This window comes from Pan troglodytes, chromosome 7 (genome assembly GCF_028858775.2).
Source record: "Pan troglodytes isolate AG18354 chromosome 7, NHGRI_mPanTro3-v2.0_pri, whole genome shotgun sequence".
Lineage (NCBI taxonomy): Eukaryota > Metazoa > Chordata > Mammalia > Primates > Hominidae > Pan > Pan troglodytes.
The window spans coordinates 45,764,300-45,908,478 of record NC_072405.2 but is presented as its reverse complement, the minus strand read 5'-3'; the positions used below and the strand labels follow the sequence as shown (position 1 = coordinate 45,908,478).

The following is a 144,179-nucleotide window of genomic DNA, read 5'->3' as shown; positions in this document are numbered from 1 at the left end:
CCTAGACCCCTGCTGCACCTCTAGGAGACCTTCGCCTTGCCCTTGTGCATTTGCTCGAGTGGCCGAGATTCATTCCTTCTGGAAGCATTTATTTCCACGGCTGCCATCCTGAGGCCTGGAGGCTGAGAAGAGCAGAGGCACCACCCTGTCACACGGAGATGCCAGATATCGTGTCAGATGGATGAGGGTTTGGAATCTTAGCTCTGCAACTTTGTGGTTGCAGGAACTTCCTAGATACAGACACTGTCAGTCTCTGTGTCTTTACTTGTAAAATGGGGATTTATAATATCATAGCTTGCTTATAGGTCTGTAGTGGGGAATATAGAATGTGTTTAAGTCCCCAGAATGCTCTAATGCATGTAGTAGGTGTGCCGTAAACCAAAAATTCAGCCCCTTACTCACTGTATGGGCTAGGAGATGCAGAGACTCCCCAGGACCACCTCTTACATTTCTTTCATAGCCACTGTCAAGTTCACAGTGTGGGTGATGGCTGGCTATGCAGTGATGGCCTGTGTGGCGTAGGGGTCAGCAAGTGGGCTGTTGGGAGAAGTGTTCCAGTAGAGGATCAAGGAGAATGTCTAAGGCAGAGAGACTTAGAGCATCAATTAACCATCTGTTGAGTGGAAGGAGAGAACGGCTGACCACCAAGTCACCAGCGACGCGGATGTTTAGAAGAATGAATATGCAGATTTCTGTGGCAGGAAAAAAAAAAAAGGAAAGAAAAACGCTTTGACTTGGGCGCTGGTGAGAGCTACCAGGCTAGTGCACGTTCTCTCTGTCAAAACCTTCCCACTAATTGTCCAAAGCTTCGCTGATTGCTTGTAATGAAACCGCCAGCTGACTCTGAAATCTCAGAACCGTCTCATCATGCCCTGTTGAATAATAAACATTGCTGACAGGGGCAGACGAGTTGGTCACGTCAGCCTGGGAAGAGGCCTGGTGCTCCTCAGAGAGGCGGTTTCCTGGCTGTGTCCCAGGCACCTGGCAGGGCTGCCGGAGAGCAGGTACCGGGGTTGGCCCAGCCTTCTCCAGTTGTCCTTAAGGTGCCTTGGCTATGATGAGTTCTGCCTGCCTCTCTGTCTGGTGCTTCCTTTAGAGTTGACAGATGTGGGGGGTGTGTGTGTGTGTGTCTGTGTGTGTCTCTGTGTCTCTGTGTGTGTGTCTCTATGCGTGTGTGTCTGTGTGTGTGTCCATGTGAGTGTCTGTGTGTGTCTCTGTGTGTGTCTGTGTATCTGTGTGTATCTCTGTGTCTGTGTGCGTGTGTGTCTGTGTATGTGTGTGTGTGCATGTGTGTGTCTGTGTGTGTATCTGTGTGTGTCTCTGTGTGTATGTGTCTGTGTATGTCTCTGTGTGTATGTGTGTGCATGTGTATGTCTCTCTGTGTATGTGTGTGCATGTGTGTACATTTTCCATACCCCCCTTGTAATCCAGGTCTCTACTTAGAAAATGAGAGGCTTGGAGTGGGATACCAGGTGAGTCATTTAGCCCCCTTGGGTCTTGGTTTCTCTTTTATTTATTTTAGAAACAGGGTCTGGCTGTGTCGCTCAGGCTGCAGTAAAGCAGCATGATCATAACCCACTCACTGCGGCCTCAAACTTCTGGGCTCAAATGATCTTCCCACCTCAGCTTCTTGCGAAGCTAGGACTACAGACATGCAGCAATAGGCCTGGCTGATTTTTTTTTTTTTTTTTTTTTTAATTTTGTAGAGATGGGGTCTCATTTTTTTGCCCAGGCTGGTCTCGAACTCCTGGCCTCAAGAGATCCGCCTGCCTCAGCTCCCAAAGTGCTGGGACTGGAGGTGTGAGCCTGGCCTTGGGTACCCTGGTTGCTTTCTGTAGCTCTTCACATGACCCATATATGTTCATTCTGCACATCCACTTCATGCCTTTGGAGAGGTTTCTGGACCACACAGTCTATGATACTGCTCTCTCATTATTCTGCACTTTTTTTCTTTTCTTTTTGAGACGCGGTCTCACTCTGTCATCCATGCTGGAGTTTAGTGGTGCAATCATAGCTCATTGTAGCCTCGAACTCCCAGGCTCAAGGAGTGCTAGGAAATAGCACTCAGCCTCCCAAAGTGCTAGGATTACAGGCGTGAGCCACGACTACCCTGCCTTTTCTCCCCCTAACATTTATTAGGATCATAACTATCTTGCTGTTTGTGTGTTTTGTCTCCGGAGATTGTACTCAAGGTGAGGGAAGGGCCTTTCACATCCTGTTCCCCTCTGCGTTCCAGCGTTGGAACAGCTCAATGCCGAGGCCACAGGTGCTCTCTCAAGGCTACCTGTTGACGGAATGAGGAAACCTGCAAAAAGAGTGGCCGTTAATGACTTCCTCTACTTGCCTCATAGGGTTTTTGCAAGGGTCAAATGACGGCAGCTGTGAAAGTAATTTGAAAAAGTGAAAAGAAATATGCCAAGTGCAGACTATTAACATTACTCTCCTGTGGGCGGCAGAGGACGTGCCTTTGCCAAAATGTCTCAGTAGCCTTGAGGTGGGCCTGGCAGAAACTGGAAATCTTCCAAATACCTCACTGCCACCGACTTACACAGGGGTCTTCAAAGCAAGACACGCAGTTGCAGAACAATTCAGCTCCATTTTGCTCACGTTTACTGGGGGTCTGCTCCGTGTGATGGGTGCCAGGAGGCAGGAGAGCAAAGGTGTATCCTGCGGCCTCGGTCCTCAGCCAACTCACAATCCAGGAGGCAAGGCCAACTTGCAGACTGATACATTTTAGTACGAGGACACCTGCAACAGGATAGGCAAGGGTAGGTATCGAGAGGAAGGAATGTGAACCTTAAGAAGATGGGGAGATGACAGCAGGATTACTTGGCAGGTGAATCTTCGCCTTCTCGGTGGAGAAGTTTCCTAGAAACCTGTGTTTGTCTTTTCGTTGTTGGCTGTCCTCCTCCTAACTGCTACAGTTGAATTTTTTTTCTTCTTAGAGACAGGGTCTCACTCTGTTGCCCAGGCTGCAGTGCAGTGTTGCAATCATAGCTCCGTGCAGCCTCTAACTCCTGGGCTCAAGCAATCCTCCTGCGTTTCCCTCACAAGTAGCTGAGACCACATGCGTGCACCATTTAATTTTTTTTTTTTTAAATTGTAGAGATGAGGTCTCACCACGTTGCCCAGGCTTGTCTCAAACTCCTGACTTCAAGCGATCCTTCTGCCTTGCCCTCCCAAAGCACTGGGATTATAGGCGGGAGCCACTGTGGCTGGCTCTGCAGATGACTATTTAGACAATTCCCTGATCGCACCCCATATGAAATCTTACTAACACATCTATCCCATGTATCTGCTGTGTTCCATGGTCCTTTCAAGGCTCACAAATCATTGCAATATCTAAGGTTTTTAAAAATCCCCCAAGAACCAGCTTTCGCCCTGTTGGCGTGCTACCACCCCTGTTGTGAACGCAGGCAAGTACCACGTGCTTTCTCCCCTCTCCACCAATTCTGCGGACCTCAGACAACTTCTCCTACAGGTCTCGTGGCGTGCATTCCTTATTACCAAATATCCAGCCCTGGGACAGATATGGGCTAGAACTCAGGATTCTAGGGGGCTTTTCCAGGGGTCTAATGGCTTTCAGGGTGCTACTGGCTCCCTAATCTCCTTTTCCTGCCAGGGAATTTGGGACGCTTTACCCATCGTCACCTTTCCTGCCTCCCCAGTGTCCTTGTGTGGTCCTGACCTAATGTTCCCACCCCCAGCCCATCATACGGAGCTGGGGATCCATCACCTCTTCCTGGGCTATTGCTTCCCAAGTGCCGTCTTTCCATGTCAGCAGCACGTGGAGCCCAGGCTGCCCGTGGACACCGCTTGGATGAGGACTGAGGCTGTGCTAGACCACGTGCTTCCTGGGTGTGGCTTGGGTCTCCAGTTTGTCAGTTTCTTCAAGGCAGGGGCTGCATCTGGCCCTTTTGCCCTGCATTCCCCTCTTTCTAAATCAGGGTTCAATAAAGACTCACTGGTTGTTTGGCATCCTTTTTGCCTTCTCAGCATGACTAAGTGATATGGTTTGGATATTTGTCTCTTCAAATCTCATGCTGAAACGTAAGCCCCAGTGTTGGAGGTGGGGCCTAGTGGGAGGTGTTTGGGTCATGGAGGCAGATATTTTGTGAATGGCTTGGTGCCCTTCCCTTTGTAATGAGTTCACAAAGGAGCTGGTTGTTTAAAAGAGCCTGGCATCTCTCTTGCTCCCTGATATGGTTTGGCTCTGTGTCCCTACCCAAATCTCATCTTGAATTGTAATCCCCATTTACAGTTGGGAGGTGATCGGACCATCAGGACGGTTTTCCCCATGCTGTTCTCATGGTAGTGAGTGAGTTCTCATTTGACCTGATGGTTTTATAAGGGACTATTCTTGCTTTACATGCTCTCTCTCACCTGCCACCATGTAAGATGTGCCCGCTTCCCCTTCTACCGTGATTGTAAGTTCCCCGAGGCCTCTGCAGCCATGCAGAACTGTGAGCCAATTAAACCCTTTTCCTTTATAAACTACCCAGTCTTGGGTAATATCTTTATAACAGTGTAAAAATGGACTAATACACTCTCTCTCTCCCCATGTGACACTGTGGCTCTCCCTTTCCCTTCCTCCATGATTGGAAGCTCCCTGAGGCCCTCACCAGGAGCAGGTGCTGGCACCATGCATCTTCTTCTTTTCTTTTTTCTTTTTTGAGATGGAGTCTCACTCTGTCATCCAGGCTGGAGTGCAATGGCACAATCTTGGCTCACTGCAACCGCTACCTCCCAGGTTCAAGCGATTCTCATACCTCAGCCTCCGAATTAGCTGGGATTATAGGCATCTGCTACCACGCTTGGCTAATGTTTGAACTTTTAGGAGAGATGTTGGCCAGGCTGGTCTCAAACTCCTGACCTCAAATGATCCACCCACCTTAGCCTCCCAAAGTGCTGGGATTGCAGGTGTAAGCCACTGTGCCCGGCCTGCACCATGCTTCTTGTACAGTCTGCAGAACCATGAGCTAAATACACCTCTTTTCTTTATAAATTACCCAGTCTCAGGTATTTCTTTATAGCAATGCAAAATGGACTAGCACACGAGGGAAAGCAGCAATGGTTTCCTTTGTAAATATTCTTATTAAGTACCAGGCACTGAGTAGGGGCTTAAAAAATGTGAGTTGAGATGGCATCCACAATGAGAAGGAGAGCAGCTCTGGTTCCTTCAGGACCCGCTTGAGGGGGCACCGCGGTGGCTTGGGGACAACTTGGAGCCCCATCCTGGGGAGAAAACAGCTCCTGTCTATGGCCCTGACTGCTTAGGCGGGAGCTGCGTGCAGCTCAGCTTCTCCAGGGCATTTTTTTCTACATGGTAGGCAAGAACATGTGCTCAGAGGAAGCATCACAATGCCACTGCCACCCCATCTTCCCACCAAAAAACTAGAAAAATAGGCATCCTTCAGCATGGCATGCAGAAGAGTCCTTACTACGGTGAGCCAGAAGGCACCCGATGAAGTGCTGGACCTGCACCTAATCATTGCCAGTTGGAAGTGACTGTGTTACATCGAGAAAAGCAATTTATATGCAATGTGGCCTGAAGGACACGGTCTACTTATCAGGCCTTCTTATAGAAGGCTCCACTGGCATATTGAGCAGGAAAACTTAGTTGTATATTGACTGTCTTGCATATTATCAAGGAAGTGTCTCCAAAGGGGGCAGTGCTGCTTCAAAGACCTTCATACCTAGATGCATGCTATCAGCATCACTGTAGATCTGCTTTTTCTGAAGTGACCAGCTAACATACAATCCCCTGAACTTGTTCTCTAAGGACACTTACTACCTTTGGCCACAAAAGGCCATAGGAGAAATATGTCTCTGGTTTCAGTGCCAATAATGGTTGAATTATCCTGATTATTTAACTAGGTTTCTGTCTTTTTGTTTGCTCTGATCTGTTTCATTTTATTTTATATTGTCCTGTAGATATTTCTATAAGCCACCTTATATTTTTTGTGAAAGAGAGGAGAAAATAATGAAATAAGTGTTTAGGCAATGATGAATCTAAAGAGATGAGTGAGGAAAAGCAAGATAACTAGTGAAAGATAGCTTCAGCAGCAAGAACAGGAAAAATCCAATACAAGCCATAACAGAAGGTCTGTTGGGATGATAGAAGGCAATATCACAGTGCATTAGTAAAAATACTCAGTAATAAGAAGTGGGTTTGGGTCCTGGCTCTGTTACTAACTAGCTAAATGATGCTGAAAAAAAAAGAAAGAAAAGAAAAAAAAACCGGCAGAAAAGAACCTAGTTTAATGATCCCCCATAGACATGGAGAGATAGGATAGCACAGAGGTTCAGCAGGTGGGCTCTATAATCACACTGAGGTGAAAGCCTACTCCTATTTATTCTCATGGAACCTTTAACAACTTACCTTTAAGCCTTGTTTTTCTTATCTATAAAATGGAAATAAGAGTGCTGATCTTGTGTGTTTATGGGAGGTTTGTGATTTTTTTTTAGCTAGTCTTTTCAAGCACTCTATATGGATTTACAGAGGGGATCCTTGAGCTACAGAACAATAAAGTAATTTTCACAAGGTCCCAAAACCAATGAGTAGCACAGCTATGACTGGAACGCATGCTGTCCACCTCCAGGTCTATGCTCTTAACCACTCTTTAATACTGATGATAAATTAACTAATCACATGTAATGCATGGAGCGCAGTGCCTGGCACATGGTAAGCCTTTAATAACTGTTAGCTCACTCAGCAAATAAAAATGCCTTACAAATCTAAATTAATTTCCAAGTCATGGAAAGATGTACTATATCTCAGATATGATGTTTGTTAAATAATAACATATCTAGATAATATCTAGATAATTTATAATTTCATAGAGAAATGCTATGAAATTGATAGATGATACAAATACAGAATGAATAAGTAAAACAAAAAATTACAGAAATAATATTAATTTTAAAGGTTAACTAGCACAGCTGAGCACACATACTTATGTATAAGAAATATTCATCATATTGTTATTTATTAAAGTTTAAAAAGTAAATGAGTTGAATATACAAATGTAAGGAGTTGATTAAACAAAATATGGAATATCTACACACATAGACAAAAGGACTGGACTAAAATATGACAGGACTTCAACATTAGTCTTTTGGTAATATGATTTGTACCAGTTTTCCTCTTTCTTTCCAATGGTCAGTTTTCCAAATTTTCTACAATGAAAACATATTTCTATAATAATGTGAAAAAATAAACATTATTTTCAATTGAAATAAAAAAATGTGAGTTGAATGAGTTGAATTGGAGAATATTTTTTGTTTCTGTTTGCACTCTTTAAAAAGTATTCACTAAGGCTTGACATCTTGGAACTTCACTTTGAGAGTCTATTGGCTCCAAAGGTTTGAATCCATGACAGATCTTCTGAGCTTACCTGCTCACCTGTTCTCAGGAGCTGAGCAAGGCACCTGCCAGGGGTCACGTTCTATCAAGAGGTTGGTTTACTCCTGGAGGGAGAGTCATTGCCAAATTTTATTTCTACTGGGAAACCAATTGCAGTAAAAAAAAACAAAAAAAACACAGTGCCTTTTAGGTTCTGTGTTGGGTGCTCTTGACAATGCTTCTTTTTGGAGCCTTTCCCTAGAGCAGTCTCTGATTAGGTTGGCTTAGCAGAGACATCTAGACATTCTGTTTTGTAAATTACTGGAGAAATTATATCCCTGTCATATTTGAACACTCTGAAATAGGAGAGAATTACTTTATTGGGCGTTCCCCCTCCCTCCTCCTAAATGTTTGAAGCTAACAGAATGTTTTCAAGCAATTTCTTGCCACTAGATTTCATGAAACTTACTTCAAGTGTCTTTCCAGAACCTTTCATAGAAAAGTAATTGTGTAATTAGCTATAAATTAGTAAAAATTATGCTAATTACTTCCAGGTGTGACATATTTTGTGCTTAAAAACAAGTAAGAGAAATAAAGGGGCTGTCAGTGTGGTTCCCAAGTGAAGGTGAGCCCAGGTAACTTGACAGGCTGATGTGCATATTTACTTAATATATTTTTTTAAAAATTATGTAATTTCTGAATAAGTACAAACAGACCAGGGAACAAAAGTACAACAGACAAAACCCAGAGCGGTTCTTTTTGTGTGTGAGCTTAATTAAAAGAAACCTATGCAGGAACTTTGTCACTACTTTTCAGTCTTGCAGTTGACCTGGGGTGATGGGAAGGGAGAATGTTAGTGTTTGTGTGTGTGTGTGTGTGTGTGTGTGGAGGGGGTCTTAGGGCTTCACAGCTCTGTAAGTCAGAAGAGGTCCCTTGGCCCTCCCTCTGGGGAGTCACCCTCTCTGCACACAGTCCTCACACTTGCAGTTCTTGTTGTTAAGGTTTTGTGGACCACGGCCCAGAAATGGCACTGTCATATGCTAATGATGCTGTCTTGAGTGTCTCATTTGCACACAGTGCTTTGCTAAGACAGTACTTGATCACACCACCCATTCATGTGTCCTCTGCACCACAGTCCCTTGAAGCATGTAAAACTGCTGTTATAACCATCGTAGTGTACATGAAAGTCAGAAGGACTGTGTTCTCCTGGGATGGGGCAAAGAGGGAACGAAGGAGAAAATGGAGTCTGCTCCCTCCCTCCCTCTCTCTCTCTTCCGCTTTTCATTCCTTCCTTCCTTCCTTCCTCCTTCCCTCTCTCCCTTCTTCTCTTCTTCTTTTCTTTCCTTCCTTCATTCATTCCTTCCTTTGTTCATTTGTTCCTTCCTTCTTTTCCTTCCTTCTTTTCTTCCTCCCTCACGCCCTCCCTTCCTTTTTTCTTTCTTCCTTCCTTCCTTCCCTCCTCCCTCTCTCCCTCTCTCCATCTCTCCCTCTCTTCCTTCCTCTCTTTTTGCCTCTCTCCTACGTTCTCTCCCTTCCTTCTTTCCTTCCTTCCTTCCTCCCTCCCTCCCTCCTACCTTCCCTCACTTCCTTCTTTCCCTCTCTTCCTTCTTTCCCTCCCTTCCTTTCCTCCCTCCCTCCCTCCCTTCCTTCCTTCCTTCCTTCCTTCCTCCCTCCCTTCCTTCCTTCCTTCTTCCTCCCTCCCTCCCTCCCTCCCTTTCTCCTTTTTAAATTCGTCTGACAGCAATTGATGCCATCTGCACCTTTGAGCAAGGATGTCAGGTGTAAGCCCATCACTCAGCCTATGTGTAGGCCAACCATGCTGGGTCATGTGGTAGGTGCTGGGTAGACAAAGACTCATATCACTGTCCAGATCACAGGTAGTGGGGGTCCACATGAAGAAATAATCTGATAGAGTATTCGTAGTACTCTAATCACAGTGACCCAGGTCTTTACAGATAAGGACATAGGCATACAGAAGTTAAGTAACCAGGATTCTCTTTGTGATTTTTGTGTTTAAAAAAAAAGGCTGAGTCTTGGTCTAGTCTTTTGCCCTCCACGAAAGCCATGCCTAGATAGTTAAATAACACTGTGGTGGAGATAAGGGCTCTACGAGCCCAAATAAAGGGGAAATCACTATACTTGAAAAAGGCATATGGGTTTAGAATCAGATGCCTGCAGTCCTGGATTCCTGATTCTCATTTCTCCAGCCAGCCTCCCAGGGCTCTTGAGGATTAAATGAGACAATCTTTGTGACAAGCACTTTGCAAATTGCAATGTACCATACACATGTGGTGAGAAACCAATGAGGGGCCAGGGCAGATGTGACTAATTTGGCCACAGCTGGAGGAGCCTCCCAGGCAGGACAGCTGGAATCTGGAAAGCCAGGCAGAAGGGGCAGAGGCCCAGGGTGGGTGGAGCAAGGATCTCTCACAGGCAGACCTGGCCTTTCTGCCCCCAGCCTCCCTCCTTCTGTGGGATGTGTGTGGCCCTTGGTGTGGCTTCAGGTGGTGAATCTGGACCAGGCTCCCTGCACACGGTGAGCAGGAGCTGCTTCCTGGAGCAGGTGGCCTTTCTGCTGGGAGTTCAGCCTTGCAGTAGTAGGTTTCTTTGGGCTTTCTATCACTAGGTGGAACCAGGCTTGGTGTCTATCTGTTTTCTCATTACCCATAAGATCAAGTCCAGCCACCTTGGCCATCGTGAGAAGCACCCCCAGAGGAATCCTTATATTTCTTGCTACTCCCCCCGTAGCACCTCTGTTTGCTCCATCTGCTCCAGCAGCCACTCTCCTGGGTGTTCCCTGCAGACAAGGTTCAGGGGTCATCTTGGAGCCGTTGCTGATGCTGCTGCCTCCATGCACAGCTGAAGTTCCACCTCCTGTCCAAGCCTTTCCTGCAGCGATTTGCCTTTTATTTGAGCTCTTAGAGTCCTTATCTCCACTAAAGAGTATTATTTAGCCATCTGAGCATGGCTTTTCTGGAGGGCAAAGGACTGGACCAAGGCTCAGCCTTTTTTTTTTTTTTTTTAACACTCCCGAGCTTTGTGTTTTAGCTTTTTGCTCATCTAGTGTTGCTTTGACTGTATTTGTAGGGAGAAACAGGAGTGATTTGGACGACCTTCGTCTTTTCGAGTAGATTCTTTTTAGTGGGCAGGATGGTTAAGATTTTATCTCAAAGGCTGGCTTTCCTGTGGGTCTAGGAGGCACTGTGAGAACCACTAGACAGGGCTCAGTACTCATTGCACACAAATGAATTTCACGGTTGGACCAAAGCCCTGTCATCGCAAACCAGTGTCTGGCAGCTCCCTTGTAGGGGAGATCAACTGCTTGACATGGGAATCTTGCCCTTGGCCAGATGAGAAATTTTATATGCACGCTTTACAGGTCAACACCACCTGTTCTAACTCCTGGAAGGGAGAATTTTAAAGGAGTCAACACATTCCCAAAATGTATTTGTTAGTGTGTCTTTGTAGATGTGGTTAAGACAGACTGCAGCATTTGCAAAGCTTAGTGCAAAGTGAAAATATGAGTCTCTTGCTCAGAAATTATTAAGAATTTCAAGATGGTGACAAGTAGACCATGGTTTATTTCTGAGTGTGTGTTGGGAGTACAGTGTAACTATATAACTTGCATGCTTATAAACTGCCTCTTCTGTTCTGTGTGTGTGTCAGCTGTTGCTATCATGCCAGTATAGAAGGTGATGGTGTCGGTGTTTGTTAATTAATTTCTTTTTCCTTTTACTCAGCACAGTTTCCAAGTTAAGTAACAATATCAAGTATCTACATATGTCTAGCACTACTCACAACACCAATGGGCAGTGGTTTACCAAATTAGTGGAAGATACAGTTCTCCCTCGAGAGATGTTTATGGTATTATAAAAGAGACAAGATGCATTCAGTTATCATTCATCGCTGCCAGATTAAGAGGCTCAGAGAGGCTCAGTGATTTTCCCAAAGTCACACAGCTACTCCAGGCCCAGGGTTTTCTGGCCTTGCACATGAAACACTTAAAGAATGAGATGCCTGGTGTGGGGTGCTAGGAGATGTGGGAGGTCTGAGGAGCCAAGGCCATGGGATAATCACTGCCAGTTTGCAGGAAGGGAAGGAGATTCAGACTGGGGGTGCAGAGATGACAGGGGAGGCCAGCATGGAGGGAACACACTCTGGCCAGGGATGTGGGCAGGACGCCAGCAGGAGGGGAGCTAGAGACCAGGAATCGTTGCCATGCTCTCTCTCCTCTTTAGCCCTCACCTTTGCTCACTCCTTTCCTTCTTAAATGAAGTACCTTTCTCCAGGGCCATTTCCCTCTCCATTCTAGTTCAGTGTATTTCAAACTTGGACCATAATCCACAGCAAGAAACGTATTTTCCGCTGTGGCCCAGCATACACACACACACGTATATCTGTGGATGCACGCATTTTTCTTGTGTTTTTGTGTTGACTTACCTTTGCTACATGTGGTGCAATCTGATGTTTTCTGTTATGTAATTAAATATTCAGATAATGACGCCCCTAATTGAGGCACATCCCCCAGTGTGAAATCCTGCTTTAACTCCACTCTGTCATAGCTGGCAGACAGGGAGAATTTTTTTTGCTTTTGTGCTCAAACCCCCATGGAACGAAGGGTTATGCCCTTCCCTGGCTCTGCCAGCCATTTGGAATTCTCTCCTTCCTCCTCTCTCTGGGCACCTAAAACTCATATTCCTGGCACTCCGCTGGGATCTTAGCCCCTCCTACTGTGGGTTTAATTACATTTTTATGCACTTGCATGTTCTCTCCCCAACAAGAGGGATTACACATTCCTCACAGAGAAAACACAATCCTAGGAGGAGACACAGCAGCACACGGAAGACAGTGAGAGCTCAGCAGGCTCATTTTTCTGGCTCCTCTAAGGCTCCATCCTGTGCCTTTTCCAGAATAGGTGCTCAACAAGTATTCATAGATTGATGGAGTCATTGCTTGAGAGCTCAGAAGGCTGTAGGAATTTTCAGTGCCCTCAGCCTTGCTGGCGTCCAAGGCCTGTTGGTGGGGCTGGCGTTGGATTGTCCCCTGAGTAAGCTGTTGGAAGCCCCTTTGCTGTTCCTCATCTTGTCATGCTTCTGTGACTCAGCCTTGCCCTCCAGCCTCAGATACTTCTGGGGCTTACACCCTCTTGCCTTCTCCTGGGAGATACTACCTGGGCTGGTGGTGAGTCTGAAAGACCCATGCACTCTCACTCAACCTTGCCTGCCCCTCCAGCCCTGCCCACATGATGGGGGGAACACTGGGCTCAGCATCAGAAAACTTCTCTTCGAGTCCCCTGAACCAGTTGAATGACTTTGGGGAAATGGCTTAGTCTCCTGGAGACTGTTGTCTCCTCATTTGACACCTCCTGGGCTTGTTGAAAGGGTCACCTTACCTAACAGTGGAAACCCTTAGTATCGGGCAGTTTAATAATCCTCACGTACATTTCCAACTAACCTTCGTATAGCAGCAGCTTCCTCCACTTATCTTCTCACAACTGTGTGAGTTGTTTTATATTCAACCCCAATTTACTGAGGCAACCAAGGTTTAGTTATCTATGATTACTTCCCTAATAAGCGGTGGAGTTAGGATTCCAACTCAGTTTTCTTTTTCCAAAGTCTATATTCTGATTATGATCACCATTATTTAATATAATGATAGCAGCCTATTAAGTTAATGATATTTTCTCCAGCCCAGGAGTGTTTTTAAGGGAGTGAATTTCTGTTGATGTAGGGAGGGTTAATTCACGGTGGATGTGGGGAGGCAGTGGTAGGAAATTGAGGGAGACGAGGGGAAAGGGGAGGGGATGAGTGAAGGGCTGAGTTTAGGGATCATTTGAGGCTCATTGTTGAAGGATTCCTGGGTTGACCCACTGCTGTTTCAGCACCTTGGGTCTCTGGGCAGCCATCAGATATGCCATTGGTGATTTTAACCAATGGGTCAATGAACTGATATTACTTGGGGATTTGGAAACTGATGCACAAGACTCAGTTTTGGAGGGCACTTTGCACTGAGGTCATTTCCATGGCCTCACAATCTCAGACCTCCAGCCCCTGAGGGGTGGGCGACGTTCTCTGAGGAGTTTGTGAACACTTGGCAGTTTCCCTCACGTTGCCATGTTAATGCAGACAGGGAGACAGTGGTGTCAGGGTTAGGATGTGAACAGCTTCCTCTGATGACTCAGCCTCTCCAATGAGAGGTGCCAATCAAAGATGACTTAAGTTGCTGTTGTCCATTTCCAACCTGGTCTTTAAAAAGTCCTTTAACATTCCTCATTGTAATGTACCCTCCCAGAAGTCCTACGTGGTGGGTTCTAGCATGGCCCCCATTTTAGAGATGAAGAAGCTTGGGCTTCAGAGAATGCCTGACCCACACAGTGTCCTGAAGACAGATTGGATCTACATCTGCTGGTGTCGGAGCCCACCATGATCTCTCTATTCTCCTTCAGGTCTCCAGCTCCTGAGGAAAAGACCAGGCAAGAGTGACGTGTCAGTGGCTCTAGCAGTCTTGTGTTACCACGAAGGCCCCTGCAGAGGAACTCAAAGTCTAGGGCTGTAGGTTCATTGAGGACAGTTTATGTTGAAGCTTTTAGGGATGATGGCCTATGTTGAAGCAGTTATTTCTAACAGGCTTGCTATAAGTATCATTAAAAGCTTTAAAAGTAATATAGGGTCTGTAAAAGCAATCCAAATAATTCTGACAGTGTCCGCACCCACTCTTTAGCAGTAGCTATTGTTAATAGTTCCATGTGTCTTCTAGGCCAGTGGTCCCCAAACTTTTTGGCACCAGAGACTGGTTTTGTGGAAGACAGTTTTTCCGTGGACCAGAGTGGGAGGATGGTTTTGGTATGATTCAAGTGTATTACATTTATTGTGCACTTTATTTTCACTATTATTACATTATAATATATAATAAAATAATTATACAACTCACTGTAATGTAGAATCAGTGGGAGCCTTGACCTTGTTTTCCTGCAACTGGACAGTCACATCTGGGGGTTATGGGAGACAGTGATGGATTATCAGGCATTCAATACTCATAAGGAGTGTGCAACCTAGATTCCTTTGAATGCACAGTTCACAATAGGGTTTGCACTCCAATGAGAATCTAAGGCCACTGTTGATCTGACAGGAGGCTGAGCTAAGGCAGTAATTTGAGCGATGGAGAGCAGCTACAAACATAGAGGAAGCTTCGCTCACTTGCCTGCTGCTCATGTCCTGCTGCACAGCCCAGTTCCTAACAGGCCATGGACTGGTACTGGTCCATGGCCTGGGGGTTGGGGACCCTTGTTTTAGGCATTTTAAGTGTGATATATTGTATATGTATGTATGTATGTTATATATAAAATGCTTTTTTTTTTTTTTTTTTTCTGAGATGGAGTCTCGCTCTGTTGCCCAGGCTGGAGTGCAGTGGTGCAGTCTTGGCTCACTGCAACCTCTGTCTCCTGGGTTCAAGCAATTCTTCTACCTCAGCCTCCTGAGTAGTTGGGATTACAAGCGTCCGCCACTACGCCCAGCTAATTTTTGCATTTTTAGTAGAGACGTGATTTCACCACATTGGCCAGGCTGATCTCAAACTCCTGACCTCAGGTGATCTGCTCGCCTCACCCTCCCAAAGTGCTAGGATTACAGGAGTGAGCCAACCTGCCCGGCCTAAAATGCTTTTAACTGTAAGCAGGATCATACTGTACATATAATATTGAAACTTGCTTTTTCATTAAAGAACATTTTTAAACATGCATTCATGGTAGTATCAGCAGGCATATCTCATTCTTTTTAATGAATGCACAGTATTAATCTTTCATTTTATGGATGAGCCAGTTTAACCTATTACCTATTGATAGACACTTAGGTTGATTCCAGCTTTTTTTTCTATTACAAACGGTGCTTCAATGAGCATCTTTGTACAGTGGGATAAATTCACATAAATGAAATTTCTGGTATGTAGGATTTGTGCCTTTAGAAGTTTGATGGATATTGCTATATTTGCTTTCCAGGTTGTCCTCATTTATGCCATCAATCTAAACATTGCGTTTTTTTTGCATGTGTTCAGTAAATGCCGTGGAAGTTGGTCTTGACAGTTTATCCAATTATTAGTGTGATTCAACTACCCACTCTATTCAGGGGTGATTCCACCACGTTCTGGGGTGTGTGATTTAAATCCCCTCTCTGCCCTCACTCGCTGGGGGACTGTGGAGAGTTTGCTTGACTTCCCAGAGGCAGGACTTCTTAGTGGAGATGACAGTACCTCTCTTGAAGAGTAGACTTGGGGACCTAAGGAATGTTTGTCAAACTTCTTGCCCAGTGCGTGGCACTGAGTAGGTACTTAATATCCACTATCATCATTCCCTGAAAGAGTGGCTAGCTCCCGCTACCTGGTCTTTATGAGAGAGGACAGCACAGTTTGCCAAAGAACTCAGAGAGACAACTGAGGCACAGGTCATCACTGGCCTGAGTTTGTAGTGGCAGAAAAAGAACTCTTAATTTCCTAGACTTCAATTCTCTTTAGGGCAGTAACTTTGTTTTCTACTTCTTTGTATTGCTGTCAGTGCTGAGTCTGGTGTCTGGAACGTAGCAGGTGCAGTTAGATGTTCAGGGTGGGAGGCAAGCAAGGGTATTGACCAGGGACCAGCTTGCTAGAAGGAGGCCCTGCAGAGGGAGAGTGTCATATTTTAGAATCATACACATTAGGATATGTAAATTATACATCTCACTTTTTCTTCTTTAGAGAGTTTCAGAAAGAAGCTTCGATGGGAGTTGAGAGAAGGGAGAAATAACAACACAGCCTAGGCATAGAAATCCCCTTTTAAAAATTGCCTTTGGGGCCAGGTCATGAAGCCGGGAGGAGGAAATCTGGGTGCTGTGTGGGAAAATGTGAGTAATTGGCACTCGGGGTGGAGTGGGCGCTTGTTGATCCCGAGTGGAACCTTAGGCTCTCTGGATGTGGTATTTTGAGCTCCCTCTCTCTCGCTGGACCTGGCGCTTCTTGTCTCTGGGGCACACTGCTTACTCCTCCGGCCTTTTCTTACTCTATTTTTGGAAATGGTGTCCTTCCTTCCCCTACAAGAGTCATCCTTCCTGCCCTGCCTGGCCACTCCAAAAGCATCTGGTGTCAAGAACTCTATCCGAAAGACTTGATCCCTGATGCCTCAGGCTGCCAGTGCCTCAGGCTGGCGGGTCACAGACACAGGTGGGAGAGGAGGAGGCAGGGCTGTGCCCTGGGGCTGGGAGTGACTGGGGATGGGGCCAGATGACTCAAGTTATAATCTGGGCCTGACTTCGGACTTCTCACTGTATTGCACCTCTCTGTGCTTCAGCCTTCCCTTCTGTTCAACACAGTCAGACCTGCCCTCGCCTGTTCACGAGAGAGCTAAAAGGACAGCTCAGTGCTTGATACCAAAGCAAGAGAAATCGCAGGGAGGAATTCCCTCTGTCAGTAATTCAAGAGGGTGTGTTGCATTCATGCCTCTTATGGGTCCTCTGGGGTTGGGAAGATGTGCCACACAAATAATATTCCACACAGAGGGCCAGGCCTTCTGCCTGCCCACACCTAGTTTATTCACAGAGGGCCAGCTCTGAATTCCTTCTCTGTCCCTTCTTAGCTGTATGATCTTGAGCAAGTTACCTCGCCTCTCTGGCCAGAGTTTCTTATGGCGAAATGAAGATAACAACAGCACCTCGTTAGGCAGTGAGAGGATTCAGCATTATTATTATTATCTTTGATACTGCATAAAAATTTCATTTCAAGGTAGATTTACCTCACTCAGCCTACAGTCAAAAGGGCTATAGACTATAGTTTTCTATAGAGTATGCTATATGCTATAGTACATGGTATGCTGTGAATGCCAAATGCTATGGAGCATGCTATATGCTATAGTATATCTTATGCTATGTTATATATGCTATATTGCTATAGACCATGCTATATGGTATAGTATATGCTGTGTATGCCAAATGCTATAGACCATGCTATATGCTATAGTATATCTTATGATATGTTATATATGCTATATGCTGTAGACTATGCTATATGCTATAGTATATCTTACGCTATGTAACCTATATGCTATAGACCACACTATATGCCATAGTATATGCTATGCTTTATATGCTATAGTATGTGCTATGCTATATATGCTCTATGTAATAATCTGTTCTAATGCTGCTAATAAAGACATACCTGAAACTGGGTAATTTATTAATGGAAAGAGGTTTAATGGACTCACAGTTCTACATGGCTGGGGAGGTCTCACAATCATGGCAGAAGGCAAATGAGGAGCAAAGTCACAACTTACAGGGAGGCAGGCAAGAGAGCTTGTGCAAGGGAACTCCCATTTATAAAACCATCAGATCTTGTAAGACATATTCACTACCATGAGAATAATATGGGGGAAACCACCCCCATGATTCAGTTATCTCTACCTGGCCCCACTCTTGACATGTGGAGATTATTACAATTCAAGGTGAGATTTGGGTGGGGACACAGCCAAACCATATCACTATATGCTGTAGACTATGTTATATGCTATAGTATATAGTATGCTCTGTATGCTATATGCTATATGTTATACATTAAGCTATATGCTATAGTATGAGCTATGCTATATCACAATTCTATATGCTATTGACCATGCTATATGCTATAGTATATGCTATGGTATGTGTGCTATATGCTATAGACCATGCTATATGCCACAGTATATACCATGCTTTATATGCTATAGTATATGCTATGCCATTTACACTATATACTACAGGCTATGTTATATGCTATAGTATATGTTAGGCTATGCATGCTATATGCTATAGACCATGCTATATGCTGTAGTATGAGCTATGCTATAAATGCTCTATGTTATAGACTATGTTACATACTAGAGTATGTGCTATGCTACATGTGGTATATGCTATAGAACATGCTACATGCTAAAGTATAGGCTATGCTACATGTGTTATATGCTATAGACTATGTTGTATGCTATAGTATATGTTAGGCTGTGTATGCAATAGACTATGTTACTATGTTGTGTGCTATAGTATGTGCTATGCTACGTGTGCTATATGCTATAGTCCATTCTCATGCTGCTATAATATGTGCTATGCTACGTGTGCTATATGCTATAGTCCATTCTCATGCTGCTATAAAGAACTGCCTGGGACTAGGTAATTTATAAAAGAAAGAGGTTTAATTGACTCACAGCTCTGCATGCCTGGGGAGACCTCAGGGAACTTACAATCATGGTAGAAGGCACCTCTTCACAGGGTGGCAGGGGAGAGAATGAGTGCCAGCGGGGGAAATGCCAGACACTTATAAAACCATCAGTTCTCATGAGAACCTACTCACTAACATGAGAACAGCATGGGGGAAACTGCCCCCACGATTCAATTACCTCCCACTGGGTCCCTCCCATGACATGTGGGGATTATGGGAACTACAATTCAAGATGAGATTTGGGTGGGGACACAGCCAAACCTTATCAGCTATAGACCATGCTATATGCTATACTATATGCTATGCTGCATGTGCTACATGCTATAGACTATGTTATATTCTATAGTATTAGATTGATGTAAAAGTAACTGCGGTTTTTGCCATTACTATGGCATATAGCATGGCCGATAGCATTTGGCATACATAGCATAGCATATACTATACCATATAGCATGGTCTACAGCAATATAGTATGTGTAATATAGCATATGCTATATTATATTCTGCCATTACTTTCAATGGCAAAAACTGCAATTGCTTTTGCACCAACCTAATATATGTTAGGCTATGTATGCTATATGCTATAGACTATTTGTATGCTATAGTATGTGCTATGTTACATGTGCTATATGCTATAGACTATGTTATATGCTATAGTGTATGTTAGGCTATGTGTGCTGTATGCTATAGTATGCTATAGACGCTGTGGAAATCTCTACGCTTTCAGTGGGAAGCTTGAGGAAAGGAAAGGTCTCTTTGGCTGGCAGTAGGGTCTTTCTAAACTATATTCCATCTCTTCCAGTCCATTGCAGTCCGTCTATGGCATCAATACCATTTAATATGCTTTCATTGAACACTTAGTGTCGTGAGTCAGGAAACCCAATGACTTTCTCTGGATCGGCCTGAATCCTAGAGCAAGAAACAGGCTTGGAAAAGGCAAATCAGAATTAAGGTACTGCCAAAGAACTTGTGAAGGAAAGAGCAATAACCTCTGAGCTCCAGCTTCTAACTCAAGCCCTGTCTGGGCATGGACCAAAGGCTCGGGCCCAGAGTTGAAAGAGGAGCCTGGTCTCTAAGCAACCTGTTCACGCTGGTTTGGCTTTGAGATGAAAGCGAAGACATGGATTCCACTACTGGGCGGCTAGGTTCCTCTCAGGCCTTGGGCATGTGAGAGATGAGGTTAGTTGTTCCCTTCTCTAACTTGGCCTCGGTTCTTTTACTCCTACCTCAACTCCATTTGAAAAAAGATATAGGCTTTTGCATATGTTACATGCGTGCATACACACACACACACACACACACACACACACACACGAATCCAGAGGAGAACAAATTAGCAAATGCATTAGCCAGACCCAATCTGTAGGTCTGTTGTAAAGGAGTGAAGACCCCTGTGGCTTGAATGTTGGTGTCAGCACTATCAAGTGTTGATTGAGTTTTGGTCCCAGCAGTAAAGAGCATGTGTGAAATTCAAATACAGAATTTCAAACCCTTGAGCACTTCCTGAGAGTCTCAGCGGCTTTAATAAGGGAAGGGCATCTCTTTGATGGTAAATGATTATCTTTCACAGTGCAAGCACAAACTGGATCATAATTAATGAATTTGATATATGTTCTTCCTTGTCATGGATGGGAGCTGGCATTTAGTTTCTGTTTATCTACATCCCCATAACTTTATATTCCCCTTTCCAAGGGGGGTTGCTACCATATTGCAAATGAAAGGTTATATATTTGTGAGGTCTTCTGTAGCTTAGCGAGTAGTTGGGAGCAGATCATTTTTCTCACTCTCCTTCTCTTCCTCCCTCTCTCCTTCTTTCTAGTACCAATTTTGCAATTTATGAAACACATGATGGCTTCCTAGAGCTGCTTGGCTATTGCTGAGCAGGCCAGAGTTCCTGGTGTAAGGTGGAGAGGAGTAACATGTTTCTTGATTTGGCCCAAGTGCGTTCTCTCACCATCCTTTATTCTTGATCTCATTTCCCCAGCATCTTTCTTCTTTGTGGCCTTCTTTCCTTAGGGGGCAATCATTAGGGGTGATGAGGGTTGAATTGATCCCTAAAGAGGACACATAATAAGTCTTTCTGGTGCTGAAGACGTGAGGAGAGCCACCATATAACCTGATTCCTGTGTCTCCTTCATTCAGCAAATATTTTTTTGAGGAACAGGAAGACCACCAAGGCAGTCCCTTCCCTTTAGGAGTTATGGAACCTGCCTCACCTATCATTCTTCACCCTTCAGCCTTTGTCAATGTGGTCCACTTTCTCGCTTCCCACCTCACATTGAGTTTAAGGCATCCCAGATGATTTACTTCTCTCTGGGATGGACACATAGGCTTCTACCCAGCCTTCTTTGGATATGGCCAAAGCCACAAATCTATGCCAAGGAGAGTAGGTCTCCTTCTAGACCAATCTCAGGAGAAGATAAGGGGCATTTTTCCAAAGGTACCGAGTACACAGTAGTTGCACATAAGTATTAATTTAATCCTGGTTGTCAGGCAAGAGTTGGGGCTACAACATTACCCCACTCCAAGAGGCAAAATTCACATGGCTGTCTGTGTAGAAGGCATCATTTGGTCTGGAAAAGGCATGGAATTGTGTGTGGTGTGTGTGGGTTCTCCACCTGTGGGAGGTCTCAAAGCTAGTACCACTCACCTATTGAGACAGACAGGGAGTCAGTGACAGGTGGGGGCATTTCCCAGGAAAACTGGCAAGGAGAGGCTTTCTAACTGAGATCACCGAGTAGGGAGTGGTTATGGAGATCAACTCAGTCATGCAAGGCTTGGGCTTTTGTGGGAGGCGTGGCTGAGCGAGCCTGGTCCCTGTGATTGAGGGAGGCCAAGCCTACAGGAGGACACCAAGGGCCTTACCTGTGGGTCCTGGAGTGAGACATCTCAATGCATGGGATCATGCTGGGGTGGGAGTGGAATCGTGAGGCCCTCCTAGAATCTCTGCTGGTGCCTAGAATCTCTGCAGGGAAGAGCAGGTGTGTGGTTAATTGGTTGGTCCAAGGAGCGCCAGGGTGATTTGACTCAAAGAGCCTGGTCAATTTCTGCACCTGAGCAGGCCTCTGTTGCTCATTTTCTATGATTCCCAAAGTACCAGCCAAAGCTCAGTTTGTCTCACAGGCCATTTAGGAGGCCCCTGCGACTCTCCGGGTTCGCTTGCCACAAATCTCTTGAGGGCATCACTGATTTTGGGAAGACGGGATGAGGAAGGTGGACTCCAAGTCACCTCTAGCACCAGACCACTCCAGGGCAGGATGAAGGGAAGTTGCACAAGCCACCCAGTCCTTGCACTCTCTTTGGCTGAAGGAAGTGCTCACTTGTCACCATGTGGGGTGTGTGAAAGGCTGGGGAAGATGTAGACGGCAGGGGCAGGCGCTGGCAGGCAGGGTGGGGTGACACGGGCCCTGTCTGGCGGTGGTGACAGCCTGGGTACCTGCCTGCAATCTTGCCCCACTGCCTGCCCGGCGTCTCCTTGTTCCTGACAAGCTGCCTGTTCATTGAGAGGTGTGGAGAGAAGTTGCAGTGAGGACTTGCTGGGGCTCCTAGGCCTGCTTGGTGCTCATCCTCTTAATCAGAGGGAGGCTGTGCCCAGCCTGCCTGTCACTGGCCTGACATGCAGGGCCTGGCTGTGGGCCTTCTGTGTTTGGACTTTTTATTTTCAATTTTTTTTTTCCTTGAGAAAAGAAGGATGGAAGAGGTGGCCTGTAATTGGACTTGGGGAGTTCATTACCTGTCAGAGGAGGTGAAAGCTAGGCCCGGAGGAGAAGCACCATTAGCATAAATGTCTGTAGGAGACCAAGAAAGAGGCTTACTTCTCCCAGGCCCTTCCTGGTCAGGGAGAGCCTCCGGGTTGAAGAGTGTGGGTGCCTTGGCTGCCGGCTGTCACGGGTGGTGCTCCTGCTGGCCTGGCCGCCCCCTGGAAATCAGGCCCCCAGGAGTGCTGCCCCCTCAGCCCAGATGCTGCAGTCTCTAGAAGAAAGCAGGAGGGATGCACTAAGGTCTGCTTTAGGATGCATCTTTCCTGCTCACTCCCCTATACACACTCACACACACTCACACGCACACATACACAGTTTCACACACACGGACACTATCACACGCACACACACTACACACACTCTGACACACTCACACACACACAAGCTCACACTCACATATCCTAACACACACACACACATTCACATGCCCACCCACACACTCACACACGTACAGTCTCTCACACACACTCACACAACTGCACACACACACACAGTCACACACTCTTGGACACACTCACTCTGACATACGCTCACACTCTCTGACACACACATTCACACACCCACACTGACACACACACACACTCACAGTCACACACACTCTCTGACACACACATTCATACACCAACCCCCACACACGCTCACACTCACACTCTTGTGTGCACATGCCCGACCTCCGGAATCACAGTACGGCAGGGCCCCGAGGCACTTGGGTTCACCCATCACAGCTTTCTCATGGGCACCTGGACTGAAGAAGGGAGGGGACTTGCTGAGGGACCCATTTCTAGTTAGAGATAGGGTTGGCTGCACCCCAAATCTTAATCTTGGGCTTAGAATGGTGTCTGGGATTCTGAAGGTGCTGTTTTACTTCTTTCTTCCCCAGCCAATACATTTCGGCCCACAGATGTGACTAAACCCCCTACTTAGAGATTTATTCATTCTGACTCAAGCTTAGCTCACAATTATACAGCAAAGTCTCCTGGGAGGGTTTATATGTTAAGCTCTGTCAGTAATTTCTCCCCTAGCAAGAATGAGGGAGATGAAGAGCTCGGGTATCTGAGGGCTGGTGTGTCTGCATGCGTGTGTGTTTTGGGGGCCGACTGAAGGAAGAGAAGGCTGGAGAGAGGGAACATGGGTCTGAGGGCACATCGCTAAGGGGTCAAGAGGCCTAAAGGGGGAGTCTAAGGCTCTCCATCGAACTTGGACTTGGTCTACATTAGACTTTAACCTCCATGAGGCTTGGACTTTCAGGCTTCCTCCCTCACACCGCGGGCAGGTGAGGCGTCTGCTACAGGCCTGGTCTCGCAGAGGGGGCCCAGCGCCCCCCGCCGCCGCCTTCTCCTGGAGTCTGTGTGACAGAATGGGACCTGTGGGAAAGCAGCACGTCAGCACCCAGCCCCGCTTGCGCGCCAGCAGCTAATTAAAGCCAGGAAGGTAATTTATTGCTTAGGGAGAATGTGCGGGAGGTTTGGCTGAGCTGAAATGGCCCCCGAAGAGTTATGGAAAGCTAAAGTGGGTTTTCAGAAGCAAAAGTTAATTGCTCTTCACTTAGCATTTCAGTGTCATGTGGCTCTGAGTTACACACGCGGAGTGGAAGCCTCTACCCAGGCAGGGGACGGAGGGGCATGCTGGAGCCGGGCCTCCCCAGTGGCTGCGGGCCGCGGACTGAAAGTGTCATCACCCCTCTCCCCGCACGGGGCAAGACGGTGCTGGCTCCCTGGACTCTCATCCCCAGGTCCTGATGGGACTAGAAGGCATTTGTGTATTGAAGAGTTTTTGTGTCGGGGAAAGAGCCCTGGTCAGGGAATCTAGTAACTGCGGGAGGGGGTGGGGCGGGGCTCCTAGTTCCCTCAGGGAAGAACTAGGAGCTTCCCTCTCTTTTATTCAAAATTGTTTCTGAGTCCAGGATGTTGGGTCAAAGAGAAGTGAGAAGTCCCCACTTCTTTCGAGAATGACTTGGCCAGCTCAGAATGAGATCAGAATCCCAGTGAAAGTCTGAATGGGCTGAACACCAGCCAGGGATGGCATTTAGGTTATGTTCTGATCTGCCTGTGACTTGGGGGAGTTCCTTCCCCTCTCTGGGGCTCCCTTCTGTTTAATGATCGCCAAAGCACATCATCACTTCTGGCATCCGGTCACTTCTCTGAGACTGTGATTCGCCTCTCTGGGTCTCCTCGTGGATACCATTTATGCTGCACGACCCATTTGGCAGAGGGGAAGACTGAGGTCTAAGATACCCCATACCCTGACAGAGTATATGGAAGATATGGGAGTGACCTGACTCTTAGCTGAAAGTAAATAGATTTACCACCTAGAAACAGAAGCTTCTTGGGTCCTAAAGTATCTCCTAGACACTTTGTGGTTATGTGATTACTATTCTTATGGGTAATAGCGTTTGGGGGAGTGGGTTAAAAAGCTTGAATCTGAGACCCTCCAGCCAGAAGGGTGAAAATTTCTTTCACTGGGAAAGGGGGTTCATGGAAAGGGAACAGCTGCCTTGCCGAGGAACCACTGCATCTAAAGGCAATCATTATCCTAACTATAGGTGTGACTAGGATTAGGTGCTAAACATTTAAAATGACTTCTACTGGTTGTGCTTAAGGAAGTGAGTGGAGAGGCTCCCATGTGGTCTCCTTGCCACATTTAGGAGGACAAGGGTAGTGCGTACCAGTGGGAAGGTAGGGGTTCTGCACTTAGATTTTCAGCCTGGGGTAGTTTATAGAGAGTAACTCTTTCTGGAGATACAGTGAGGTGCCATTTCACTGAGGTGTTGCCTTCTAAAATCAGTGGAGAGGCAAGAGGCTCGCTTGAGCCCAGGAGTTTGAGACTGGCCTGGGCAACATAGCAAGACCCTGTCTCTACAAAAAAGTAGAAAATTAGCCAGGTATGGTGGCGCGCATCTGTGATGCCAGACACTTGGGAGGCCGAGATGGGAGGATCGCTTGAGCCCAGGAGTTTGAGGTTACAGTGAGCTATGATCGCACCACTGCATTTCAACCTGGGTGACAGAGCGAGACCTTGGAGGGATGCATTCAGTCAAGTCAAAAGTATTTCAGAGAAGTCTTATATTGCAGGGGCTGCTCCTGGAAACTGGAAAATGAAGAATTCTTGTTTGTTTTTGTCAGCATTCCTATTCTGTTGTCCTTTCCCTGGGAGTAAAGGGTAAGGTCTAGTTTAATGGGGGTGGGGTGATGGAGATGGTGAAAGTGATGGAGGAAACAAAGGTGTCACTCCAGTGTATTGCCCCAGTGCATCTTCAACTGAAGTCTCGGCCAGGCGCTGTGGCTCATGCCTATAATCCCAGCATTTTGGGAGGCCGAGGTGGGCGGCTTACTTGAGGTCAGGAGTTCAAGACCAGCCTGGCCAACATGGCAAAGCCCTGTCTCTACTAAAAATACAAAAATTAGCTGGGCGTGGTCATGTGTGCCTGTAGTCCCAGCTACTTGGGAGGCTGAGGTGGGAGAGAATCGGTTGGACCTAGGAGGCAGAGGTTGCAGTGAGCTGAGATCATGCCACCACACTCCAGCCTGGGTGACAGAGTGAAACCCTGTCTCAAAAACAACAACAAAAAAAATGCAGTTGAAGTCTCACATAAGAATCGCATATTTTACTGGTCATTCTGCTGACCCACACTGGGACCAAAGATCTTAGGCCGAGTGTCTGCAGATAATATAAGCTCAGCGAGAATTTTTAAATAAATGAGTAAATAAAAGTTTTTAAAAAAACTTTATCTTATGTTTTCTTTCCATTGTCTTGAGGACAATGGAATTGTATGGATACATACTTTGTGGGCAAGGTTGAGTACAGTCATGTCTGTGATTCAAGAACTATCCTGAAAATAGTTAAGCTTTCTGGTGACAGGATGTGACACCCAACCGAAATGCTTTAGCACCTCACACATAATATTAGGGCTCAGGAATAAATCATAGCAGTGTTAATCTGAGAGTGTTGGAAATGAGATTGAATTCCCTTTGCACAAGCCATCTACACGGCAATTTGCACTGCATGCCAACATTATTGAAGCTTCTTTTTAAAGCTTCCCTCTCTTTTGTTCAAAATTGTTTCTGAGTCCAGGATGTTGGGTCAAAGATAAGTGAGAAGTCTCCATTTCTTTTGAGAATGACTTGGCCAGCTCAGAATGAGATCAGAATCCCAGTGAAAGTCTGATGGGCTGAACACCAGCCAGGGATGGCACTTAGGTCATGTTCTGCTCTGCAAACCCAAACTCCCCTTAGCTAAACAAATGGTCACTCTGGTATAGGCTTGAATAAGTAGAGATGAAGTGGTTTTGGGGACACACACATATATATATGTGTGTATATATATATATAAGTGTGTATATATATATATATAAGTGTGTGTATATATATATATATATATATATATATGATTTATTTGTTGAGACAGGGTCTTGCTCTGTTGCCCAGGCTGGAGCACAGTGGCATGATCACCGCAACCTTGAACTCCTGGGCTCAAGCCATCTTTCCACTTCAGCCTCCCAAGTAGCTGGAAGTACAGGTACAAGGCACCACACCCAGCTAATTTTTCATATTTTTTTGTAGAGATGGGGGTCTTGCTATGTTTCTAGACTGGTCTCCAACACCTGATCTCAAGTGATCCTGCTGCCTCGGCCTGCCAAACTGCTAGGATTATCAACATGTGCCACTGTGCAGAGCCAGGCACATGATTTTAGACTAGCCACTGCATTTAGGAAAGTCCCAAGTGCTAAGGAAATACAAGGCCCCTCCCGCAGTCATTCCGAAATATTTCGAGTGTGAGCAGCATTTGCCCAATGCAGGCATCTTGTATTCTGCCTGGATGGGGGATGGGAGGATTCTCTTTGGTTATCAGGTTCCAGTTCCAGGCCAGTGGCTCCCTGTCTTTCTGACTCCATGACAGACTTGGACATCTGGATTCACAAGTTTGGGGACTTGGAGCATAGAGTAAGGTGGCAGGGTCCCCATTGGCAAGATGAGGGTGATAGTGCCTGCATGTGGATGCCTTTGTAAAGAGCTTGGTTTCTGTGACAATGAAGCTGGAGAGACAGTGGCCTCATTTTCTTCGGGAAGGAAATCCTAATATCTTGTTAAGACGGGATGAGAGTGGAAGTGAAAAGCATCATTTAGATGAAGAGAACAGGGAAAAGGGAAGGGGATGGACCTACCGATCATTGCACCCTTCTAGGTAGAGAAAGTCTTGCATAGGGCAAGGGAAACATTGTGAATTAACAAGGTTAAGAGCCTTTTGGAAATCAGGTTTTTTTTTTTTTTTTCCCTCCTGCGATATACAGACCATGGTTCAATCATTCTAAACGAAGTGTGCCTCCTCTCTCCTTGAAGGCTTCTGGGGAAAAAGCTCCAGAACCAAATCTCCACAGAATATGTCCACACTTTAAAGATTTTACAGCTTCATCTACAGATAATGAAATTGAATCCCTTAGCTAGAGAGTGGACAGGCAGCAGGGAACTCAACTCAGCACAGTGCTTCTGAAACCTTTTCACTCAAGTGAGGGCAGAGGGGGTGGACACTAGTCCCCAGGGAATCCCTGGCCTGAAACATCTCAGTGTAGGTGTTAAATGTTTGAAGTTTAGTGTTTAATGCTAAAAATTCTTCCATGTTTTATATGCTCTATCATCACACATCTGTATTTTAATATAAAAAAAGTTTTAAATTACCATCAGGAAACACATAATGGTATATGTATATTTCTTAGCTTGCTCAGTTGAAGGGAAAAAATCCAGTTCTGCACTGAATCCACCTTGGAACGCTGAATTTAGAAGAGCAGGAGGTGTTATTGGGCAGGTCTCTTTGCTTTCTGAGAATCAATAAAATGGCAACCATTTTTCACTAATTTTTGAATTGAGTCAGGGTGATAACTAAGGAGAGATGTCCTGAAAATTCTCCCTTTCTTGCTGCAAATACCAGGAGATGGCACATTCAAGGTGCACAGAGCCTTGGTGAAGATCCAGGTCTGCCTGTCATGGTTTGGCCTCTCCTGTGAGCAGGAAACTGCCTTGTGTTTATTCCAGGGCCAAGCTGGGTCACCTTAGCCCACAACTGTGTAAACCCCAGAGTGTGGGCACTACAATACAAATAGCCTAGCATCACTCCATGTGGCTTTCTTATCTAGCTTTTTTCAGTGGCGAATTCCATCTTTGAAGGAAAATAATGGTGGCAAGTTTCCTTCTGCAGCCGATCTCAGCTCTCACCTATCCTGTAGTCCACTTCTTCATGGTGTTTTTTGGAGACATTTGCAAGGAATCAGAAGCAAGACTCATCACTGAGTTCCAAAATGCTGCTGATGGTTATCTTTTTCTCTCCTGGTGATGCCTCATGGTCAGGGGGATTCAGAAGTCCAGGATTGAAATGGCATTAGAATAGTCTTCTCTCCATGTATTAGCCCGTTTTCACACTGCTGAGTAATTTATAAAGAAAAAGAGGTTTAATGGACTCACAGTTCCACATGGCTGGGGAGGACACACAATCATGGCAGAAGGTGAAAGGCACGTCTTATATGGCGGCAGACAACAGAGAATGAGAGCCAAGCCAAAGGGGAAATCCCTTATAAAATAATCAGATCTTGTGAGATTTATTCACTACCATGAGAACAGTATAGGGGGACTGTCCCCATGATTCAATTATTTCCCATGAGGTCCCACCCACAACACCTGGGAATTATGGGAGCTACAATTCAAGATGAGATTTGGGTGGGGACACAGCAAAACCATATAACTCCGCTTCCATTCCATTGCCCAAACTGAAGATGGGATGGTGGTGAACCAACTGCTGCTTGGGCCTGAGATGGGATTCTGCCCTCCCCTTGCCCAGTTCTTCATTTTCCTCAGAACCCTTGGAGTTCTGTTTCCCTTTAATATGCCTCATGCTACCTCCATTGTCTTTCGTTAGTCTGAAGTTTTAATATCCCCATCCTTATGTCTCTAAACAGGGTAATGCAAGCGAGCAGGGATCAGACCCATACTGTGTGGGAGCGGACAGCTGCTGCAATGGGTAACTCCATGTTCACTCCATGCTGGGTTTTCATACGTGGGTAGATTTATCTTTGGAGTGTAACCTTACCCAGCTCTGAAAAAGACAGCACCAGCCCATTATTGTTCCATTAGTAATGACTCTAAACTCAAGCTATTTAGCAGCTGCTGATGGGGATGGGAGATGAGAGAAGAAAGAAGAAAATCAAAAACAGATGCTTTGCTGGTGCAGGCTCCTCTGTAAATGGGCATAGCTGGCAGTGGCTCTAGAAACACAGGCCAGTTGTATCTCCAAACTCTGGAGCTTCAGTGAGAGCAGCTTCCTCTTTCTCTTTAAACGAGAACTTCTTCTGCGGAGCAGCAAAGGACCCACAAATAACTGAGCTGTACTTTGGAAATGGATCTGATGAGTCTTTTAATAGAAGAAAATCATCATTATTTCCCAAGAGCTCACATTCCCATAACATTTTTATTAGCAGCCTCTCTTCTAAATAAACTTCAGTGGATTGATTTTGGTGGGGTTTTCTCATTTGAAATATTCCCTTAAATAATGACTGTGGGTATAGGCTCATCATCACTGTAGTTATTATTGTGATCAGCATCAGCAACTCCATTGTTATATTTATGTAGCACTTAGGAAGCTCTCAGAACACTTCAGGTATATTACTTCATTTGTCCCCATAGCATCCTTGTAAGGAAGGGAGGGGGCCCCATTAGAACAACACTGAGTGGAGACCTCTCCTCTCTGTGCCTCTGTAAGTAAATCCTCCTTTGGGGTGTGGCCAGGAGGAAGCCCTCTGTCCCCCTCTTCTATATATTCCCCTCTGTCAATATAAGGCAGAGGGAGATTGCTCCAGGGTAAGTTACAGCCACCCGGAGGCTGGAGCCCTTAAAAGGCTTGGCTCAGGGTAGAACAGAGGACACTGCCAGTGGAACAGGGGAATGGCTCTTGGAAATCACCCTGACTAACTGGCCCCTGACTTGCCCTTTTGTCTTGCCTTGGTCCCAAGAGGCCAAAATTCCTACAAGAGAGTGGCACCATGAAAGAGTGCAAAGATGCTGGCTGGGAATCAGAAGATCTAGTTCAAATCCCGGTTCTACCACTTGTTAGATTTGCTTCTTGGGCCAGTCTCTTAACATCTGAAGCTTCATTTCATCCTTTAGAACAGAAGGGAAATTGATCCTCCTTTCTGGGATTTTGTGAGGACTAAATGGGATAACCTATATAAATGTGCCCGGCATAATGGATGGGACATAGTTATGCAACAGACGTTCATTCAATTTCTTCATTTAATTTTTCTATTCTGGTAAAACCTAAACTCTCTGTCCAGTATGACTTTGAGAACTAAGAGGGAAAATAACACAATTTGGATAGGTTTATCTTTTTAGTCATTGTCTTGTCAGAAATCATGTATTTTCTTACCTATACTGTATTGAGGAAAAGCTAGTGACTCATAATTAGTATATATATATTTTTTCAATTCCAAAAGTCGTAAGAATAATACTTTATTTTCATTACAATAAAGACATCTTACTAAAAAAAGATCAGTGCAAATGCAATAATAACAAAGAATTGAGGGCAACTGATTTAATTTGGTTAAAAAATGGGAGAGGAGACTAAGGGAGAAGCATCAGAAACCCAAATTCACACCCTACAGCCCCAGAAGAGCACTGTAGTATTGAATTTAATATATGGAACTTCCATTTTGGAAGTTTATTACCTTACAGTAATAAATTGGGTTTCTTTTTTTTTAATTTTAATTTTTTTATTATACTTTAAGTTCTAGGGTACATGTGCACAACGTGCAGGTTAGTTGCATATGTATACATGCGCCATGTTGGTGTGCTGCACCCATTAACTTGTCATTACATTAGGTATATCTCCTAATGCTATCCCTCCCCCCTCCCCCCACCCCACAACAGGCCCCAGTGTGTGATGTTTCCCTTCCTGTGTCCAAGTGTTCTCATTGTTCAATTCCCACCTATGAGTGAGAACATGAGGTGTTTGGTTTTTTGTCCTTGTGATAGTTTGCTGAGAATGATAGTTTCCAGCTTCATACATGTCTCTACAAAGGACATGAACTCATCTTTTTTTATGGCTGCATAGTATTCCATGGTGTATATGTGCCACATTTTCTTAATCCAGTCTATCATTGATGGACATTTGGGTTGATTCCAAGTCTTTGGGTGGGGACACAGCCAAACCATATCACTCCACTTCCATTCCATTGCCCAAACTGAAGATGGGATGGTGGTGAACCAACTGCTGCTTGGACCTGAGATGGGGTTCTGCCCTCCCCTTGCCCAGTTCTTCATTTCCCCCAGAACCCTTGGAGTTCTGTTTCCCTTTAATATGCCTCATGCTACCTCCATTGTCTTTCCTTAGTCTGAAGTTTTAATCTCCCCATCCTCATGTCCCTGAACAGCCCCCTGGCTGCTCTGCTGACCACATCTCCAGGCTAGCACTGTCTTGGGAAAGTGTGTCATTAGCTACTTTGCTAATCCCTCCAAGTTATCCTTTGCAGTAGAGTCTGTGCACTATACAGATTGGTAAAGTCTTCTGAGGAACCAAATCTCCTTGAACATGCCCTCAGCTAGGGGCAGTCCAATGCTGGTGTTCCTTTTGCATTATTCCAAGAAGCAGAGGGAAAGTCTTGGAGGGTGAATAGTTAGGGCATATCCTCATGCAGGCTTCCCTGTACACAGACACATCAGGAAGAACACACAACACAAAGAAGACTTTCCCTTGCACAATTCACCCATACCTTATTTTCCTTTATAGTTTTATGAAACAAAACAAAGTCTAGCTGCCTTTTGAGTTCAATTCAATTGAGTGCTAACAAAGGCAACTCACCACACTGAGCACTGTGAGGCTATCACAATGAATATGACTGTGTCCCTATCTCTACTCAATGGGGCTCACCATCTAGGAGGAGAGGTAGACAAACATATAATTAACTAAGATAACAAGGCAGATGGTCAGGGGTGCTTTTATAAAGTCCCTAAATACGATGGGAGAATACTTCCAACTGGAAAAGAGTTTTCATCAAATCTTTGTTAGGAGATAGCTAGGTCTTGATTTGGACCTTAGATGATGGTATAGTTGCAATAAAAACACATTAGAGGATGGGGAAGGCATGTAAGATAGAAGAAATAGTTCAAGGCAAGGCAGCGAGAGGGGAAAGATTCCTTTATTCACATTGAAGTCCATCCTTGTTAACACATACACAGATAAACTACAAAAGCCAGCTTCCTGCAAAGCATTCTGGGGTGGGAGGAGGGAAGTGCTGCTTGGTGTTCACTTGTCCAAAGGGCCCAGCACCTCTTAGAGGTTTCTGGTCTCATTGCACATTATTGCCTACTTTCTCTGGACCAAGAGTATACAGATTCTGAAATGCACATTCAGTTTAGCTAGAAAAATTATAAGAATGGAAAAGAAGTGCTCAACTGAAGGATGATTGGAAACCTTAAATGTAAATATCATTTAAAAATTAATTTTCACACTCTTCCTCTTTTGAAGGTAATGTGCTTTGAAGTGGAGCTGGAAGGAAGTGATGTTTTCCTGACTTTGTCCTTGCCCATGCCAGACATCACTAATTGAACCCAGCATGCTTTCCCCCTGAGCTGGGCCTCTTGTCAGACAGGGTGCCCTGAGATATTCCAGGCAGTCCCTGCTATTCAGCCAGTTGTATTATACCAGATGAAGCCTCTTTGCCATTTTCTGTTTAAAGTCTTAAAACTTTACTACTATCTGAAATACCAAGTAGCTTTCTCATGAAATACAGAGACTTAAAGCAGGGAGAAATTTTGTATCATCTAGCACCTTGAGAATTTCTAAATATAAATGGAAGTTGCTGAGGGGGCTCTAAGACTAATATAAAGATGTTCTCACTCTCCTGTCCTCCCTGTGATTTAATAGTATAAATATGAGGTTGAAAGAGGCAGGAGATATGTGAAGAAATATAAAATACACACAGAAAAATAATCATTGGCTTAGATCAACAGTTCTCAACCTGGATGTACATCTGAATTGCTCACTTGTTTAAAATGCAGATTCCTGGGCCCCAGTTTAGACTAAATCAGAATTTCTGGTCTTGGAGCTTGGAAACACCCTATTTACCAAACATCTTAAGTAATTCTTCTGCACTATTCCTGAGACCAGCCAATAACCTATGTTTGGGAACCAGAGACTTAAATGACAGAAATATTTCAGCCCTTGTTTACGTCTTTGGATGGTTGGCCAAAAATGCCATATTCATTTCCCATGGCTGAGCTACCTTACATTCCATGGTGTTCCAGGTACTGAAAAACTGCATTCATTTGCATATTGGAAATGAGTTTGCAATTTCCAAAGGGATTGGCCATTTGGATGAACATAAGTCATGCTTCATGGAGATCAATGTTTAGGATGTGTCTGAATTATCTTGCATCCATATTGTTTGGGCTTGGTTTTAAGAATTAAAGAAGAGAGAAAAGTAGTTTATGTTGACCAGGAAGATAAATTATCCTGAAATTTCTCGTTGTCTCCGTTCATTTTGTGCTGCTATAACAGAATACCTGAGGCTGGGTAATTTATAAAAAATATGATTTATTTCTCACAGTTCCGGAGTCTGGGAAGTCCAAGATCATGACACCAGCATCTTGTGTCTGGTGAGGCCTCTCTTGCTGCATCCTCATATGGCAGACAGTAGAAGGGCATGTGGGGCTGAACATTGTGGCCTCACATGGCAGAAGGGAAAAAGAAAGTGAACTCACTCCTGCAAGCCCTTTTTATAGTGGCACGAATCCATTCATGAGGGTGGAGTCCTTATGACCTAAGCACTTCTCATTAGGCCCCACCTTCCAATAGTACTGGACTGGGGACTAAGCTTCAACGTAAGTTTGAGAGAGGACAAAAACATTCAAACCATAGAAGTGGTTATGTGGTCAATATTTGAGTTCACTTGACTTTCGGAAAGTTAGAGTCATACTAATAAGTATCATATGTTGTACATCTATTCTGCACTGGACACTTCACTAGGACAAGATATACATTGTCTAAAGCAGTTTTTAAAATAATCCTATGAAGAAATGATCATTATTTCCAGAAGAGGAAATTTGGGTTCAGAAAATTTAAGTAACTTTCCTTGAAAGACACAGGATATGGATGTGATTCTTTAAAATTGTCTGACTCCAAAATGTTTATTCTTATTTACTACATTCTAAATTCTGTTTCCAAGAAATATGCTGTTTAGTGACATTGCTGGGACCAAAATCAAGCTCCATAATTAGTTGCAAACTTCAAGACATAACTGAGAAGGACGCTTACTAGATATAGTAGTAGTGGTCTGTTCAATTCTGGTGTTCTCATTGACTTCATAGAATTTCATCAAGTTTAGCACTAGGCCTATTATTTGTCTACTTTTTAATGTATAAAGTATGTTAAACTGTGTTAGGATTAATTTCAGTCCTCAAATTTATATTTTGGCAAAGTTAAAGGCTCTTCCTTACCCTGTTGTTAAAAAAGCCCCCAAAACAACCAATGTGGTTCTTACACATGTGGCTTTCCATGTGTATGAGCAACACATGTTCCACCGAACATGTTTCCATGGAACAACCTGGCCACTCCTCCTGTAGAGTGGATTCTGGGAAGCGTACCTGGAAAAGGACCCATCTGGTGCCCACTAGACTGAATGATCGTCCAGTGTATGAAAGAGTGCTAGGCCAGATGCGGTGGCTCATGCCTGTAATCCCAGCACTTTGGGAGGCCGAGTTTGGCAGATTGCTTGAGGCCAGGAGTTCGAGACCAGCCTCGGCAACATGGCGAAACCCCCATCTCTATCAAAAATACAAAAATTAGCCAGGCGTGGTGGTGTGCCTGGGAGGCTGAGGCACGAGAATCGCTGGAACAGAGAAGGCGGAGGTTGCAGGGTGCTGAGATTGTGCCACTGCACTCCAGCATGGATGACTGAGCATGACTTTGTCTGAAAAAAGAATGAAAGAAAGAAAGGAAGAAAGAAAAAGAAAGAAAGAAAGGAAGGAAGGAACTCTGATGAGTAGTCAGGAGGTTTGGTTTCTTGGTAGCTCTGCCACTCAGTAACTCTGTTATCTTGAGCAAGTCATTTTACCCAAGACAAAATGATCTCTGTGTGTGACGGCACACACAGAGCCCTTTAGCATATTTCTTGGAGAACTATCTGATACAAGCTGTTTCCCCGCTTTCTAGAACTCAGATCTTCTCACCATATTCATGTTTCTACAGAAGTCCTGTGAGTTAGAAGGCCTCCGTTTCCATGCAAATCTTTTGGACTAGAGGCCATAAAGTTATTTACTTGATCTAATATGTCATGACTCTTGAAAAAAACGTTAGCCAGGGAGCTGGCAAAGAGACCGATGGGGCCTCATCAGTGGCACTGTTGTCAATGTCCTCACCAGGTCAGAATGGTCAGAGGGTGGGCAACCCAGACCGGAGATGCCTACTGTCCCCTGACCTCTGGCCTGCCTCCTTTCTGGCCTGAGGTTGTTACATTCTTTTCTTCTCGGGAGACAGTTATAGTGGATTGTAGTACTATATTCTTTGATATTTCTTGTTGGGGTGAAATCTTCAAGCAAAAAGTTAAGTAGACCCCTTCATACATAGCTCATAGCTTTTGGAAATGCTGGTGACCCATCACACCCCACCCTTCCCATGGGCTAGAACAGCCTGGGCTGCTTGGGCAACAGTATCACTAGATGATTCACAGGGATTTGAACCTGAAGGGATCTTATCAAGCATCTAGTCCAACAACTTTATTGCACAGATGAGAAAGAAGCCCCAAGAGGGAAAATGACTCAACTCAAGGATACCCAGCCAGTTAGTGAAGCAGTTGACACCCCATTTTCAAATTTATATTGTAAGCATAATAATAAAATCTACCCCAACAGAATTATTGTGAAGGTATTTAAATGAGACGGCACACACAGAGCCCTTTAGCACATTTCTTGGCATAGAGAACCATTTGATACAAGCTGTTCCCTCCCTTTCTAGAACTCAGATCTGCTTCTCATCATACGCATATTTCCATAGAAGTCCTATGAGTTAGAATGAGCAGATTTTATCATCCTTTACTCTGCAGAACGCCAACCCATACAGGAGTAAGCTGAGCTGCCCACGTTTAATCATGCGCTAGTGGCAAAATCTGACTTGGCCCATGTTATGTATTAAAAAAATGTCTGGGGTTACTGAACACTAGAACCCATTCCCCCTGACTCTTAATCCAGTGATCTTTCCATTATACCATGCTGATTGACAGGCGGGAGGGGATGAACTCCTTTAAATTGCTGTGAATACCAGCATGGTGACAGATGACTGCGAACACATGAGGCCACAGCCCCAGAATGTCCTAAGCCTGTCAGTGTAATTTTATTATCACGCATTTATCAAGGCTACCATGTGCATGCAGGAGCTTTGCTTACTGCTGAGATGAATATAAAAATGAGTAGTAAGATACAGCCCCTGCCCTCAAGGAGCACTTAATTTGATAATAAAGACAGACTTAGACATAAATAATTCCAATGCAAGGCAGATAGCAATCCATGACTACTCTATATGTGCTACAAGGGAGTACAGGGATTAAGACCTCACCTGTTGACATGGTGAGAGTGAGGTGGGCTAGGGCAGGGCATCCCTCCAAATGTCTCCATCCAGCTGAAGGTGCAGGGAACACGCTTCTTGGTCCAGTTGGTACTCCAGCCTCGTGAGCTCCTTGCCTCTGACTGCGGGAGAGCATAGCTGGGTCACTGTTTTGCCTTCTTTAGCCACTGCAAAATGGGAGAACATCCCCTTTCTTGCTCGGAGCTTAAAGGGAACTGGGTGGTCATTTGGTCTAGATCTCTGCTTCTGGGCAGGACTGCCCTCACCCGTGCTGACATGCAGGAATCTGCACTCCATATGCAGAACAGCGAAACATTATTCTTTTTCTCTCTTCTCTGTGTTTTGGTGGTGGAAGTGGGGCGGGGGTTGAGAATAGTGTAGGGGAGAAAAGAGGGGAGGTAAAGGGAATTGTAGGTCAATACTTGACAAGGGGAGTTGGGTCACCCAGGGAAAATACGGCCTTGCTCTCCACTGGCAGATTCCCAGAGAAGCTCTGACTGTTCCCCACCTGTCCTGTGCTCCCCCCGCCACCCCCACAGTGCTGCTGTCCCTGCGTGCAAGGAGCAGAGAGGCGATGATGAATTTCCCCCGAACGGCATTACAGACAGTCATAAATAATGCTTTGCTCTTTGGTGACGGCACTTTCCATTAGAGCTGCCTGTGCCGGGCTGTTGCTACCTCCAGTCTTCTGCCGGGGACTTGCAGTAAAATTTATCAGCGAGCTTTCTGCACCTAATAAATCATCCCCTCCGGGAGCCATCTGGCAGATAAGGCCATGAGAACCCACATGCTCTGCAGAGGCGGAGTCAGAGTGAGAGGCGGCCCTAGCTGGGTAGCCCCAGGCCCTGTTGAGGGGGACTCTCTTTCTCTCCAGCAGCCTGGCCTGTCAGACTCTTCCTGGCTTATCTCATCAGACTGAGGATGGGGGCCCTGGAGAGGGCAGCTGCTCCAGCTCCCTGAACCATGTGGCTTCCCACTCTGGGGCCAGGCCTACAGATCACCTCCTTCTCACATTGTCTACATCCAGGTGTCCAAAAGGTCCTGGGGTCTGTCACCAGGCCAGAGCAGGGGTACCCTAGGCCAAGACAGGTGCTGTGATGGGCATGACTATTGCCAAAGTGAATGCTCCTTGGTGTGTTCTAGAGACATGAGTATTGGCCAGCTTCAAACAATCTCGTAGTGATAAGTAACTTGCTGTTTGGATGGAAGGCATCAAGGGGCACCTCTTAATGCAGGGTGATACTTCACATGTCTATCCCCATGTTTTTTGAGCAGCAACTACCATGATCTTACAGATTTCTTTCCAATATGTATTACTTTCTGTGAGTGCACGGTATGGGAGGTTCTAAAGGGTGCTGGACCTAGAGGGTAGAGTTGCTTAGATCAACGATCACAGTTGTTTCCTTAAGGCATTTACAATCTGCTTGGAGAGCCTAGCTTAAAACCAAAGTCTCAGATGTGGTGATTGTAGTGTTCACTCTCACAGCAAGACACAGTGCTTGCAGGATATGACCTACAGCTTTGTGGGATGCACGAGTAGTTGGGTTTCTGGTCTTGTAGTCCCAGTACCTAGCACCGTGCCTGGTGTGTCGAAGCACCCAGTGTATGTGTGTTGAACTGTATTGAGGGACATGTGGCAGGGAGCAAAGTGCCTGATACAGTTGCCAATACAAAGTAGAGTATGAGAGTGAAATGAAAAACAGCCGAATAAAAACAGCATCATCATCCCCAGGCCATAGCAGAGTGTGCGCCTTGTTCTTTAGGGTTAACTGGGTGATCTAGGAATGAAATCCTTTTCTGGGCATGGATAACCTGTGCTCCTGTCCTGGCCCTGCGGCGAGCTGCCTGAGCTTGCTCAAGGCATGCTCTAGCCTCTGTTTTCTCATTTGTAAAACAATAGGCAAAGACAAGGCAATTTTTTGGAGGGTAATGTTTAGTATTATTGCTATTAGAATACTTCCTCTTTTTTCCCTTGCTGGTGCCTGCTTTTGTTTGAAGGACAGGAGGCTGGAGGGGTAAAGCCAGGAAGAACTCTTCTCTTTTCTTCCCTCCTGGGCCACTTCCCAGCTGAGATAACCTTGTTGAAGGTCCAAATGTGGGCGCCATGCAGCTAGAGCTTGAGCATCCTGGAGTTCTTCCCTGGGGGCTCATTCTTTAGAAGGACACCTATCATGCTGCCTCTGATTGCTGTGGACACATCCCGGGAAAACATTAAATGGAGTGTCCCGAAGATGCTTAGCTTAGCTATGCATTTAATTTGGCGGTAATTGAAATTTGCCAACAAAGATTTGCATGTAATCTGCGATTCCATTTTTCAATTAAAATTGCTTTCTTCTTGTGGATGGGAAGTACTTGGCTTCTTTCCTCCTCACAGCACTTTGCAAACACTCATCCCTCACTTCTTTGGGGGCTGGAGAGAGGGTAGGGGTGTGGGGCAAGGAGGTGGAGTCTGGCAGGACAGTGGTGCAGGAGAGGCCAGTGCTGGGGGTGAGGCTGATGGATAAGAGGGAGGGTGAGGGCTTGAGCCTCCCTTGTCTGCAATGGTCTCAGAAAAGGAACCCCAGCTGGGACTTCAAGATCTCAGTTTCTAGGGGTCAGACAAGGGTTGGGGGACTGGGAGGTATAGTCAGAAGTGGGGAGAGCCAACCAGTTCTCCATGACCAGACAAAGCTAGTAGTAAGAAGCCAGGGACAAGGCACCAGGCTCAGGTCCTGGGATGTAGGAAGTGTCTTTTCTCTTCTCTACCTCTTCTCCTCTGGGTGAGTGTGGCCTTTGATAACGGTGAGCAGCAATAGAGCTCCTGGGAGAAGAGAACTGATGGAAAAGTGTCTTCCAAGGATGGCTGGAGAGGGGAAGGGAGGACAGGAAGCAGGGGCTGGAGAGGGAAAGGGAGGACAGGAAGCAGGAAGCAGTAGGCATGAAAATCACACCTACCTGAATGGGGGCTGGGAGAAGCCAGCTGCTAGGGTCTGAATGTTTATGTCCCCTCTCCCATCCCCAAATTTGTATGCTGACACCTAATCCTGGTACAATAGTATTAGGAGGTGAGGATTTTTTGGAAGGCGGCAGAGCTCTCATGCCTAGGATCAATGTCCTTATGGAAGAGGCTTGAAGGAGCCCTTCTGCCCCTTCTGCTGCATGAAGATAGAAAGAAGGCACCATCTATGAAGCAGTGGAAAACCTCGGTAGACACTGAATCTGCCAACACCTTGATCTTGGACTTCCCAGCCTCTAAACTGTGAGCAGTAAATTTCTGTTATTTATAAGGCACCCAGTCTAAGGTATTTTGCTATAGCAGCCTGAGGACTAAGACGCCAGCCCACTGGTCTGTGAGAGTCCTGAGGGCTGGAGCTGTGTCGTCATGACCCCTTTCTATGCCTGGTACCTAGCATGGTACCTAGCACATGGTAAGAATGAAGTTTGTTAAAATGAAAAGTTGGTTGAATGTGATAATGTGAGTGAAAGGGCATTTTGTAAATTGTAACAGCCATTTTTGGTACTCTGACGGTCTTACTATTTCTGAAAATAAGATGGGGTATTTGACCCAAGGCTGAACTGATTCTGGGCTGAGCCCTGGGTAGGGTAGGGCCCCGGAAAAGGCCAGAGGAGGTAGAGGAGGTGCTCCAAGTTCCTGACTGGAGGCCTCTCCAGGAGCTGGAATTTGTGGTGATTTGCTGCTCTAGACCCAGGTCCCACCAGGTGCCCCAGCTGGGGAGCACTTTCCGGGTCTGGGCCCACCCCCTTGGTAGTGGTAGAAGAATCAACATCTGCATCAGGCTGACAACTCCACCATGCTGGGACAGGCACCAAGAGGGTTTGGTACAAAGAGAGCCAGTGAGGGGACTTGCAGGAGAGGCAGTTTGGTTTTCGTAGCCAGGCTGGAGGTGGAAATAAGAACCATTTGAAGAATTAGTGGCAGATTTTAGCTGCAGTGGAGGGTGCACAGCTTTGGACAGGGCGAGGGTCCTTCTCACCACCCCAGCAAGTCTTTTTTTGTCTATTTCTTTCAAGTGGAGATAATCCCTTCTACCTGGCCAGACAGCTGAACTGTTTTCATTTTTTTTCTTCTTCAGTAATAAATCTGCCAACCCTGCAGGGCTCGAGCCAAGGGCTTGCTTGCTGCATCTACACAGAGGTCTCATAAAAATGGTGTAAAACAAAAGAGAAAAATGCATATTTCACACTTTGTCTGTTCTAGGTGATGGCGATTTTCAACTCATTCCCGTTACAAACAGCCGACCTTCCTACCGAGTTCAAGTACCTTCTGCCTGGCCTGGAAGAACAATATCTCTCTGTCTCCCTCTTCCACTGGCCCTCACCTGCCTTCCCCTGAACATGCATTTTGCCTGACAGGAGGCAGAGGCAGTTGGTAAGTATACTAAGCTGGCTTAGTGCTTTCCAGAAGGGAGGTGGCGTGAAAGACCCCAGTGCTCAAGTGTTCACAACAGACTCACACAGGCTGGAGACAGACGCCTCCATCCTCCTGCACACAGTCCTGTGCCTGCTTCTGCAGTGACTCCCTCTGCCTCTGTGGAAACACATGAGGAATATAGGAATAAGGGTTATCTTCTACTGAAGCCTGCCTAGTGTTTATTACAGGTAATTTTCAACTATGATCAAATCTCCAATGTTATTAGCTTGGTTAATGTTCAGCAGAAACAAACAACCTTTCCAACTTTATCTGCCTCCCTTCCCCTTTACAAATCTGCACATCCTTCAAAACGGTTGCTTTAGACTTCCCAGACAGCCTACGTTTGTTCCCATCTCCTGGCTGTTCACACCTGTAATTTTCCTGCATTGAGTCTGCTCCTCCTGACTCTGTTCTGTCCAGCTCAGTTCAGTCTACTTTCAAGGTCCACTTCCTCCTGAAACCTTCCTGGATTGCCCCCAGCCTGTAGTACTCTCTCTTTACCTGGGACTCAGTCAGGAGTTACAGCTCACATCATTCTCTTCCTGGGTTGTCAATCATATACTGCTTTTTTGACAGTTTAAAAAAAGCTATTATCATTTTTTTCTACTTAACCGTCATTTTCTTTTTTGCTTAAAATAATTTTCCTTTATTTTAATTTAATTTAATTAATTTATTTTTTGAGATGGGGTCTCACTCTGTTGATCAGGCTGGAGTGCAGTGGCGTGATCCCTGCTCACTGTAGCCTCGACCTCCTGGGCTCAAGTGATCCTCCCACCTCAGCCTCCCAAGTAGCCAGGACTACAGGTGCATGCCACTATACCCAGCTGATTATTTTGTACTTTTGTAGAGATGGGTCTTGCTATGTTGCCCAGGCTGGTCTTGAACTCTTGGGCCCAAACCATCCTCCCATCTTGGCCTTCCAAAGTGCTGGGGCTACAGGTGTGAGTCACTGTGCTGAGCTTATGAATGTTTCTTATTTCTCTATTAGACTATAAGGTCTTACCTATATTTCTGTCCTTTACAGTGCCAAACACATCATTTTTACTGTTTACAAAACAGGTGCTTAGTGAATGCTTGTCAAAAAAAAAAAAAAAAAAAAAAAAGGAATGAATGAAAATTCCCACTTGGGGTGTGGGTGTGGCTTTGATGTTGTGGCCTTCTCTTTCTTCATTGGAGTAACAAGCAAGACAATTCCCACTTCCAGGGCACGGGGCTAGCCTTGACTTGCAGAGATGCTGCCTGTTGGATGTCCCCTCTTGTTTGGACGATGCTGGATATTAGGTGGCTGTTGAATGTCAGTGACAGTCCCAGCACTTTCTGTATAGACCCTGAGATTTCCTTGTAGTAACCACATAGACTGTTGAGATTTTATGGTAGTGAGAAAAAACTAGTGCTTCTCTTACTGTGTCCCCCTCCCTCTGCACCTATCCCACTCCTTTTTACATCCCTGTGTGCTCCCCACACGCAGTCTGTATTTAATTTAGAGTAGGGAATTACTAATCGAATTTTCCTTCCAGTGTGTGGAGCTCCGCCGCCGCTGCCTGCCATCTTGCTACGCCTTTGTTTTGTGCTTCCCACCTCAAGGCCACTGTACAAATGTGTTTGATTTGTGGTTGTGGTTTGTAGCTGTCACTGATTTCTTTTTTGTTGTTGTTGTTGCTGTGGCTGCAACTGTTTCCTTGCAGCTCAATTTTTAGCTGAGTGTTTGGGTAGTAAATATGGTTTACACCAACTGTGTTGGAAATAATGGCATTTATGTGCTGAAGTTATTTCCAAAACCTGTGATGTGTGTATACAAATAGATCCACGGCAGGGCCTCTAGACTGGGGAGAACACAGACTCAATAAAACCTTTGAGATGGAGTATAAACAGGTGTCTGAGACTAGGGCTAGGCCAGGCAGTTCAGAAAAATACCCCCCACCCCTGATGTTGGCTCTAAACTTAAGCTCTACCATAAATACCTTGCTTAGCATTGGGGGAGGTAGGAGATATTTTTGTGATCGTATTTATCTGCTAAATGTTCGCTTGTATCCTTTTGAGCATCTCACTATAAACTTCGCAATTTTTCTATTCACTCACCCTCAATGGCTTTAAACCTTAACTGCCCTGGATCTTAGTGTTGGAAAAAAATGTGCCAAGAAACAATGGGATTGGCCTATGAAACTGGCAGCCCTCTTTTCTTCCAAATAGTTGCCAGTCTGGGGGTTCTTTGGTTTATGGGGTGAATCTAACCATTTTGAACAATGCCTTTTAAACTGTATCATGTGACTTTGCTAATCCCAACCTCAGGCAGGGAGTACAGAGTTAGAGAACTCTAAGACGGGGGAGTCAGGCTGCTCTTGGTAGATGTGGCTCTAGCCTCTGAATTTGGGTGGAGTGGGTTTCTTTGATGCCTAGATTCTTTTATTTTTCCTTTTTTTTTTTTTTAAGAGACAGAGTCTTGCTCTGTCACCCAGGCTGGATTGCAGTGGCATGATCATAATTCACTGCAGCCTTGAACTCCTTGGCTCAAACAATCCTGCCTTAGCCTCTTGAATAGCGGGGACTGTAGGTGTGTACCACCACTCCTGGCTAATACTGTTTTTAAATTCTTTTGTAGAGATGGAGTCTTGCTATATGGCCCAGCTGGTAATAATGCCTAGATTCTTGAGTCCCTCCCTGGCTCATCCCTGGGAGCAGCACTGAACCTCATGTCTGACACCTGTCTGGAAATGGAGCCTGCACATTGACCCTAGGTAAAGATCTCATTTGCTAAGAGGTCAGGAGGGACTTCAAAGCTGTCTCGGCTCTCTGTGCTGAAGGCTGCATGACAAAGGCAGAGGAAGGGTGTTTCGATTGTTCTCCAACTTGTAAATGCCAAGCAGAAATCTTGTTGCAGTTCCTAAATGCCATATTTTGGTGTGTTTATTGTTTCCCCCCCTAACGGGGAAAGATGGTGAATGGACTAATAATTCAGGAGCCGAGAACATGTTTATTTGATTTTTAGAGCTTTAGCAAATACAATGTGTACAAAACCCAGTGCCAACAGCATGCATAATTCCTCCAGGAATGGGGCTGATAGGAACACAAAGCTTGCACGCTTCAGAACTGTAACCAATATTTACACATCTGAGTGACTAATTCTCTACTCTGAGCAGAAGAACAATAGGCATAATAGTCAGGTACATTAATGCAGAGTGTGCTCGTCTGGTGACTTGGATATTTGACACATAAACAAAGTTGTGGGGGTGCCACTGGGGGGAGAAGTGGAGGCTTTTTATCTACCTGTGTAACCATACACCAAACAGCAGGTTACAAACACACTCAGAAAATGCTGACCCAATGCCGTTCTTGTACCTCATATGCAGGATTGGCATATGATTTGCAGCGCTGCGGGAGTTCTGTAGCTGACCTCATTAGCAGCGCGTTTCCTGGCTTGTTAGCATCATATTTGTATAATTTACAGCACCTTCGTTTTTATGGAATGTGTTTCTTGTAGAGTGTAATGGCAGCAATATATTTAACCTATCGTATTTAGGAATGCTTTCGCTGGAGGCAGCCTGAAGATAGAAAGGGGACATTTTCTCCTCTCCTGCATGGGCCTTTTTTTGTTTCGTTTTGTTTGGTTTTGGCTTTTTAGCTGTCCCGTGTGTGTGTGTGTGTGTGTGTGTGTGTGTGTTGCATACATGTGTGCATGCTTTTGTGTATATACACATTTTCAAGTGTGAGTTTGCATACATGCATGCTTGTTTATGTATGTATGTGCATATTTATCTGTGTATGCACGTTTGAAAGGGCCTGAAAGACACAAAGGAGCTCTAAAGGTGTGACTTCTGCTTCCAAGTTCAGAGGCTACTTTCAAGGACTGTCTTGACTCCCTGGCCAATGTGTGCCTTTGGACTGTGAAGACTTCACAGGCCTAGATGCCTTGCTTTGAGAGGATGACATTGCAAAATGGGAAAGGAGCCAGGCAGGTTGGATATTTGGGAATAATGTTTTGGAGAGGGAGTAGGGGTGCTGTGAAGACGCTAATAAGGAAGGCAGAGCACTAAGGCGAGTTCTCCAGTCTCCGTGACCTCCTGGGGGCTTTGTAGAAAACAGTAAGATGGAAAAATGGAAAGTACATGTCACTCAGGGACAGATTCTGCCCCAACTGAATACTTATCTTAGAAAAACATAGAGCCTGTGGATAGGAATGTGTACATTCTTCTCCTCTTAGAGACATGTAGGAAAGGTAGAAATGGCTGGAACCAAATACTTGAAAAGGGGTTAATGTGTTAATTTGGAGATCTCCAGGGGAAACCTTGGCCCAGGAGTCAGGAGTTCAGATCCCAGCCTCAGCCTGCTGCTGACGTGGCTGCATGACCTTGGGCAAATTGCTTCCCCATCTTGGGGCACAGTGTCCTTGTTTACAAAATGATGGGACTGGACTGGATGGTGATTCTCTAGAAGTGATGTTTTAATGCTCCCAGCCACTTGCCTATTCTGTTCCCGAAGGCAGATAAAGACAGAAGACTGGGGTTCCCATCAACCACATCGTCCGAGCTGTGTTCTTGAGGGTGACTTGCAGTGACCCAGAAGAGAGAAACACGGCTCTCCAGGAACTGTCAGTGTGTCTTAGTTCCATCTCCTGACAGGGGGCAAAAAGTGTGAATAGACTAATAATTCAGAAACCAAAGGCATGGCAGGGTGATTTTTAGAGCTTAAGTAAAAACTGGCACCAGAGCATGCATAGCTGCATATTTCCTTCCCATAATCACTTCTTGGCCTCAAAAAGAAACTCACTCCAGGGGCAAGACAAAAAGGTGGGCCCTGGACTTTTTCAACCCACAATAGAATGATAAGAAATTAAAAGAATCTATTAAAATGACTCGAGGCACAGGGATAAGGCTTATCCAACTGGCTGGTCAGGTTGGGGTTCTTTGCATCTTCCCTCCATCCCTAGCTTTGGAAATTTCAGAAATATTTCTTTGACTGCTATCTTTTTCAATCCTATACCTCTTATCACTGACTACAAAGGCTCTGGGTTCTTGATTTTACTTAATAGATATACCCCTAAAACATCAGAGTGGCTGGATTCTATGGTAATAATTCATAGAATTCAAATGCTAACAATTCAAAATGTCAAGTTGATATCCCAAATTTGAATGTAAGTTTATATTAAATTTTAAATGCACCAGGGTTGCTGACTATTTGAAGGTACCCAGTGATGAATTCGGCAAAGAAAAATAATTGGCTGGGCTCGGTGGCTCACGTCTGTAATCCCAGCACTTTGGGAGGCTGAGGCGGGTGGATCACCTGTGGTCAGGAGTTGAGACCAGCCTGGCCAACATGGCGAAACCCTGTCTCTACTAAAAATATAAAAATTAGCTGGTCATGGTGGCACGTGCCTGTAATCCCAGCTACTTGGGAGGCTGAGGCAGGAGAATCACTTGAACCTGGGAGGTAGAGGTTGCAGTGAGCTGAGATCGTGCCTTGGCACTCCAGCCTGGGTGACAAGAGTGAAACTACATCTAAAATAAATAAATAAATAAATAAATAAAAAAGCTTTGTAAAGTCTCTAGTTTTTAACTGAATCCTGAAATGTTTATTGAGCACCTATGAAGTACTCGGGAGTCAGATAAAAACTATCACATTCTTGCCTTCAAGAGGCTCTTAATCTAAATGTCGAATTGGGAATGGCAAGCATTTTGCATATACACATTAATATAGATAATAAAATGTGGACAGTTTCAGCATCCAGCATCCACTGATTAGAGTGTTTTCAAAATTCTATAAGAGAGAGTTTACTATTATAAATGTTTGTTCAAAAACTCTTATTAGTGCCACTTGACTGATTTGGTAACTAGCTTGTCTAAAGTGAAGATTAAAAAAAAGGTTGTTGCTTATACACTGCTGTTAGGAATGTAAATTACTTCAGCCATTGTGAAAAGCAGTATGGCAATTTCTCAAATAACTTAAAACAGAATTACCATTCAACTCAGCAATCCCATTACTGGATATATACTCAAAGGAATATAAATAGTTCTACCATAAAGACACATGCATGTGTATGTTTATCACAGCACTATTCATAATAGCAAAGACATAGAATGAACCTAAATGCCCGTCCATGGTAGACTGGATAAAGAAAATGTGGTATATATACACTATGGAATACTATGCAGCCATAAAAAAGAATGAGATCATGTCCTTTGCAGCAACATGGATGCGGCTGGAGACCATTATCCTAAGAGAACTAATGCAAGAGCGGAAAACCAAATCCTGCATGTTCTCACTTATAAGTGGGGGCTAAACGTTGAGTACACACATGGACACAAATAAGAGAATGACAGACACTGGGGGCTGCTGTAGGGTGGAAGGCGGAAGGAGGGTATGGTTTGAAAAAGCCCTATTGGGTACTATTCTTATTACCTAGTTGATGAAATAATTGTACACCAAACTGCTGTGACACGCAATTTACCTATATAATCAATCCGCATGTGTACTCCTAAACCTAAAATAAAAGTTAAAAAAAGAAGTTGTTAATCTGCACTCAGATTAGAGGAGTGGATACGTAGTTGGATAAACTCCTTCCCCTCTGTTAAGATAGAAGTGATCTTTTTTACCCTCTCTGTGGCCAGTTCCTCCACTTTGGATCACTAGATCATCCCATTCTTTCTCACCGCCTTGTGATCTGGAACTACAGATTGCATGCATGCTCTCCTTTCTCATTAGCACTTAAACATGGCCAAACTGCTCCCATCTTAAAAACGATGTTCCTGCCATAATCTCTAGATTTACTACCTCTTTCTATCTGTTTCCAGCCACACTTTCTCAATGACCGTGTCATAGTCATCACTGCAGGTACTTTGCAGTCCACTTGGATGTGGCTTCTGTCCTTTACCAATGTCTCTGAAATTGTTCCCCAGGGTCACCAAAGAGCTGCAAGACACTAAATCTTACAGGTGCTCATCTTGTGGGCCCCCTTGCTAGCATGTGATCACTCTCTTCTGGAACATCACTTTCTCCTGGGGTCTGCTCGCCTTTTGGTTCACTTGTCAGTTTACTTCTTTAGCTTGGGGTTTGGTCCCTGACACCTTGTTGGAGTCCTTAAGGTTTTGACCAAGTCTCTCCTTTCTTTATTTTTCCCCTTGTCTAGACAATGTGTCTACATGCCACAACTTCAATGGCCTTTTGAAGGCTGCAGACTCTCCAACTCTCATGAGCCTCTCCTTCAACTTTCTACTAGGCAGCTCTTCTTGACTCCTTTGTCGTACCAAAGAGAATACACAGTACAATGGTTCAAATTAAGACTAGTTTAGTTTTCTTTCACATCATAGTCCAGAATTCCTGGGCTTTCCAGGGAGACCAAGTGGCTCCATGAAGTTGCCCAGAGATTTAGTTTTTTTTTTTTTGTCTTGTGACTTCACCATTTAAAGTATTATACTTTTCCACATAGAGAAAGATGTCTTGAATTCACTGTTTCCAGCACGTTCAAAGTGGGAGAGGAAGCTGAAGGCAATCCGCTTCCTCTTAAGAAAGTGACTCAGTAGGCCGGGCGTGGTGGCTCATGCCTGTAATCCCAGCACTTTGGGAGGCTGAGGCAGGTGGATCACCTGAGGTAAGGAGTTCGAGACCAGCCTGGCCAACAGCTGAGTTAGGCAACAGCTAAGTTAGGCAATGTGGTATTACCTGGGTGACTGAGTAGTCAGTTAAAACCTGGGATGTTCTATTTTGAAAATGAAAAATAGAAGGCCCTAGGCGTTATCAACCCAATGATAGAATAATAAGAAATTAAGTAAATCTATTAAAATGACCCAAGGAAAATGACAGGGATGAAGTTTGTCTGACTGGCTTGTAAGGCCAAGGTTCTTTTTACCTTCTCACCTGCTCTCCCTGGCGTGGCCAGAAACTCAGGACTATGCTGTGCAAGAGAAATACACTTCAGTCTTATTTGAGCCATTATATTGTGTATTGTCTCTGGTATTGCAAAGCAACCACGTGGCACTGCCTAATAGAAAGTTGGAGACAGAGACTCAGGTGAGCTGAGTGTCTACAGCACATATAACCCGCAGTCCCTCAGAATGATTATTGGGAGGACGGTTAGCTTCCTCTGCCACAGGCACCTCACGCTTAACATCTCCAAGACTCACCTCATTATATTCCCCCTCAAACCTGCTGCTTCTATGATTCGATCATACTCTCAGTAAGTATCCTCATCATATACCCAGTCGCTCAAACCAGAAACTTGGAATCATTCTTGAGTTCTCTCTTTCCCTCACTGCTGCATATCCAATCTTTCTCCAACCCTAGTCACTCATACCTCTGAAATATTTTTTATTCTATTTTATTTATTTATTTTTTGAGACAGGGTCTCACTCTGTCACCCAGGCTGGAGTGCAGTGGTGTGATCATGGCTTACTGCAGCCTCAAACTTCTGGGCTGAAGTGATCCTCTAGCCTCAGCCTCTCAAAGTCCTGGGATTACAGGTGCGTGCCACTGCACCTGGTCTTAAATATTTGTAGATTCACACACTTCTCTCTACCTTGTTGTTACCAGCTTAGTCCAAGACATCATTCCTGTTTTTTGGATCATTGCAAAAGTTCTTAACTGACCTTCCTACACTTAGTCTTGACCCTTCAGATCTATTTTCCATTTCACTGTCAAAGTTCCATTATAAAAATGGAAATGCGATCATATTCCCCCTGCTTCATATCCTTCAGTGGCTTTTCCTTAACCTCAAATTCTTCATGTGCTCTAGAGGACCTCGCATGATCTGGCCTCTACCAGTCTCTCCAGGGTTATCTCATGCCTCCCTGACCTTGGTTCTCTCCAGTCCTAACACTCTGGGTTGATTGCAGTTCCTATAGTCAGTAATGTTAGCACTTGATTCTGGTCTGCCAAACATACTACTCTCTCTTTTGGAGCACTCTTCTTGTCTCCCTCTCTTGCTTGTTAACTACTATTTAATTTAAAAGCTGAGTTTAGGGATGATTTTCTCAATGAGACCTTCCTCCTTCCTGCTAGGGCCGTCTCCTTGGTCTGTGCTCCTACTGCCCCTTGTCATTCATCTTTACTAACACCAATCTAGCCAATAATTCAATGACGGGGATCTGTATTTGCGACTGTATCGTAAGCTCCAAGAAGGCTGGGTTACCTTCTTTATTTGATTAATAAGATATGTAAAAATATTTGGAAAAAACTTGCTACCTTCAAATAATTCCTTTATTTATTTACCCACTGTTACGTTAAGCAAAGTCTTTGTATAATGATGTACGGCTTAGGTATTACAATTATAACAATTGCAGCTTCTGTTCATAAAATTATTACAAATGTACAGTGAAAGAAACAATTAGTAATAAACAGAAATGATATATAATACTTAATTGTAGTAGTAGCTCACATTTATATATACTATTTTATAATTGTGATGCTTTTACTTACGTAACTTTTTTTAAATTTTATTTTATTATTATTATACTTTAAGTTTTAGGGTACATGTGCACAATGTGCAGATTAGTTACATATGTATACATGTGCCATGCTGGTGTGCTGCACCCATTAACTCGTCATTTAGCATTAGGTATATCTCCTAATGCTATCCCTCCCCTCTCCCCACACCCCACAATAGTCCCCAGAGTATGATGTTCCCCTTCCTGTGTCCATGTGTTCTCATTGTTCAATTCCCACCTATGAGTGAGAATATGCGGTGTTTGGTTTTTTGTTCTTGTGATAGTTTACTGAGAATGATGATTTCCAGTTTCATCCATGTCCCTACAAAGGACATGAACTCATCATTTTTTATGGCTGCGTAGTATTCCATGGTGTATATGTGCCACATTTTCTTAATCCAGTCTATCGTTGTTGGACATTTGGGTTGGTTCCAAGTCTTTGCTATTGTGAATAGTGCCGCAATAAACATACGTGTGCATGTGTCTTTATAGCAGCATGATTTATAATCCTTTGGGTATATACCCAGTAATGGGATGGCTGGGTCAAATGATATTTCTAGTTCTAGATCCCTGAGGAATTGCCACACTGACTTCCACAATTGTTGAACTAGTTTACAGTCCCACCAACAGTGTAAAAGTGTTCCTATTTCTCCACATCCTCTCCAGCACCTGTTGTTTCCTGACTTTTTAATGATTGCCATTCTAACTGGTGTGAGATTGTATCTCATTGTGGTTTTGATTTGCATTTCTCTGATGGCCAGTGATGGTGAGCATTTTTTCATGTGTTTTTTGGCTGCATAAATGTCTTCCTTTGAGAAGTGTCTGTTCGTGTCCTTTGCCCACTTTTTGATGGGGTTGTTTGTTTTTTTCTTGTAAATTTGTTTGAGTTCATTGTAGATTCTGGATATTAGCCCTTTGTCAGGTGAGTAGGTTGCGAAAATTTTCTCCCATTTTGTAAGTTGCCTGTTCACTCTGATAGTAGTTTCTTTTGCTGTGCAGAAGCTCTTTAGTTTAATTAGATCCCATTTGTCAATTTTGGCTTTTGTTGCCATTGCTTTTGGTGTTTTAGACATGAAGTCCTTGCCCATGCCTATGTCCTGAATGGTAATGCCTAGGTTTTCTTCTAGGGTTTTTATGGTTTTAGGTCTAACGTTTAAGTCTTTAATCCATCTTGAATTAATTTTTGTATAAGGTGTACGGAAGGGATCCAGTTTCAGCTTTCTACATATTGCTAGCCAGTTTTCCCAGCACCATTTATTAAATAGGGAATCCTTTCCCCACTGCTTGTTTTTCTCAGGTTTGTCAAAGATCAGATAGTTGTAGATATGCGGCGTTATTTCTGAGGGCTGTGTTCTGTTCCATTGATCTATATCTCTGTTTTGGTACCAGTACCATGCTGTTTTGGTTACTGTAGCCTTGTAGTATAGTTTGAAGTCAGATAGCATGATGCCTCCAGCTTTGTTCTTTTGGCTTAGGATTGACTTGGCAATGTGGGCTCTTTTTTGGTTCCATATGAACTTTGAAGTAGTTTTTTCCAATTCTGTGAAGAAAGTCATTGGTAGCTTGATGGGGATGGCATTGAATCTATAAATTACCTTGGGCAGTATGGCCATTTTCACGATATTGATTCTTCCTACCCATGAGCAGGGAATGTTCTTCCATTTCTTTGTATCCTCTTTTATTTCCTTGAGCAGTGGTTTGTAGTTCTCCTTGAAGAGGTCCTTCACATCCCTTGTAAGTTGGATTCCTAGGTATTTTATTCTCTTTGAAGCAATTGTGAATGGGAGTTCACTCATGATTTGGCTTTCTGTTTGTCTGTTATTGGTGTATAAGAATGCTTGCAATTTTTGTACATTGATTTTGTATCCTGAGACTTTGCTGAAGTTGCTTATCAGCTTAAGGAGATTTTGCGTTGAGACAATGGGGTTTTCTAGATATACTATCATGTCATCTGCAAACAGGGACAATTCGACTTCCTCTTTTCCTAATTGAATACCCTTTATTTCCTTCTCTTGCCTTATTGCCCTGGCCAGAACTTCCAACACTATGTTGAATAGGAGTGGTGAGAGAGGGCATCCCTGTCTTGTGCCAGTTTTCAAAGGGAATGCTTCCAGTTTTTGCCCATTCAGTATGATATTGGCTGTGGGTTTGTCATAGATAGCTCTTATTATTTTGAGATACGTCCCATCAATACCTAATTTATTGATAGTTTTTAGCATGAAGCATTGTTGAATTTTGTCAAAGGCCTTTTCTGCATCTATTGAGATAATCATGTGGTTTTTGTCTTTGGTTCTATTTATATGCTGGATTACATTTATTGATTTGCATATATTGAACCAGCCTTGCATCCCAGGAATGAAGCCCACTTGATCATGGTGGATAAGCTTTTTGATGTGCTGCTGGATTCGGTTTGCCAGTATTTTATTGAGGATTTTTGCATCAATGTTCATCAAGGATATTGGTCTAAAATTCTCTTTTTTGGTTGTGCCTCTGCCAGGCTTTGGTATCAGGATGATGCTGGCCTCATAAGATGAGTTAGGGAGGATTCCCTCTTTTTCTATTGATTGGAGTAGTTTCAGAAGGAAAGGTACCAGTTCCTCCTTGTACCTCTGGTAGAATTCAGCTGTGAATCCATCTGGTCCTGGACTCTTTTTGGTTGGTAAGCTATTGATTATTGCTGCAATTTCAGAGCCTGTTATTGGTCTATTCAGAGATTCAACTTCTTCCTGGTTTAGTCTTGGGAGAGTGTATGTGTCGAGGAATTTATCCATTTCTTCTAGATTTTCTAGTTTATTTGCATAGAGGTGTTTGTAGTATTCTCTGATGGTAGTTTGTATTTCTGTGGGATCGGTGGTGATATCCCCTTTATCATTTTTTATTGCGTCTATTTGATTCTTCTCTCTTTTCTTCTTTATTAGTCTTGGTAGCAGTCTGTCAATTTTGTTGATCCTTTCAAAAAACCAGCTCCTGGATTCATTAATTTTTTGAAGGGTATTTTGTGTCTCTATTTCCTTCAGTTCTGCTCTGATTTTAGTTATTTCTTGCCTTCTGCTAGCTTTTGAATGTGTTTGCTCTTGCTTTTCTAGTTCTTTTAATTGTGTTGTTAGGGTGTCAATTTTGGATCTTTCCTGCTTTCTCTTGTGGGCATTTAGTGCTATAAATTTCCCTCTACACACTGCTTTGAATGTGTCCCAGAGATTCTGGTATGTTGTGTCTTTGTTCTCTTTGGTTTCAAAGAACATCTTTATTTCTGCCTTCATTTCGTTATGTACCCAGTAGTCATTCAGGAGCAGGTTGTTCAGTTTCCATGTAGTTGAGCAGTTTTGAGTGAGTTTCTTAATCCTGAGTTCTAGTTTGATTGCACTGTGGTCTGAGAGACAGTTTGTTATAATTTCTGTTCTTTTACATTTGCTGAGAAGAGCTTTACTTCCAACTATGTGGTCAATTTTGGAATAGGTGTGGTGTGGTGCTGAAAAAAATGTGTATTCTGTTGATTTGGGGTGGAGAGTTCTGTAGATGTCTATTAGGTCCACTTGGTGCAGAGCTGAGTTCAATTCCTGGGTATCCTTGTTAACTTTCTGTCTCGTTGATCTGTCTAATGTTGACAGTGGGGTGTTAAAGTCTCCCATTATTATTGTGTGGGAGTCTAAATCTCTTTGTAGGTCACTCAGGACTTGCTTTATGAATCTGGGTGCTCCTGTATTTGGTGCATATATATTTAGGATAGTTAGCTCTTCTTGTTAAATTGATCCCTTTACCATTATGTAATGGCCTTCTTTGTCTCTTTTGATCTTTGTTGGTTTAAAGTCTGTTTTATCAGAGACTAGGATTGCAACCCCTGCCTTTTTTTGTTTTCCATTTGCTTAGCTCTGCATGTGAGATGGGTTTCCTGAATACAGCACACTGATGGGTCTTGACTCTTTATCCAATTTGCCAGTCTGTGTCTTTTAATTGGAGCATTTAGTCCATTTACATTTAAAGTTAATATTGTTATGTGTGAATTTGATCCTGTCATTATGATGTTAGCTGGTTATTTTGCTCGTTAGTTGATGCAGTTTCTTCCTAGCCTCGATGGTCTTTACAATTTGGCATGATTTTGCAGTGGCTGGTACTGGTTGTTCCTTTCCATGTTTAGTGTTTCCTTCAGGAGCTCTTTTAGGGCAGGCCTGGTGGTGACAAAATCTCTCAGCATTTGCTTGTCTGTAAAGTATTTTATTTCTCCTTCACTTATGAAGCTTAGTTTGGCTGGATATGAAATTCTGGGTGGAAAATTCTTTTCTTTAAAAATGTTGAATATTGGCCCCCACTCTCTTCTGGCTTGTAGAGTTTCTGCTGAGAGATCCGCTGTTAGTCTGATGGGCTTCCCTTTGTGGGTAACCCGACCTTTCTCTCTGCCCTTAACATTTTTTCCTTCATTTCAACTTTGGTGAATCTGACAATTAGGTGTCTTGGAGTTGCTCTTCTCGAGGAGTATCTTTGTGGTGTTCTCTGTATTTCCTGAATCTGAATGTTGGCCTGCCTTGCTAGATTGGGGAAGTTCTCCTGGATAATACCCTGCAGAGTGTTTTCCAACTTGGTTCCATTCTCCCCGTCACTTTCAGGTACACCAATCAGACATAGATTTGGTCTTTTCACATAGTCGCATATTTCTTGGAGGCTTTGTTCATTTCTTTTTATTCTTTTTTCTCTAAACTTCTCTTCTCACTTCATTTCATTTATTTCATCTTCCATCACTGATACCCTTTCTTCCAGTTGATCGCATCGGCTCCTGAGGCTTCTGCATTCTTCACGTAGTTCTCAAGCCTTGGCTTTCAGCTCCATCAGCTCCTTTAAGCACTTCTCTGTATTGGTTATTCTAGTTATACATTCGTCTAAATTTTTTTCTAAGTTTTTAACTTCTTTGCCTTTGGTTTGAATTTCCTCCTGTAGCTCGGAGTAGTTTGATCGTCTGAAGTCTTCTTCTCTCAACTCGTCAAAGTCATTCTCCGTCCAGCTTTGTTCCATTGCTGGTGAGGAACTGCGTTCCTTTGGAGGAGGAGAGGCGCTCTGCTTTTTAGAGTTTCCAGTTTTTCTGCTCTGTTTTTTCCCCATCTTTGTGGTTTTATCTACTTTTGGTCTTTGATGACTGTGATGTAGAGATGGGTTTTTGGTGTGGATGTCCTTTCTGTTTGTTAGTTTTCCTTCTAACAGACAGGACCCTCAGCTGCAGGTCTGTTGGAGTTTGCTAGAGGTCCACTCCAGACCCTGTTTGCCTGGGTACCAGCAGCGGTGGCTGCAGAACAGCGGATTTTCGTGAACTGCGAATGCTGCTGTCTGATCGTTTCTCTGGAAGTTTTGTCTCAGAGGAGTACCCGGCTGTGTGAGGTGTCAGTCTGCCCCTGCTGGGGGGTGCCTCCCAGTTAGGCTACTCGGGGGTCAGGGGTCAGGGACCCACTTGAGGAGGCAGTCTGCCTTTTCTTAGATCTCCAGCTGCATGCTGGGAGAACCACTGCTCACTTCAAAGCTGTTAGACAGGGACATTTAAGTCTGCAGAGGTTACCGCTGTCTTTTTGTTTGTCTGCACCCTGCCCCCAGAGGTGGAGCCTACAGAGGCAGGCAGGCCTCCTTGAGCTGTGGTGGGCTCCACCCAGTTCGAGCTTCCCAGCTGCTTTGTTTACCGAAGCAAGCCTGGGCAATGGCCAGCACCCCTCCCCCAGCCTCACCGCTGCCTTGCAGTTTGATCTCAGACTGCTGTGCTAGCAAGCAGCGAGACTCCATAGGTGTAGGACCCTCTGAGCCAGGTGTGGGATATAATCTCCTGGTGTGCCATTTTTTAAGCCTGTTGGAAAAGCACAGTATTAGGGTGGGAGTGACCCAGTTTTCCAGGTGCCGTCTGTCACCCCTTTCTTTGACTAGGAAAGGGAACTCCCTGACCCCTTGTGCTTCCCGAGTGAGGCAATGCCTCGCCCTGCTTTGGCTCATGCACGGTGCGCTGCACCCACTGTCCTGCACCCACTCTCTGGCACTCCCTAGTGAGATGGACCCGGTACCTCAGATGGAAATGCAGAAATCACCCGTCTTCTGCGTCGCTCATGCTGGGAGCCGTAGACCAGAGCTGTTCCTATTCGGCCATCTTGGCTGCCCTTCCTACTTATATAACTTTATTGATCCTCATGAGACTCTGTCAGAAATGTCAGGTGAATTATTTCCACTTTACAGGTGTAAAAACTGAGGCTTGGTGAAGTTAAGAGATTTAACCAAAGTCCTTGACTTAATCAACAAAGAAGCCAGAGCATGAGTCCAGATCTCTTGAGTTCAGAGCCAGAGTCCTGTCTACTGTGTCAGGCCTGACAGGGAATATGAAATACAACTATGCATATCTCTAGCTTCTGTGTCTGATACAGGCAGGCATTTGATAATTACTTGTTGAACAAATATATGTACAAATAGATATACCAGTAGATCTGACAATATTACTGCGATGTTATACCAACATGTAAGTCAACAATTATGGAGTAATAAACAGAAATAATAAAATACATTATACTATACAGGAGAGAGATGGAATCTGGCCAACAGACTAGGTAATTGCTCTTAAGTGAGTTCAAAGATCACTTTAAATAACTATGTGGGTGTGGGAGGTCTATATCTACATCTCAATAATCTCGAAACCACTGATGATGGGCTTGACAAAGGAGGTTTTATTTTAACTTGGGACTTGATTGAAATGCAAGGTGTAAAATGTGTGAATAATACCCAGTTTTACTTTCCCCTATGCACAGGAAGAAACAGAAGGCTGCTGTCTCTGTCACTGGCTTGGGAAGGCTTAAATATTCTTCTGTCGAAACTTCATTTTCTCTCTAACCTCATCTGAGCATTGGAATGTGTTCTTGACTAAAGTGGGTACCAGGTGGCCATCTACAGAGCTTCTCCAGAACAGCCAGTGTATCCTTCTCTGGGTGGGGTATTTGGGGGTAGATAGCATATCCTTCTCTGGGTGGGGCATTTTGGGGTAGATAGCATATCCTTCTCTGGGTGGGGTATTTTGGGGTAGACAGCACCTCCATTAATAACATTGCTTCCCCCAAGGGGAGACCTTAACTCTGGGATGGTAAGAATTATCTTAAAGACCTACCATTCTGGTGATTCTAAGAGGGGAAAATTTGCCTGATCTGAGGGTCTTGCATTTTTAATTTTCTTGGTTAGTTTCAAGGTTAGCTACAGGTATGTAAAGCACCTAGTATATTTGTTGAACATAATATGAATAGATGCTCAATAATTGGTTATAATTATGAAGATAATGTAGCCAACTATAAAGAAAGTGCATGGATGTGGGTTGAAACCCAGTTTTGACACTTATTAGGTGGCAACATAGCTTCCTGATCATTAGCAAGTTAAACATTCTAATCTTAAGTTATTTCCAGCCATGAAAATAACAGTAGCCATTTTGAGTGAGGTTCTCTATTAGGTCTTGTATTCCTGTTATTTCTTAGCATTATAGCAGCTTTGAATGCTCAAGTTTATAGGTAAGGTAACTGAGGCTCAGAGACATTAGTGATTTGCCTTAGGATGTGGTCATTTAGCTAATGTCAAAGCTAGAGCTAAATCCAGGTCTGTCTGATTCCAACACCTGGTTATTTTCCACTTCATAACACTGCTTATGTGAAATAGAGATGACAAAAATGCTGAATTGTTGTGATGATTAGAGTCAGCACATAGCACACATTTGGCATTCAAAATAGTAGCTATCACTATTAATTGTGCCTTAGGTGGTACAGGACAATCTATATATTCATATTAACCAGAGTTGGAAGAGCTTTGACATGTACTATCCATTAGGACCGCTGGTTGGCATATAGTGGACACTCGATAAGTGCTTCTTAATGTATTAAAGATGTTGCAATGATCCATATTAAAGGTCAAGTAATGTCTGAATTTATAGTTGGAGTCTGTCCTTTTGCACCCCCACCACATACAGCTCTTTCACCTGTGAAAGTTTTGTGAAACACAGTAGGACAAGGAATTATGAGAAGAGGTCTTGTTGAAATAGCTGACTTTTTTGGCCCCATCTCAAAATATATTGAGATAATTCAATTTCTGTATGGCTGAGCAGACTCTTATCAGACCAACCCTCTACAAACAGGCAATAACTTTAAACTCTAGGGAAAAAGTTTAAAATATCAGCTACCCAAAGGCACTGGAGAGTTAACAAAGGTGAGCAGATTCTCCAGGGATATTGATATTTGGAAGAAGGAAGAGTATGGGATAAGTTTTCCCCTTACTGAGGCCTTTGGCTGCAGTCAGCACCACATAGGAAAGTTAAAAACTTCTATAGAAAACCTGCAGTCTTTCTGGCCAGAAGAACCAGATGAGAGATTCGGGCAACCACAGCTGCTAAATATAAACTTCACGCAGATCTCTGGTGACCCTGAATCAAGCATGTATGGAGTAGAATCCAAGAAGCTCAGCTAAAGATAGAAGAATTGAACTAAGATTTGAGTTGACACCCAAGAGACAGTTTGCAATCTGAGTCTAATGAAGTTAATTACCCACTATAACAACAACAACAACAACAACAACTCAACACTCTTCTGTGAAATATAACAGAATCCGGAGTAACCACAACACAACATTCACAATGTCCAGAATATAATCCAAAAATATTCAACACAGAAAGATCCAGGAAAATGTGAGCTATTTTCAACAGAAAACACTATCACTGAAGACTGATCCCTACTTGGTCTGAATGTTGGAATACATAGATAAGATTTCAAAGTAGTTATTATATGTACTCATTAACATCAGAGAAAATATGATTGAAATAAATTTAAAAAAATCTCAGTAGAGACACTATTAAAAAAACAAATAGAGCTGATAAGTAGAATATCTGAAGTGAAGATTCACTTAACGGATTTAAAAGCAGAATGGAGATGAAGCAGAAAGACTCAGTAAACTTGAAGATAGAGCAATAAAAAGTATGCAATCCTAAGAATAGAACAACAACAACAAAAAATCCCAAACAAATAACAAATGAATAGAATCTCAGATACCTGTGAGACAAAATAGAAATATCTAACATATGTTTAACAGAGTTCCAAAACAGGAGAGAGAATGGAGTAGGAAAAAATAATTTGAAGAAATAATCAGCAAAAGTATACTGAAAAATATGAAAATATAAAATATAAAAAATATGAAATATATTGACCAAGTAGAGATTAGTCTTCACTGATTTCCCAAAGGTGATGAAAGACATAAATTTACACATTCAAGAATCTTAGCAAGCCTCAAGCAGGATAAATATGAAGAAAATCATTCTTTGGCACATCACAGTCAAACTGCTGAAAACCTAAAAGATGAAAAAAATTCTCAAGAGAAAGGACACAGTATATACAGGAGGACAATGAGTCAATGGAGGACAGAAAATAATAAAGGACCACCTTCGAAATTATAAAAGAAGAAAAAGACTTGCTCACCCAGAATTTATATCCAAGTGAAAATATTATTTAAGAATACAAGTAAAAAAGAGACATTTTTAGATAAAAGAAAACTAGCTGAGTTCATCAGACCCACACTACAAAAAATGCTAAAGAAAGTTCTTTAGGCTCAAAGGAAGTGATATCAGATGGAAAAGTGGATCTTCAGGAAGGATGAAGAGCATAAAAATTGTGCAATACAGCTGGGCATGGTGGCTCACACCTGTAATCCCAGCATTTTGGGAGGCTGAGGTGGGTGGATCTCTTGAGCCCAGGAGTTTGAGACCAGCCTGGGCAACATGGTGAAACTCCGTCTCTACAAAAAATACAAAATTTTAGCTGGGCATGATGGTGCACACCTGTAGTCCCAGCTATTCTGAGACTGAAGTGGGAGGATTACTTGAGGCTGGGGAGGTCGAGGCTGCAGTGAGCCGTGATTGTGCCACTGCACTCCAGCCTGGGTGACACAGTGAGACACTGTCTCAAAAGAAAAAAAAAAAAAAGAAAGGTAAATGTAAAATACTCCTTTTTTATTTATTTCCTTAAAATGCATGTGACACATTTAAAGCATAAAATATTGCATCAACTTATGGGGTTTATAACAGTAGATGTGACACAAGTGACAGCAACAGCAGAAAGGATGGCAGAGATGGGAAACAGACCTATAGAGTCATGGTCTTTTTATATTTCACATGAAAAGGCAAAATAGTAATTCTAGTCGATTGTGAAAAGTTAAGAATGTATATGATAATCACTAGAGAAAACAAACAAAAATAATGCAATGAGTTATAGAAAAGCCAACAGATGCATAGAAGAGATTTATTTTTCCCTGTCCCTCTCTGTCTGAAAGTCATCTTGATTACTAGTTGTCAGTGGAAACTGAAGAATGCCTTCATCTATTCATTCAGATGTGTATCCATCCAATAGATATTTATTGCACAGTGTTGAGATTTTCAGACACTGTACTAGGCTTTGAGGATATAAATAAAATAGCACATAATCCTTGCCTTCGAGGAACTTTGTCCTTCTCCCGCATAAATTGCTGAAGACTCTTCTGACTTCTGCACTGGTGGAGTCCTCAATCTTGTCATTTTGGGGGCCATTTAGGGAAAGAGTTAGTGGGAGCCTCAAAAACACCCATCTTTCTAGCTTCAGGTAATAGGTGCTCTAAGCAGACTTTCTACATGGAGAGGATGATGTTCTCTGATTTCTTTTCTAGCTGTAGTGGGAAAGGTCTCAATGAGATGGGAGGTTTGGAAGGCTGAGGTTTATGCCCTTGACTCAGAGTGAGAAGACGAGGTTCCAGTCCTACCTACTGCTCGCTCAGCTGCGTGACTTTACACAATTCACTTACACTCTCTGAGCCTCAGTTTCATCAATTGCAAAACCGGCTAGTAATCTCTGCCATTGCTCTTAAAAGAGATAAATCTAGATCTGTTTCCTGGGTTCCAAGGTCAATTTGGCTCAGGGGTCCACATGCAATACTTTAAAATCACGTAGAAGTAGGTGTTCTGAAACCAATTCTCCAACTTGAGTCTTGGGCAGAATGACTGAAGACATTTACTTTGAAGTTTATGTTCTTGATTCAATTTTGTTTTCCTGTAGGATTTAATTTGATAGAGTGGAATACGCATAGGCTTTGGTTTAAATTCTAGCTCTGGACTCGCTAGGTATGTGACCTTGGATAGTACACTTCAGTTTTCTCCTCTATCTCATGGGGATAATAATGCTTAGATTGTATGGCACAGAGGACCAGCTGTCCACCAAAGAGTCTTGCTTCTCTTCTATAGTTTCTGGAAGCTGCTCAGCTAGTGCCAAGGAATTGCATCTGGGAGTGTGTCCATGATTAATTCTCATCAATCCAACATGAGCAGAAGCTGATGCAGTCCACTTACGGGGCAGCCCCCTCCCCACAAAGCCCTTTCCTGGACAAACCTCCATGTTCTTTCCCCTTCAGACCTGGCACACAGCAAGAGCACAACAAGCTTGGAAGCCACGTGTTGGAGATGGTAGAGCCACAAGGTTCAAGGCTGCTGCGGCCCTTAGTTATTACCTGGAGCAGAGCTACCCCACTCCTACAGATGACGTTTTAGAATAAGCATGAGTGACAAATGCATTTCTATTGTGCTAGAGCTGTCATACATTTTGGGGTTTTTTTTTTACAGCGTTACCCTGTTCATTTAGAAAGCACAAGTTACGTAAAGCATCTGGCGTGTTATCTGTCACATGGCAGGGTTAAATAAATAAAAGTGCCCTTCTGCCTGATGAGGATATTTTTATCAGATTGGATGAGGAGTTGACATCATTCTTGCTTATGTTGTATTTTTGTCATCTACACATGCGACTCTCATTTCCCAAATAAGCCAAGCAGAGGTAGTAATACCAATCACCCTCCTAGAGTCATTGAGAAATAAGTGACTACTCAGCAGGAATGTGAAAGCTGTGGCTGAGAGTATTCCAGAAACATCAGATGATAACTGGATGGGGCAGGTGAGACTAAATGAAACTCAAAACAAAATCTTTCTTGAAAGGAGCAAATGTTGTTGGACCATTATCAGACAAGGAGTTTGAGGAGAAGCTGTTTTCCCTTAAGAAATCTTTCTGTTGAGTGTCCTTACTTAAAACGCATGTGACACATTCAGTTAGAAGTGTATATTCAGTCACTGACAAAGATGGGTCTTTGACCATCAATTACAGCTTCAGGGCAGGCTTGGAACTGAAAGGATGAAGGACTGTGTGACCATCTCCAAAAAACCAAACCCAGCAATCACGTAGGTCCAAGGGCTCAGGGCAGTAAGAAAGCACCTTCCCCGTAGCCCACCAGGCAAGGCCTTGGGATGGGTGGATGGGACGTCTCTTTGCTCACCTCTGGTACCTTGTTGCCACCTAACACTGACTCTTCCTTGGGTTTGTGTCATCAGGCCAGCCTAGGCAGATACCCAGAGCGGGTTCTGTGGCCCCTGGGTAGGTTAGCAATGTTTTCTGCCCTGGGGGCTGGGCCTGCCAGCACAATGGTGCTCAGGGCAGGCCTCTGAGAACTTGGAATCTGATTAGGCGGCTGTCACATAGCCCCAAGGCAGTGTTCCTCAAGAGTGGGCCCAGCAGCAGGGGCTGAGGCAGGGTTTGAAGAGAGGGCGGAAGTCAAGAAGCACAGAGAAGGGGAGATCTCTCCACTGCCAGAGGAAGGAGGAGCCAGCAGTGGAGGATGCAGGCGCTGCTGAGTGCCCGCGTGGGTTTTGGGGCCTCGTCCCCGCACAAGGAGCCTGCTCCGGGTTGGTCGGAGCACCCTGCCAGGCCCTTCCAAGGATGGGCAGTGCAGCCCAGCCAGCACATTCTGCTCAGCTGGTTTTCCTCCAGCTCTTCTCAGCGCGTTGTTACTTCTGCTGAGCTTAGCACATCTCCTCATCCCTCCCCCGGCTCAGTCCAGTGCAAACCAATTCTCCAGGCAGAGAGGAGTTTTGGGTTCAGATCATCTCTTCACGGCTGCTTTCAGAGCACTGCCTCTCCTGCTTTCAGCCCTGCAAGTGGAGCGTGCGGTCCCCTATGGCATGGACTGGCCCGTCGCACACTCAGCAGCCTCCCCTTCCCAGGGCTTAGTTCAGTCCAACCAAGAGAACTGGAGAACCTGATCCACGCCTCCTTGTTCTAACTCACTTCTGCTTGACTACCTTGCTTTGGTTACTCAAAGTCTCTCTCTCTCTCTTCTCGTCTCCCCCTCTCCTTACAAATGGCTTTGCAGCGGCCCTGGGAGTGCACGGCAGCACCAATAACGTCTCCATGGTTTCTTGTTAGCTGCTCTCTAAGCAGGAAAGTGACTCGGCCTGACAATATAATTTACATTGCTGTATAAAACTATCTGTGGAAGCCAAGCTAATTTGTGCCAGATTAGGCTATTTGTCTCAGCCACTGTCTAGCAGCACAATCTATCAGAGGGCTGTTTTCAAATATCGCTTTTCAAGCGTGCCCTTGAGAGGCAGAAATTGATTGGGATCTTAGAGAGCAAAATTACAGCAATAACTTAAAAGAAACAATAATTACTGAATCATACCAGTGTCAGCACTCTGCAAAACACGAAATAGCCATCAAACCCCAATCCAATATATTCTGAAGCGAATTTATTGAATGGAAAAAGCAGTTGAGTGAGGGTTTTTCTCCCCCTCCTCCCCTTCCCCTGTACATATGGTTATCTCAAAACCGCAAGTGAATGAGTCGATAATTCTTGTCATTGACTGCTCCATTTTCACGGAGTTAGAGGAGATCCATTAGCCGCCCCCTGCCGCACCGTCTCCCTCTCTCCCTCGCTCCCTCTCTCTTTCTCTCCATTGCCTCTATTCATTTGCTAGTCTCTGCTCTTCAAGCAAACAAACATGTATAACTAATCATCTGTTAAAATGCAGAGGGCCCCTAATAAATCTCCGCAGTTGAAATACTTTAATGGGTAATTAATTGATCCTGTTCCAGAGGAGTAATAAGATAATAAATTAGACAATATTTCACTCAGTCGTGGCAGGCTCCTAGCTAATGGCGCTGTAGGGCTAAGCTGAAGGATAATAAATTAGCCAGAAATTAACTGCTAAGAGCTTTCTGCAGAGAAATCGGCTGACAAGTGAGTCACACGTGTGATTCAGGGCTTGACTGTTGCGGTGGCAATCTCGGTGAATATGAACTTGTGCTTCTGGAGGGGGCCTGGGGATGGGGCATGCTCAGTGGGCCCTGGTGGGATTATGTCCCCAGCCTGAGAGAGCCTGGTGGGCTACACCCCGAGTGCGTGCAGCTGACCTGTGTCCTTTGCTTGCACGCTGACCCGGTTCCTTGGAGCTGAAAAGTCCAGAACATCATGCCCTCTCGAAAATAGTCTTTTCCCAAGTCATCAGACTTGCTGAGTTTTTATGGATTTCACCCGCAAAACCTTCAGCCACCAAGCTCTATCCAGTGCTTCCTCGGCAAATACATAAATAAGGACGGATTGAGCCTCATACTCTGTTACCAGCGAGGGCGTCACAAAAATTAAGCAGAAAAAAGAGTAGGGAGGATGGAGTGACTTACATTTTTCAACATGTAAGAAGTATTTGTTTTGGGGTATAATGGAGAAAAACTCTTGGTTTTATTGAGGAACTTGGGGAGGGCGATGGGTCTTAATAGGCAAGAAGTTAGACCTGGACGGTCAGGTGGGCCTTTTCTTGAGGAAGTAGCAAGTCCGCTTCTCCATGGAGGAAGGGCTTGGCATAAAAGTGGAAGGTTGGAGGAGAACTCAGTTGGTTATCTGAGGTGGTATGAGTTCTTTCTTGCTCTTTTTTACTAAATAGCTGTGTGACCTTCTGTAGTCTACCTCAATACTCCGAGCTTTGCTTTGCTTATCAGTAAAACGGTGATAAGATGAATAAATTAAATAAGTCGGCAAAACTTCCAGTTCCATGTCTCATCCATAGGAGAGGCAAATTTAATGCTACTTATTACCTGGGGATCAGTGGGAAAGGTTATCATTTATAAGCAAGGGAGATGGCAGACAAAGAAATGAAAGGTGACTGGCAGTGGGAGACAGCAGGCTCCTCCACTTAGTCTGGAATAAGAACCTGATCACTTGTACCCACACCCTGCAGCCTGTCCAAACTGAGGTGAGCTCACCTTCTGCCAGAACAGTCTCTCATTGCTAATGGTAAACGTGGGTGGATTAATCTTCTGAGTCATGGTGACTGTAGCAATGTGGGTTGAAGGCTTAAATTGAGCTTGATTGTTTAAATGAGATAATGTAGACGCTAAAGGATGTGGAGCCCGGAAAGGAGAAAGTCAAGGGGGACTCCTGGCTTGGGCTGTGGGCTGCATGCAGTTCCTGCTGTCTCTGCATCACAGTGGGAGGGAACACTTGTCCTGCCACAGGGGCCCTGGAAAATGCCTGTGCTGATCTTTGAAGCCTGGAGCTGGCTTCCATTGCTGCTTCTGCTGCTGCTGCTGTAGCCACAGCTGCCCGAGGAGCCTGCTGTCGTGGCTTCTTCTAGTTCCTCACAGGGTCCCTGAGTACAACAGATGCACACATGCCTTGCTCTTGCCCATGCATCTTGTCCTTTGCCTCTTACCCTGGAGTTTTCTGTTGCTGTTTAGGCATGAAGTGAACACTGCGGCTCCCACTTAGCACTTGGGCACGTGCATCCTTGAAGCACACTGGGGTTAACACCCTGGGCGGGGGACATACTTTGACCAATAGGAGACGGCCACCAGTGGGTAAATTGTTCTCCTTTTCTCCCCTGCGTGGACTCTTTGAAGATGGAGTGGCTTCCCTTGGCCTCTTTGAAGATATCCTTTGACACCAAGCAATCAGTTTCCATAAAGCCGTGCCCCACTCAGCCAGGGGCCCCTCTTCTCCTGAATCTCCCTTCTTCCCAGCTCCTTCCTTTTCTCCCACTCCTGCTTTCCTGAGACGGCATTCCCTAATAAAGCACTGGCACACGAAACAACCAAAAAAGAGACAACGCCCGTGAACCCATGGCCTGTCCTTGTGACCATCGGGAGCGGTGGCACTGGCACCCCCTGCCTTGCGTCAATGCTCTTCATCTTTCCGGGAGGGCATCCACCTGGGCAGTTCTTGGAAGACAAGACCCTGCACTGTCTCTGGTGGACTTCAGGGTGGCTGGGAACCACAGTCAGCAGCCCCAGGACTGTTCTTATTCTGAGGGAGCTGCTGGGCCTCCTGAGGGCCTGGCCTGAAGGACTGTAGCAGAACATGTTCAACTGGGAGCTGCACGCTGCCTAACTGAATGCAACAGGAGTTTCCCAGATAGAAATGGCCAGGTAGGTGGAGCTCACACAGTAAGTAAGGGTCCATTAACTGACATTTATTTAAAAAAATAAACATGCCTGTAATCCCAGCAATTTGGGAGGCTGAGGTGGGTGGATCACTTGAGGTCAGGAATTCAAGACCAGCCTGGGCAACATGGTGAAACCCCACCTCTACAAAAAATACAAAAGTTAGCCAGGGGTGGTGACATGCATCTGTCTCAGCTACTCGGGAGGCTGAGGCAGAAGAATTGCTTGAACCTGGGAGGCAGAGGTTGCAGTGAGCCGAGATCAAGCCACTGCACTCCAGCCTGGGCGACAGAGCAAGACTCTGTCTAAAGAAAACCTCCAAAATCCAAAAACAAAAACATGTCCTCCTTCATTCTTTGCTCTTATATGTGGAACGGCTTCCTGACTCCCATCAGCCCATCCTCTTCCAAGCTAGTTCTTTGTACCTTGAGGCTGCAGAACTGGAAGAGAGGTTGAAGCCACTAAATTTAACTTCAGCCTCAGATGAAACAGGCCAGTGGATGGACTTCTGAGCTTGGAGTACCATTTCCTGTATTTGGATCATCAGACACTTTTAAAAAAAATGAGTGGGTGTGATGGCTCACACCTGTAATCCCGGCACTTTGGGAGGCTGAGGTGGGAGGATAGTTTGAGACCAGGAGTTTGAGACAAGCCTGGGCAACATAGCGAGATCCCATCTCTACAAACATAAAACCAAAACAACAACAAAAAATTCTCTCTCCAAGGTTTGAGCTGTGCCCTGTGGAGAAGCAGGTGGTAAGTTTACTTTCTTTTCTCTAGGTAATTGACAACCGTTATATGGCCCCTAAGCCTTCTCTTTTTTTCAGGCTAAACATGCCCAGTTCCTCTAACAATTACATATGTGACATGTCTCCTTCTTTTTGGGAAACAAATGAAAATAAAAATACTCCAAACCCATATAGGTGGCTTGATTCATATTCAGAAAGTGAACACCCAGGGATGGCTAAAATGGGTGGTTTTACCTGGAGCTATGACCCGAATCAGAACACCCACTCCCTCCAAAGTAACCACTCTTCTGATTTCTGTGCAAATCATTCCATTGCTTTTCCTCATAGATTTCTAATTTATATATTCATTTCCAAACCATATGGTTTGCCCAGTTTAAATCTGTACATGGGTGACATCATCCTATATGTACACTTTTGTGCCATTTTTTTTTTTTTTTTGCTCAATGTTATGTTAATGTGATTTATCCATGTTTTTGCTTACTGGTGTAGCTAGTTCATTTTTTACTGATCCATAAAGTTTTATACATTTTATATGTATATGTAGATGTATTTTTATTGATCTGTGCTTCTTTATTGATTATTCCATGATATAAATGTACCATAATTTATGTAATGTGTTCTATCACTGATGAACTTTTGAGCTGTTTCCAGTTTGGGGCCCTTATGGACAGTACTGTGATGAATATTTATCTCAGTGTACATGGGCTTGCATTTCACTAGGATGCATACCTAGGAGCAGAATGCTGAGTAATAGGTCACATGCATCCTCACCTTTACCAAACTGGGGTCCAAAATGCTTGTGTTACATTACAGTGCCATCAGCAGAGTAGGCATGTTTCCGTGGTACACCCAAAGGTGTGCTGTGCAGATTTCCCTTCCAGAAAGACTTGCTGCCCAGCTCAGCTCCTGCAGAGCCTACCTCCACTGCAGAGCAGCCTTTCCCAGGGTCTTGCCCTGCCTGGGACAGCCTGACAATTTGTTCCTTTTCATTGAAGTAGTATTCCATTGCATACACAAATCACAGTTTATCCATTCTCTTGTTGATCGGCTTTTGGACTGTTTCCAGTTTTTGGTAATGATGAACAAAGCTTCTAAGACATACATATTCGAATTGTCATTGTCATGGCTGTGTGGGGTGGAGGTGGGAAGGCTTGGCCACTGTGTACCACTGTGGGATGATTCTGATGGGCAGCACTGGCTCCGGAGTGTGGTCTATCTGGGCTCCTCTGCCTCTTCCTGCTCCTCCCCTCCTTTCATAGGAGCTGATCCCTAATAAACAGTTCCTACACCAAACTCTGTCTCAGAGCTTGCTTCCTGGGAACTCAAACTGCAACGGTTACTGGACTCTTTATCCTTGCCAGCGTTTGATATCAACAGACTTTAAAAATGTATCGCTAATCTGGTGGGTATTTAAGGGTAGCTCATTGTGGTTTTTTCCTTAATTAAAAATTTAAAAATTAAATCCTTAATTAAATATTTTAAAACTTTACAATTACTGAGGTATAGACGAAAAACAGTAAAATAATCCCCCTTTTGAAGTGCACAGTTGGATGAGTTTTGACAACTGTATGCTGTCATACAGTCACCACCATAATCAGATGCATTTATATCAGCCCAAAAAGTTCCTTCATGCCTCTTTGCAGTCAGTCCCCTGCTCCTGTCACTGATCTGCTTTCTGTCACTACAGCTTTGCCTTTTCTTCCGGTGGAACCAACTAGAACACACTCTTTTGTGTCTGGTTTCTTTCACTTAGTGGACTGCTTTTGAGATGCATCCATATTGCTGCATGGATTGGCAGTTTGTTCCTTTTCATTGCAGAGTTGTATTCCATTGCATACACAAATCAGTTTATCCATTCTCTTGTGGTTGGGCTTTTGGAATGTTTCCAGTTTTGGGTAATGATGAACAAAGCTTCTAAAGCATACAATGAGTCTTTTTGTTGATATATTTTTCATTACTCTTTAATAAATGTGTAGGAGTGGCATTGCTGGGTCATAGGATGTAATTTTAACTTAATAAGAAATCACCAGCGATTTTCCAAAGTGTTTTTTTTTAATTTTATCATTTTAAATTTTACATATCAGCAGTCTGTGAGGGTTCTGGTTGCTTCACATTCTTTCCAATGCTTGGTATTGTCAGTCTTTTAAATTTTTAGCTATTCTTGTGTGTGTGTGCCTTTGTGCAGTGGTAGCTCATATTTTAATTTACATTTAAATAATGCAAAATGGTGGCTAATGATGTCGAGCATCTTTTCATTTGCTTATTGGCCATTTGTATGTCTTCTTTGGTAAAGTATCTGTTTAAATCTTTTACCCATTTCTAAATTGAATTGTTTACTTAGAATTGATAAAAATTCTTTATATATTCTGGATACAAATTCTTTATCAGATATGTATTTTGCAAATAGTTTCTTCCAGTCCATGGCTTGTATTTTTATTTTCTTAAGAGTGTCTTTTGAAGAGAAGTTTTTCCCTTACATGATGGCTCATGTCTATAATCCCAGCATTTTGGGATACTGAGGCAGGAGAATTTCTTGAGGCCAGGAGTTTGAGACCAACCTGGGCAACATGGTGAAGCCCCGTCTCTACCAAAAAAAAAAAAAGAAAGAAAAGAAAAAAAAAGTTTTAAATTTTGATAAAGACCAATTTATCATTTTTTATGCTTTGAGTTTTTTGTGCCTTATCTAAAAGTTATTCACTTACCCCAAATTATGAAGACTTTTTCTTATGTTTTCTTCTAGAAATGTTATAGTTTTATATTTCTTATTGTGGTTTGAATTTGTATTTTCCTGATTTCTGATGAAAAGGAGCACTTTTCATGTTTATTTGTCATATAGATTTCCTATTTTATGATGTGTCTAAGCCTTTTGCCCGTTTTCTGTAAAGTTTTCTTTCCCTTACTGATTTTTGGGAATTGTTATGTATTCTGGAGAGAGTCTTTTGTCAGTTTTATTCATGATTTATATTTTTTCCCACTCTGCGACTTGCCTTTTTAATATCTTCATGATGTCATTTAGTGAATAAAAGTTCTTAATTTTAAGGAATTTGAATTTATGTTTTAGTTCTTTCATGATTAATACTTTCTGTCTCCTGTTTAAGAAATTCTTTCCCACCCTGAGGTCACATATATATTCTCCAATATCAGAGCTTCTCAACTTTCTCAGTTCATGATACCCTTGTGTGTCAGTTATTTTTTCATGGAATGCCTAGGCCAAAAGAAATACCCAAAATTTCCATTTATTAGGTAGTTAGTTCCAAGCAACTTAATAAGCATTTATCTTCTAACAACTTGGTAGTCATTTGAAAAAATAATACAAATTGATTGAAAGAAAAACAATGAATTTTTTCATCCTTAAATGATTGCATTTACTTACTAAGGGGATGTACAACTTCTCAAGTTTTAGAATATGACTGGATATTACCATTCTGATTTCCTATTTCATATTGATTTTTATGGGATGTTTGTTTCTTATTATAGCAACTGCTGAAAGCCTAATTTTGCAAAGACTTAATGCCATTGAGGGGACCGTTGCTCGATTTAATATTGAAACTGTCTAGAGCTAATCATTTATTCAGTGTCTGACAGGGGTCAAGGATCCCTGTGTTTTCTTCAAAAATTTAAAATATCCCATGGCACCACTGTGAGTTCAACACGATGTCCTGGGGGAACCTCAGTGAGTAGTTTGGGACTGATGGTTTTATATCCTGTGTGAAACTCTCTATTGCTTTGCTTTTTATACTTAGGTCTTTAATCCATCCTGAATTGGTTTTTGTGTATGGTATGAGTTAGGGATACAATTTCTTTTTTTCCACCAAATGTATATGTAGTTACTTCAGATCATTTATTGACAAATATATCGCTTTCTCATTAATCTGCAGTGACACCTCTGTCATATATTAAATGTGCATATATGTGGAAGTTTTCTTTGATCCAAACCATCATTTTTGAAATATATTTTCATTTGATATAGAATTCTGGGATGATAGTTTTTCTTTTCCTTTTGGAGCTTTAAATATATCTTTCCACTGTCTTCTGGCTTTCACTGTTTTTTTTTTTTTTTTTTTTTTTTTTTTTACATGACGCTCAGCCGTAATTTCTATTGTTGGTTCTCTGTATGTAATATATCATTTTCCTCTGACTGCTTTCAATATTATCTATTTATCATTAGTTTTCAACAGTTTTATTATAACTTGTCAACATGTGGTTTTCATTGTAACTAACCTTCCAAGGTTTGCTGAACTCCTTAGATCCTTATGTTTTTCACATAAATTTGGAAAAATTTTACCATATGTCTTTGAATATTTATGTTTCCCCATTCTTTCTCTCCTTGCCTTCTGGAACTCTAATTATCCATATGTTAGATATCTTAATATTGTCCTGCAGGTGATTGAGGTTCTGTTCCTTCCTTAGAAGACTTTTCCTTCTTTTTGTCCAGATTGGATAGTTTCTAATGAGTTACCAACAAGCTTGCTGGCCTCATCTTTCATTGTCTCCAATGTGCTTTTAAGTCTATCTAATCATCTTTTCATTTCAGATATTGCAATTTTCAATTCTAAAATTCTCATTTGGACCTTTTCTATAGTTTTCATTTCTCTGTTGAGATTCCTATCTATTTGTTCATTATGACATTAATTTCTTAAAGTCCTTGAACGTATTTTTAATGGTTTCTTTAAGTTCTTGTCTGCTAATGCTAACATCTGGGTCATCTGGTGGTTGGTTTCTATAGACAACATTAAATTTTTTTTTCTTGACTCTAGGTTACATTTTTTTAATTATACCCCATATATAATAATATTTTACGTATACCAGACATTGTTGATAAGACATAGAGATTCTGGATTTTGTTATCTTTTTCTGAAGAATGTTAATTTTTATTTCAGCAAGTAGTTAACTTGGCTGGGCTCAGCTTTAAACCATCTTCCTGGAATAGGCAATAGTTTAAATCCTTGCTTGTTCTTTCAGCCTAGTCTTATGGTTGTTGTGTCCCATTGTTCTCCTTAGGATCTCCCTGACATATGTGCAGTTCAGGAGTTGGTCAGGGTTTTGGGTGAAATTATACATCAATTTGGGGGCCCTCTTCATTACTTACTCTTCTCCAGGATTTCACCTCTTACTACACAGCTGCTCTAGTTATTTTTGACTGCCCATTTTTTTGGCTCCTTAAGCTAGTAAGCCATAACCTTTCTGTTTGAGTTCTAGCTGACTCATGCCATGTGCGCCATAGAGTATCCTTGGGCAAAAACATATCTAGGACAGTTTCTCTCTTTCATATTTGACTCTTCACCAGTTTCTGACTGCTTTTTGTTGATCTTCAGTACTTCCAAATAGTTGTTTAAAAAATATACGTATTATACATATTATCTGTGAGAGTGTTAGTTCAATACAGATTACTCTGTCTTATCATAGAGTGGTACTTAGTATATCTGTCTATCTATCTTGAAATGTTTTTACAAATTCAAATAATTCACTTGTAGATTCCTCTAGATTTTTAATGTGTACAATTATATTATTGGTGTATAATGACAGTATTATTTCTTCTTTTTCATTCAATATCCCTTTTATTTCTGTGTTTTGTCTTACTGCATGGACTGGCATCTCTAGTAAAGGGTTGAGAAGAAATGGTGGTAGATTTGTTTCATGTCTCAGAAGGAAAGCTTTCAAAGTTTATTGAATATTATATTTTCTATAATTTTTAAATAGATAAAATTTATCATGCTAGGTAAATTACTTCTATTTCTTAGCACTAAAAGTATTTTTTAAAAATATATGAATGGATATTAAATTATATCAAGCTTTTTTCTTCATGTATTGAAATGTTCAAATGTTGTTTTCTCTAATATCTTAGTATGTAAGATTACAACGATTTATTTACTAACATGTAATCACTTTACATTCTTGCAATAAATCCAATTTGGTAAGATTTATTATCCTTTTTTACATATTGCTGCATTCATTTTGCTAGTATTTTGTTTACGATTTTTGCATCTATGTTTATGAGTGGGATTAGAATATCTATCCTTGTTGAGTTTGATATAAAGGTAATGCTAACCTCATGTTGTGTGTTAGGTAGAGGTTGTGTATGATTGAAATTATTTTCTCCCTCTTGAATAATTGGTAGAACCTCTTGGAGAAGCCATTTGTCTTTGATAGGCTGTGATGGTGAAAGTTTTTTTTTTTCTTGAAACGGAGTCTTGCTCTGTCGCCCAGGCTGGAGTGCAGTGGTGCAATCTTGGCTCACTGCAACCTCCGCCTCCCAGGTTTGAGCAATTCTCCTGCCTCAGCCTCCAGAGTAGCTGGGACTCCAGGTGCACGCCACCACGCCAGGCTAATTTTTGTATTTTCAGTAAAGATGGGGTTTCACCATATTGGTCAGGCTGGTCTTGAACTCCTGACCTCTTGATCTGCCCACCTCAGTCTTCCGAAGTCCTGGGATTACAGGTGTGAGGTGAGGCACTGTTTTTTTTTTTTTTTTTTTTTGAAAGGCTCTTGCATTGTCACCCAGGCTGGAGTGCAGTGGCACAACCACAGCTCATCGCAGCCTCAACTTCCAGGGCTCAGATGATCCTCCCATTTTAGTCTCCCAGGTAGCTGGGACCACAGGCGCGCCACCACGCCTGGCTAATTTTTTGTATTTATTATAGAGACAGGGTTTCACCATACTTTCAGGGTGGTCTGAAACTCCTGGGCTCAAGCAATCTGTCCTCCTCAGCCTCCCAAAGTGCTGGGATTGCAGGTGTGATCCACCATGCCTAGGCTGGAGAAAGATTTTTGAGTCCTCTTTCGTGAAAAATTTAATGATCAAAACATACATTTTCTACCTTTCTTGTTTCAGTTTTTGTAAGACATATTTGTACTGGTTATTAGGCTCTTGCCTTTTATTTTCAAGTACATCCTTGTAGCTTCTGCTCTGTGCTGCCAGTGCTGGGAGTCTGCAAACAATCTTTCTCCTTTATTGTCTGGCCTCCTGGTGGGTTCTGCAGTTGGGGACTCTAGAAGGAGATGGAAGACAGGAGGGAAGAAGGTACTTCTGCTTTCTTATTTGCTTCTGTACTTATCCATAATGCTCATTGAGAATATTTCACCCTGGATGCAGCAATTAGTTCTATCCTTCAGCTTCTTTCAGCATTCCTAAACCAGCTCATTATGACCCATCAGAGGTACCACCAGCAGCTAGGCAAAGACCCCTTTTCTGAGGCATAAGTCTCAGCTCTCTGGGCTTCCTCTTATGAACTCTTAAGGAACTAGCAGCAATCAAGTATGCCCTGTCCTCCATAGTATAAGCCCTGCATCTTGAGATTTATACTTTAAGCTTTTAGTTCTGGTAACCTTAAACTCTTCTCTTTTTCCTTCAGCTCTTGCTGTAGTAGCTGTTTTTCTATAGTTATTATCTCTATGATAGTTCACTGTTTTTTTTCTTCATTAGCCCTTCAATACTTGTATAACCAATGGTCTGTATTTTTTTCTGCTGATATACCTACCATGGTCTATTTTCCTGATTGGACATTGACTGGTACAATACTTGAGAATGGAAGTGGTCACAGGAAAAAGACCCTCAAAACTGTATGGACTTAGTTTAATTTTCTTTGGACCCTTGAACACAATGCTGAACTCCTTGCCAATGGCAAATGAGCTACTGCTAATTCATAGCATGCAGTGGTAACATGACAAATTGTCACCTATGATTGCTTGTGGTAACTACTTATTGTACCAATGCTTTGGGAACCAAATAGCTACGGTAGTTGATGAATATGGCAATAATAGTAATGTCTACAAGAATCCTGGTATGCAATGGCTGCTTCTAAATACACTGGAGAACTTGAAACAGATGACAATGAGATCAAGTCTTTAAACTTTCATCTCAATGTTCAGATGACTAAGGTGCTTCTACAGAGACCCTAGAAGAATCTCTTTCAATGTATGGGAACAATCTTGATAAAGATTAAATCTGGAAGGAGGGGGCAGAGCAAGATGGTAGAACAGAAGCCTCAACCAATTGTCTGTCCCAGAAGGACACCAATTTAACAGCTATCTACACAAAAAAAGCAACTTCATAAAAACCAAAAATCAGGTAAGCATTCACAGTACATGGTTTTAACTTCATTCACTGAAAGAGGCACTAAAGAGGTCAGAAAAACAGGCTTGAATCACAGATGCCACCCCTCCCCCATCCCCAGGCAGCAGTGGTGTGGTGTAGAGAGCATATCTATGTGCTGGGGAGAGGGAGAGTGCAGCAATTATGAGGCATTGAACCCAGTGCTGCCCTACTGTAGCAGAAAGCAAAACTGGTTCAAACTAGAACTCTTCCAGATCTTGTCTAAGACCATCATGGCAGTATCTCTATGAGGCTGAAAGAATCACAGTATTACTGGGCTTAGGGTGTCCCCTAAAGCAGACACAGCTCAGATGACAACACCCAAGTCCTTCCAAGTATCTAAACTTTCCCAAGAAGGATGGGTACAAACAAACCCAGGCTGCAAAGACTACAATAAATATCTAAATCTTCAATGCCCAGACAAAGATGGACAGCTACAGGTATCAAGACCATCCAGGAAAACATGAGCTCACAAAATGAACTAAATAAGGCACCAGGGATCAATCCTAGAAAAAAAGAGATAACAGACTTTTCAGACAGAAAAAAATTAAAACAACTGCTTTGAGGAAACTCAAAGAAATTTGAGATAACACAGAGAAGGAATTCAGAATTCTATCAGATACATTTAACAAAGAGATTAAAATAATTGAAAAGAATCAAGCATAAATTCTCAAGCCGAAAAATGCAATTAGAACACCAAAGAATGCATCAGAGTTTTTTAAATAGCAGAATTGATCAAGCATAAGGAAGAATTAGTGAGCTTGAAGACAAGTTATTTGAAAATACACAGTCAGAGGAGACAAAAGAACAAATCATAAAAAACAATGAAGCATGCCTACAGGATATAGAAAATAGTCTCAAAAGGACAAATCTAAGAGTTATTGGCCTTAAAAAAGACGTAGAGAAAGATATGGGGGTAGAAAATTTATTCAAAGAGATAATAACAGAGAACTTCCGAAACCTAGAGGAAGTTATCAATATCCAGGTACAAGAAGGTTATAGAACACCAAGCAGATTTAACCCAAAGGAGACCACCTCAAAGCATTTAATAATTAAACTCCTAAAGGTCAAGGATAAATAAAATGTCCCAAAACCAGCAAGAGAAAAGAAACGAATAACATATAATGATGATCCAATATGTCTGGCAGCAGAGTTTTCAGTGGAAACCATACAGGCCAGGAGAAAGTGGTATGACATATTTAAAGTGCTGAAGGCAAAAATATTTCACCCTAGAACAGTATATTCAATGGAAATATCCTTCAAATATGAAGGAGAAATACTTTCCCAGACAAACAAAAGCTGAGGGATTTCATCAACACCAGAACTGTGCTACAAGAAATGCTAAGGGGAGTACTTCAATAGAAAAGAAAAGGACATTAATGAACAGTAAGAAATCATCTGAAGGTATAAAACTCACTGGTAATAGTAAGTACATAGAAAAACACAATATTATAACATTGTAACTGTGATGTGTAAACTGTTCTCATCTTAAGTAGAAAGGCTAAATGATGAACCAATTAAAGATATTAACTACAATGACTTTTCAAGACATAGACAGTACAATAAGACATAAATAGAAGCAATAACAAGTTAAAAAAGTGGGGGGTGAGACAAAGTTAAGGCATAGCATCTTTATTAGTTAGTTTGTTTGTTTATGCAAGCAGTGTTAAGTTGTTATCAGCCTAAAATAATGGGCTATAAGATAGTATTTACAAGCCTCAAGTTACCCTCAAACAAAAAAACATACAACAGATAAAAATAAAAAACACAAGAAACTAAATCATATCAGCAGAGAAAATTACCTTCACTAAAAGGAAGCCAGGAATGACAGAAAGAAGGAAGAGAAGACCACAAAATAGCCAGAAAACAAATAACAAGATGGCAGGACTAAGTCCTTACTTATCAATAATAACATTGAATGTAAATAGTCTAAATACTCCAATCAAAATATATAGAGTGGCTGAATGGACAAAAACAAAAAACAAAAAACAAAAACCCAAAAAACAAAACAAAAAAACCCACCACCACCAGCAAAAAACCCAAGACCCATTGATCTGTTGCCTGCAAGAAACACACTTCACCTATAAAAACACACAGACTGAAAATAAAGGGATGGAAAAAAATATTCCATGCCAATGGCAACGAAAAAGAGCATGAGTTGCTATACTTACTTATATCAGACAAAATAGCTTTCTAGATGGAAACTATAAGAAGAGACAAAGAAGGTAACTATATAATGATAAAGGGGTCAATTCAGTAAGAGGATATAATAATTTAAAATATATATGCACCCAACACTGGAGCACCTAGATATATAAAGCAAATATTATTAGAGCTAAAGAGAGAGACAGACTCTAATACAATAATAGCTGGAGACTTTCACACTCCACTTTCAGCATTGGACAGATCTTCTAGACAGAAAATCAACAAAGAAATATGAGATTTAATCTGCATTATATACAAAGTAGACCTAATAGATATTATACAGAACATTTCATTCAACAGCTGCAGAATAAACATTCTTTTTCTCAGCACATAGAGATCATGCTCAAGGATAGACCATATGTTAGGTCACAAAACAAGTCTTAAAACATTTTAAAAATTTGCAATAATATCCAGCATCTTCTCTGACCACGATGGAATAAAACTAGAAATCAATAATAAGAATAATTTTGGAAACTATACAAACACATGGAAATTAAACAATATACTCCTGAATGACCAGTGGGTCAATGAAGAAATTAAGAAGGAAATTGAAAAATTTCTTGGAACAAATAATAATAGAAAATGCAACATACCAAAACCTATGTGATACAGTAAAAGCAGTACTAAGAGAAAAGCTTATAGCTATAAGTGCCTACATCAAAAAAAAAAAAAAAACTTCAAATAAATAACCTAATAATTCACCTTAAAGACTAGAAAAGCAAAAGCAAGCCAAACTCAAAATTAGTGGAAGAAAAGAAATAATAGAGACTAGAGAATAAATAAATTGAAAAGAAGAAAACAATGCAAAAGATTAATGAAACAAAAAGTTGGTTTTTTGAAAAGTTAAACAAGATTGACAAACCTTTAGGCAGACTAAGAAAAAAAGAGAAAAGATCCAGATAAATAAAATCAGAGATGAAAAAGGAGACATTACACCTGATACTGCAGAAATTCAAAGGCTCATTAGTGGCTGCCATGAACAACTATATGCCAATAAATTGGAAAATCTAGAAGAAATGGACAAATTCCTGGACACATACAACTTACCAAGATTGACCATAAAGAAATCCAAAACGTGCACAGACCAATAACAAGTAAAAAGATGAAAGCCATGATAAAAGTCTCCCTGGAGAGAAAAGCCCAGGACTTGATGGTAGATACACTGCTGCATTCTACCAAACATTTAAAGAAGGACTAATACCAATCCTACCCAAATTATTCTGAAAAATAGAGGAAGTGGGACTATTCCAAACTTATTCTATGAGGCCAGCATTACCTTGAAACCAAAAAGAGACAAAGACACATTAAAAAAAAGAAAACTATAGGTCAATATCCTTGATGAATATTGGTGCAAAAATTCTTGACAAAATACTATTAATAGCAAACCAAATTCAATGATACCTTTAAAAGATCATTCATCATGACCAAGTGGGATTTATCCCTGGGATGCAAGGATGGTTTAACATATACAAATTAATCAATGTGATACATCATATCAATAGAATGAAGGACAAAAACCATATGATCACTTAAATTGATGCTGAAAAAGCATGATAAAATTCAACATCCTAATATAAGATGATGTTCATTGACTGGAAGAATCAATATCATTATAATGTCCATACTACCCAAAATAATCTACAGATTCAATGCAATTCCTATCAAAATACTAATGAGATTCTTCACAGAAATAGAAAAAACAATCCCAAAATTGACATGGAACCACAAAAGACCCAGAATAGCCAAAGCCATTCTAAGCAAAAAGAACAAAACTGGAGGAATCACATTACCTGACTTCAAATTATACTACAGAGCTATAATAACCAAAACAGCATAGTACTGTCATAAAAACAGACACATAGACCAATGGTATAGAATAGAGAATGCAGAAACAAATTCACACACCTATAGTAAACTCATTTTCAGCAAAGGTGCTAAGAACATACACTGGGGAAAAGACAGTCTCTTTAACAAATGGTTCTGGGAAAATTGGATATCCATGTGTAGAAGAATGAAAGCAGACCCCTACCTCTCGCCATATAAAACAATCAAACTAAAATGGATTAAAGACTTAAATCTAAGACCTCAAACTATGAAACTACTACAAAAAAAACTTCAAGGAAATTCTCCAGGACACTGGCTGGGCAAAAATTTCTTGAGTAATACCCCATAAGCACTGGCAATCAAAGCAAATATGAACAAATGGGATCATATCAAGTTAAAAAGCTTCTTCACAGCAAAGAAAACAATCAACAAAATTAGTTGTTGGAGAAAATATTTGCAAACTACTCATCCAACAAGAGATTAATAACAAGAATACATAAGGAGCTCAAGCAACTCTATAGGAAAAATCTAATAATCCAATTAAAAAAATGGACAAAAGATTTGCATAGACATTTCTCAAAAGAAGACATACAAATGGCAGACAGGCATATGAACAGGTGCTCAACATCATTGATCATCAGAGAAATGCAAACCAAACTACAATGAGATTGAGATGTCTCACTCCAGTTAAAATGGTTTATATTCAAAAGACAGGCAATAGCAAATACTAGTAAGAATGTGGAGAAAAGGGAACCCTTTTACACTGTTGGTGGGAATATAAATTAGTACAACCGCTATGGAGAACAGTTTGGAGGTTCCTCAAAAAACTAAAAATAAGCTACCATTTGATCCAGCAATCCCACTGCTGGGTAGTACCCAAGAGAAAGGAAATCAGTATATTGAAGAGATATCTGCACCCTCATGTTTTTTCCAGCATTGTTCACAATAACCAAGATTTGGAAGCAACCTAAGTGTCTATCAACAGAGAAATGGATAAAGAAAATATAGTTCTTATACACAATGGAGGACTATTTGGCCATAAAAAAGAATAAGATCTTGTCATTTGCAACAACATGGATGGAACTGGAGGTCATTATGCTAAGTGAAATAAGTCAGGCATAGAAAGAAAAATATCACATGTTCTCACTTATTTGTGGGATCTAAAAATCAGAAACAATTGAACTCATGGAAATAGCAGAAGGATTGTTACCAAATGCTGGGAAGGGTAGTGGGGGTGAGGATGGGGAAGAGGTGGGGTTGCTTAATGGGTACCAAAAAAGTTACAAAGAATGAATAAGATCTAGTATATGATAGCACAACAGGGTGACTGTAGTCAATAATAATTTAATTGTACATTTAAAAAATGACTAAAAGAGGATAATTAGATTGTTTGTAACATAAGGGATAAATGCTTGAGGGGATGGATACCCCATTTCCATAATGTGATTATTATGCATTGCATATCTGTATCAAAACATCTCATGTACCCCATAAATATATACACCTACTATGTACCCACAGAAATTAAAAGTAAAAAATTAAAAAAGAAAATTAAACCTGGAATTAAGTGTGTGGGTTGCAGAATGACAACAATTTAAATTCACAGACATACCACATCTTCACCTTGACTTGTTTGAAACTGAGCATCTTGAACTCCAAAGCCTAAAGCCTCCCTTGCTAGAGGAAGCAACCCCTCTAACTGATGATATTAGTTTTCTCTTTCTGTTATTTCCCAGTAACAACCCCACCTAGACCAGCTCCCTTGCGAAGGGATGCCTATTTTTCTCAAGCTTCCAAGTCCCCATCCTTGGTTGTCTCTGTCTGACCTGAATAAAAAAAAGTTTATACTTCAAAATAAATGCAAGATGTTGCTAATTTTTTTTCAGCACAAATATGGGGGAAACGTGTGGGATTGGATTCTAAGGTTGTTAGAACAAAAAGGACAGAATATAAAACTGGATCAAGCCAAGCTGATTTTGTATGTGTACTTACCAGAGATGGTGGATCTAATGCTAGAAGTGGTTCTGAAAATTAGTTTGCCTGGTTGCTTGATTGAAACTTGGACTCCACATGGCCTGAATTCATGAATTCAGTGAGGTTGAGGCACAATGTTCAAGATTAACTCCAAGACTTGACAAGATAGGAATATTGGGATGGAATTATCATATGCAAATTGTATACCCTTCTTCCCCATCCCCTTTATATACACCAAAAAGCCCTAGAACATAGTACCTTTTTTAAGAGGAAAAATTGGGAAATAGTATGTATTAGTGATGGGAGTATATTAGTCCATTTCCTGCTGTTGATAAAGATATACTCAAGATTGGGAAGAAAAAGAGGTTTAATTGGACTTACAGTTCCACATGGCTGGGGAGACCTCAGAATCATGGCAGAAGGTGAAAGGCACTTCTTTCATGGTGGCAGCAAGAGAAAATGAGGAAGAAGCAAAAGTGGAATCCCCTGATAAACCCATCAGCTGTGAAACTTATTCACTACTATGAGAACAGTATGGGGGAAACCACCTCCATGATTCAAATTATCTTTCACTGGGTCCTTCCCACAACATATGGGAATTATGGGAGTACAATTCAAGATGAGATTTGGGTGGGGACATAGAGTCAAACCATATTAGGGATCATCAACATCTTTGAAAAGCATTATGGTGACTTCCTTTGTACACACAGAGAGACGCAGCTACTAGTTGTGCTTCCTGATTTCCATGGGGATCCTGGAAAGTTAGTGGCTAAGAGTAGTTCTTTACCACTAGAGGCAAGGTCAACACAATTACTGTAATGGACAGCAAGGACGAAGAGGTAAGTGGAATGACCTGCTGGGATCTTTGGCAGTGCCTAATTGATTACTGTATTATTGGGAATGAAATAAATATGCAGCCTATTACAATATTACTTCTTTTGCATGACAGAAATACTCTAGGTGTGATGTCTAGGATCTTAATTTGAGTGGACACAGTGGAGTGTCTTAGCTTCCTAATTAATGTCCAGGCATAAGCCAGATCATAGACCTGAGGCCCTTGATTGAAGGGGAGGCTGGCTCCCTTGAGTAAGAACGTGCAACACTGCTATAACTATATTCTGTAAATATTCCTTCGAGTCTTCCCCAAAGGTGCCTTTAGCTATTTACTAGGGTTACTGTGCACTGGGGGAAAGGAAATCTTCAGACTTTTCAGGGATTTACTAGATACTGAATTGGCTCTGAATTGACATTAGGGACCCCAAATGCTGCTGTGAGCCACTAATCAAAGTGGGAACTTCTGGTGATCAGGTGATAAATGAAGTGTTGGAACAAATTCATCTCCTACAGGACTCAGTGGATCCATAGACCCTCCCTGTAGTCCTTCCCCAACCAGCTCCAGAATATATAAATGGCATAGATATATCCAGTGACTTGGAATGAGGGCTATTGTTTGCCAACCATCTCTGTGGTTTAGTCTTGTCTCCTCAAATAAACTGGAAGCTCCAGAGAATGGTAAACCTCACTTAGCTGACTCCATTTTTCCCTAACCTTTGGGGGAGTGCTTTAGTATTAGTTATTCAATACAAATTTATTGGTAGTAATTTTGTGAACCATGCCAATTTCTTGAAGCATTTAGGAGAAGTAACTAACTTGTGGGGTGAGTGGAAGACAGACTGCTCTTTTAGATAGAGGGAAAGGTATCTGGCTGTGGGAAAGAAACATAAATCTCTGATATTTGCCTTCTAGGGTCTGCCAAATTCAGAAAAGCATTTATTGATATCTACTCTTAATGCAAGACATGCAATTTATATTTATAGTCTAAAATCTTCAATCTTCATGACATTACTGTGAAGTAAATTTTAAGATCTCTCTTTTATAGCTGAGGAAACTGAGGTTTGGGAACATTAAGTGGCTGGTTTGGGGTCACTCAGTATTTGGCAGAACAGGAGTCCAAGCCCGAAATGTTAGATGTTTCCCATTTTGCCCTGGTTAGTTTTTTTTTTGGCAGGAAATTTAAAAATTTTTCTTATACTTTAAATATTACCTTTTCATAGAAAAAGTAAATTATTTTTGTCTCTTTGGCAATTATAATTTCAGCTACTACTGAGAACAGGAAGGATGAAAAGGAGGAAGAAGAAATTTTTTTCTTTTTAACCCCTGGGGCAAGTGTTGACCTGCGATGTCTCTCTTTATACTGTGTAGCCCATAAAGGTACATATGGGACATTTAAACATGTCTTTACTAAAAAACAGAAGATCATAAAAAGGAGATCAATCTAAAAGTTTATAAGAAATTTGATAATTTGCTTTGTAAGAAATGGCTTGCACTCCATGGCTTTAGGCCTTGCTCTTCGGGAATTTCTCCCTCATGCTTCTTGGCCCTTTTTGTGGAATGCCTGAAGCTAGCTCCCATCTCCTAGAAAGCTCATCCATTCATTTACCACCTCTGCCACAATCCCTGTTGTAGCCCACCTCCAAGATATGAAGCTGAGAGACAAGCAGGGACCTTTGGATACAAAGGGCTTATGGAAAGGAAGCCTGCATCCCACCTGCTCCCTCCTGACTAGGGTCTTCCCAGTTCCTCAATCTTCCCCAACCATGGGGGTGTGATCTCGAAGACTCGGTTAGGAAAAGCTATCTTAATGTAACTCGAGAACTCACACAACTCACATAAATCTACACACACCCTGCAAAAGATGTTTTTGTGCCTTGCCACACTCTTTGTCGTAGTATTCTATAAGGGGAGCTCTGTCATTTCTTAGGGTCAAGGACACTGAAATGGCTTAATTTGGACCAGATTCTCCTAGAGCATTAACTATTTCCTAAGAGTATCTTAAGACAGCTTGGAGCGGTATTGACTTTTTAGGTCTAATGGACCTAAACGACCCATTTAACTTTGAACCTTTAATATAATAGATTCAAGATCAGAATCCTCTTTGACTTTATAGACCATCAGTGGAGCTCAATGGTGACCTACCTTAAATGTTCCTGTTAGGTCCAATGAACAGGTGAGGGAATGAGAGAAAGAAAAATATGGAAAAGTGACAGTAAGAAAGACAAAGGAAAAAAAGAGAAATAATAGGAATAAATGAGTAGCACTTAATAAAGTGCAAGGATGTAGTCTTATTCTGGATCTTATTCTGATAAATCAGTAAAGACCTAATTATAAGAAGTGAGAAAAGCACAATAATATGCAAAAACACAGAGGTTTGAGGGGTAGGGCACTGGGTGATGGTGAAGGATGATTTCCTGGAGTTGTCATATTAGTTGCATCTTAAAAAAAAGTATAAAGAAGGGCAGAAGAGCCTCCAGGCTGGTGGTGGGCATGGGCAAAGGTGAAAAGCCATGACAGCAGGAAGGGGTGAGATCCTCATTCTGTGTGGGATCCACATCTGGATGATCTCCCATGTCCATGCCTGTTCTCTTTGTTATACTCTTTTGGTAGAGACCATTTGTGGCCCACCAAAACATCTGTTCTTGCCTTCCTTTGTAATAACAGGTCCTCATGTTTTACAAGGCACTTTTGTTGTCTCTCTTGCAGCCATGTGTGGTCTTGTTACTAAGTGTTAGCCAGTGAAATGTAAGTGGAAATATTGTGTGGGGCTTCTGGGCAGGCTTCTTGAAGGGAGGTGGGTCAGCTTGGAGGCACTCTTCTTGTCTTGCTGCCTCTTCTCTTCCTGGCCTAGAATACAGATGTGATGGCTTGAGCTCCACAGCTGTCTTGGATCCTGAGATGGCCTGGAGAGTGGACATCATTAGCTAGGATATGGAAGTAGAATTATTGAGTCTTCTGTTTTGCTGAACATGCTATACAAGTTGAGGCAGAGCTGAATTTCGTGGGAGGACGGGGTTTTAAAAGCTGTGTAAAGGAAGGGTAGACAGAGGAACAGGAAGCTCTTATAAAACAGTGTGGGCCCATCCACTGTTACTCCAGAATGTCCCTTGGAGGTCTCATGAGGAGGTTAATAGAATAATACATTCAAGAAAAACAGATCTTTTCTTGGGGATATGCACTAGGTGGGGGAGATTGTGAGTGAAGAAAGAAAAAATAAGAAAATTAAGCCAAAAAGCAAGTTTCTGTAAAACACAGAGCTGGGATAATTTGAACCCAGAACCCATATCTAACCCCAAAACCCCTTGCTATTTCCATAGAACATACAAGAGGAGGCCCATGTTGATTCAGAGGATGAATGAGAGGTGAGATATCACAGTCACATTAGTGTCTCGAACTTCCTAAGGGCATCACAGGGATCTGGCTTACTTCCAGAAACAGACTTAACTCTGAGAATGGCTAGCTAATTTGATGGGACTATTTTTTTAACCTTTTGTTTCAGTAGAAGAGAGTGTTATACTGCTTATGTTCAAACCTTCACTTTCCAACCAATTTCTTTGGCTTTGATAGATTTATCCCATGAGTAACTTGGTGAAATCATAGACATTCTAAGAGTTTGCCTCCAAGCTTCCAAAAGGAGTGAGGGAGTGTTTTGTTGTCAGTTATTCCATTAAAAACTGGGGTGCGTGTGTGTGTGTTATGTAGTGTGTGATATCTATATGAGAAAGAAAGAATCAGAGGAATTTCAAGTTCTGCTCTAAAAGTGGGGAGTTCTGGCCCTGGAGGCCTTTATCCTTCCTGAGAGGCAGGATTTGTTAGCTACCATTTTAGCCTGCGAATGCCAGGTTCTGCCAGTCCTGTGACTTTGCCTTGGTAGAGAGCCTTGCCAGCTCTTCATTTTTGTTATCTTCTTGGTTTAAGGAAAAGCTCAACAAATCAGGTGTGGAGGGCCGTCTAGGAGCTACTGGAAACTTGCTTTGCATTTGTTCTTTATTGTTTCTTTTATTTCAGCCTGTGCTCAAGTATTGTCTTATTAAGGAAGGCTTATTTGTCTACCCTGACCTCCTAACACTCCTAATGTCCTTTCTTCCATATTCTTCTCCATAGCATGTATCAACTTTTGATATAAAACACATTTGGGCTGGGTGTGGTGGTTCATGCCTATAATCCCAGCACTTTGGGAGGCTGAGGTGGGTGAATCACCTGAGGTCAGGAGTTCAAGACCAGCCTGGCCAACATGGTGAAACCTTGTTGGCTAACAAAAATTAGCCAGGCGAAGTGGTGCACACCTGTAATCCCAGCTACCTGGGAGTCTGAGGCAGGAGAATCACTTGAACCCAGGAGGCGGAGGTTGCAGTGAGCCAAGATCACACCACTGCACTCCAGCATGGGTGAGAGAATGAGACTCTGTCTCAAAAAAACCCCCCAAAAAATAGAAAACAAACAAGCAAATAAAAAACACACATTTGACCTGTTTACTTCATTGTCAAGTATCTCCTTACTAGAATGTAAACCCTATAAGGGCAGATTTTGTCTGTTTTGTTTACTGATATGACCCTAGTACCTAGGACAATGCCTGACACATAGTAGACACTCAATAAATTTTCATCGAATGCCATGGTTTCCAGCTATCTATTGGCAAAAGGTATTGGTTAATGGATAATCTGGTCATTAGGACCACATGGACATCTAGAGTTAGCAGAGAATAATTCCCACTTTCTCCTTGGAGTGGGCCATGGTAAGAATTTTTAGATCTTCCTCCACCTCAAGTTCACACTCACCTTCTTCTTTTCAGTTCCCACCAATTTGGTGTTTTAGGACAACAGCCTCTTCCCACCATGTTCTGTGTAAACTCTTTCTATGTTATCAGGAACCTCTTTATGAGGTTCCAGCAGAGAAGATAACCTTATAACCTCTATATAGCAACATCCCTGAGCATGTAGGGGAGTGAGAAGAACCCTGGAGTGTCAAGAGACTTAGATCCCAGTTTTGACCATGCAGAGATCTAACTGTGGGTCTTGAGTACCTAATTCAACCAAGTACATCTTTGCCATTCACAGATTTATTGTTTGTGAACAACTTTGAAGGTGCATGGTGTGTGATATAATTTGTCATTTTTGTTGAGGCTTGAATTTGAGCTGCCTTGAGTCTCGGATACACATTTCTTAATGAGAACTGTATGGCTAAAAAGTAGCAGGAAGCAATTTGAACAGGCTTAAGAAGAAAAATGGCTTAAGTAGGAAAGGTATGCATGGCTGGATACAACTGAAAGACTCAAGATCCAGGTTCTCAAGGTCTGTTCATGAGAATTTAGAATTCTTCTCATGCCATCCTTTCTTCAGTGGCTGTTGTTTGAGTGCATTTTATGACTTCGGTGCTAGGAAAGAGGTAGTGAGAGATAAAGAGAAGCTTAGACACTGCCTTTGTTCTCGAAGAGCTTATTGCCTAGTTGAGGGACAAGACTCTCCCTCTCCCCCTGCAATGAACACCTCCTACAGTGAACACCAGTAGCTGACTGAGTTCACTAGTCCTGGGAATATTTCACATCATTGTGACATAACTGTGCCCTGAGGTAAACTCAGGTAGTCTTCATCCAAGAGAGAATAATGTTTTATTATTTTTTTCCTTCTAGGAACTATAGCGTTTGCTTTGTAGATTGAAGGAAAGATGAGGGGAACAGAATGAATAAAATATTGGAAATGTGAGTGAGTCTGGTAGTGGAAATGCAGAGCAAAGAAATGACAACAAAGAATTCCTGTGAGAGGGAACATTCCGTGCTGGGCAGAAGTGAGCAAGAAGGTGTGCCCAGCTGGTGGAGGACTTAAAATGCCAGGCCCATGAGTTTAAGCTTCATAGGGCAACATGGAAATACTGCAGATATTGTTTAAAATGTAAAACCTTCTAATGAAATATTTCATTTATGCAAACATACATATATATGTGAATATAACAAATGAAGAATAAAACAAACACCTGTGTGCTCTCTATTCCACTTAAGAATTAGAACATAGCCAATACTTTTGAATTCCTTTTGTGTTCCTCTTCCATATGTTTCCAATTCTGTGTTTCCTATTCCCCAAGAGTGATCATTATTCTGAATTATATATTCATTATTCTCTTGCCTTTGGGTTTAATTTTACTATGTATATATTAAGTTTCATATAATTTTAAATTATATATAGATTAATTTCTCCCTGTTGTTTCAGGCTATTAACCTTACTTTTTCTATGTTTTATTTCTCCGCCACCCTTCTTGCCTTCTTTGGGGTTGTTTGTTGTTCATTTTGGTTTCCTTTTACTGGCTTGGAAATTATTCACTCCATTAATATTTATTTAAAGATAAACATTTACATTTTATTATGTGCACTTTAACAGTCTAAAATCTATTAGAATCAACTACAATTTTCTCAAGTACAAGGATCTTGGAATGCTTTATTTTGTATTACCCCTGTCCTCTTCAGCATTGTCCAGTTATTTTGTTTTTAAAAACACAAAATAGATATTATTACTTTTGTTTTACTTTGTCAATATTTGTTAGATTTATATACATGTTACATTTTCATTGTTCATAGTTTCTTCCTGCATTGCTAACCTTCTGCTAAATTCCTTAGTGAGGATATCTTTGTGGTAAACTATTATTTTATTTTTTAATCTGATAGGAACTTGAAATGTGGGTTTTCTGGATAGACTGTCCATAGTTGACAGTTCCTTTTTCCTGGCACATCGAAGATATTATTCCATTATATTCTGACTTCCATTGTCACAAGTGAGAAGTCTGTTGTTAGTCTAGTTATTGATTTCTTTTTTGCATTTTTATTTTTGGCAATCAGTCTTTTGTGTGTTTAAAAATATTTTTATTTTCTTTGCTCTTCTGCAGTTTAACTACAAAGTTTATAGGAGTGCATTATATTTTATTTATACTACTTCATATAATTTTGTTTTTTATATGAATGTATATCTTTCACAAATTTTGGAAATTTCTTATTATTTTTCTTTCAATTATTCCTTTGAATATTGCCTCTATCCCATTGACTATTTCTGTAACTTCAGTTACATATGTGTTATATAAATTCTAATTCTATCCTTCATGTTTCTTGACTTCACCTTCCTTCCTATTTTCTACCCCCTACCTCTGTATGCTGAGTTCTATATAACTTGTCAGCTCTTTTCCACTTCATAAATTTATTTCTCAAGGGTGTCTAAAATGATGTTAAAACCTTTCTTGGAGTTTTTAATTTCAATGATTGTATCTTTCATTTTAATTAAAAAATTTGTCTTGCCATGTTTTGATACTCTCTGGCACTTTGTCCATTTTCCCAATTTTCTCTCTTTTCTTTAAATAATTTAATAATTAGTTGTTTTCACTCTCTGATAACCCAGTATTCAAATCTGTTGGTGGGCATAACTTTAATCTTTTCCATTTCTACTGATGCTGGCTTCTGTTAGCTTTTTACTTTTTTCATTTCTTAAGTTTTTACTTGGGCTCTTGTTTGATTGAATGTAATTTGTGGGATCTGATTTGAGGACTTTGTGGTTTTTATTTTTCCCCTCAAAAAATCTGCTTCTGTTTGAAATTTGGAGCACTATTAAACCAGGTAGACTTCAATTTCTCAGATTGGCATTTTTTTCCTTATGAGCAGTACAAATTCAAACTTCTGATGTCCCAGTGAGAACAGATCTAGGTTACACATTATAAGGGAAGACTATTTATATATATTTCTATCTAGAGCTACCACAGAGACAGTTTTCCTTTGTTAGAAGGCTGCTTTTTTTCAGTTAACCCTTTCAATGAGGATATATATTTATGCGGAGGACTTAGTAAGTTTAGTTCCTTGACCTTGCATGAGGCCAAAGCCTGGCCTCCCATTTCCCATTCACATCAAAGCCACATTGTATTAGGGTTCTCTAGAGGGACAGGACGAATAGGATAGATGTGTATATGAAAGGGAGTTTATTAAGGAGTATTGACTCACACGATCACAAGGTGAAGTCCCACAACAGGTCGTCTGCAGGCTGAGGAGCAAGGAAGTCAGTCCAAGTCCCAAAACCTCGGAAGTAGGGAAGCTGACAGTGCAGCCTTCAGTCTGTGGCCAAAGGCCTGAAAGCCCCTGGCAAACCACTGGTGTAGGTCCAAGAGTCCAAAAGCTGAAGAGCTTGAAGGCTGATGTTTGAGGTCAGGAGGCATCCAGCACAAAAGAAAGACAGAGGCCAGAAGACTTAGCCAGTCTAGTCTTTCCACGTTCTTTTGCCTGCTTTTATTCTGGCCATGGTGGCAGCTGAGTAGATTGTGCCCACCCAGATTGAGGGTGGGTCTGCCTTTCCCAGTCTACTGACTCAAATGTTAATCTCCTTTGGCAACATCCTCACAGACCTACCCAGGAACAATACTTTGCAGCCTTCAATCCAATCAAGTTGACACTCGGCACTAACCATCACACACATTAATCTCCAAAACTCTGGGTTTTTGACATTTGCTTCCAGGGTATCACTTACCACTCCTGTTTCCACTCACTCTTTGCTTGTGTATGTAAGTATGTGGCCCTTGTTGACTTTCCTTACTTCCTTGAAAACACAGAAATGTATTTAAAAGTGTTTGCATGATTTATCTAGTACCTAAATGTTAGGATCAGAAGATATTTTCAGAATGCTCAGCCTGCTATATTATCAGAAGTAAAAGTGCCATTGTAGACTCTTTGAAGGAAGTTAACAGGGAAAAAAGGAGTCCTGGATTAACAGTCAGAAGAGGTCTTAGTTTAGTTACCCTGAATTCAGACCCAGAGACAAATCTCCTAGAGACCCTGAGAATGATGGTTTCGTTGTTAGGAAGCATGTGAGGGGGTGAGAAAATGTGACAGCTGTGGAAGAGAAGCTGAGGAGGATACCTGAACCAACAGGTTTCTGCTTTGGGATTGATTCTCAACCCTGCTGGGACTCTCTGTGGATCCATCTAGAATGTGCCTCAGAATTGTCTTCCTTGGGCCGGGCACGGTGGCTCATACCTGTAATCCCAGCACTTTGGGAGGCCAAGGCGGGTGGATCACGAGGTCAGGAGCTTGAGACCAGCCTGGCCAATATGATGAAACACTGTCTCTACTAAAAATACAAAAAAATTAGCCGGGCATGGTGGCACATGCTTGTAGTCCCAGCTACTCAGGAGGCTGAGGCAGGAGAATTGCTTGAACCCGGGAGGCAGAGGTTGCAGTGAGCTGAGATCGCGCCACTGACTCCAGCCTGGGTGACAGAGCGAGACTCCATCTCAAAAATAAATAAATAAATAAATATATATATATAAATAAATAAATAAACTAAAAAAATTTAAAAAGTAGAATTGTCTTCCTAAGGGATGGGGAAGTGTAATATGTATACACCAGTTCACATTTCCTATTGGTGAGGGGTGTTCTTGATGGTGTTGAATTCCTGGTTATTTCTGGCCTGCCTTGCACAGGAGCTGAGCAGTTTCCAAGGTATTAGAGAAAGCCCTCAGGCAGTGAAACAGAGAGTGTGGGTATAGCTCAGAAGCTCTCAGTACTCCTGGGAGCTGCACCCCGAGGCTACAGGTAAACTCAGCAGTGGACTAAGGACTATGAGGCAAGGTGTCAACAATGTCTGCTATAGACTGGAGTTTGTGTCTTATTTCTTGACCTAATTACACTTATGCAAACACTACAAAATGATAGTGACTATGGTGTTTAAGATTAATATGAGAATAATATAGAACAGAAGTTGGCATATAATAACCCCTGGGCTAAATCCAGCCTGCCACCTGTTTTTGTAAATAAAGCTTTATTATACTACAGCCACACACATTCATTTATGTCTCTGGCTGCTATTATACTGCAACACCTGACCGAGTAGTTGCAACAGAGCCTGTAATATTTGTAGTACAGACACAAAGCCTAAAATATTTACTATCTTTCCCTTTCCAGAAGTTTGCCATCCCCTGATTTAGTAGAACTGATCAGGGAGGACCCTATTATTGAGGAGACAAATTTGGGAACTGCTGTAGATTTCCAAATCTGAGATGAGAAGAGCTGTGACTGAGGTCTATACCTAGTACCTAGTCTACATCTACAGCTATTTTTTTGAGTTTAGAGAATTATGGTGAAGGAATTTAAAAAAACAATGGCAGGGTCTTGAGTCTGAGAGACCCTGAGAATGGTGGTTTCATTGTTAGACACTAAGAAGTCAGGACATTTTTGTTTGGGGCCGGGAGATGATGAGGGATTGGGATGGTGAGAAATTTGGTTCAAGAAGAAGTCTTGAGTCTTGAGGGCAATTGAAACGTCTAGTTTCTAAGTAAAAATACAGTGCTGGGATGAAAGTTGGAACTGCAAGGCAGTGATGGGACTTCCCATGGATCTGTGTGCCTGGACAGCTTGCTGGAGCACTGGGGGGCTGCAGTCCCACCTGTCTCAAGGATTCTACCATCAAGGCCTGCACCTTCCACCATGTGTTTTCGGGGGCTGCCAGATGTAGGGACTCTCCAGAAAGGAAATTCTCTAGTTTAAGCTACTTCACAGTACATAGGCTACCAGATCTGTGACTATGAAATATGAAGTAAACTTGCTTTCCCCCAAGCTTCTGTGGCTGGAGAACTTAACTACACGAGACAGACAAGCAGCCGCAAAGACAAAGGGAGGCATCCCAGATGCTCCCTTTGGGGCCTGGGGCTCCTCTGTTCTCCCACAACCTGTCTCGCTGTTCGTCAGGAGATGCTGTAGTGATGGATGACCCCAAGGCGAGGCACCCAGCAAAATGCCCAAAGGATGTAGAAAATCTGGTCTGTTCTCAGATTCATGGCCCACATTTCACAGTCATCACAGCGCAAGTGAATCAGTTAGTTTTTTTTTTTTTTTTTTGTCCAGGGCCTCTAGAACTAGGGTAGCTTGTTAGTATGACTAATAAGGCCACAGATGCCAGGACACGGAAGGGACTTTAGAGTAATGCCAAAATTTCAAACTAGTTTTAAAGTGTAATTAAACAAAACAGAGGGGTTTTGTTGTTGTTCATTTATTGAATAGGCAGATATTTTATAAAGAGAGGACACTAGACAGGGGAAGAAGACCTGGAAGAGCTGGGTGTGAGTCCTGGTCTCATAACTTACAAACTGTGATCTTAACAAAGTGACTTTATTCAATTTTTTCTGGCTTTATTGTGGTATAATTGACAAATAAAAATTTTATGTATTTATAATGTATAACATGTTGCTTTAATGTATGTGTACATAGTAAAATGATTACTGCAATCAAGCTAATTTACATACCTAACACCTCATATAGTTATTTTTGTTTTTTGGTGTGAATATTTAAGATCTACTCTCTTAGGGATTTTCAAGTATACACTATATTATTATTAACTATAGTCACAATGCTGTACAATAGATCTCCAGAACTTACCCTATCTAACTGAAATTCTGTACCTTTTGACCAACATCTCCCCTTCCCCTGCCCCCAGTCCCTGGCAGCCACCATTCAGGAAAGTGACTTAGTTTGTTCCTAGTTCCTTCTCTATTATTAGGTGGGAGTGGTTGTCGTGAGAAGTAGGATAACACCTGTGAAAGGGCTTTGTAAATAGAAAGTACTGTTTAAACTGTAAGCATAAAAAATGTATGGTGAGGCAGTAGGATAATTAAGTGCGCCTAGAGTTCATGCTTATTGAGCACCTAGCTGTGAAGGCAATGGTCAAGTGCTTTCCATTCATTGGTTCGTCTAACCGTTACCTGCACCCATTGGATGCAGATGTTTTTCTATTTTCTATGTTTTACAGATGAGGAAACTGAAGCTTGGAGGTTTTCAGTAACTTGCTTACAGAGGTGAAACAATGAGACTAAAGGACATATGGCCCCTGAAGCCACACTGGCTGCACAGACAAAGCCCCAAGTTGGCGGTACCTTGGTTTGGTTGCCAAGATCTAGGACCTCAGCCTCAGAAATTTGATTGCTAGTATACACAAGTGTGAACTGGACTTATGAGTTAATTTAATCTAAATCTAACTTATAAGAGACTGATAGATGCAATCTAGGATGTCAATTTATGAATTTATAATGAGAAACATCTAATAAGTAGATTGAACCTCCTTTTAACAGATCAGCAGGGTCTTTTCTTGTAGGGAAGCCAAATTATAATCAATAGCTTGCTTGATGGAGATGAAATCAGAGCACACGAATTGGTAATAGTAGTAACAATTACAGCCCTGATAGTAGTAATGACCAACACACTGACCAACTACTAAGTGCCAGGCATAATGATTTATGTGAACTATTGCATCTAATTTCTACAGTAATCCTAGCAGGTACTGTTTTGTTCCCATGTTACGGGTGAGGAAACGGAGATATAGCAAGGTTAAGCAACTTACCCAAGGCGGTGAATGTAATAAGCAGTAGAGCTGGAATTTGACCCCAGGCACTCTGCTCCACTGAGGGTTGATTTGCTTCCCGTAGGCAGCACAACATGGGAAGATTTCGATTCCAAATTCAGAGGGAAAAGTCAGGGTGCAGCATATAGCTAGCGGCAGAAAGTAGTTTGTGATAAGGCCCCTATGGGTGGCCAAGCAAGAAGAGGGCAGGAAAGGCTCACGGAATCAGAGAAGTCTGCATTAGTGGATGAGGAAGGCTTGAGATAGGCCTGGATGCATGAGTAGGATTTCGGAAGGTGAGACTCACTGGAAGCAGAGCAAGTGCGATGAGCCAGAAGGTGGGTGATGAAATGTGCATAGCACACCTAGAAGACGTGATCTGTACTGAGAGGCAGAGGGAGGAAGTACTTGGAGAACCTCCAGTGCTCAGGGTGGACCTCAGATGCTGAGTTGGGGTTTTATCCCAGTCTTTGGTAAACATAGATGGTGTCATGCTTGTCTACAGGTCTGAATTGAGTACCAGCTCTGCACCAGGCATCCTAGGAGATGTTGAGGACAGAAATGTGGCTCACGTTCAGTCCCTGCCTTCCAGGTGCTTGCAGCTTGGTCCAGGAGGCCAGCGGGACCAGACAGAAGACCACAGCGACACATGGGGATGGCTGTCCCACAGGCAGAAATGAGCAGCCGGGAGGAAGCCCATGCAGCCAGCCACCCAGCTCCCTCCACATCGTGGCCCTAGAATGGAGTCTTGAAGAATAAGAAGCCACAGCTTGTCAGGGAATCAGGCTGGAAAAATGTTATGAGACTGAGTAAGACCAGAGGTAGGTAGGCTTGGGTACCCACAAAACAGGGAAGGTGTGGCAGCAGGGAGCAGGGTGCTGGGCACAGAGAGAAATGAAGGGTGGGGAGGGAAGGAGGTTTCTTAACCACACACCCCAAGCATTTCTGGGCTTCTGCAGAGCCAGATGGGGAGGGGCACACAGACAGATGAGTCATTGTCCTTGCTCTCCAGCCTGTCAATCTAGGAGCAAATAAGACTAGACTGCAGGTTTTTTGTGGGAGTAGAACCACGTCTTGCTCATTTTAACTTTAATTCTCTGAGAACAGTGAGCGGGTGGCTGGCACATATTAAGTGCTTGTCTGTTGTTCATTGAATGAATCAATAAACATAAATAAATTTCATGTAATGCATAAATGAATAAATGCTAAACAAAGGTGAATATAAAGGAAGCAGTGGTCAGCGCTGACTGTGAGGATCCAGGGCTCAGGGTCAGCAGGGTGATAGCCCCACTCATGTTGGGGTGCCCCTGGGGAATGGGGCATCTTCAGTGTTCCCAGCCACTCACCCCTCAACTCTCATCACTTCATCCCCTCCTCTTTCTGCCCAAGTGGCCTGGGACTGAGAATCAGCCTGGGCAGCACCAGAAGAGCTTTGCAGACGAGATTAAAAGCAAATCAAAGAAGAAAAATTGTGGCTCCGTTTATGTCTTCCTAATTAAAACCCCGCCAGTCTCCCTTCTTTTTCTTCCCAGCTAATGTTACACTAACGAGCTGAGTTTAGTGGCATTTATGTAGATAAAAGTCCCAATGATTGATCTCAATGGCTTGTTAAAATTAGTTTCAGTCCACCATATTGATTTAATTCCATTGCTTGAAAGTGCTAATTAATAATGATAATAAAAGTGTCTTGGCCCATTATTATCAGTGGGCAGGCGGGGGAGGGGGGCGTGTGGAAGCTGGGGGATCATTGTTTTTAGTGTCACTTACTCTGGCTAAGGGTGGCCTTTGAAGGCTGACTGCGGGGACAGGAGGCGGGGGGACTGCGGGGCATATGGGGATGGTTCTGTCCCTTTCTCTGGATCTGGTAAGTCCTCGTGGAGGTGCTAGGGGTTGCTAGAGGGGAGGGAGTGGTGGCTGCATAGGTGAGCAGTGCACCTGGCTGCCCTCTAAGCCATCTTGACTCCCTGCAGAGTTTGAGGTGTGGGAGGGGGCACTGCTTGCCTGAGAGATTCTTGAAGGAGGTCAAATCTTTAGACCCTGTTCTAGAGGTGAGGAGGCTAGAGGGAAGGTGTCAGGAGTTCACTGCTTGGGTTCCTGATCAGCAGCAGAAGACGCAGGCCTGGACATCTGAGCTTAAAGGCTCAGCCACTCAGACCCAGTGCTGTAGGAAGCCCAGGAGTGGAGGGAGGGATTTGGGGCAAGAAAGCTCATGGATGAAGGGTCCAATGATGGACAGGGGAGAGGCACTTCCGAGGGCAAAGAAAGGAAGGGCCCTCAGACATTGAGTTGAGTTGATAAGGGAGAATTAGAGGTTTCTTCAACATTAATTAATTAGTTTAGCTTTCAAGCAGTCTTCTCACCTGAGATAAAGGCTTATGCTCCTGGAAAAGATTCTTGCAGCCACTCCAGGGAATGGAATGTGGGGGTGAGAGGTGGGTGGTGCTGGGAGTGAGAGCAGCACCTGGTGGAGTGAGCAGATATTCCAAGACTGTGGAAAGGGCCCACATAAGAAGCACCTGCGTGGCGGGGGTGGTTAGTGGGAAGAAAGTGGGAGCCGGGGAAAATATCTCCTGCAATTTGGCTAACTCTCTCCATCCCAAATTCTCTAGGATTCTTCTATAGACCACCATCCAGGTCTCTTCGTCTCTCTGTCTCTCTCACTCGCTTGCACAAAACGAAAAGTGCATCATACGGAGGCCTAGTTTCATTAACCACATGTGGTTTGCATTTTAGAGCAGTTGGAGGGCTGTATTCCTTCCTCTATTGAATGTAATAGATTATACTCTGAGAACCACGAAGGGAGTAGAAAGAGCGTTCAGGTCCTTGGGGACGGGTGGAGAGCCTGGGACAACAGAGAAACACCCAGGTTGAGGACATGCACTGTTTTGAGGTGAAGGGCCAGGGATACACAGACACAGCCTGCAGAGGCCACACAAGAACTCAGCAGCCGGGCCACCATGAGGGGACCTTAATTCTGAGGCAGGTTCCGATTAGCCTGTCGTCGCTTATGTGTCCCTGTGAGCTGCTCATTCCCTGGGCTGGTCTACCAGGCAGGAATAAGCCTTTAAAGGCAGAATTCTGTAGGTTGTGCAGCTGCTAGATTAGGCAATTCTGGGCATCTCAGTCTAGAATGAAATGTCCAAAGGGATTCATCTGATATATCTATTCCTAGAGGTGTTCTTTATTGAAGAATATTATAAAATCCCCCCCAGCTTCCCCCCAAAAAGATGAACTGAAAACTTACAGAATGCAAACTATATATGATTTGCTCTACAGTTAACTCAAGCATAATTACATGCAGTAATTATACTGTGGAGTTCCGATATTAATTACACTCCATCCTCATTAAGGAATTAACCAAACCATGTGTGGCTGGGGTGAGGAGGAGGAGGAGGGGGTCGTTTTTATTATGATTTACTCTGTATTTTTCTTCTTCCACATTAGGCTGTTTTTTTCTCCTGTGCTTTGTGCACAGGATGAACAAGATGTATTTGTTCCTCCAGTGGTTCTGGTTGGGATATGGCGTTCCTTGCATCAAGGTCCTCCTTACTAACCACAGAAAGTTATCTGTGTTTAAGTAAATCCTCTAGGTTTCTTGAAGTAAAGAATCTTTACCTGGGATACGTAGGAAAGGGCTTCCTCTAATCTGATCAGTCAAATCCCGACTGCCAGCTTTACTTTCCAGGGATTTGGATTTGAATGATCCTGGCTTTCTGTTTCTTGATGCCTACTCCCTGACAGCTGCCCCATATTCACCACAGTGCCCTACACTCTGATAGGGTGAAGGTGTTTGAGCTAGACTCATTTTGGGGGAAGAGTAACTTCCAGATTGAGCCCAAGCTTAGAATAGAATGCCTTGGGTAAAAAATATGGGGATCCATATGCTTCCCTGTAACACTGTGAGGCATCCTCCCTGATTTAACTCGAGAATACTGCTGTTAACTATTTCATACATGTGTTTGGATGGGGCAACAACACTCTTAGCTGGAATGGAATCTTAAGATCCTGGTAGGGATCTTAAAAGTGATCTGTTGATTTCTCTGTTTTTAGGTAAAAGACATCATTTATGTTCTTTAGGGTCCGCAACTCCCAATGGAATGTTGGAGACCATAGCACATTCCATCATCCCAGTACCTTCGATGGTTCCTTTCCATTTGGCCATAGCATTTTCTCCTTTTCCTTTTCCTGTTGCATTTTTCGCTTCTGCCCTCTTCTGCAATCCCAGCTTCCTCTTCCCAGCTGAGACTGACACAAGAGAACAATAAGGCTGTCCCTACTGACTGTGAGAGGGAAAGGAAGCAGTAGGGACAGATAAGCTGCACTCAGGACAACATTGTGTGTATGCAGTGCGGAGGGTGCTTTCTCATGGAGATTCCTGACACTAGGAATGGCAGGTTCCACCTGTCCCACAGGACATGGCTTGGGTGACAGCTGGGATTTCCCAAGGGGCCAGAGTGATTCCCAGCTGTGATTTTGGAATAGGTGGCATGGGTGATCGAGTCAGATGGATGGAACACACAGCAAGATGTTCCAACCAAGAGTTCAGTTTGGGCATCTGATAGACTCAAGTCTGGAAGTGAAGAATCTCTGACCATACTCAGTGGAGGATGCAGTGAATAGTATCTGGTATTGGGGTTGGGGGCTGACAGGGTACCAGAGTCCACTCACTCACAGAGTGGAGGGTCTGTTCAATCCTCCGTGGGTGAATACGTGTTCATGGGGTTTCAGGGGGTTGGCAAAGGGAGTTTCTGGAATAGCCAGAGAGAAAAAGAGTAATTTTAAAATCTCACCCGATTTTGTTCACTCATGTGAAAATGGAATTTGTCGTCAGATCCATGGGGTGAATGCTGGCTGGGAAACTGGAGGCAAAGGAAAGATCAGGAGCTTGGTAAATCTCAAAGTGGAGTGGAAGGTGAGAAGCCAGCGAGCAGGGGTGTGAAGAAAGACAGTCTAAGACTCTGTAGTGAGAACAGAGAGGCTGGAGGAGGGGGAACAGCTGCACAGCAGGGCAGCCTGAGTTGATGCCACGGGGTTAAGTTGTCTGTGGGCGAGGGTACTTGGCATTTCAATCCCACTGACCTCTCTAGTGAATCGAGCTGAAGCAAAAGTGTCGTATGAGTGTGACAGTATTGTGGTTCAGGGATATGGGAGCACCCAGAGCAGGCCTCTGCTATTCTGGATCTTGCATGTGGTCAGATGCGGAGGAGAATCCATATGGGGGGTGGGGGGAGTCAAGTATGGAGGAGAAGAGAGAAAAATTCAATGGTCCGGAGACAAACAGGCAGTGATGTCTGAGGCTGGCCCCACTAGCTTACAAGAGCCTGTTATGCACATGTCTGTCCAGTTCCAAGTTCTGTGACATTATGCTGTTAAGTTGTTAGCTAGAAACCAGCTGTGATGAGAGTATTTACACCACAGGAAGTGGCAAATGCTACAAATCAGGGTGTTTTTCCCCTTGAGTTGCTGGGTGTTAAACATTTACCAGTGCTCCACTGGGAGCAGGACCTCTTTTTGTGGCCTGTAGATTTAGTGACAAGGGACACTGGTGTGTGCTTTACTCTGTGGGATTAGCTCAGAAATTTCACAAACTGGAGCTCCTGATGAGTCTGTGTTTTAAGAACCGAGGGAGAGAGACACAGGTGAAAGAGAGGAGAGGGTTGGCACTTGCTCTGACAGCTGCACAGGCTGCTGAAAGTAGCCATCAGGGGCCCCACTCTTAGCCTTCTGGCCACTTGCCTTGCTCTAGGTGTGTCATGTGGGCTCTGTCACATGCTGCCGGGTAGTGAAAATGGATATGGACCTGCTGAAAAACAAATTGGAATTATGTTCCATGAACTTAAAACATTTGTACCCTTTGACCCAGTAATTCTCCTTCTGGGAGTCTGTCTTAAGAAATCAAACCTAAACACGTGTCTATTTTTTTTAAACCTACAATGCCAAAAGATGTTAGCTGCAGTTTTATTTATATTAGCCAAAAGTTGAAATTAATTGAAATGTCTAAGTATAGCAGAATGGTTAAATAACTAATGGCATATCTTCTTAGTAGATTATTATGCAGTGATTTAAAAGGATGTTGATGCAGTTTGGCTGTGTCCCCACCCAAATCTCATCTTGGATTGTAGTTCCCATAATCCCCACTTGTCGTGGGAGGGACTCGGTGGGAGGTAATTAAATCATACAAGTGGTTACCCCCATGCTGCTGTTCTCCAGATACTGAGTGAGTTCTCACAAGGTCTAATGATTTTATAAGGGGCTTTTCCCTCTTTGCTCAGCACTTCTCCTTCTTGCCTCCATATGAAGAAGGATGTGTTTGCCTCCCCTTCCACCATGATTGTAAGTTTCCTGAAGCCTCCCCAGCCATACTGAATTGTGAGTCAATTAAACCTCTTTCCTTTATAAAGTACCCAGTCTTGAATATGTCTTTATTAGCAGCTTGAGAATGGACTAATATAGAAGTGAAGGAAGTTTATGAAAAAATATAGAAATGTTTGTGATAAGAAGAATACAAAATTGTAGAGTAGCATTTTTCCAAGCATGTTTTTTGGAACACTATTCCCATGTCAAATATATTTGGAAATACTTGGTATCACACGCCCCTCTCAAGACTTCATGATGCTCATCAGCACTGAAGGTTCTGAGAAGTGTTGTGGCTTAACCTATTGCTTCTTGAACTTGTTTCACTCTGGAGTCCTTTATCCAACCAACATCTATTACCATCCTTGAACACTGGTGTTCTGCGGGAGAAAGTTTTGGGAAATGATGACACATAGAATGGTTATAATTAGGTTAAAATTCCACTAGAATATAGAGAAATAGCTGGAAGAAAAATATAACAAAATTCAAGTAGAGACCATGGGTAGCAATGACGTAAAAAGATTATTTAATAAATCTTTCTTTTTTCATGCATCTGCCAGAAACTATTTGTTATGCATAGATTATTTTATTAAATAATTTTATAAAGGTCTTGGTCTAAATAAGTTTGTATTTTTATGCAGTTTATAACGTATAAGTTTCAGAATTTGCGCTTTCTGCCTAATGGATAAAATATCCATATAACCCAGTAGGATATTTGATAAGAATCTGATGGCCTGTTAATACTATGTAATAAATAATAGTATTTATTCTACCGTGATGACAATTTCAGAGTGTGAATTTGGACTTGGGAACAGCCTACTCCATGACAACCAAAAAGAAAGAGTCTTTTAAGAACTAGTAAACAGCTAATAGTTAAAGGTGTGCCAGGCACTATTCAGATCACTTTATACACATTAACTTATTTAATCCTCTCAGCAACTGCATGAGGTAGGTAGGTAGTATGATCACTGTCATTTTACAGATGAGTAAACTTAGCCACAGAGAGGTTAGGTGACATGCTCAGTTCCAAGTCCTCCATCTCTAGAGACCAGATTCTGATGAGTACCCAGTGCTGCCTCCTACTTAGGGAGCCAGTGATTCCACCACATCAGCAGGCAGGATTTCACAGCTGCTGATTTAACCTAGATCCCAAACCATTCTTGCCTGTGAGAGTGACAGAACCCTTTCCTCTGGGGTTGGTAAGCTGGAACCACACAGGCCCCTCATGTCCTCTGGCCATATCTTCTAGTAGGCAAGAAGGTAAAGAGGGTGCAGACTAGAGGAGGATGGGGTATGAGTCCCACTTCTGGCCTCCAAGGGCCCAAGAGGTAGCCTTGCTTCTCTAGCTGTTTCTGTGGACTCTGGTGAGAAATTCTGTATATTTCTTCCAGAACATCTTCTTTTTTCTTTTTTTTAAATGTTTCTTTATACACCTTTTAGTTTTAAATTTTTCTTTAAGAGGTTGTTATAAGAGGCCATTGTAGGGTGTCTTTCACAATGATGTTTTTGGACCAGATTATACTTTAGATGGGCTGTGATGCCTACCTGGTAATATCAAGTAAGTTTAGAAACCTGCTTATACACTTGAGGTACCCAGAGGCAGAGGATGAGCTAAAGGGCCACTCAAGGTCACTTCCATCCTCTGTACTCTGGGATGTTTTGGATATCAGGTGTCGGAAGAATGTGGCTAGCCAAATTACCATCTAGAAATGGGCTACTCCTGGGTGTGAGAGACAGAGGCAGGAAGGCTAAGGAAACAGGAGCAAAGAAGCTGCTCTTCATAGGTTTTATTTTATTTTGTTTTTTCTTTTTTAAAATTAGTATATCTTTATTGGGTACAACTGCAACTTTGCTACACTGATATTGTGTTAGTCTGTTCTTGTGCTGCTATAAAGAAATACCTGAGGCTGGGTAATTTACACAGAAAAGAGGTTTATTTGGCTCACAGTTCTGCAGGCTGTACAGGAAGCAGGGCACCAGCATCTGCTTGACTTCCAGGGAAGCCTCAGGATGCTTTTACTCAAGGCAGAAGGTGAAGGGGGAGTGGACGTGTCACATGGTGAGTCAGGGAGCAAGAGAGAGGGGAGGGAGGTCCCAGCCTCTCTTAAACAACCAGCACCCCTGTGAACTCATCAATCATCCATTACCACTCATTACCATGGGGAGGACACCAAGCCATTCATGGGGAATCTGCCCCCGAGAACCAAACACCTCCCACTAGGCCCACCTCCTGCTAAGCCCACTCTTCTTCAATGCAACATTGGAGGTCACATTTCAACATGAGATTTGGAGGGGACACACATCCAAACCATAACACGTATGTTGCATTGTGGTAAAGTCAGGGCCTTCAGTGCCTCCATCACTGGAGCAACGCACATTGTACCCACCAAGCAATCTCCCATCATCCACCATCATAGGTTTTAAAGCCAAGGATTACAAAGAGATAAATCTGGGGTTGGCATGTCCATTCCTTGCTCTTTTATCCTCAAGTGACTTGGAGAGGACCAGTTGGCACCATTCTTGGGGGTCAAGACAGCCTACCATTGGCTTGAAGCCTACAGTTAAATCAATTCAGCCTGTCTCCTAGACTTTCCCACTCTGGACTAAATAATTCTGGGCCCTGCAGTTGTTTCATAGGCCCTCCTCTCCAACTCTTTGTATCACTTCTCCATTCACATTTCCAAGTTAGCTGTTTGGCTCCACAGAGGGTGCAGTGCCGAGTTGGGGCCAACTCTCGAATCTCATGGGATGGTTCCTTGCTGGGTCTCTGTTGTGTTGCCTGCCCATAGTTTCTCATTCTACCCTCATGCTGACTGTTTTCAAAAGACACAACACATAGCAGGCACAGTCCCACCACACTGCAAAGCATTTGGCTCTTCCTGCTCCTTCATGTTTACCTTGTGATTCACTCTGCCTTTGTGGGTCTCTTCCTGTTAGATTTTATTCTTTCATGCTTTTCTACTTTTTTATTCTTATCCATTTACTTAATGGTATCATATCTCCCTTCCTCATGGGTTAAAACTTTATACTGATTGTATCACTAAATTTCATTTGGTCTATTTTGGACCAAGAGCCCAGTTTGCCGAGTTGATCTTCTAATTAAAATTTATTCCCTATTTACAGTTTCTGGGTCATTGGTGAGACTGGATTTCATAGAAGAGTCTTTGCTACAGCAAAACCTCTCTTCAAGCAATACACTATTCAAGCTGCTGGAGGCTAGATTGACCGGAAAAATGGGGCCAATATCATGGTAAAGGATCTTCAACAGTAGCCTTCAGCTCCTCAGGGTCCAGCGTGCTTGAAAAATGATAAATATTTTAATTCCTCCTTTCACCCCCTAGAGGAGGGAGAGAGGGTTGTGAACAAAGGGCCCTTGAGTGATGTAATTCCCATGTAGGAGAACTCTCTTGGCTTTGTGACTGATGTGGGGGCCTGGGCTGGGCACTGCTTATTATTATCATCTAATTTTTTAAGTGACATTGTTGAGGAAAGAATCTGAAGACCCATGGTTGTCGCTTGGCCACTGAAAAATAAATCACATTTTGATAATTCCTTAATTTCTTAGTGAATTTCCTTTACCCAACTATATAATGTATGTAAGACAGTATCCTGGACAATTGTGCAGAGACACTGGGAGGACGAAATAGTATAGCATTTGAATTATTATAATACAAATTAATACTAATTATCATTAATACTAATACTAATACTAACAGGTAGCAGGAGCCAGTAGTCATGAGTGCTAACTTTGTGTTAGGCACCTAGTGTTATGTTTTGAGTGCTCTGTACCACAGAGCACCTAGAGTGATCATTTCTGTTAAATAATGTGAGTTACCAGGCATTCCATCCTCTGTTCTCTCTTTCCTTTCCCTTGGTAAGTACCATGGACTCTCTTTTAGCTATTTCTTTTTTTTAGTCCTCTTCTCCCACACAAGTTGAGCCCTCATTGCTGCCCACGGTTGCCATGGTTTCCTGCCTTCCTAGCCTAGGCCTCTTCCTTGTCTAACCCACCTGCCACGTGCCCCAGGCTGACCAGTGGATGACACCACTTCCACGAAGGCCTCCCTGTCATTTGAGATTATTCCATGTCTCTCCATGACCTGGTCTGGCACTCAGCGCTCTTCATGTTCTGACTCCAGGTTACCTTTCCAGCCCATCTCCTGTGCCTCTGCGGGGAGATCTTGCTGTAGCCGGGTTGGTTCCCTCAAGGCTGTGCCCAGAGTGTTCTCTCTTCCAGGCCTGTGCTCACCCTCCCCGCAGCTTCTGCTCCACGGAGTCACCTCCATAAATTCTCCCCGTGCACAGAGTCCAGCCCAAGCTCTTGCTCCTATTCCAAGTCTTCCCTGAGCACTTTTGCAATCTCCTCTTCCATGAGTGCTCACACTCTCAGGCACTCCATTTGTCATTATTGGTATTGTTTTGTGTTGTCATTTAATTCCTCTTTTTCTTAAACATTTGAGTGTCTATATTCCTCCTTCGACTAGATTGTAAATTCCTAGATGACAGGGGTCATGGGATGTCTATCTATCTATAGCTATCTATCAATCTTTAATCTATCATCTGTCTGTCTATCGTCTATCTATCACCTATCTATCTATATCTATTATCTATCTATTTATCCATCTATCTACCTACTGTCTAGTCCATAGGTATTTAATAACTCTTTGATTAAAGAAAGAGTATCATTTTCAGTTTCCTTCTCAGATTCAAAAACCATAAATGTTTTTCATGGAGTGGGAGGCAAAGAGGTAGACTGAGGCACACAGAGGTGAGAGAGAATCAACTGGTCTTGAACAGAGTCCTGAACAGAATCCTTAATAAGACCCAGGGTTTGGAGCTCAATCTAAGATTTTCTGGGGCTTTGCTTAACTAATCCAGAGTCCAGGATCCCCAGATAGTTGTGAGAAATAACCACTAGCAGGGTAGCTGGAGCATGCTGCAGAGAAATTGTGTAGTACTCATTACTGTTAGGAACAATAATAGCAATTATGATAATAATGATGATGATGATGATGATGATGATGCTGATGCTGATGATTAAGCAGCAGCTCTGGCTGAGCCTGTCTCTAGGGTGGCAAATCCTCCAATGTGTAAGTAGGAATCTGTTTCCTTTTTTCATTGGAGTAAGGTCTCTGGCTGGCAATGCAGCCCGTGACCCCAGCCTCCCTAGGCCACAGGGGCTGGGAGGGACGGCTCAGGAAGGCTGGTGGACAGGCGTCTGGCTGGCAGAGGGGAGGGAAGTCATTCCAGTCCCATTGGTCTTGACTGAAAACAAAGTGAGGGTCCCTGAGTTCTCCTATAAACGGTAATGATAACACAATTATCATGCAAAACAAAAATTAAGTTTAATGGTGCAAAGCCAGGGTGTACCAGGGAGGTAATTCATATTAATTATGTTTGGATTAAAAGCTTATTTCTTTTGTTAGCATCTGCAAGTAGAAACTTAGCTGTTAAAAAAAAATCCGCATATAATTACAGCCTTTTATGGAGGAGCAGTGTTGAACTTAATGGAGCATCTCTGCACTCTTCAAGCTCCTGGAGAATGGTAATATTTCACATTTTATGAAACACAGAAGAAATAAATTACAGGTTTAATGATAAGAACTACTTGGGCTCATAATGAAATCTGATTGGCCAGTTAATCCACCGAGACCCTCAAATGTGAACCATCCAAAAAGGGTAAAAATGATGAAAAATGAAATTAAATGGAAAAACCCTCACCCGCAGCCTCTTTTGTGAAGGCTGGGGAAGTGCCAGAGCAGGAGAGAAGCCCTCGAGGGGTGAGGAGGAAAATCAGTCTCCCCAGGTTTGAGGAGAGCAGAGCCGCTGGAAGAATTTCCCTGCCGTGGTCTCCAGGTTTCCTGTAGAGATGAAGCCAAGGAGAGTTCCGGCGGGGGGAGGACACGGAGGGAGCCTGGGAGGAAGAAAGAAAGAGAGAGAGGGAGGGAGGGAAAGAAGAAGGAAAGAGGCGGGGAAGAAAGAAGGGAATGATTTCTTCTGGTGAGAAAGTTTCAGGACTTCCAGCAGGGGCAGGAGCATTGTCTTCAGCGGGAAAGACAAAGACAGAATGAAGGCTAATGACTTGGGCTGAGTTTGTAACATTTTTTTCACAAACAAGAAAACATTTTGCTAGGAGGGGAAGGTGAAGGTCTTTTCTTGTCCTAAGCTCAGGATGCACTGAATCCCCTTGAGAACCTGGAGTGTGATGTCCAAAGGCAGGAGGAGAAAAAGACATCCTGCTCTGAGACACAGAGAGGAAGCAAGAGGGAGCTGAGTATCCCCTCTCTTTCACCTGCGATCTACCAGCTGGGACCCACAGCCTATGGGATGCTGCCCCCCACACTGAGGGCAGGTCTTTGTCTCTCAGTCCACTGACTCGCCCACCAATCTCCTCCCAAACACCCTCACAGAGGTGCCTGGAAACGATGCCTCACCGGCCATCTAGGCATCCCTCAATCCAGTCAAGCCAGCACCTCATATTAACCAGCATGGAGGCCCTGTGGACTTCTGGAAACTCTTGCAGATCCCTGTTCCTCAGGCCTTGCCTGGCACTGCTCTTGTCCTGGTTCTCCTTGGAATGACATCCTTTGTCTCTCCTGGATTGGTGGTCGCATGGAAAATGTCTAAGCTTATGGAATCTTGGGTATCACCGGGCCCTGCCCCCTCACAGCATAAATCGGGAAGGAGGTGTAACCCATGAACACTGCCCAGTGCAGGGGCCTGCCCCTTGTAGCTACTCAATAGATGATATCGGTCCTTTTTTTCTTAAGAAACTTGCCCAAGGTCCCATAATGCTCAGGCTAGAAATACCAACACCCCTCAGTTTTTGACCACCTCATGTGCCAAATAATATGCTGCCACTGTTTGTGTACACTGCTGCATTTTTTTCTTTTTCTTTTTTTGAGATGGAGTCTCACTCTGTCACCCAGGCTGGAGTGCAGTGTTGGATCTCAGCTCACTGCAACCTCCACCTCCCAGGTTCTAGTGATTCTCCTGCCTCAGCCTCCTGAGTAGCTGGAATTACAGGCTTGCACCACCATGCCCAACTAATTTTTGCATTTTTAGTAGAGATAGGGTTTCACCATGTTGGCCAGGCTGGTCTTGAATTCCTGACCTCAGGTAATCCACCCGCTTTGGCCTCCCAAAGTGGTAGGATTACAGGCATGAGCCACTGCGCCTGGCCACTGCTGCAGTTGATTCTCACCAACACCTCTAAAGCAGGGTCCTTTTTCCACTTTCTGATGAGAAGATGAAGGCTCATGATGTTAATTGATCTGACCAGATAACTAACTAGAAGCCTCCTGACTCCCAGTGTGGAATTCTTCCCACTCCACCACACTGGCTCCAGGACTGGGGACAACAGTTTTCTATTATTTTTCAATGTAAATAATTTACCAACTGGCAAACATCTATTGACCAAAAGGCCTTCGATGCCTTCTATAGATGGACATTTGACCTCATCTCCTAGGACTTTCCCCGTTGTTTATTAAACTACAATTACACTAACCACAGTATCTCTCGAACATACTTAGCGCTTCCAGCCCAGGGTCTTTGCACTTGGAGTTACCTCTGCCTGACACACTCTTCTTTCTAGGTCTTCAGGTGGCTGCACCTGGCAACTCCTCAGTCACTCTCTGTCTCAATGCTCTGCTTTCTGTTTTTTTTTTTTTTTTTTTTTTTTTTTTTGTAGGAGTCTTGCTCTGTTGCCCAGGCTGGAGTACAGTGGCATGATCTTGGCTCCCTGCAACCTCTGCCTCCCGGGTTCAAACAGTTCTCCTGTCTCAGCTTTCCGGGTAGCTGGGATTACAGGCACCCATCACCATGCCGGGCTAATTATTTTTGTAATTTTAGTAAAGACAGGGTTTTGCCATGTTGGCCAGGCTGGCTTTTGAACTCCTGACCTCAAGTGATCCACCAGCCTCAGCCTCCCAAAGAGCTGGGATTACAGGCATGAGCTACCGCACCTAGCCAATGCTCTGCTTTCTTTTCTTTCCTTTAAAAAAAAAATAACAAAAAACAAAACAAACACACACACGCACACACACACACACACACAGACTTTACTTTTAGAGATGAGGTCTTGCTGTATTGCTTAGGCTGGCCTTGAACTCCTGGGTTCAATTGATCCTCCTGCCTCAGCCTCCTAAGTAGCTGGGATTACAGGCATGAGACACCACTCACACCTGGCCTGCTTTATTTTCTCTGTAGTGCTCATTGCTCTCTGAGATTCCCTTATTTGTTTAAGAATGATAAACTCTAGGAAGGCAAGGGCTGTATCTTGTTGACTGCCACACTTGTAAGGTTGAGAGGAGGGCCTGGCACTACGTAGACTCAGTAGATCTTTGCAGAGTGAATGAATAAACAAACCAGTAAAAGAAATCGGACTCCAACTCCAGCACCCTTTCAGTTGTGCTGCCCTGGTGCTCCTCTTGTGTTCGTTTCTCTTCTTGCAGATGTGAAGCCCTCTGTGCATATGGGTGCTCACACCTTTGCACAGAGGGAGGGAAGTAGTACGTGGAATAACAGCAGCTATTCCCACTCTGCCCTTCTTTCTTGCATGCTGACTGGTAGAACAAAGGCCTGGGGAAAACAGTCTTGAGCAACAACAAGAAGCAATGATCTCCCTGCCTGTGACAAATGTGGTGCTGTTTAGTTGTGGTTCGGGGCTGAGAGGCCCCAGTGGGTGCCTGAAAGCTGAGCTTGGGCTGAGAAGGGAAGAGGGAAAGGGTCTCTGACTGATGGCAGGGTTGGCAGGTGGCACACCCAACTTTTCCCTCTCCTATTCTCCCCTGCTGCGGCCCTAGTAGCCCATCTTGCTGTGGTTTCATGGCAGCCCAGCTGAGGACACTGACAGGGTCACAGTTTCTCCTTACAGATTCCTCAGCAGTGCCTGGAGAAGACCAGGAGAGGAAGCAGAAGACCCTCCTCAAAGAAGCAGCCTTCACCTCCAGACCTCCCAGCGGGACTTAGACAATGGGGTTAGGCAGTCACATGTCTGCACGTGGAAACTTTCTGGGACTGCGCTTGGATCCTGGCTCTGCCTTTTACTAGCCATGTGACCTTGGGAAAATCACTTGACTTCTCCATGCAGGATTCCTCATCTGTAAAAACGGTCTAAGATTAGGAGCCACCTCAAGGTTGTTGTGGGAATTAAATTAATTCATGTTTATAAAGTGCTTTGAACAGCGTTTGGCACATGGTAAGTGCTATGTGGTAAGTGCTGTCTATTGATTACATAAATAAAAGTGATCACCGTTAGACTTTCCATGCAGATGATATTATGCATATACATATCTCCCACATATGACGTCATTGGATCGTTTTGCAATGGTGGGGGGTTTATTCTTTTTCTTTTTGTTTTCTTCTTTTTTTTTTTGTCAGATGAAGAAACCGATGGGAAGTGAATTGGTTTGTATTAAACATTAGGTTTGCTAGGTCTCTCACATATTTATTTAGTCCTCATAACAATTGTATAAAATAAATATTATTTATTCATTTATTTATTTGTAAAGATGGGTCTCGCTATGTTGCCCAGGCTGGTCTTGAACTCCCGGGCTCAAGTGATCCTCCTGCCTTGGACTTCCAAAGTATTGGGATTAAAGGTATGCGCTACTGCACCCGGCCTAAAAGAAATACTATTATCCCCATTTTACAGATTTGTAAACAGAAGCTCACACTTCAGAGTTCCATCCTAATGAAAGTAGGATGTGACAGGGGAGCAAATCTGCTTTGCCCCCGCCCAAGGGCTGGGGTGCACGGTGAGAGGGTGCACCACTCATCTCTATGTACCCGGCAGAAGCTGCCAATTCAGTTCACGTCACTCAAGTTGAATGGATGTAAAACACACACAGAAACACCAAGTAATTGCATTGTTTTCAAATTACTCACCTCTAGGAGAATTGAATGAGCAAACGGAAGAGCGGCAACCCTGAGTTATATTTCTCAAGACACCGGGGCTCTTGATGGCACAGCAGCAGCTTGCTAGAGCTTGGTAAAGAGACTTGGGCCTGGTACCTGAAGGGCAATTCCTTGGCCATGACATTGTAGGGAAAGACCTCTATGGGTGTTGAAAAGACAAGGCGAGGACAAGAAGAGTTGAAAAGGAGCTGTTCTGAAGCCACCTGGCTGTGGATGGAGGAAGCCACATGTAGCTTAGGTAGCCTGCTATTGTAATTTTTTCTGCAACTGAAGAATTCAAAATGGGTTTGGTGGGTAGCGAAGGGCAGAATCTGGCTTCAAGGTGACAGAGTTTGCATAGAGATGGCCTTCTTGAGCAAAGGTAGTGACTCCTACATTTTTTTTTTGTAGAGTTATGATACCCATGAGTTAGTCAGCTTGGGCTATCATAACAAAATACCACACATTGGTTGGCTTAAACAACAGAAATTCATTTTCCTGTAATTCTGGAGCCTGGAAGTCCAAGATCAAGGTGACGACAGAGTTGGGCTTCCTCTGAAGCCTCTCTCCTTGGTTTTCAAATGGGCGTCCTCTTGCTGTCTCTTCACGTGACTGTCCCTCTGCATGTGTGCCCCTGGGGACTCTTCCTTATCTTATAATGACACTAGTTCTATTGGATTGAAGTGTACCCATACGACCTCATTTAAACTTAATTACATATTGTAAGGCCCTAACTCCAAATACAGTCACATCCTGAGGTACTGTGGATTAGGGCTTCAACATATAAATTTTGGGGCAATCCAGTTCAGCCCATAAAATCCCTTTTTGGTTGCTTAATTCTGTTTATTTGGTGTCATGCCTTCCTTTTCCTAAAGAACTTCATGAATAGAATTACTTTCTAAGTGAAAGGAACAAAACTGATTTTTATTAAAAATTATTTTGAGATGCTTGTGACAAATTTTGAAGTAAGTGAAGATTTTCCTGGAGCTTCTACAAAATCCTGGCTGAGAATCCCTGCTTTCTGGACAGTTGAGAAGGAAACACACTTAGTACAGCTGTTAGAGAGATATAGTTGCAACCACTGAGTGCTTATTATCTGCCAACTTAAATATATTGCCCAAGGGAATAACAAATATTCTAGTATTCTTGTTAAGTATATTGTCTAAGGTCACACAGCTCTTAAACAACAGCTCCGGGATTTGAACCTGGAATCTATCTGACTCCTAAGTCCAGATGCTGTTCACCACATTAGGTTGAAGCATGGCCAGTGTTCATAACATACAACTATGTCTCCATATCTTTTGCTAACCAATGTTCTTGTGTGTGCATACCTTACAGGGCAGCCATTCACCACAAGCCGTACTAGATGGCTTCCTGTAATAAGGGTAGAACAGTAGTACTCTCCTTTTGAGAAGTTATTTGTAATTTTGTTGGTGGGCTGACATTTAGGCCCTGCTCTCCAGCCCCAGAGGGGATCCCATAACCTAGATCAGGCCAATGATGATTATCTCCATGACTGTAGTGGCTGGTCCAGCGGGGAGGGTCAGGCAGGTAAGCTGGCCCAACCTGAGTCCTTCTTGAGGATTTTAGAAACTGAAGGTAGGAGAGAAAAATTCTCTCTTTTCTTCTGGGGAACAGGATGAAGGTGGTGGGTAGGCAGAGCTGTTGGGATGTGGATCCAGGGATCCTGGAAGGCTTGTCCTCCACCATGTAAAGAATACATCCTGCGGAAGGAGAGAAGGGAGCCAGCACACAGAGAAGCAGAGTCAGGAGATGGAGAAGGAGAATCCTGAGAGCCTGAAGGTCACTGGGTCCAGCCATTGTCAAGGCCTAGTTCTACCGTCCTTAAGTTTTTTACCTTTCTTGCTTGCTTGCTTCTGTTAGATGAACACTCAATGAAAAATCACCAAACATCTGAGGAAAGCCATCAAAATGAAATAAACAAAACAAACAAGTTCCTAAACACAAGTGAACAGCGTGGGCTGGGTTTTTGTCACTTGGAACTGGAAACGCTGACTATAATGCTGACCTCTGAGCAGACCCACGTGAGGGGCAGCTGTGGTGTGGTGTGATGATGCTGGGATAGGCAATCAGATGGTTGAGTCTGAGTTTGGCTCTGATATTATATCAACTGCATCATTTTGGGGAAGACACAATTTCTCAGAATTTTATTTAGTTGTAAAATAAAGATAATGATATTACATGCTCTGTCTACCATCTAGAGTTTTTGTCAAGACAAATTGAAGTAAAGCGTGTCAGAAAAAAATGTTACAAAATTTTAAGCGTGAAGTGAGTAAACAGTGACTCTGTCCTGAGACTACAGTGGAAAGCTGCCTCTCAGGCCACATGTGAAAATCTTCCGCCAGAGAACATGAACACTCAATGAAAAATTGCCAAACATCTGAGGAAACCCATTAAAATGAAATAAACAAGACAAGTTCTTATAATCAAGGAAACATAGATAATAGAGCCATCAGCACAGGCCTTTAAAAGAAAGGCAATTATATTTAATATCTTTAAATAGATAAAAGAGGGCATTATGTGCATGAAACAAGAATAGGAAATTATAAAACAAGGACAGTTTTTTTTTTTTTTTTTTTGATAGGGTCTCACTCTGTTGCTTAGTGTGGAGTGCAGTGAATGGCGTGATCATAGATCACTGCAGCCTTGAACTCCTGGACAATCCTCCCACCTCAGCTTCCCAAAGAGCTAGGAGTGCAGGCACATGCTATGATGCTCAGCTAATTAACATTGTGTATGTGTGTGTGTGTGTGTAGAAATAGGATCTTGCTATGCTGCCCATGCTGGTCTTAAACTTCTGGTTTCAAGTGATCTTTCTGCCTCGGCCTCCCAAAGTGCTGGGATTACAGGCATGAGCCACTGTACCCAGCCCAAAATTGTTTTATATGAGACTAGTTAAAGAGCTTAAAGATGAACCATATGATTACTAAGGAACAGAATGGATTCAGTCAAATTTCTATTAAAGCCCACCAGGTGCTCTCTGCTATCTGATGCAGGGGATACAATAATGGGCAAAACCAGACATGGCCTCTGGACTCACATACTAATAAGTAAGAAAGGAATTTGTACAATAACCACACCAACCAATTTCAGACTGGGTGTGATGATGAGATGATTAGGGGGGTCAGGCAGAGCTTCCCTAGGGGAGTGACAATAGAGTTGAGATCTCAAGGATGAGTCGGAATTAACCAGGTGAAAAGGGAGAGTGAGTTCCAGGTAGAAAGGGCAGAATATGTAAATGTGCAAATCTAAGAGAATGCAGCAAGGCTGTGGTAGGTGGGCCAGAAAGACTGAGGGGTGCCTTAGAGAGTCTGAGGTTGGGGAAGGGGTGAAGCAGGGACAGATCATGTCAACAAGAAGCCTTTATAATTTTGGACTTTAAGCCAACTTTTGTTAGGAAGGAAGGAAAATTCTCTTTTTGCAAAAAGAGATTTAAAACCCTCCTCCCATTATCCAATATTCAGAATACTTTTCCTCAGAGAGAAAATGCAAACTTCAGGTTTGAGAAGGAGAGTTTTATTATCACACAGCTCACAGTCAGCATTTTGCTGAGCACAGGAGGAAGTGAAACTGCCCATAGAAATCATGCAGTGATAAAACTGAGAGATGGGGCCCCTGGGGACCGCAGGTGGCAATTGTGCCAGTTGAGACAGGGACAGCCCCTGTGATCCAAGTTCATGCTGAGGTTAAACAGAGCCCAGGCAGTGGGGAGGGGAAAACAAGGCAGTAACATCTGAAAGAAGTAGATATGGCATGAGGAGGGAGGGAGAGAGGCACAGAGGAAGATAGAGACAGAGACAGAGAGAAGGAGGAGAAGAGGGCACACACTTAGTTCACGATGCCTTTGAGTTCTCTATTCCAGTTCCTATGAGGCCTTGCTGAGCTAGTGTTCTACTTTGTGGGTTTCCATGAACTTCCTTTTAAGGTTCCGCTTATATTCTTACAGCTAATCCCTTTTTAATCTCCTGAGAAAAGAAAGAAAACGAAGTAGAATGATAACTATTTTCTACTTAAAGACTGCCATATTCACAGGGAATAAGCAAAGGCTGAGATTTAGTAACAGTGTTCTTGTAATAAGAGGCTTGACATTCTAGCCTGACAGCAAGGAATAAAAGCAGAAGAACATTTTTCCTGGACCATAACCATTCCCTTAGCTGGTAGAATAAAGGTTATTGCCACATCCCTAAAGAAGAGCAGCTGAAGACATATAATAATTCTGTAACCTGTATAGTCAGATGCATATCAATATTTTGGTACTCTTTGATTTTTATACAAAATATGACTTTAGCCATTCTTAACCTCTTAATATCTTCTTCATAAAGACACTAAAATAATTTTTGAAATATTACTGTAGACTAGCACTTCCCAAATAGTGTTCCTTGAAAGACTATCATCTCTAGATATATAACTGTACTTTGTGTGATAAAAGACTAGTTGGTTAAAAAAATTGGGAAACACTCTTGGAGATTCAAAATGCACATTTGTATATTAAAGGCTCTGAGAAGTCCTTCAGTGAAGAAGCTTGTTGAACTTTAACCCAGCATGCCCCAAATTCATTTAACTACTGTCTCCCATGCTGGAGTGCAGTGGTGCGATCTTGGCTCACTGCAACATCTGCCTCCTGGGTTCAAGTGATTCTCCTGCCTCAGCCTCCAAAGTAGCTGGGATTATAGCCGCCTGCCACCATGACCAGCTAATTTTTGTATTTTTAGTAGAGACGGGGTTTCACCATGTTGGCCAGGCTGGTCTTGAACTCCTGACCTTAAGTGATCCACCCTCCTTGGCCTCCCAAGGTGTTGGGATTACAGGCGTGAGCCACCGTGCCCGGCCTAACTATGAAATCTTTTTTTTTAATGAGCATCTATTAAAATCCTTCTGGACACAAATAATATGAGGAATAAAGCTTAGGAAACACTGTTATTATTCTAAGAATGTTCATTTGGGCTATGGTGTGGTAAAGTTGGCATGACCACAAGAGGGAATGAGAATAAAGCTTGAAAAGAAAAAGTTGATTATACTCACAGATCCCAGAGAGGAATTCGCCACATGCCATACTGGGCCACAGGAGAAGCACCAGGTTTGGGTCAGGTGGCAGAAGACAAGAGTGCGGGGAGAGCCTGAGATAGAGCTGGGGTTTCTGCGGAAACGCAAGGCAGGGCAGAGTGGACAGGTTAGGGTTGACTAGTTTGAATAATTCTGGTGGGCTTTGAGCTATAGCAGTGGTCTCTAGTTGCCTGGTACCTGGCGCTGGGATGATTTAAGACAGAGGAAATATTGGCTTGATATGTGACAGTTAGAGAAGGAGGTGGTTGAGGCTAGAGATGTGGGATTGGTTTGTTTGTACATACGAAACATACTCCTTGCTGAGTCTTTTACTGAGACTAAGAAGGGACTGGCCAGGAAGGAACAGTCTCCCCTTGGTCAGAAAGCTTTTTAAGATGTCAAAACATCATAAAATGTAAAAAAACAAAAACACAATCAATACAGTGATATAGGGATATTTTGGATGAGTGTACCCTGATTGACTTCAAAAGTCTAGATTTTGGAGACCAAAGTGGGCAAAAACCAAGTAAGATGAGCAATTCCTCATTAAAAAATTTTGTTTTTATTGTATCAATCACAGTCTAGTCAGAAAAAGAAACCAACCTATGTATTTCATACAGAGGATATTTAATACAGGAAATAGGCTACAAAGATCTTAGGCAGTCAAAGAGCAAAAAAGGGGAAATTAAGGTAAATCAGATATTATCTAGGGCTGGAGGAACAAAAGAATGGTGATGGGGTTTCCAGAACCTAAGAGCACAGAAAGTGGATTACAGCCTCAAAAGCGTGATGGTGGTGATATGTGCCTGTAGTGCCAGCCACTTGGGAGGCGGAGATAGGAAGATCACTAGAGCCTGGAGAGGTTGAGGCTTCAGTGAGCCATGATCACACCACTGCACTCCAGCCTGAGTGATAGACCAAGACCCTGTCTCAAAAGAAGTAAAAAGCTGAGATGATGGAAGAAACACTATCGGAAGAAGAAAGGAGAGAAGCAGGAGAAGAGAGACAGAGACAGAGAGAGAAAGAGAGAGAGAGAGAGAGAGAGAGAGAGAAACAAAGACATCTCCCTTCCTCTCTTGTCTTGATGTTCCTGCCAGTTAGACAAAACTTAACTGGAAGCCAACTGCCAAAGAGACCTGGGAAATGTAGTTTTCAGACTTCCAGCCCCATTATTATAGAGGGAAGTTATGGGACCATGCTTAACAAAGCTCAGTTTTGGCTTGGGGCAGTTTTGTAAAGAGCTACATATTACTAGCTATTATTATGAGGCTATTGTTCAAGTCTTAATGGACCTGCCAAACAATCATTTTGACTTATACTGTCTTCTAAATTAATTAGTAGTTTGACTAATCAGTGTGATCATTTAAGGCCAACATGCCCCAAGGGAAAACGTGTAAATAAGTTTTTTTGAATTATTCAAATAAGAGAAAATTCTATTTGAAAAAGAAGTCTCTAGCAGTAAAACTTGTCATAGAAAAAAAACCCCCAAAACCACACCTGAAAAGAACCTGAATGTTTAATAATAGGTGATGAACTAGGATAATTTTAGTATATTACTTAGACTCTTATGTATTTATCACAAATAATTAGTGTTGGTGTTGTGTAAGAAAACCCATTCTTGGGGAAGGATTAAATGCTAACCAAAGCAAATTATTTTTAATTAATATTTTTAGACTCTATGCTGTCATACTGAACTCACTGCTAGCTAAAAGACCTATCAGAGATTTAAATATATTTTCTCAAGGTTTTTTCTGGGTTTTCTTTTGGTTCTATCTATGTGACAGAGGCTCTTTCTAAAAGTATGTAGTTCACTGTGTATTGGCTCCAGCAGTAACTGTCCTCACTGCACCACACACTCCTCTGTAGAAGTGCATTCAGTGGGAGTTCCCTCCAGCCCCAGGACGGCAGCAGCAGCCAAGTGCTGAGTGGATTGAGTGCCAGGTGGATCTGAGACTTTTCCTCCCTTCCAGAAGGCACTAGAAGCTCCTCTAACTGAAGGCAGGGTGGGTCATGTGGGGCCGGCTGAAATGCTCCAACTTTTTCATAAAGCGTGGGTGGTCCAGTTTAGACTGATGGGAATCTTCCTGTTATTCTTTTTAAATGGATGATACTGACGGAAATAAAAGGTGGAAAATATATTTAAAAAAAGAAAACCCATTCTTTTAAACAATATATATTGAGCACCTAACATATGCCAGGCACCATAATTAATGACAGGCATAAAAACACAGATGGGACCTTGGCCTCTGTTCTTATGGTTCCTGTAATCCCATGGAGGAGATAGCCTTATAAACATGAAAAAGGGTTTACAACTTACCTAAGAAATTAGAATGGCAAATTTTTATGTATACAAATTTTCTATAATGAACATGTATTATATGTATAATAAAAGTAGTAAATTCTTGTAATATAGTTTTTATAACTATGTAAAATACGTAATTAGTAGTAGAGAACACAAAAGAGTGAAAATAATTGTGTTAGGGTAATCCTAATATGATATTCAGTTTTATTTCAACTTGGCCAATGATTTAGTTAAACATTAATGTAGATGTTGTGTGCAGGTATTTTGTAGATGTGGTTGACATCTTCCATCAGTTGATCTTATGTAAAGGAGAGGTCCCTGGGTAATAGGGGTGGGCCTCATCCAATCAGCTGGAAGGCCTTAAGGGAAGACACTGAGGTTTCCTGAATAAGAAATTCTCCCTCAAGGCTGTAGCATCAGCACTAGTCACGATAGCAAAGACATAGAATGAACTCAGGTGCCTACCAATGGTGGATTGGATAAAGAAAATTTGGTACATATACACCATAAAATACTACACAGCCATAAAAAAGAATGAAACCATGTCTTTTGCATCGACATGGATGCAGATGAAGGCCGTTTTCCTAAGTGAATTAATGCAGAAACAGAAAACAAAATATCACATATTCTCACCTATAAGTGAGAGCTAAACATTGAGTACACATGGACATAAAGATAGGACTCCAAAAGGGGGAAGAAGGGAGGGGGACAAGGGTTGAAAAACTTCCTATTGGGTACTCTGTTCACTATCTGAGTGATGGGACCAATAGAAGCCCAAACTTCAGCATCAGGCAGTATACTCTTGTAACAAACCTGCACATGTACTCCCTGAATCTAAAATTTTTTTTCAAAGACTACAGCATCAGCTCCTGCTGCAGCCTCCTGGGCTGTCTTTGGATTTTGGAATTGTGTGAGCCAGTTCCTTAAAATAAACATCTTTATTTCATATGTATATGTATATATTACTTACACACACACACACACACACACACACACACACACACACACACCCTTACCTTCTGTTGGTTCTGTTTTTCTGGAGAATCTGACTGATACAGCTACTGCCTTTTTCTTTTAAATAGTCCTTAATTTAATGTTGGTTTTATCATGTATAATTTCTTTATAGGATCTTCTGTCTTTATGAGCCCCTTTGACTATCTTTTCTCAGTCCTCCAGCAACTTCTGCCCACCATTGGCTTACAGATTCCCAAAGGCTATCTGTTAAGGCAGAATCTAATGGAGACAAGGGCCAGAGGGTCTTCGCTTGCATATTTCCTTTTTTCCCTCCAAACTGGCTACTGAGCAAGGGCAGTGGTGGCTCTCAGGCTCAAGGCCAGAACAGCTCTGTGCATGCCTGGACTCCATCAGCCCTTTGTTGGATCCCAGAGAGCTGTGCTCCCATCAAGGGACAGTGGCCCATCGAGGGCAGTATTTTTTGACAACCCAGGGCAGTTTGGCTAAGACTAGTACAAAAGTCCCAGGAGCCCTGGGTGGTGTGCCATCCCCAGCATTCTTCAACCCCCACCTCACCTAGAAGGGGATTGGACAGTGAGCTGTTACTGATTCACTCTTCAGTCTGAAGCATGGTCTTGTATTTCTTGAGAGGTGGCATTGTCAAATAAACGCAGGTTCTGGGAACAGAACCTTGGGTTGCAATTTCAGCTGAGCCACTTTCTGGCTGTGTGAGTACATCCAATTTATTTATCCATGTTGTGACTCTGTTTCTCATCTGTGAAGTGGGAATATCTATTCAACCAAACTTGCAGGGTTGTGGTGAAGATGTCATATATCATGTGTAATTTTCTAGCACATAGTAGGGGATCCCACAAATTGTAATCACTATGATGATTATATCTTTGAGGGTGAGGGCGAATTTTGGAAAAGCCTTTGTACACCTTTCCTAAGAAGTGGAGACCATAGTCACCTCCCACATCCAGCTGAGGATAAAGAAAGAAAGGATGCTTGCAAAGCACACTGAACCCTGAGAGGATGCCAGGATTTCACTGTCATTTAATATTGCCACCATGTTGGTTAATAACATATTGACCAACTCTACAAATAGTAGAGAAAATTTACTATCACTCAGAAATTTTGTTTTTGCAGCTATGTTCTTCTCCCAGAAAATATGCAAACAGTAAATAAATAGCTCTTTTCTTTTTCTTTCTTTCTTTCTTTCTTTCTTTCTTTCTTTCTTTCTTTCTTTCTTTCTTTTTTTCTTTTTTCTTTTTTTTACCTCCTGCATCATATTTATAATTATCTTGGCTTGGTGGGCAGGTGCCTGTTTGTGCTCCCACATTCTCCTAGGCCCCAGGACTCAATGTTAGTCAGCTTTCATGTATCTGCATGTGGATTATCCACTTAATGAAGCATCTGCCAGGAAAGTTTTAATCCTAACCAAGCTTTCTCCTAGCATCTCCCTCTCCCTCTTTTCCCTCCCTCAGCCCTCACCCAGCTGATGTGTGCTTAGGAAATGCAAACTAATTTTAAAATTCGCTAGAGCAAAACATGATTAGAATGGTTAAGTCTGCTGCCAAAAATAAAATCAGCTAATGCATTCCATATATTTAGATTTCCAAAATTAAGTTGAAAGGATGCTTAGTTCATCCAAAGTTTGGGTTGATACACATCATCCCATATCTCTGCTAGTTGACCCTACTTTTTCTGGCAGCAGTAAATTTGGCTGTCCTGCAAATGGCATCACCTTTTCCACATCCCAGGGCAGTATTTTTCCTCTCTCAGCCTGCTGAAAATGGGGTCCCATCCCCTGTCCAAGACGGTGAAGAACCTCTACCATGCTGGGGAGAAGCAGCAACCAAGAAACACTTCTGGCTCTGTCTAAACTTAGGTTCTCCTCTTCTTTCATTCCATCTCTTCAGCTTTGCTGGATGGTCATGGGTTCATCTGGGGAAAGGTGCTTCAGTTAAACCAAGTGCTGGTACTAAGAGATACGAGAAAGTCTTAGAAGTCATGTTGTTGCCCGCATGGAGCTCACAATCTCTTTGCGGAGATAAGATTAGCATTACAGTGTAGCGTACATGACAAAATACAATTGATTGCTAAATTTTTTGGCAGAGAATATAAGGAGAAACCCAAGGGAGAGATTATCAGAAGGGCTGGAGCAGTTTTCATGATGAAGGAGGCACTTGTGTTGGGAGGAGGATAGGTCACGGGAATCGAGAGGGCATCTCAGGTGAAAGAATCAACTGGAGCAAATGTAACAATGTAGAAATGAGCAAGGCTCATGGTTGCAGGACAGCAAAAGAAATTAGCTTGACTTCAATAGAAGCACTGTGTTACGGAGTTGTAGAAAGTAGAGGTGTTTTAAGACTCTTTTGGTTGTAGGGAGCAAAAAAACCAATCTGATCTATTTTAAGAAAAAAGGGGAATTTATTTGAAGGATATAAAGGGATGTCATGGGCCTCAAGGACAGTGGTGCATGGAAAATTGCATCTGGATCCAGGAAGTTCTCACAGCATCTCTTGTCTTCATTCCTCTGCAGAGCTAACTTCTTCAGTTGCCCGCAGCATCTTGAGTGCTCTCATTCATTTTCCAGTCTACTGGCTGTTATTCCACCTCAATTCCAAATTCCTAGGAGAGAGAGAACCTGTGGGGTTGCACTGTGTAAGCACAGACATGCCTGCTGGTGCCCCTCCTGGGTGGGAGGGTTGGAGTGGCGAGGGAGTTGGGGTCAGTCCTAGGAAAGGAGAAAAAGAGTGAATTCAACAGGTGAGTGAGAATGGCTAGGACAGGCCACCTGCCATTTGCTTCTTTCAGAGTCTGTGAGGAAAACTGGGTGAAAAGACTCCAGTTGTTTGGATTCTATAGGGTATCCCACTTTCGGTAACTCTTGAAAAATCCCAATTTTGAAAGCAGAGAAACTGGCTTGTGACTACTCACTTCGTGAAACAGATATACCACAATCCCTTTCAACTCTCAGTGACGCTTTCCCATTAGGTTTCTAATTATGCCCATCTTACCTGTAATGCACCCTTAATTTGGGGACCTTCCTTTAGTGGGATCCAGGATCCCACCCTGGGCCCAACCCAAGGCCCAACGCAGGCCCGGCACCCTCCATGCTGGGAGGACCCAGGAGGGAGAGATGCTCATCGCAGTTGGCCAGTGGCTGCCTGCTGGTTGGAATGTGAGCTTTCTGAGGGCAGGGATAGGTCCTCTAGACACCGTTATATCCATCTGATGCCTGCTACGTATTGATACTAATGAATGCTTATTGAGCAGAATGAATAAAGTCAGTTCCCAGATATAAGAAATTCATAGCCAAGGAGCAGCTTAAGGAGAATATAGCTTTATTATAAATGAGGGAAATAATCATAGTAATATGTCCCTTCCTGCAGAAACATCATATATGGCACTACTTCTGGTCCTGCCAACAGTGTCTCTTGCGGGCTGGATGACCCCAAGTTCTATTTAGATTTAGGGCATATTTTGACTGACCCACCTCAAATCGTGCCCTGAGACCTTTTGAATATCTTCCATCCAAAGGGGAGTCCCATGCCAAGCTGACCCCATCCATGTGTGGCTGCCTCCCTTTGGGAAGGGTGGGAAGCTGGCTTCAGTCACCAGAAAGAAAAACCCCACCCCTCCCATGGTGGCCCAGGGGTGGGGTGGGCGGGGTGGGGTAGAGAGAAGGAACCGACCTCCCCCAGCCTACCAGCCCCCGGGTTCAGCTGGCTCCAGGTGAAAGGCGGTGCAGAGGTTGGCCCACCCTGGCGAACTCCTTGCCTTCCAAGAGAAGAAGACGACAAATGAGACAAAATGAAAAATATAATGATGCATATTATATTAATCATCCTCTCTTTTTCTGACACAATAAATCTTCTCTTTAAACTCAGGGTAGCGATTGCATCATCTCCCTCTCCCCTCGAAACAGCACAGATTAAGATAAAGTGATAGTGCTGTGTCAAAGAGAGCTTTACTGCCACACTTGGGATACAAAGAGAGAGGTTAATTTATCATCGCTGGGGAGAACTGACAGGAGAGAGATATACTACCGAAAGGGGATTTAGCACAGGGCCAAGAAACTTCACACTATTTTTACCATCTGTCACATGCTCTAACAAAGCAGGGCAAAATATGAAGAAAGGAAAAATGAACTATCAAACACTGATGTAATGCAGCCCATAAATCTAATTTAATTACTTTGCATGGAGACAGGTCCTCGAGTCTGTGTGAATATACTGGATTTTCTTGGCAACTTAACAACTAAGTGTTTTAATAACATCACACTATAATTTATTCTGCTTGAAACACAAAACCCCTTTTGTGAGAGTTTCATTTTTGAGAACTGTTAATTTTTTCGGCTAATGTCAAAACTGGCATAAATTCACATGTGAACTTGAAGCCTGACTGTGAAAAAGGCTTAGGTTACTGCATGCCTTTTTATTGTTTGGCACTTTTTCCCCCTTCTGCATGCATTAGAAATAATTGGGCTTTGTTGATGACTTAGGTGAGGAGAGTTGTCTTGCAATTAGGTTTAAATATAATGACAAAGGGTGTGTGGGGGAAATCTTTGTAAAATATAAAGAGGTAAGAAAATGCAATGGGGAAAAAAATCCTTATTTTCCAGCAGAATAGCAAAACCTCAAGTGCAATATTCCTGGAATCAGGCTGTCCCCAGAACTATGAGAATTTCACTCTGGAGGATGTAAGATCACAGGGCCAAAGGGACGCTGGGAAGGCAGGTCTGCCCTAGAGGGAACAACCAGGAGGAGAAAATAAATCAAAAATAAAATTAATATTCATTGGGTGTCTTCCCGAATTTGGATGCAGTTACAGAAATTATTGTTAATAATGAAACCCATATATCAAAGGTTATAAAATTCATCTGTGCTAGGACACTATTTTTTTTAGGCTTTGTTCTGAACCATTAAAGATGACATATTGCATTTGTGTGCCTCTGTGTATAATAAGATGCATTTAGGTCTGAATCTAACCTAAACTGGCAATTTTGGCATTGAACTCAAGTTCTTAAATGGGGGCCATGGCACTACAGTCCAGGGGAGGTCAGCTGAACCCATCCGTTCTCCCATGACCTCATCCACTAAGGCAGGATGGATGGGTAATTAATTTGTTAGATCATCAATGATTCATGTTGGAAAAATAAAACTCTAAGCCTCTTGACAAATTCATTGGAAATATAATGGGAAAAAAGGATAAAAACTCCTATCCCCCCTCTCCAAAAAAAATCCCGAATCCTCCTGCTGAAAGCAAATCTAAATACAGAGATAGACAGTTTGCTGAAGTTCATTTATTTTTTTCTTTCAGCAACACTGAATACATCCTTACCATATGAGAATCTTTGTCGGACACACCTTGGATGGAGGGGTACATGCAATCGGGTAGTAGAGATATATCAGACTGAAAAATGACTACAGTTTGGGACATTCTAAGAAAGTTTAACCTATCAGCTAATATCCATGGAGTTCACTGGGAAGGCAGATATGGAGTTGGTGATGGTATGGAATCTGGATAAAACAGAAGTGAGTCATCTGGAAAATTCTTTTTTTTTTTTGAGACGGAGTTTCACTCTTTTTGCCCAGGCTGGAGTGCAATGGCGCGATCTTGGCTCGCCACAACCTCTGCCTCCCTGGTTCAAGCAATTCTCCTGCTTCAGCCTTTCTGAGTAGCTGGAATTACAGGCATGCACCACCATGCCCGGCTAATTTTGTATTTTTAGGAGAGACGGGGTTTCTTCATGTTTGTCAGGCTGGTCTCGAACTCCCGACCTCAGATGATCTGTCTGCCTCGGCCTCCCAAAGTGCTGGGATTACAGGCATGAGCCATCGCACCCAGCCCATCTGGAAAATTCTAACAAGTGTTAGACCCCACCAGGAAATTGACCACAATCTGCATATTGTTGAATATTTACTGAATGTCATCAGTGATTTGGTCTATGTTAAATATCTTGGGCTATCCAAGGGCCTTGAAGCCAGGAAACTGAGGTGCAAACGTATTCAGAGAAGTGCTTTCAAATAAATTTATCTTCATGCCTTTTTCTGAAGTTCATATTCCCCAGTTCTGACTTGGAAAACACTCAATTCTTGTGGTTTCTTGTTCTGTTGAATTTGTGTGGGAGAGAAATGTCCAACCTTGAACTCTGAATGGAGCCCAGTGTGAAAAGTGGTGGTTTTCAGCTGTGCTATTTCAAATGCTCTCATTGGTATTTTTAAAGGCTTCCCACATATTCGGTTACTGACCTGGGGCCCGGAATAGTGAACATTAAAAAAAAAAAAAAAAAAAAAAAAAAAAAAAAAAAAAAAAAAAAAAAAAAAAAAAAAAACTCAAGCCGCCAGTATTTACTTATGAACTGACTTGGTTATAGCCCAGCAATCCAACTGCCTGAAAATTAGTGTACAAATTGGAAGTTTGAAGGGTTTCCTTTTTATCATTTTGATTTCCTCATCTGAAAAATGGGGATGTTAGTACCTACCTCCTGGAGTTGTTGTGAGGATTAAATGCAGCTACATATGTAAAGCACTGAGCACACTAAAATGATAGCTGCAATTATTATTTTATTATAATTATTTTGATTTCACCACCTCTCTCTTCTCCCCTTTGCATTTCTAACCACCCCTCTCCCCTCACCATCGCCTTGTCCCGCCATAATGTACTTCTTTTGCAGACCTACAGGAATCCACTTCCTTCAGCCTCCCCCTTCTGGCCCAGAGGCACACTGCAGCTATGTTGCTTTTTTTTTTCTTTTCTATTCTCAAGATAGGAAATGCAAAACAAAAACAACAACAAAACCGCATCACCTTTGGGGTGGACCCAGGCTGCTGTCTGCAGATGAACCTTATTAGGGAAGCACTTGGCAGAATCAGAAAGAACACCCAACACAGTGTGTGCTGTGTGGCAAAAGAAGAAATTGCAAAGGAGTCCACATTCTCAGAGGTCTAGATAAGTTTTTAAGATCAAACGGGGTGGGGAGTGGGAGGCATAACAGGAGTTTAAAAGCTAGCACAATTTATGGTATTGTCTCTTTTAATCGGTAACTGTTAGCCCAAGTGCCCGACACAAGGTGAACATGACCTCTCATATAAAACAATTGTACTTGAACTCTCCATGCTACTCTGTGGCTCTTCATATCCTTCTTTTAGCAGGTACCTTGCTTTAACCTTGCTGGTCAAGAAGACAGATCATTTACATTAACGGGAGCATGATGGGGAAATGCTCCAGGTCTAAGTTGGAAGTGCCAGGTGACTTGGGCAGCCGATAATGAGGACCTGAAGCAAAAACCAAACAGCCAACACACCCATCTTGAAGGCATGAGGTTTCAAGGAAGCATGTTAAAACCAGATTGATCCCTGTGTGGTACCCAAGAGATGTTCGGTCATACTGAATTTAAAAAAATTGCCTTCACATTCTTCCCAGTTGCTTGCTAATAAATGTTTTGTTCATGCATAGGTTCATTTAATCATCAAATGTTTGATGCATCTTTATTATGTGCCAGGCATTATGCTAGGTGCTGAGATTGATAACAAAGAACAAATTGGCCCTGCTCTTAAGACGCATTGAGTAGATGAAGGACACAGACACAAACTCCCTTAACTTTAGCACAATGTGAAAACTACTGTAGGATCAAAGTCTGAACAAAATTCTGTAGGAGAGGAGGAGATGCCTTATAGAAGAAAGAGGGAAGGTTTCTAGGGCAGGATACTATTTAAGCTGAGGATTGAAAGATGAATAGCATTTTGTCTCAGGTGTAGAAGATGGGGGATGACATTTCTGGCAGGTGGCACAGCATGAACAAAGAGAGAGCTGAATGACTTAGTGTATGGGAAAGTCAAACTGGTCCTGATGGCATAAGGGTCAAAATATTCTCTTATTTGCTCTTAGGTAAGGTCACAGGCAGGCAGAAGTTGAGTTAAATACCAGTAAATCTCTAGCTGCTCAGTTGCCTAGACCTTGTTCTTCAAATCCAAGGGTCCAAGGAGCAGACAGAATAGGAAGTTCTATTGAGTCTTACCTATCTGCCAATTCATTAGTTCCAGAAGAAGGTCTTGTGAATGTCTGACCTCCTGAAGGAGACCCTGAGGGTTTGTGGTCAAGGTGGGCAGTGTCCCTTTGGATAAGTGAGTTTGTTTTGATGTATCAGGGTCGGGGGAACTGGAAGTCTCCACTCAGGGCCAGTGTATTCCTGCTAACCAGAGCATCATCTACGCAACCCCAGCAAAAGGTCATGATCACAACTGATATTTATTGAACACTTTTTCTGGGCCTACCACTTCCTAATTGCTTCACTAAATCTTTACAGTCAACTTAGAGAGTAGATCCATTATCATGTTCATTTCACCAAGAAAGAAACTACAGCACAGACAGGCAGGGTGGCTTGCCTGAGGTCATGCAACCGGTAAGTGGCAGAGCTGAACCCATTCTGTCTGTCCTGGAGCCTGGACTCTCATCTACCTTCCCATACCACCCAAGACAGTGAAACTGCCATGACACATTTAATAAACCATGTGCTTCATTCACATACCTCATCTCATTATATCATCAGCAGGACAACTCCATGAGTCAGGTGTTACTTTCATTTGGTGGATGAGAAAACTGAGGCTCAGACAGACTGACTTATGGTCATGCAGACAGTAAGTGATGGAAGAGGCACTTAGATGTGCTTGACTACAGAGCAGGTGTGTTTTCCATTCTACCATGATGAATTTCCAAACAGTCTCAACAGATGTTACTCCTTTTCTTGACATTCAAGAAGGCAGGCATGGGTGGTGCATTTCACTTAACAACTACTGCTCTTGTGAATGACCACCCAGAAACTCCCTCTCCACTCCCTACCTGGAACGCAGGGCTGATCTTTACTGCAAAGATGGTAGACACAATGATTTTGCACCCAAGCTTCTTTCCCAATAGGTTAGAGCCAAACTCTATCCAGTCACTGTGGATGGGAAATGAGTCACAAACACAGGGATACCTTATTTTAACAGAATGCAAGAGCCAAAGTGAACTAGAGTTGTTCACCTTAGAAAAGGATTATTCATACTCGGTGTTTTTCATAGCTATTCAATTACTGCATGATAGTGCAAAAACAATCATAGCCAAAGCACGAATGAACTAACAGGGCTATGTTCCAATAAACCTTTATTTATGGACAGTGAAATGTGACTTTCACATAATTTTTGCGTGTCACAAAGTGTATTATTTTGATTTTTCCCAACCACTTAAAAATAGGAAAACTATTTTTCAGTTCACGGGTCATGCAAAAACTGACAGTGGAATGGTCTTGGCCTGTGGATAGTAGTTTGTATCTTTTGGTTTATAAAATATTGTTATGTCCTTGTTAGAAAATCTAGTGTATAAATTAAAACACAAAATCCATCTCTTGTAAGCCATGTAAATACTCATTACGTTTTTTTTTTTTTTTTTTTTTTTTGGGAAAAAAAGGCTTCATTTAGTTGAGTCATCTAAAGACACTTGTATCTTGGAGCATACAGAAAGACCAAAACCATACTCTGTTGAAGACAAGTTGACACTTTTCCCACAAGACAGACTGCAGATGAGTTTCTGGCCAGGTTTGGCCATGCTGACTGTTTCTCTCCAAGTATTTGTTCTAAAGAAACTTTCTCTCTGGTGTGTTCATTGCTCTAGAAAGTGCTGTCTGGCCAGTCTTTAGACAAACTTGCAATATCTTCTGCCAGAGCACACCCTTTGTTTTCTCATTAAGAATCTCATACTCATTTTCAAGGTTTTCCTCTAGCTTTTTCATTTAAGATTGGACAAATCCCATTTCTGAAGGTCCTGTAAGCAGTTTGCAGGGGAGCTGCTGGAGCTTTTTTGGTCTGGTCAAAACAAGGAACTCAAAGGGCTAAAGGATTCAGGTGTTGAGATAGCGCAAAGAAAAAGCAAAACATGGAATTTGGGGGTGTGTGGGTGTATTAGTCAGCTCAGGCTGTCATAACAAAATACCTCAGACTGGGTGGCTTAAACAACAGACACTTGTTTCTCACAGTTCTGAAGGCTGGATGTCCAAGATCAAGGTGTGGGCAAATGGGGTTCCTGGTGAGGGCTCTCTTCCTGGCTTGTGGATGGCTGCCTTCTTGCTGGCTTCTCCTATGGGGGAGAGAGTGAGCTCTTCCATGTCTCTTCTTATGAGGACACTAATTCTATTTGATCAGTGCCCACCCTTTTAACCTCTTTGAACCTTAGTTATTTCCTTAGAGACCCCGTCTCCTAATATAGCCACAGTGGAGGTTCAACAAATGCATTTTGTGGGGGAATCCAAGCATTCAGTCTATAAGTAGGGGGAACAGTCCCTCTGAAGTCCCTTTGAACGCCACTTTCTTTCCATTCTTGGGCTTGCCCTGCTAATTGGAGTCCAATTTTGACTGACTCATCTCAAATAATGCCCTGATCTTTTGAATGGCCCCTGCTTGTCTTGTGCCAAGCTGACCGCTGATATGGCTGCCTCCCTTTGGGAAAGGTGGGAAGCTGGCTTCAGTCACCAGAAAGAAAATCCTTATCCCTTTCATGGTGGCCCAGGAGGGTGGGGTAGAAAGAAGGAGCCAGCCTCCCTGCACCTGCTAGCCCCTGGGGTTAGCCTACCGAGAAGGGCTCCAGCTGAAAGGAGCTTGGCAATGACTCCTCTTCCCTCCAACATGGACCCCTAGCCCCCTTATCCCTCTTTTGCCATCACATTGCTAAATTAAGTTAAAAGAGCAGAGAAGACAAACCATCTTGGGTCTCCGGTGTCCCTAGTGAAGACTTGCCCTTGCCCTGCTGGTGTGTGCAGATGGGGCCCTAAGTGTTGAGGAAAAAGAGTTTGAGGCCAGATGCATGCCCTGAGAGCTGAGTCTGGAAGACAGGGCTGGTGCTCCAGGTGCCACAGGGCCCTCCTCTCCTGGGCATCCCACTGCTGCTATAGGAAACCCACTGTGTGCCTTTCACAAGGATGTTACCTTGGATGGATTTCTGCACAATTCTGGATGGAATTGGGGGCAATTCACCTCCACCATGCCCCTAAGGGAGGGCTGGCCAGGGGATTTATCTCAGGTCAGATTTTGGTTTTGTAACTTGAGCTTCTCTTTCTTCTTGGCCCTAGTCCTGTCTCTATCTCGAGGCGGGTAGTGTTGAGGGACAGGCAGGTGTGGTCTGGTACAACAGGACCCAGTGATGAAAGATCCTAGCTCCTGGTATACACTGAGGGGTGTGGTGAGAAGGGTGACTCACCTGGCCTGGACTCAGTTTTGCATGGTTTCCAGGAGCCATGCATGTAAATGGGGGTTGGGGAGACGGGTACATGAGGTTCCTAGATTCTGGCTACATGTGGGTCATGGGTAAGGGTTGTAGCAAGAAATATAGGTGCAAAAGTTGTCTTGTGTTAAATCCTCCTGCTGCAGCTCCCTCTCTCTCTGGATGCCCAGGGCCTGCTGGCTACCTGCTGTCTCTTTCCACTGTGGAATGCCACTGCGGAAGGAGGTGGGCTCTTTGAGGCTGATCGTGCTTGTAGGATAGTGAACTCCACCTTTGGGGTATGTTTTGAAAGATACCAGAAGGCTCTTGCAATGGTCAGCCAATGCCAAAAAACATTGTGCAATAAACACCCCAAATGAGTGGCTTAATAGAACCATCACTTATTGTCACCACACTGCAGTTCTGGGGTTAGCTGGGGCTAGGCCTCCTCGGTTCTGCTCTAACATCTCTTATCTTCCTCCTGCGACTAGTGGACTAGCTTGGACATGTCCTTCTCATGGCAGTGCCGAAAGAGCAAGGGTACAACAAATGGAAATATTAATGGTTTATTGGCCAAAGCAAATTACATGGCCAAGCCAAGAAGTGGAAAAATAGGATCCAAAGCGGGGAAGAACACTGCGAAGTTATATGGTGGAGACCACAGATGCAGAAGGGGATGCAGCATCCACCAAAAATATCTCCTCCCAAAGACCTCTGATGTGGTTTAAAATCTCCGGTATGAAAATTTCCTTTTTGCATTAAAACACTCTCTGCATAAGGCCCTTGTGTTCAGTAGGATGCTTATGCACAGCTTCTTAACTCTTTTTTTCTTTTTTCTTTTCTTTTTTTTTTTTTTTTCTTTAAGATGGAGTTTCGCTCTTGTTGCCCAGGCTGGAGTGCAATGGCACAATCTTGGCTCACTGCAACCTCCACCTCCCAGCTTCGAAGGATTCTCCTATCTCAGCCTCCCGAGTAGCTGGGATTACAGGAGCATGCCACCATGCAGGCTAATTTTTGTGTTTTTAGCAGAGATGGGGTTTCACCATGTTTAGGTAGGCAATCAGTCAGCTAACACAGGGTTCTGAGGGAATGGGGCTCAGGACAGATGTGTTTTGCAGGGAATTTGGGCTACAGGAGGAGGGTGGGCCACAGTCAATCTGCCCTTCCCATTTCAGTTCTTCGTACCTAACTATGCTTACTTTCCCCTGGTCAGCAGAGAAATCCCACAGAAATTCTTCATCTGCCCAAGGATGCTAGAAAATTCCAAGATTGGAAACATTCAGGACACAGCAGTTAACACTGTAGGAAACACATCCTAGTCTTTTTGGTGATGTCAGCATGTTTGTATCTTTTTGTTTCTGTTTGGGCACATGGAGCACGTGGGGCTGGGTGGGTGGCTGCGTGGGAGTGTGGAGGTCTGTGTTTGTATGAATGAGTGTTGTGTTCATGTTTTTGCCAATATGCCTGTCTCAGTCAGCTTCAAAAATCTGTCTTTGTAGTCTGGGAACAGAAAAAGATTTTCATTATTAGAAAATATTATCACCAAATAGTTTTTTTTTAAAATGCAAGTTAGCAGGATCGGACCTATTCCAAAAACATTTAGTAAGAGGTGTGTGTGTGTGTGTGTGTTGTGTGCTGTGTGTTTGGAGGCAGGTTATAAATAGAGAGATGTCTTTCACCCCACAACCCTTCTGGTTCTATTTCTGTTGGAACTAAAATGAATTGGGTAAATTATCTAGAGATTATACAGTTGCAGAAAAACTGTATATGTCTTAATTAATTACATATTATTTCTAATAATAGGCTGTCTCTATCTACATATCCACCTATATATAATTTTGAGTCCATTTAATTCCTTGTATTGCTGATCCTCTTTTTTTTTTTTTTTAACACAAGAGAGGGGATGAGAGGGAAGGATTGGCTGGTGTTCTTTCACTGTGTCTAATGCAAGGAATCCTCCTATATTTAAATTCAGCTGTAGTACATAGCTGGGTAGATTGGTTCCCGGTGAGTACACCACCTCCAGTGCCATCCCCTAAAAAACCTCAGAGCATGTATGCATAAAGGAGATGGTAGATTAGGTTACTGGGAAAGGAAATGTACAAATGTACCTTTGCAAGAGGATTGACTGATGGTAGCGGCAAGTTGCTGATGAAGGCAGTTTGTGTAAGAGCAGGCCCTAGCTGCCGGGCTCATCTGTCTCTGTTGTCACTTTCTCCCTGGCTGCCTGTGCAGCAGGCAAGCTGCCCTGGGCTCCTTGTGGCTCCCTCCCTTCCCTTCCTCCTTCCTCCATGCAAATCCAGGCTCACTGAGCCTCAGAGGCAGAGCTTCCCAGGCCGGGGGAGTTAGGAGAGGCGCTGATAAGGTCTGTTGTTTTTGCTTGTCTTCTATTTGCTGAATGACCTGGCCTAGACATTACCTCTCCAATGTGCCTTTGGAGCCACGGAGAGTGAGAGCCTTCCTAGAGCAAGTGGTAGCAAAAGTGGGAGGTACCCTTCTTGACCACCACTCATCTTTGGTAAACATCTCAATCAACGGGTGCAAAAACAGAAGCAGTAAGATCTAGTGATCAGCCACACAATAGGGAGACTATAGTTAACAGTAATTTACTGTATATTTCAAAATAACTCAAAGAGTAGATTTGGAATGTACCCAATACAAAGAAATGATCAATATTTGAGGTGATGGATATCCCAATTACCAAGACTGGATCATTACACATTGTATACTCACATCCAAGTATCACGTGTACCCCATATATATGTACAACTATTATGTATCCATAAAAATAAAAAAAAACCCACAAGAGCTCCTCCCTGGAAACCATGGTGTGCCCATGCCTCTGGGAGCTGGCAGGTGCAGGAGGCAGTGTGTGAAGACTCACGTGGCCTTCAGGCCTTTTCAGCTTCCAGTTCTCTGATCTAGACACAACATTAACGATATACATGTTACTGGTATATACAGTGACAAGGGTTGGTGTCTAAAAAGCCATTCTTTACTAGTCTTGAATTCTCCCCTCCAGTGTTTGACTCAATTTTGTGGTTTTGCTCCTCTTTGATTCCCTTTACACACACACACACACACACACACACACACACGCATAGACACAGACACACAGAAACACATGCATTCACGTACACACATAGACACACATGCACTCATATACACATACACAGACACACACACACACAGGCACTCAGGTACACACTAAATAAAGTCTCATTGTACACCCCCACTCTACCTCCCTTCCTTTGTTTTTCAGTTTTTAATTTAATTTGTTTTTTAGAGACAGGGTCTCTCTCTGTCACCTAGGCTGGAGTACAATGATGTGATCATAGCTCACAGCAACCTTGACCTCTGGAGCTCAAGCCGTCATCCACCTAAGCTCACTGAATAGCTAGGACTACAGGTGTACACCACCAAGCCTGTCTAAGTTTTATATTTTTTGTAGAGAGGGTCTCACTCTGTTGTCCCGGCTGGTCTCCAACTCCTGGCTTCAAGAGATCTCCCTCCTTGGCCTCCCAAAGTGCTGGGATTATAGGCATGAGCCACCATACCTGGCCCTTCTCTTCCTTTAAAAGCAACAACAACTACTAACCTTTCCAAATCCACTCCAAGATAAAGTATATGAGTCCACCTCTTATACCATACTGTGTGTAATTGTAAATACTAGTAAGATGGACAAATATATGATGAAGTTGTGGTGATTATAGTGAGGGAATTGCCTTTATCTTCTTACCTGTGAAGTGAGTCCTTCTGACACCTAAGAAGTGCATAGGTACTTGATGTAAGATTGAGTGCTATGGCTGTCACGGTTCTTGGGAGCAGCTCAAGTCATTGAGGTGGACGTAACTTTTCTGATGATCAGCATTACTTACTAAATAAGTGGATTTATTTCTTACAGGAGAGTCACTTTCTTTATTAACCCAAGTTCAATAGCCTTACAGAGAGATCCCTTTCTTTTGTTGTGTATTTAGGGCAGGACCTTCTTAAAAGCTAACCCAAGTCTACTATTTTTAGTTGTATTGGGGAGGAGGTATCCTTTGTGTCTTGGTATTTCCTGATCTCCGCAGTAAGAGTTCTGCAGCAGTGTGGGCACTGTGCTGGTGAGTGAATACTTCAATGAGCACAGTGGCTGGGAAGTCCGGGGAGGCACTAAGCTGATGGAGAGAGGGAGGTGAATGGATCCACGCTGATTGACACTTTAGAAAGTTCCTGCTTTCTGAGAATAATGCTGCTTTCCGTCAACAGCTATATACTATATATTATGGACTATATACTATATACTGAATACTAATATAGCTGTATGCTATATCCTAATGACCTTTCTTCACTTTTACAGATAGAACAATTGAGGCCTGTTCAGTGGCAGCCCAGGGTCCCATGGCCCTATGCCTGGCAGCAACGAGGACCACACCAGGAGTCTTGGCTTCTAGTCTATGCTCTTGCCCTGGGACTCAGCAGCCTGTGGTCTGAACTTCTGAGACGCCGCTTTGCAAGTGATGTTGAAAGTACTTCATCAGGGCCATACTTGCTGTCACCTCAGTCCTCTTCTACATTTCTTCTGTTTTAACTTGAGCTTGAGCAAATAAAACAGTGGTTGCTGTTCTACAACCTATAAGACTTCTTATTTGTTGCACACACCCCAGGAAGCGCATGCGTGCACTGAAGCTGGGGCGTGCGCATACACACACACACATGCATGCACAGACACGTGCACACACACACATACACAGAAGTTTTCATATTAGTTTCCTGAGTTCATGGATAAAGTCCAGAGCTGCCAAAGCTCCCACTCCTTTGCCATGTCACACTAATAGCTTCCAGATCCCATCACATATTAAATTCATGCGGCTTCAGCGAAGCCATCTATTTAATGCAATTCGCTAAATGCCTGCGCAGCCCCGCTGACAGTGACATATTAGTTTTGCAGTCTTTTGCAATCTGATATCTCTGAATTTGCCACCGTACTAAAGATTTGATTAATGTGGTTCCATTTGGATGCAGTAATTGGCTGCGACTGTTGTAGAAAATAATCAGGCTTTCATTCCTTACAAGTGCACGGACATGCTAATGAGAGAGTGGGTTAATTAAGCCCGCGGCAGAAAGCGACAGTTACTGATGACTGTTATGACAAACCACCGACTCGGCATTTGGGAGCAGGACAGCAAATTTGCACTTTATGAAATTACAGGAAAACTAGGACATAAGGAATAAATAGTTACATCTGTTTGGTGAAAGGTGGAAAAAGGGTGGGGAGAAAAAAGAGGGGCTCAAGAGGAAGAGAAAAGAACAAGTGAGAGACGGTCTCCCCAAGAACAGGGCGGGGGTCCTGAGCTGCAGGAGGCCCATGGAGAGGCTTCCTGGTCCTCAGGGGCTGCTTCTGCTTGTGCTCCAGTGTCACGGTGCTGGTGGAACGTGACACACCCAGTCCAGCACCTGCATTATGGACTTTTTGCAGAAAGACCAGACAGCAGCTCCGTTGCCTAGAAACAGAAAGAGATTTGAGGAAAGAGAGGGAGATATAGGTAAAGGCCGGGGAGAGCGTGGACTTGCTTGGGGACCTTTCACTTGTGGCCTCTCAGAAGGAGCACGAGTGGGGAGCTGGGGAGATTACATACTGTTTCTTCATTTTAGAGGAGCTAGTCTATAAATATCTAGGATGAATCAGATGCCTGGGTTTATTTGTTTTGTTTTGTTTTGAGACAAGATTTCACTCTGTCACCCAGGCTGGAGTGCAGTGGCACGATCCTAGCTTGCTGCAGCCTTAAACTCCTGGGTTCAAGTAGTCTTCCTGCCCCAGCCTCCTGAGTAGCTGGGACTACAGGCATGCACCACCGCTCCTGGCTAATTTTATTTTTGTAGAGACAAGGTTTTGCTTTGTTGCCCAGGCTGGTCTTGAACTCTTGGGCTCAAGGGATCTTCCTCCCTCGGACTCCTGAATCTGAGCCTCTGGGATTATAGGCATGTGGCCAGCATGCCCAGCCCAGGGTCTATTTTATCACCCTTTCATCTCACTTGCTCTCCCCAAATGGATTCCTGCTTCTTAGATCCAAATCCAGGCTCCCTTCCTTGGGCTGGGCGGGGCTTCTCTCAGCTCTGCCGGCTCCCTAGAATCCCTGTGTTCTCCTGTGTGACTCAGACACTGTTATTCCTTTCTTTGCCTCTCTAAGTCATTTAGATCTCAAAGGACCAAAATTTCTGTTCGTCTTCTGGGGTTCTGCTTTATACATGAGCTCACAAACTTCATCTCTCCCCAGCCTGCTGAGTATTGAGGGGGAAACAAACATGAATATAACTTGGTCCCTGCCCTTCCGGAGTTTATAGACTAGTCGAGGAGAAAAGCCACACAGACAAGTTACTAATGGTCTAGGTGTCACCAGAGAAGAATAAATGAACCTGCGGAGTTCAGAAGGAAGGTGATCACTTCCTTCTGGGCATGTGGGAAGCTCTGCAGACAAGGAGCTGTGAACATGGGCAAGGTAGGAAGGGGGTGGAGGCAGAGCACACAGCAGAGTGAAACGATAGCGATATGAGTGTGACATGGCTGATGTGGGTGGGTTTAGGGGAGAGACATGAAGCTGAGCTATAGGGGTCACCTGGGGATAAGTGGAGAAAACTCTTCGATGTTTCCTAAGGAGCTCGTGTTTATCCTGTAGGCAATGGGGCATCAGTGAGTATATTTTGAGCCTTGCATGTCACCATCAGACCTGTGCTTACAGGAAATCCTTTGGAAGCAGGGATGTGGTGGAAGGCATAGGGTGGAGAGGTGTGGGAGTAAACTGGAAACCAGAGATCAGGCAGGAAGGAGGCCAGTCCAGGCCTTCAGGGGAAGGGAGCTGGTCAGGAGCAGGGGCTGTGAGGATGAACGGGAGCGTGGTCTCTACTTGGGGTGGCTCTGCACCCTACTCCAGGTGGCCATAAGCCTCTTAGAGCAAATGCCCTTTAGGCCCTCCTTGAGCTCAGCAGTGGAGAAGGGGTCTCCTGGAGGAAATTTCTGAGCAGAACCCACTGTGATCAGTGTTGAACTCTCTTTTCATGGACCACATCTTCAGTTTTCAGGTACACAAGAAAAATTTGCATCAGTGATGGTGAATATTAGGTGGCAACTTGATTGGACTGAGAGATGCCTGGATGGCTGGTGAAGGACTGTTTTTGGGTATGTCTGTGAGGGTGCTGGCAGAGGAGATTACATCTGGGTCGGTGGACTGGGAGAGGAGGGCCCACTCTCAGTGTGGGTGGGCACCATCCAGTCAGTCGCTAGCGTGGCTGGAACAAGGCAGGTGGAAGCAGTTTGGATAAGCTGGCTTGCTGGGTCTTCTGGCTCTCTTCTCCCTGGGCTGGATGCTTCCTCCCCTCCTGCCCTTGGACATCAGACTCCAGGTTCTTTGGCCTTTGGACTCTGGGACTTGCACCAGTGGCTCTTGAGCCTTCAGCCATAGACTAAAAGCTGCACTGTTGGCTTCCCTGGTTTTGAAGCTTTAGGACTTGGACTGAGACACTACCAGCTTTTCTCTTTCCCCAGCTTGCAGATGGCCTATCATGGGACTTCGCCTTGTAATCGTGTGAGTCAATTCTCCCTAATAAACTCCCTTCCACATATATATAGATTCCATTGGTTCTGTCTGTCTGGAGAACCCTGACTAATACAGCATCCAAGATATAAGAAGTGCTGTCTGCTTCCGTGTTTAGGGAATGATATGGCACAAGGCTCACTGACATGGCAAACTTGTGAAATGCAGTTCAGTTCTCCACAACCCAGTTTACATACAATGGTTCCAGGAAATCCATCACTGCACCATGGCAGGGAGAGTCAGTTACATGTTGATGAGCTATTCTCCAGGTGGCCATTGGCTCTTCTACCTACTCCATCCCATGAGAAAATAGAGACAATTTACACATATAAAGTAGAATATTCAACACAGGTAGCTGCAGGGAAAGAAGGGAATTCACCTTATCGAGGCCTAGTCTGGCCTGCACCGTACAAACATTATTTGTTGTAATTCTCACTTTACCTATGAGGACACTAAGGCTCTGAGACATAAAATAAAAGCCCAAGTTCACTGAGCCAGTAAGTGATGGGGCTGGGTTTAAGAACAGGATCTATCTGATGCAAATACTAGGCTCCTTCTCTTGATCCTCAAGAATTATTTTTATGACATAGGAACTTACTAAACAATCAATTTCTTGATACTCAGGTGGAGCATGTTTGTACCCTCAGGCTCTGATGTGATCCTGCCCTGCCCTGGGCCCTCTTCTTATGCCCCCCGCAGCACAGGTAGAGGCCATCCGAAGTGATGATGAACAGCATGAAGCCCAGGAGTTTTGCAAGGTGCCATGTTCTAGGTGCTTAATGCTGTCATGTCAAAGTGGTTCCACTGCCCCAGCCACATGATACTTACGAACAGGTTTCACATTGCTCTTTGCTGTCTTGGCTAGAAGGAGATTGGAAAGTAGAGGCCCAGAGAAGTAGCCTTTGGCTAACAAGGTGGGGCATGTCATTGGGTGAGGTTTGTCGTTTTTGTGTTTCCTGTGACTGAGCCACCCTCTGGGAAAGAACCCCAGAGAAAGAAGAAAAAGTACAGCAAATCAGTCCGTAAGCAGATCAGGTGCCTACAGAAATTGAGAAGGGCCATTCTGCAGTCATTGGGAAGAATCATCGCTCATTTGCCAGATTAGCGGGAGCGTCCCAAACCCGCCGGTTGCCATCTGGGGGAGGTCTGCCGCCCGAGCACCCGGGCCTGCCTGGGAGTCCCTGATTTAGACCGGAGAATTTTATGGTCTGAAAATGGCCTTAAAATTTGTTTGGAATTACCCAGAGCACATTTTAAACGCTGAAATTGCCATCTTCATATTTTTTAGTATTTGCAATTTACCTGGGTACAATTCCTTTCCTGTCTTCCTCAGCACTTCCCTCACTCCTCGGGCTTTCCTCCTGCTCTTTGGAAGGGCTCCAGGCTCCAGCCTTTCTCCAGCTTGCACCAAGAGGCCAGCAAGCGTTTCACCCCAATGTCCAGAGTGTTCTCTCTCCTCCATTGTTCTGCCCTCTGTACCGGGTTGAATAGTGATCTTCTGAAAATCTGTGTCCATTCAGAATCTCAGAATATGACATTGCTGGGAAATAGGATCTTTGGTGAGGTAATTAGTTGTAATGTGCCATGTTCTAGGTGCCTAACACTGGCATGTCAAAGGGGTTCCGCTGCCCCAGCCACATGATATTTACAAACAGGCCAGCAAGCATTTGAAGTCATACAGGATCAGGGTGGTGCCTGAATCTAATCACTGGTATTCATATAAGAAGAGGAGAGGACTCACAGACACGTGGGGAGGACGGCCGTGGGAAAACGGAGGCAGAGATGGAGTGAGGCAGCCACCAGCCAAGGACACCAAGGCTTGTTGGAAGCCTTGGCAGAGAGAAGAGGCGAGGACGGATTCTCCCTGGAGCCTTCAGAGAAAGCAAGGCCTGCCAACAACTTGATTCCAGTCTTCTAGCGCCTAGAACTGGGAGAGAATAAATTTCTGTTGTTTTCAGCCACCCAGTTTGTAATAATTTGTTGTGGCTGCCCCAGGAAGTTAATCCTTGTGTTCAGATCACGTAGGCTCTGCCAACCTCCACTAAGAGGCCCAGCACACACTTCAGAGAAGAAATCCAGGAAGACCTCCATTATCTCACTTTTGAGGCATGAGCTTAGGGGTTTGTTGGGTTGGAGATCCATCCATTTCCAACCAAAAGCTCATTTCCTCCCTTATTCTGTTGTTCAATTCCTATCTCCAAGTTTGTACCCTTCAGTGAGCCTGTAAGATATGACACCCTGGAGATAGCATCAAGATCAGAGCTGTATTGCTTCTATTAACTTAATGCATACTAAGTGGCAGGCCTTTTTGTAATCAACATTAATCATCTATTCTTACACAAAATAGTTACTCCACCAATGCTTGGTGTCTGACCTGCTCTTTAGGCCCTACCTCTGTGTGTGCTGGAAACAGGAGGAGACTGGTTGTGTTTTTAACCAGTTCTAGCTCTTCTTCCTGACTGATAACACTCTAGAAAGCTCTACAGGAACACTATGGGGCCTTCCAAATGCAATAGGACCCTGACTCCATTTGCCACCATGCAACTCGCCTCCCCTGGCCCCGTCCCCCCTTTTAACTGTGGAAGGCTCTGTGGGCTGTCAGAGGGGTTCTGCACATTTTATACCTGACAGGACCTCTCCCAGAAACCCCTGAGGGAGACACCATTAAAGTGTTTTATGTTGGGGAATAGGTTGGTTTCTGAGCAATAAAAAAACAATGCCATTGAAGAAGCAAGCTCCTGGGTAATTACGGGGACCAAGGAGATGGCTTCCATATGCTGGGTGGGTGCTTACAGGCCGCAGCCTGCATCTGTTCCCTTTGTTCTGTCAGAGAACAGAGCTAGGAGGGGGTCTGACCTCCCGATAAACCCTGAACCAGAACCCTCTGCCGAGCTTCAGGGAGGAGAGGGGGCCTGGGGGTGGTGGAGGGAGGTCAGAGGGCAGCAACATCTGGCAGAGGGAAGGATGGGTGGGAGGTGGGCATAGGGAGAAAGGGATGGGGGCCAGGCTGCCCCCTCCCTAATCAATAAACCCAGCTACCAGAGGAGATCAGAGAACCATTCATTAACGAGCTCGTTAAGTGATTGATAGGCTTAATTTTCCTGTCAAATGTGGACTTCCCCTGTAAACATGTCAATTGAGGAAAGTTCAAGCTTGTCACTTGGATTTATGGCTGGAATAACATGTAGGTGGGAAAGAGGGGCAGGTCCCCCGTGACCCAGGCTGGCGGCTCTGAAATGTGAAGGCCAGTGTATCCAGGTGCCTGAGAGGCCCTCCTCTTTTCTTCCCACAGCTGAGACAACAATCACAGCCTGGAGTTCTCACTCTCTCATCCTCAAAGGAATGAAGACGTGGCAATCCCACGCCCCTGCCAGCCCCTCCCACCCCACGAGGCTCTCCCTGAAGTTATTTATCCTTCCACCTGCAAATCCGGGAGGGATCCCGGTGTTGGAGGGACCTAGCCAAGCCGTGGCTGTTTGCAAACAGATCTGTTCCTTTCTAGTTGTCCTGGAAGACCAGGAGTCAATGAAAACAGGAGCTGAAAGCACCACTATCATGTGACATGAACAAGTCATCAGCTCCTCAGTGATCTGGAAAATGGCTGGTGGCATTGGGGAACAGGTTGCAGCAGAGATGGGCACGAGAGGAGCGACTCACTCAGCACAAGTTGTGGGGTGGGCGGTGGAGGGCAGCTGCAGGCTGCAGCCTAATGGGTGGTCCTGTGGGGGGCCCATTTCTAACAGGCTTTGTTGAATGCTTCATGTTAAATTAGCCAAGCGCAGCCATGCTCCTCAGATGCGTAAGAGATGCAGGCATGATACAAGTGAGCCCTGGATAACTGAGTTCAAAATCCACTGGAATCCATCAGTGCTATTATTACAAAGTGCTGGCTTTAGGAGAGAGGCTTTCTAGCACCCTGCCTGTCTGCTTTAAGCAGCACAGAAATGCTGCCTGAACTTGGAGATGGCCTGCCCTCTTCAGTATTAAAATACACTTGGCCTTGTATCATACACTTTCCTCTCTGGCATGACTGTGGACCCTCTGAGAGCAGGGGCCTCTGGCTTTGGCCTTTTGTGTTTCATGCAGTACTTAGGGGAGGGCCTGAGGAGCTGCTGTCTGGCTGGGTGCTGAGAGCCTGGGCTGTGCTGGAGAGTGCACCCCTCCCAGGTTGGACCTTGTCAGGTCATCCAGGAGCTTCATCGTGCGGACCCTCGGTGTAAGGAGTTAGGGTGGAGAGTGGCCTTAGGGGGCGGATGGTTTCTAAATGAAACCTCTGTGGAATTCTCGTCCTAGCAGCACTTACCAAAGTGGGGTGTGTGTGTGTGTGTGTGTGTGTGTGTGTGTGTGTGTGTGTAGAAGGATGCTTCGCCGGGTTCTTGCAAAACCCAGGCCCCCTATAATTTATTATTTATACCATAACACATCATGATGGCACTGGAAATGTGCTACACTTCAAAGTACAACTCTGCAGTGACATCAAACCTTTCAGACAAAATCCCAAGGCAAGGAAGAAGGAGGAACATCCAGTAATGCTGCTCATGGAATCCCCCTGCTCAGTGGTGTCTCCTATTTGTTTCTTTTTCTAGAGCTGAAAAGTCTGTTATTGATATAGGCTTGCTTACATGTCAATATTCTTGAAGTGGGACCACAGCAGTCATGATAATAACAATGGACAACAGTGACAAAGTGGTATGGTTTGGCTTTGTGTCCCCACCCAAATCTCATCTCAAATTGTAATCCCCACATGTCGAGGGAGGAAGGTGATTGGATCATGGGGTTTCCCCCGCATTATACTCATGGTAGTGAGTGAGTTCTCACGAGACCTGTTTTTTTTTTTTTTTTTTTTTTTGGTAGATGGAGTCTTGCTCCATTGCCAGACTGGAGTGCAGTGGCGCGAACTCGACTTACTGCAACCTCTGCCTCCCAGGTTCAAGCGATTCTCCTGCCTCAGCCTCCCAAGTAGCGGGGACTACTGACACCCACTACCACACCCAGCTAATTTTTGTATTTTTAGTAGAGACAGGGTTTCACCATGTTGGCCAGGATGGTCTCAATCTCTTGACCTCGTGATCTGCCTGCCTCAGCCTCCCACAGTGCTGGGATTACAGGCGACCTGATGGTTTTATAAGGCAGTTTTCCCTGCTCTTGCTTGCTCTCTCTCCTGCCGCCTTGTGCCTGCTTCCCCTTCCATCATGATTGTAAGTTTCTAGAGGCCTCCACAGCCAGGTGGAACTGTAAGTCAGTTAAACCTCCTTTGTTTATAAATTACCCAGCCTCAGGCAGTATGGACTAATATACAAAGCAATCTTTTTTTTTTTTTTTTTTTTAATAGAGGCAGGATCTTGCTCTGTCACCCAAGCTGGAGTGCAGTGGCATGATCATAGCTCACTGCAGGCTTGAACTCCTGGGCTCAACCGATCCTTCCACCTCAGCCTCCTGAGCAACTGGGACTACAGGTGCCCACCACCACACCCAGCTAATTTTTAATTTTTTTATAGAGTTGGGATCTCTCTCTGTTGTTCAGGCTCATCTTGAATTCCTGTCCTCAAGTGATCCTCTTTCCTTGGTCTTCCACAGTGCTGGGATTACAGACATGAGCTTAAGCACTTACTATGTGCCAAGCAATCTGAGAAGTGCTCCACAAGCTTCTCTTCTAATTCTACATCAAACTGTACTTCTGCTCAAGGCCACACAGGTGGTTGGGGATGGTGCCTGGCTTGTCTAAGGGCTGCTGTGCTCCACAGGCTGGAGGTGTCCACTATTCCGCTGTGTTATTTTG

General features: G+C 43.2%; 1 long non-coding RNA gene across 1 annotated transcript; it reads left to right on the top strand.

The window, feature by feature from the left end:
• Positions 1–23,286: 23,286 nt before the first annotated feature.
• On the top strand, positions 23,287–113,470 carry LOC100609376 (uncharacterized). Its single transcript, XR_681832.4, has 6 exons — positions 23,287–23,745; positions 41,108–41,278; positions 43,920–44,055; positions 95,607–95,835; positions 110,244–110,567; positions 111,263–113,470. It is a non-coding gene; the product is annotated as an uncharacterized LOC100609376 (long non-coding RNA).
• The last annotated feature ends 30,709 nt before the right edge of the window (positions 113,471–144,179 follow it).